Below are 101,198 nucleotides of genomic sequence, written 5' to 3' on the forward strand. Positions count from 1 at the left end.
TTCAACCATTCAAGAAATATTATACTAAATTTAAAAAATATTGTATAATTATCTTAATTTGTTAATATCTAGTTTGTGAAATTAAAATATTTTTATAGATGTAAAAGATGAAATTTAAATTTTTTAAAAAAATGTTTTAAGAAATTTTCTATTGCTTATGAATGGAGTAATCGGAAGACAGAAATTAATCGCGAAACCCGATGCTATGGTACAATGTAAGTATGAAACTTTTAAAAAATTGATGGGACGCATCGAATATCCTCCGCCACACCTCTACAGAGACCAATAGACACCACAAAAAAACATAATCGATCCTTGCATTGCATAAAATACCATGAGTGATAGTGATTTATCGGCAAAACCACACAAGCTGCCAGAAGAAAACGACGTCGTTTTAATAATTTGTTTTTTCAATACTTATAAAACTTTAATATAGAATGCAAAATCATTTTCAGATTTTCCGCCGCGTTACTCTTAAGTGCCCTTTTTGGATTCACACAGGTTTTGTTAATATTTGTTGTCAATATCTCCTACAACTTATTCGTCATAAATTTGGTTACTTTAAAAAACGTAAAAATAATTGCATATTATTCACTGTAAATTCAAAATATAATTATATATTTAAAGATATTTGTTATAATTTTTTTATTGTAAATAAGAGAAAATTATAGAGATTCAATTGGTGCAATTTAATTTTTAAAATCATACATTTTTATTAATTATTATTGATTTTATTAAATGGTGTATTGTTGTTCAATTGTTGAGAACTTTAGTAATTTAATATAAATTCTTAAAGAGTTTGAGTTATTTAAGGGTTTATTAAATGGTGTAATTGTTAAAGAGTGGGTGTAGGTTTAGTCACGTTATAAGTGATTCTCATTGGGGTTTTTGTCTCATTCACATCGAACACAAGTTAAGTAGTGTTAGACATGGACAAATTTGAGAGCTCTTTACCTCAATTACGTTAGGACAAAGATAATGGTGTTAGGTGTAAGTTGTTTATGGTAATGTGTTATTTTATTGATAAAATGGTAAACATGTATAAGTTAGTTAAATCTATTACATGTTATGTGTTGATATATGTTGTTAGTTATTTATACATTTATTGGAATAATGTATATTGATGATTAAATTGTTAATAGTTGAATATTGTTGGTTCTATATACATTGATTTAGGATAACTTATATAGAATATTATTTGTTGAACTGTTAAGGTGATGGTGTTGATAATGCTTAAGGCATTAAGACATGTTACGTTGATTGACTTGAGACTATAGGAGATGATGTTTTAGAAATTTAGATATCCTATTGTGAGGATATTGTTGTGATGTTTTATGAGTCCAGTTGTTGAAAAATCATTTTTGAGTAGTTAACTCTTGAAGTGAATAGTCGAGCCTTCACTAGAACCTTAGTTAATGCGATATGTGGGCAAGGTCAAGTCTTACCAACTACAAGTGACCACGATATATGAGCTAAGTCGAGCTATACTGATTACAAGTTACCAATGTTGATTTGTGTGTCGGTAAGGTTGAACTATACACTTATAAAGTGACCAACCTAAGTAATGTACAAGGCTGAAGACCAAAATTTATAACTAAGTATTGTAGGGGATACAATATTTAAGGGTAATCAACAGACTAATCTTATAGGAAACATAGTTATACATGCTAAAATCGTGGTAGACTCACACCAAGTTGTTCTATTTTAATATGAATATTAGACTCTTTTAATTTAAGTGACGAAATATGAAAAATTGTGTTGTAATAAATTGATGTCCAATTTGGATATTAATCTAGTAGGTGTAAAAAGATTGTGTTAGTTTGGTGAAATCAAATCATTTAGATTGTTCATCATTGTTGTATAAGATCTCCTTAGTTGGATGCATGACGACACATGTAGTTGAGATGTTTTGTATATGATGTGTTGATTGTGATGTTCATATGTTATGTGAATTTGTTGTTGAATGACATGGTTGTGGTGTAAGTTGATATGTTGTAATGTGGTTAAGTTGTTACCTTTTAAAAGTTATTGAATGTCATGTGAGGTGTTATGTTTGTGTTGCTATGTTGTAAGCCATGATGTTGTTGTCGCTGTGTGGTTTACATTTTGGTGTAGTATAGTTGTTTTACTTTTATATTTGTTATATGTTTATTTTTTAGAATATTAGTTTATCCTTGCATTTTTTTTTGTGGAAGGGTTGTGATGAACATATTTATATAGGAGTAGAACAAGATTAGGCCAGAGGTGGAGATGTCTTGGAAGCCATGCCAAAAGATGACATGTTATTTTGTTGGGTTATTCTAATGTAATAAAATGGTTTAGTTGTTATTTTATATATAACTTAGGTTTGCATTTCAATTTTTGGATTATTGTAGATATATGTGTACATAATGATGTAGTTCCACTGAGAAATACATTTATAGGATTAGTTGACTTATTCCAATACACATGTTATTTCATGTATTTCCAATAATCACTTGAATGTAAGTTGTAACCTTGTATAGTTGTTTTATCTTTTCTCTATGAGTAGTTGAATTGTTAAATATATGGATCATGACAAATTGTTACAAAATTTAAAAGACCCAAAATTAAATAAACACTTGAGAGATTTAAATTTTAATTAAACCTTAAACTTTAATTTAATTAAATTTTTATAACATTTATACGGAATTGACAACAATATTTGATTAATTTACCGTGTATTTTTTTATTTATTAATACGGTGTAACAATAGGATAAACTTATATTTCATATTTTTGTAAAATTATTTAATATAAATAATGCAAATACATTAAACTTTTGAATATTTATTTGATTATTTACTTACTTATTATTTACTTTCTTGGACTTTTTGGGCATATCTATAAAAAAAAAATGAGGCTCATGATATATACACTTCCTTCTTTTTATAAGTACACCTCCTTTTTTTTAAAAAATTATAAAATATTATAATTTTTTTTTAAAAAAATTTTAATTTTACACTTTTAACTTTCAATTTGTTACTTTCTTCTTCTTATTCACACACTTTTTTTTTCTTTCAATTTTCATATGCTACTAAAATAGGTGGGGTGAAAGAAAAATAAGAGGGTGCATGTAAAAATTGAAAAAAGGAGGAAAGATATGTGAAAAAAAATACTAAATTAAATGTTGTGGATGTAAAATTAAAAAATTTAAAACAAAAAATTAAAAATATTTTAAAATTTTAATTATTTTTTTTAAAAGGAGGTGTACTTATAGAAAAAAGGAGGTGTATATATCATGAACCAAAAAATGAAGAAACAACAAGCGTCGCAAGGCCCAATGTTTCCTCTTCTGGGCTTTTGAAACGAGACTACCCCCCAAAAAAGGAGAAAGAAAATAGACTACATTGGACCCAATTAAAAGAAAAGCAGGCAAACAATATATTTTGGAATAGTTTATTGAGAATTTTTTTCAAGCGTTTCATAAATAAAAAAAAAAACAAAAATGAAAATTAGTTAATCAAAACATGTGCTAAATTGTGGTTTAGGAAAGTGAAACTTAGCTCAAAGTCAAACATGAATATAAAATAGTACATGAGAGTGTATATGAGAAGAGCCATCGTGAAAAATGTGGTTGGACAGAATTAGGTTATTCAGAGCCAAAAAAAACCTAAATACGAGTGACTTTTCTGGCTAGGTTCTTCTGTTTTTTATTATGACTTATTTTCAATGAATTTACAAAGAATAAGAAAATTCATCAGAATTAGTTAATAATCTTAATAATCATGTATTTACGAAAAATGATATAAACTTTTCAAAATTACTCTTATTTAAAAATTCACGAATTCGTTTAATTTCTCTCTTCACTTTATTTATTTTTCTAATATCCAATTAATTTCAGCATATTAATAGCCACTGATGCCATTATCAATCATTGAAAAAAGTGAAAGAAAAAACGCATAGGTGTAGAATAATTAAACTTGATGTGTAATTATTATTAAGGATTTTAAAAATATTTTTCCGCACCAAGTATTTTTTTTCTTTCAAAACTCACCAAGTATTATTATCTTTAAAAAAAAATTTATGGTTGCCATGCTAGCATAGTTGGTCGACAGTTAAATTTCTTAAACGTACAAACTATGATTTTTTTTAACAGGTGGCATACTATAATTTTATTCCGTGTAAGAAAATATTTTTTTAACACAAGATAAAGTTTAGAAAAAAGTAAATAGTTTGTGTTTTTTAAATATAAATTAAGTGTAACATGAAAAGAAAAGAAAAAGTATAATTAAAAATGTATAGCTTATCATTACATGTTTTCGTATAGTTGGATTGCGAATATTATATTTGATATGAGAGTATGGTAGTAATAGGTTGGAGGAGAAGTATGTGTAGAAAATCATGTCAATGGATGACATAGTTCTTTTAGTGTTATTCGAGAGTAGTTGTTACTTAATTGATGATTATAATTTTGTGTTTTTTAATTTGAATTTGTTGTATATATGATCTACTTACATAATAATTATTTTATGTTTTTCACTCTTATAGTTATCAAGTTATAAAATGTAGAGACCTGTCATATTGTTACATTATGCAATAATTTTTTTTTAAATTCATTTTGTTATAGCATTTTTTTCTATTACTAAAAGCGTATTTTATGTTTTATTTTTAAATATTTTATTTTCTTTATGGGTCTTATATCATTTAATAACTATACTTTTTTCTTCTCATTTTCTACACAAGTTAAAAACAAAAAAAAAACTCTTCTTTCCTATCAAACTACTAAAAGAAATTAAATAATCTATTATTCTCTTTCTTCCTTTTATTTACAATTTCTTTCTATTTTATTTTATCAATCAAACAATGTATAAAAATAAAATCATTAAAGTTGACCTAACAATAAAGTGAGACAATATATACAAAGATTATAATTTTAAATAAGGTTGTTATCATTATAGTTTTTATAAATAAATAAAAAAATAGTGTGAAAATACGACAGAAGAAAAGTTGAGTTGTGAATTCAGATAATTGGCCTATGTTTTTTGAATGGTTGGGGTTGGGAGATGAATTTAGAAAAGTTGGACAAATAGCATTTACTTAAAAGTTAATTAAAGGTTAATGAAAACGTAGTTACCAAATTCAGTGTCTCTAATTGTAATTGATTAGCCGTCATATATATTATTCTCTTTAGTGATGGTATTGTTAGCTTCACACAATCATAAGTTAAACTGTTTGGTGGGGTGGTTTAGTTGACCTGCCTGTTACTGTTAAGGAGTCTTTTCATCCAAGGAAATTTCGAGGTCTGTTTCTTCGTCAAAACATTTTCTAATTCGTAACCGTAATTAAGCATGTAATCTTTCACAATCATATCAGTTGGTGCCCACTAAAATTCTTGTCAAAAAGCTTTGTTTGAATCTTAAACACAAAATATAAGAATTTGATGAATCGCGCACTGTTTAAACGAGAGATGAACTACAAAAACGGAATAGTAAAAAGTTAACATATCGAAACTTAAACTAATATTTTGACAAATTCAATAATCATCTTAATTTTAATAATATTGATAAATTTATTATAGTTATCTGTCTCAATTATTGATTTGATCTAGCTTATTCTCATTCATGTTATTTTTGTTAATTAATTATAATGTTAGTACGAAGTCTCTATTGTGAAAATAATAATTAATTTTTATCAAGATACACGATGAATATTTTCCTCCCAACTCACTCATATTAATGATAATATTAATCAATTAAAATTTATATTTAGAATGTTATATTTTTAGTATTTAATTATAAATTATAACTTATATATGAATGGTTTAAAATCATGTTCTGATAATTTTAGAGCGAATTTTTAATTTAATTTTAACAAATTTTTATTTAATATTTTACACAAATGTGAAGGATATTGTTTTTTTTCTCTAATGAACTCATCTCTTTCATTTTCTTCCATTCTACTTAATCTCTCTTAAATAACTTAAGTTTTAACGGCAACTTTTTAAATTTTCTTTTTTTTTTTTCTTCTACTTTTGTTCTCTTGCACCAAAACACTATGGTGTAATTCCATCTTGTATGAAAATACAAACAAATTTAAATATATTTTTAATCTTTTAAATTTAGAGAATTTATTTTTGATCTTTTAAATTTAAAATTATTATTTTCAATTTTTGTAATTTTTAAAAATTTCATTTTAGTCCCTCAAATTATCAATAATATATCTAAAAATGATAGATTAAGACAATTATGTATCATCAACTGAATTTAATATAATATGTTCATTAATAAGTATATTAGTAAACAAATTTTATGTAATGATATCTAACAAATTTTCTAACAAAATTTAAGTATTAAAATTAAAACAATATTTTTTTTAAAATTATATAAATTAAAATGACTAATTTTAAAATTGAGAAATTATAGACAAAATTATTTTAAATTTAGGTGACTAAAATGATATTTAAACAAATAAAGTTTCAAAATGATTAATGGTTAAAAATTGACTTTAACGAGTCTGATTGATGAATTCCTTTAATCTAGACTAAACTTTTCCCAATGATTTTTAATTATTTATCATTACAGCTGGCTAGGAATAGATGTATGGACTAAGCACTATGAAATTTTGATTTCAATTCAAGGTACACTATGAAAGTAAATAAATAATTGACTTGGAGCCGCAACCAGGGAAAGGTGAATAAACTTTAATTTTAGTTTTATATCACTCAAAAAGTTTTATTATTATTTAATTAAAATTATATTAGATACAACTTAAAAGTATTTATTATAAAATTTAAAAATTTTATTATAAGTAATAATTCATTATTGAATCATGATAACTCTTTAACATGTTTACCAAATCACATAATGATGAATAAAATATCTTTGATTATATAAATTATATTTAAAACTTTCATAAATAAATATTTGTAAATATAAAATAATATTTTGATTTAAGATAAATAATTTATATTATAAAATAATATTATTTTAATTATTGATAATTTATTTTTAAAATATAAAAGATTTAGTTCATAAATTAATATAATAAATAAATAAACTGAATTGATTAAAAAGTTAAAAAAATTATTAAAAACATTTTCATATTGAAAAATAAATCCTAAAAAATTCTCTTCCAAAATAATCATTTATTTTTAATATATAGGAGTTGATATCTTTTTACTTTCTAAGCTATCAAAATTTGTTTTTAATTTAAATTTAGATAATTTGTAAAAGAAATAATCTTTAATGAAACTTTTGTTTTAGTTTCTTTTAATATATTTATCGGGAACCTTAGCTACCTTTCTTTTCTTTTCTTTTCAAATATATAATAAAAACCTGTTGTGGTTTTGAATTCACCGAGACAAATTTTTGCATAAACAACTCAGTTAATCTAATTTAAAATCAAATGATTAAAATAAATTAACAAAATTATTTTACTCCTATTTTTTTTTAGAGAAAAGCTTAAATTATGTTATTTCATAATTCTTCAGGAGAAAGGACTATAGAATTCGCATTGTGATAAAAGGGTTCCAAAATTTCTAACAAGCTCAAATTCATTCCTAAAATTAGGTGTAAAATATTAAGTCCAAAAATTAAAGAACAATTCAATCATCAAGAAATTCCCAAATCATCCGCTGATCAATTCATAAAAAGCAAAAATCACATGCTATAAAAGAATGTTTACATTAAAAAAAAATGATGGTTACCTCAAAAGCCAAACAAAATAGACCTAATGTGTGTTTAGTTTCCAATTAGAAACCTACCTATATTGCTTCCTAGTTTGTTGCCATTGACAGTTTGAATGAGTGTTGTTCTGTTTGCAATGCTATCCAAACATAACCATAGCCACATATCCCCATTATAGCTTGTTTAAACTGGAGTGTAGTATCAGTAGAGAGACTAGTTAAGTTAGTTGAATAAGCTCCATTAATTATTGCAAATTTTTTCATATCAAATCTGATTCCTATCGATAAAAAAGGGGCGTGTAGTAATTTATTTATTTTTGGTTAGTACGTGTTTGTGTGGCATAGATGGCAATCTTAAAACAGAAACAAATGCTTAAAGCCTTAATCCATTATCTAAATTGAAGTTTGGGTTAGAAAGTTATAACATGGGACACATGTAGCAGCTATTTTGGTCGGCACAGAGAATAATTAGTGATGAGTGAGTAAAGACGCAAACGTACGCAAGAATCACTTAACCATCCGAAGTGCTTCTATATATATTGTTTTATTTTTGTTTGGGGACAGACAAGAACGTTTTTCATGTGAGGAAATGTATAAAGTATACCTTTTTCTTTCGGTCATTTTCCAATTCATAGTTTAAGCATTAATCCATGTCACAATTCCAGAATCGACGAGTCAATCCAAAACAAGAAGAAACCAAAGAGAAGCACTGTGGAATTTTTGAGAATGGATTAGATATTCATGCTGCCTTTTCGTCCACTAACACTTTACGGCTTCATGTCCATGGCTGCTCTCTTTTATGGACGGAAATCCCTTATCCTTTGCCTTCCACTATCATCTCGATTCTCGAATACAATAAAATATTTCATTATAAATCAAAGGTTGTTATTTTAAATGACTTGACACTTAAAGATTAAGTTTAATCTCTAATTTATGCATGAAATCGGAAATTAAAATACTGTATTACCACTATTAGGATCCAAATGATGGTATGTGTCGACTGTCGAGGACTTTTATTTTTACTCTCACTTCATAATTTACTATTTTATTCTTGCAATGTATATGAAATAGAATAGAAAAAGAAAAAAAATGAATAACGTGGTACGAATAGAAAAATAATAATAAATGTAAAACTATAGACAATAATGTCTTCGTATGCAAATAATATTTATCTTTTAATCGTGTGGACAAAAGTTTAGGTTGACTCAATGACTTTAAAGAAATGAAAAAAATTGAGTTAGTTATAACTATTTAATTAACTGAGACTTTTATAAAGTATACCGATTGATATCGATTTAATTATTGATTTTGACTGTGTGGATCTCGACCTAATCCAAACTCATACTATTTAATTTTTTTTATGCTTTGTAATTCTATAATTATAATTTTAAAAATATTCATTATTCATTATTTTTTTTTATTTTTTATTTTATTTACCTTATCACTCAATCCAATCCAATTCAAATATGACGTAGTTGATTCAATTATCATTATCATTTTTTTTATGAATTTAAAGCAATCTAAATTAATTAAAACTCATACATATTTAAATATTTTATATTCAAATATATTTAGGATGGGAAATTCCATTACAAAATAGTCGGTTAAACTTTTTGAAAAAAATTAATATCAAACAAGTCAATAAATATTTGAAATTAATGATATAGATATCTTAAAAACATAAATTAATATTTTTATATAAAAAATACACCAAAAACAAAATAATGCGTCTCATACTTAAAAGTAATCAATTATACACTTAAACACAGTTAATTAAAATATCACTTCATAAATTTCAGTTAATGTTTGAAAGAAGGAAAGAGAAAATTTGTGTGGAGGAAGAAATGATAGTGAAGAAATATTTTGATGAAATAAAACTAACTCATAAATTATATTAGAGCATGTTTAAAATAAAGATAAAAGTGATTTTGAGAGAAAATATTTTATAATAAAAAAATAAAAAATCCTAAAGTTATGAAAATAGAGTAAGTATTAAACAAAAGATCAGATAATTAGAAATATAAAAAAATAGGTTTAATTTTGGTTACAAATATCTTTGTAATTTATTTTATTTAAAAAAAAGAAAAATCATGTAAAGAAAGTTAGAATTTAGGAAGAGAAGTGGGGGTGTGAGGTGTGGGGCCCACGCACGACGTGACTTTTATGGGTGCCGACGATCAGTCCAACTCAAACTCAAAAGAGAAGGTGGGCAAGAGAAGAGGGGTAGTTTTGGTATTCGCAGCACTTTAATTGAATCGAATCGAATTATCCAAACAAGGCCTATATATATTATTGTATCCCCAGTAAGAATCTTCATTCTTTCTTCACTCTTAGCTAAAGTCCACTGCACCCAACCCAAGTGCCATTTTCTAATATCTTCCTACTTCTCCTTCAGATCCAACATATCACAGACCACACCAAGATTCTCCCAGGTATTCATTTTTTCTTTCACAACAACAAAATCCTTTCTTTTTTTATTTTCTTAACTCCGCTTGCTTCTGGGTTTTGTTCCTCACTCGTCACACCCACATGAATTCTCATCATTCCTTCACTCGCTTTCTTCTTTTCAATTTTCCTCAGACCTCGTCAGTTTTTGGCTTTAATTCCGCCTTCTTAGTTCCACCTTTTTTCTCTTTCTCAACTAATTCACTTTGTTTTTAATCCAAAACCTCATCTTTATTGGGACCACTTTCTCTTCTCCTTCTATTCTTTTTCTCCCTCGTGCCGTGGACTACTTTTGGGCTCCTTTGACTTCGTTTTTTGGGCTTTTTTTTTTTTTTTTTTTAAAAGTTTTGCTAGTAACTTACTTTAACCTTTGGATTGCAATTTTTTTTTTGTCGAAATTGTTTGCTCGATATGAATTTCATTTGATATTTTTTTTATATAAGATTTTTCATGTTGGTGACTGCGAGATTGTTCTATCCAAAAGCTGAGTTGACCTTAGTAGCTGACGCAACAGTAAGGGTAGAAAAACAAAATATGAAGCATATTTTGAAGATTTCCCTTTGTTTTGGTGTTCCTAAAAGATTCATTGTACATCCGATAAACAAATAAAGATTCAATGTACATGTTATGTAGCATGCGCATTTGTCCTGCTTCTAGCGTAGATGAAAATAGAATTCCGCGTTTTTAAATATTCTAACATTTCATTCGTCTGAGACCGATGAGCGATGAGGGCAGCATAAAATAATACGCACGCATGAATGATCAAAAAAATAACACACGCATAAAAATAAACGTAGAATTATTATTTTTTGTTTGGCTTTATCTTTCTACCACAATTAATAATATTGTTTGTCCTTTTCTGCGTCACTACTCTGTCTGAGACTCTGAATTGATTATTCCCCAATTAATATTATTGTTGGAACAACTCTTATGGAGATTATTATTAAAAATAAGAACTCAGTACTCAACCTTTCTTACAACATGAGGTGCAGTTGAAGGGCTGTGACTGTGAGGATGTTAGAGAAACTGGAGGAGTTTGACATGGACAAAGTTATACAAGAGTTTGAGTCACTGACAAAGGATGCGGAAATGGTTCAGAGGGAAACTCTGAAAAGGATTTTGGAGGATAACGCATCAGCAGAGTACTTGCAGAGTTTGGGTCTCAATGGAAGAACTGACCCCGAGAGTTTCAAGGCATGTGTTCCACTGGTTACCCACAAAGAATTGGAACCTTATATCTACAGAATTATTGATGGTGATGCCTCTCCTATTCTCACCGGAAAACCCATCACAACCATGTCCTTAAGGTGCATTTTTTTCCCTCAATTTTATGTATACCACTTGGAGTAGAGTTTGAACCGAGAAATTTCTTTATAATATTCTTGCAGTTCTGGCACTACCCAGGGGAAGCCAAAATATGTACCTTGGAACGATGAATTGTTTGAAACCACTATGCAGATATACCAGACCTCTTTTGCCTTTAGGAACAGGTATTTTTTACTTTAATTTTTATGCAGTCAAGCTAAAATTTTGGCACTTTCAATTAGAAATCATCTTAGATGTGACTTTTGAAGTACTTATTATAGAAAAAAAAAATACTAGAGCTTTCAAATTGAATTCCTTTTCGAAAACTGAAAACCCAATTTTGTTATATTATCTCCTGACACAATTCCATTCCTGCAGAGAGTTTCCTATAAAGAGTGGGAAGGCTTTAAGCTTTGTATACGGTAGCAAACAGTCCAAAACAAAAGGGGGTCTGGCAGCTAGAACTGCCACAAGCAATGTTTTCTGTAGTGCTGGTTACAAGTGTGGAATGAGGGCACTCCAATCGCTATGCTGCAGCCCAGATGAAGTGATATTTGGTCCTGACTTTTTCCAATCATTGTACTGCCATCTACTGTGTGGTCTGATTTTCCGGGAGGAAGTTCAGTTTGTGTCTTCCACATTTGCACATAGCATTGTCCATGCTTTTAGAACCTTTGAACAAGTGTGGGAAGAGCTTTGTAATGATATTAGGGAAGGGGTTCTCACTAGCAATGTCACCGTTCCTTCGATTCGAATGGCCATGTCTAAACTGCTCAAACCGAACCCGGAATTAGCCAACTTGATCCACAGAAAATGCACGGGGTTGAGCAACTGGTATGGGTTGATACCGGAGCTTTTTCCCAATGCTAAGTACATTTATGGCATCATGACTGGGTCAATGGAACCATATTTGAAAAAATTGAGGCACTATGCAGGGGAGCTTCCTTTGTTGACCGCTGACTATGGATCTTCCGAGGGATGGATAGCGGCAAATGTGAACCCAAAACTACCCCCTGAGCTTGCCACTTATGCTGTGCTTCCTCACATTGGTTACTTTGAGTTCATTCCTCTCACAGAGCTTGAGAATGCCAAGGGTGAACCTGATTTCCTCTGTGTTGATCCTCAGTCTGTGGGCCTCACTGAAGTGAAGGTTGGTGAAGAGTATGAAATTGTAATGACCAATCCTGCAGGTACGGAATTCTTCTCTGGACAATTTTATTTTAGTTTATGTTACGTTTTTCCATCACATTAATGGGACGGGATTGAGTAGTAGTTGTAGTAACTAGTAAGGACCACAGCTACTTCCTTATTTCAACTTGGAAAATATGATGCTGAAATCTGCATACTGTTTAAAGTAAGACGTTAATTATTTGACCTTCTTGGTCTAGAAGGAAGTTAATGGTTTGCACATACTAAGATATCTTACATACTTCACGTGTTCCTTTTTCTGAGTGATAATAAGTGACTACTGACAAATCCAGCTAACAATTCTTTTTGAGATCAATACTTAGTGGGGTATAATTTTGTATTACTATTATTATGATATTTGCACATGTGCTTTTTTATAGCTTACTGGTACGTTTGTTGGCCTTATGCACGATGGGGAGGGTTTGGTCCCTTCCCATATGCATTCCCCCCTTTTTGGTGATATGCATAAGATGTAAATATATATATTTTAATTATTTTTATGGGATGGGGATGAAAGAAATAAAGTGGGTGCTTTGAATGCTTGGTGATATGACCTTCATGGGACCAACTTGGAGAAATTTCTTCCTAATGATTTGTAAAGTTACATCATATACCTAATCAGAATAAAATATATAACTTGCAGCAATTGCATAATCCTGCAAATTGCGAGTTAGACCAAGTCTTTGGTTTTGGCAACCAATCTTGGATTTACAAAGTGCCGATTTCATGGAATTAGATCGTGTCTCGACCTTATCTGGATTGTCCTCATTAACTTTGGCTGCATGATTCATCCTATTTTTTTAAACACAATTAGGAATATACATAAACTTTCATTGCATTCCTTCGCTTCTCTATCCTATTGAGTTGAGAATCAACCTGAAAACCTAAATATTTTATTAGGAAATCTTGTCATATGACCTACGCATATGTATGTCACATTCATGATTTCGTGAATCTTTTCTTGTGTCTATGTATGCATTAATTTATATATACAGTATGAATCAAATAAAATGTGCACAATTTAGCAATGGCATAAACACGCAATATTAGTAAGAATATGTTTGAATAAACTTGTAATATTTAAACTTGTGGACTAAACTACAGGTTTATACCGGTATAGATTGGGGGATGTGGTGAAGGTTATGGGATTCCACAATTCAACTCCAGAACTAAAGTTTATTAGGCGAAGCAGTCTTCTGCTGAACATTAACATTGACAAGAACACTGAGACGGATTTACAGTTAGCTGTGGAAGCTGCATCAAAGTTACTAGCAGAGGAGAAATCGGAATTAGTTGACTTTAGTAGCCATGTTGACTTATCCAAAGAACCAGGGCACTATGTCATCTTCTGGGAAATCAGCGGGGAAGCAAGTGAAGAAGTACTCCATGAATGCTGCAACCGTTTGGACAAGTCTTTCGTGGATGCCGGCTACACCAGCTCTCGCAAAGTGAATTGCATTGGTGCCCTGGAACTGCGAGTCGTTCGCAGAGGAACGTTCCAGAAGATTCTTGATCATTATGTAGGACTAGGAACCGCTGTTAATCAGTACAAGACACCAAGATGTGTAGGTTCTTCAAACACAAGAGTGTTGCAAATCTTGAGTGATAATGTTGTCAACAACTATCTTAGTACCGCTTTCAATTGAATAAAATTTGGGAATAATAATCTAAAAAAGTGCACTTAGATTTACCACATTGTGCAACTTTCTACCTTTCTTTCATCACTTTATTTAGGTCATTCTCAATCCTGTCTCTCTCTGTCCATGTATGTTTAGCTTTGCAAACATTTATCACGCAACAGATTCCTATGCCAACCTCATCATCATCTAATGCTCTCTGCAATAATACTAGTATTGGTATCATAAGCTAAAGGCCATGACTGTCGGAGGTGGGGTGAAAAAAAGAAAAATCATGTGAAAGTGTTTCGGACTCAGTGGGCAGAACATATATCAAGTACCAATAAAAAGAAAAATAGTTTAATGTATACTTTTAAAAACCGGATCGGTCATCAAATCGGTTAAGGTACTGAGTTAGTGGGTTAAAAGGTTGAACGAGTGGATCACTAATTGAACCACATGAGTCATGACCCAGTTTTTAATAAATTTATTAAAAAAATATTCATGTTAAATATATTTTATACTTATAAATTTCAATAATTCATATTCTATTTTAAATTTTAGTTTTCATCTTATTTAAAATTATCTTTATTTTATTTTATATAAAGAAATACATAAAAAAAATTACATGTTAAACTATATATTAATACAAATTAAAAATATAAATAATATGTACATATATAATATATTTACAATTGATATCACAAAATAATATATGTAATATCTACATAGATATTATATTATTAAATATATAACTTAAAGTTAATAATATATTATAAAAGTTATTTAGGTTGCATATATTACAAACAAATACATTAGAACAAGTAATCATTGTTATGTTTAATAAGACTCTTTGCTCTTTCATTAACAGGATTAAAATCTCATTGTTATTTTTGTGATTTGTGGTCCCTTAAAAAAATAAAAAAAAAATTGTAGTTGAACTGGTTTGATCCATTTGTGCATTTGTCGAACAGGAAAATTGACCAGTTTACTCCGATTTGAAACGGATCAAATACATAATCGATCCAACTCAACTACTCAAGGTTTGAACCGACTGAACTAACGTTCTCGATTCAATCAAACCGATCGACCGATCCAATCCAGTTTTTAAAACACTAATTTAATGAGTAATTTCTATTTTTTTTTAAATTTAAAAATCATTTTTTATTTGAATTTTATTTTGATGAATGAGGAAGTACAACAAAAACATAGTCTTTTTTTCTTATACCGATTTTATTATTGAAACAATTGGCATAACATTTTTTTTATGAGATTTTGAGCTAGTAAAAAACAAAGGTCCAAAAAGAATAAAGTCAAATTGGCCTAATCCATTAAATTAAATGGATAAGATTGAATAAATGATTTTTAGATCAATAAATGAATATATTTGACTTGGGATTATTTTTTTCTATTGTAAAAAAATAAAAATAGAAAAAAAGTTAAATAAGTTAATTTAATTTGGATAATAAGTCAAATCGAATTAAAAATAAGTGATGTATAAGAAATTCAATTCAGTTTAACCCATTGAGATGATTCTAAATTAAGAAACATTAAAGAATTTGGACAATAATAAAATTTATTTTAAGATCTTAAAGAGTGAACCATTGGAGAAAAGATTTATAAATCTCGTGTGGCATTATGATACATACTAAAAAGTGAATTAAGCACTATGCTTTGGGTCCATAAAGTTTGGACGACAATATCCTATACAATCTAGGTGTGGCAGTGTTTTATATGTGTCACCCTAAAGATTGGAGAATAAATACTCAAAATAGCTTGGAGACAAGAGTTGCTTGGTTTGTGCGTGCTAGTGGTTTGTTTGGGCTAATAAAATAAACGTTAAAATACTTTTTTTTTATTTTAAGTTTTTATAATTTTATTTAATTTTCTTTTTAGTTTTATAGTTTAAAATAAATATTTTTAATTATTTTTATTAATAATTTTTAGTTATTACAATTTTTTTAAAATTTTTGCTATTAATTTTTTTTGTAAAGTCATTTATTTTATATTGATATAATAAAAAATAGGGGTGAGCATTAAACCGACACCCGAACCGAACCCGAAAAACCCGATAAAAAATATTGTTTTTGGGTGGGTTCGGGCGGGTCTTATGGATAAATCGGGTTAAAATTTTGATTTTATATGAGTTATATTGGGCGGGTTCGGTTTTGAATTTTTAAACCCGCCAAAAACCGAACCCAACCGAAAATGAGATAAGTTTAAATTTTTATTACTTTTGTATAACTAAACAACAATGGTCCAAACTTAAAAGTCTTTATTTCAAGTATAATATAGCCATCAATTTGTAACTTATTTTTTTCCTTTTTCTCATAACTTAGATATTTATTTTGTCTTCTCCTTCCTCATTCAACTTCTCAACACACTAGTCCATTTTTAGAGTTATCTTTTTGCTTCTTTCTTTGTCTTTCTTTTCCATCTTCTTATTTCCATTTTGAGTACATTTTGTGTGACTGTGATTTCTTATGATTTTGTAATCTAACTTTATATTTCTTTTCCATGTAACAACTATGAATTTTGTTATCTTTTATTTTTGCTTCTTTAGTTTGTAAATGTTTCAACTACGAATCTATTTACACCATCTATTGTCACCTTCATTCTATTTTTATACACTATTTTAAAAATATTTTTTATCGTTTTAAGCTTCATCTTCCTTAAGATAAATTGGTTTACAAAAAAATTCAAACCCGATTATACCCACCCGCTTAAATCCGAATCCGTTTCAACCCGAACCGTCTCAAATCGAAAGCTCAGTCGGTCGGATATGGGTCACATTTTTTCAAAGTCGGTTTACAATAGGTTGGACATTTTTCACCCGAACCCGACCAAACTCACCCGTTGCTCACCCCTAATAAAAAATATCTAATTTTATAAGATTAAAAAAAAAGTATTTCAAGGATAAGAGTCACAATAAAAGTCAAAATTAAACACAAAGCCTTAAAATAAGTTCAACAAAATAAATTTATCATCAAAAGCATAAAATTAAATATCTTTCGTATGTCAATAAAAAAACATAACAAAAGAGACATTACAAATAAATTAACAAAGGGGATCGTAAAGATTAAAAAGTTGTAAGTATAAATATTAAAAAGATATATCTTAAATTATTAAACTAAAAAATTAAAAATAATAAATTAAAAAATAAAATAAAAATTATAAAAAAATATATAAGGTAAGTAAGTTAAAAAAATATTATAACATGAGACTCGTAACAGCTGGCAATTCTCCAATCTCCAGTTTAAATGGTTGGATTTGTCCTTTTATACGATGAGAATCTCGTACATCTAAAATATCTATATAAGCTTTTTGTTTGGAAAATAATATCTGTAAAACAATTTTGTTATATAATTTATATACCATTACTTTTTGTACTTATCTTTCTCATCCTTAATAAAATGTAATAAATTATGCGAAAAAAAAATAAACAAAATTATTATTGTAAGATTGTGTAGCATGATAAAGTTTGACAATACAGTATAAAAGTATTAAAATAATACATTTAAGTTTAATTCAATCCTATAAAATTGATTTGTAAAGTGAAGATTGTTTTTTACTTATATTTTATTTAATTACTTAATTTTTGGTTGATATGAGACTTGGGTTTTTTCCAATACACTCTCTCATATGCCTATGACGCATGTATTTAAGGTGAGTGATCCATTTAAAGTGAATTTAAATGGCTCTGATACTATCTTAGAATAGTGGAATAAGCATAACTCAACCCTATAAAACCGGGGTGTAAAGTGAAAGCCTTTTTTTTAATGACAGGACTTGATAAGTGACTTGTTTTTAAGAATTTAGGATAGCTCTGATATCATCTTTGATATCATCTTAGAATAGTGGATTAAGCCTAATTCAACGCTACAAAATTAACTTAAAAAAGATTATTTTTTATTTATATACTATTTAATTCTAATTAAAGTGGGACTTCAATTTTTTCTAATAAAAAGTGAGAGATTTGGAAGAAGGTGGCACTGACAGAGACTCTGGGAGGCAAGTGATGAGAACATGTCGTTGTAAGGAAGAAGGAGAAGGAAAAGAAACCCAAAGACTCTTCAAACTTTCTTCCATGCTAATAAAAGGAGCACAAGAAAATAAAAGCTCGGTGTTCTAATTTCTTGGATTGTTTTGATGCACAGTCTCCCCAAATTTAAGACAAACTGATCACCATGTGCTACTCTGGTCCTGTCTTCTAAATTCTTCAATAATATGATTACATATAGTTGAGAAGTGGGATTTCTTTCAGCATACTTTCTCTGTAAGTTATGCACTTTTTAACTCTTATCCATATCTATTAAGATATAAATATTCTGTTTTAGCCCTAAACACCCCTTAATTATATATAAAATGACTTAATAGTTTGCCATAGAAAAAGTAATAAGATGTTATGGTGTAGTGTCCATTAGGCGCATGCCTTTTTGATTTGAGAAGATGTCTCTCTCATGGACAACATTGTCAGAGCGAACTGTGATGTGCATTAGGACTAGGAGTCGAATCAAATTTGGCGCATATTTGGTTTAGGCATTGAAGAAAGTCCAATTTGTTTGTCTCCTAGTTGAGTGAAGTTGGCATGTGGAAGTGGAAGCCACCATTAAATGTTTTCCTCACCTCACTATCTACAAAACATGTCAGTGTTGTCGGCACACACGCACATCACATGCACTTTGCCAGTGGCTAACTAAAAATGAAAGCCCGAATGCAAGCTTTGTTACGAGACCAAGCCCGAATGCATTTGGGATGGACAAAATGAAAGCTTTTTTGGGCCGTAATACGAGGCCATTCTCGCCTGCGTCTATCTTTAAGCTTTAAGGACCTTTTTTTTCTCACCAAAAGCAAACTACTTTAAGGCCCTTTTTTTTTGTCCCCAACATCCTAAAAAGATGACACTATTTATTATTATAAGTTATATTAATCTCTATTAAATATTTCTAATGTTGTTCAAAAGTTTAAACAAAAAAATTATAACTGACTTTTCTGTTATTCAAACAAAAATTGACCTCTGTCCTGATAAAAAAGAATAGTTCGCGAGTAACTTAAAATATATAAATATGAAAAGCTCATGATGTTGAGCAACATCCAAATAAGAGATCAAATCTTAAGATTATATTTATTTAAATGGGGCGTTATTTGAATTGTTGAAAAATAAGTGAAAAATCTACTGCTTATAACTTTTTTATCTCTAAAATAAAATCAACTGTTCGTTGTTGATGAGTAAGTAAGATAACTACAATTTAGAGAAGCACATTGGGCTCAATGCGTTGTGCCCCTGAATAATAGTTCCCTTGAGATAAATATGTTCATTTTTTCTCTATTTCATTTGTCATTTTTGTTGTTGTTGTTATTATCTAAATAAAAAAAGGAATTATTTAGGTGTGATTCTTTATGTAGTAACCCAATTTTATTCGAAAAATGTTAATTTTGTTTACAAAAATAGTAAAAAAAGGTATGTACAAAAAAGAATAAAAAAGACAAAAAAATATAAAAGACAAATGCAACACCTCAATTTTTATATTTTTATGGAGGGTAATTTAGTAATTTTCCTATAGTTTTTAGGCCAGACCAGCCGTTCCCGAACTACCAAAATACCTAAAAATTTTAGCCCGGAACGGGCCGTTCCCAAACTGGAACAGCCCGTTCCAAAAATGGCTGTTGTGAGTAAAATTGTAACCCCGGAACGGTCCGTTCCGGATTTAAAACGGGTCGTTCCAGTCCCTCCTGAAAGTCTATATATAGCGGCTCTTCCCCTTCCCAAAGGGCACCCACACACACACATCTCCACCTTGGACCAGAGGAAACCTAGAGGAGGAGACCAGCAAGTTATCGCTATTGTAGCGAAGAATTGTGAGTATATTAAACTCATTTCTTTTTATTTTTTATTTTTATATCTGTCAGTAATCCTTATTTAAATTCAAAATGTGATTAAATATCAAATATAGTGTTACAATATTTAATGTAAATATATAAAATTATTGTATCAAAATTTTGTTGGAGGAATGGTTAATTAGATGTGACATCTTTTTAACCTTTGAATTTAAAGTACAAGTTGTGACAACTTATCTTTAAATTTTTTCTCCAAAAACAAAAATGTTCAACCAAGAAATTTTTTAAGACCATAACATCTATAACAATAATTATAATTAAAATTTTATTGACTTTTGTGTACACCTTAGTCAATTTTATATTTTTAGGGTGAATGAACTATGACAGTTCAAGAATCCTATATTTAACTAAAATAAAATATAATTAAAAAATATCAACACATAAATATTTTCTACTAAAGAACTACGTGACTCTGATTCTTCATTATACATGAAGATACGTAGGAGTAAGAACTAAATCTTGTCGAGCTAAAAAATAAAAAATATATTATTTTATTTTTTATATAACAATAATAATTTTAACCTTTTTTATATATATACAATAATAGTTTAGTTAAATAAAATATATTTGATCATTTTAATGAGATAAATATTTTATAAATTATAAACAATTAGTTTAATTAATTAAAGGTAATCGTTTTAGGACGAACGTTGTGAGGTGCTAATACCTTCCTCACACGTAATCAACTCCCGAACTCAAAAATTTAGTTTTCGTAGATTATTTTCTATTTTATGATTTTTCCAGTGTTTTTCCGTAAAAAATAATATTGGTGATGACTCCTCTTTTTCAATTTATTTTTCGCCGTTCCATCGCGACTGAGTTGCTACACTTTATTAATCCAATAATTTAATTCGAGATATTTAAGTTGTGATAATTTGAATATAACAAATTATACAACAAATATCGTAGAGTGATCTTATATTCTTTAGATATAATCAACTCCTAAACATAAAATCTGAGCCTCAATTACGCAAAATTTCGAGATACATTTTTCACACCTTAATAACTTTGTCGGTTGCTACAACATATTAAAATGAATGGAGGCAACATTTTTAATGAGGTCATGCTAATGAGTTGCACAAAGATATAATTACAATGTAAGTTTCTTTTATTTACAGTTTAATTATATAACACGTTCATCATAAGACGTTAACTAATTCACATAATTTAGGGGGGTGTATTGGATTAGGATTTTAAAGGACTTTTTTAGTTAAAAAAAATCCTGCGGATTTTAAAAGACTTTGCAGGATTTTCATGACTTTTAAGATTTTGCAAGATTCTACAAGACTTAAAATCAGGATTTTAATGGATTCTGCAAGACTTTTAAATTAGGATTTTAATGGATTCTGTGGGATTTTGTGGAGTTTTGACATTTGATAAGATTTAAAAAAAATTATACATTCAAATTTAAAAAGAGTCAAAGATAAAAATAATAAATAAAAAAAATAATGTCTAGATAAATAATAATAATAATTCTCTATAATATTCTATCCTCTTTTTATAGCATCCACTATCAATTGTAACAATTCATCGGAATCATCCTTAATCCAAGCTTCATAGTTTTCTTTCTCTTTTCATTTTTCTTTATTATTTCCTTGTGAATCTCCCATTTGAATTACTAAAACAATATATGTTAAAAAATAGTTATATAAATAATTACGGATAATAGACAAAATCAATAAAATTATATTATTATTTTTAGAAGCACACCATCATACAAGATCGAATATATTTTTGCTATCCAAATGGATCAAATACCTCAGTTATTATAAAAAAAAAATGTAAAAACGAAAATATAGAAACATAAGATAATTTTTTATATAAAAAAATTAGTATATTCGATACTGAAAAAATATTTAGATATATAATTTTTTTTATATAAACAGAAGTATTTAGATATAGAGAATATATATATATATATATATATATGATAATTTTTAACGATATTTATAAATATAAATTATTCTAACAAATATTTTAACAATATTTTCTTTTTTAAAAAATAAGTTAATGAAGGCATAAATCCTAAACCCTAAAAAATTAGATATTGCAATGTCTTATGTTAATTTTCTTTTTTTAAAATATAAAAAATCTTAATTTCATAATATAAAAATAAAAAAGAAAAATTCATAGTAAAAAAAATAAAATAATTGTTGAGTCATAAAAGGAGGAGAGATAAGAGTAACAAATTCAAGGGAAAGAGAGAATTCGCAATTTTTATGCTAAGAGGGTTCTTCCCCCTACTAAGATCCATTTTTATCTCATTCGACTCACAAAAACCCTAACAAATTCATCTTTTATATATATATATATATATATATATATATATATATATTGTTGAGATTATGATATCAATTTCATCTTTCACCTTTTTCTTTTCTTAACGTGTGTCATAAAAAAAATTACCACTTAAAAGTTAAAATTTCAAGTATTTTTTTGTGTTATATAAAGGAACAAATTCAACTACATAGAATAAAATAAAGTAAGTCAATTAAAGAGAACGAACAGAAAAATAAAACAAGTCAATGACACTATCATTTACATATTAGAGTTTCACAAAATAGGAGAATGGTATGAGAATAGTATTATATATGAGCAATGAACAATAGTGTAGTATTATTAGTAGAGAAAAAATGGAGAAGACAGGAACATAGAAAAAAATGATGAAAAACTCACTTGAAAATTCTTAAAACACTTGAAAAATCATTTCAAACAATCCTTCAAAATCCGATGGGTTTGGATGGGATTGTTTTATGAATCTGGTATTTATAGATAACACTAGAAAGTCTTTCAAAATCCCTCTCACACAACAATCCTTTAAAATCCTTAAATTTTTGAATACCAATGGATTGTTTTTAAGTTGTAAAAAATCTCAAATGAATACCAGTGGATTTTAATGGACTCTTTAAAAAATCCTAAAAATCCATATTGAATACCACTGGATTGTTTTTAAGTGACATAAAATCCTGATTGAATACCAATGGACTTTTTTACTCAAAAAAAGTCTTTTAAAATCCTACGAAATCCTAAACCAATACATCCCCCTTATATTGTTTCCACACATACATATTCTATATCATCTTTGTGCAACTTATTTTTTCTCTGTATTTTTTTATCACAATATATGTTATTTTATATATTTTTCTCTCTCTATGTCTCTCTCTTGTTTAAACGTGTAAGTGGGTTATTTTAAATCAGATTTAAATAATTACTTGATTCAATCAAAATTTAACAGGTTAATTTAAGTTGAATTTATATATTTTTTTCTTAAAAGTCAATTCAATCCAATTTGATTACAAGTGTGTTGGATTGAATTAATTAAAAAAAAAAAAAAAAGAGGTTTCTGTGTTTTTTTTTTCTGATTATTAAAAATTATTCAAACACTTCTACACTAGATATCAATTATTTTAAGTGTCCACAATTTTTTTTTTTGGTTTAAGTTTGATACAATCCACAGTCACAGTGACAGCACATATTGACCTCGTAATTTAAAGTAGCACTCGCTCTTAAGCTAACATTTGGTTACCCTCCACATTTGTTTCTTATTCTATACACATGTGAATTGGTCATGACCTTTTTTTTTTCCAAGGCTTTTGAAATTTTCTCAACAGAAAAAATAATGAAAATTTTAAAAAATAGTTGTACTCGAGAATTCTTTATATTTAACAGATGTTGGAGTTGACCAGAACCTAAGGAAGATATCCAGCACTAAAATAGACAAGACCAAGTTTATCACTGAAGTATTTTAGTTAATCAATTAAACTATTGACTTTCTTTCATTGAAGAAGTAACCATTGAAATAAACACTAATGTAGCGTATACATATTAATATTAAAAAAAAAAAAAACAATCAGATAATCTCTCATGTTTTATTAAAAAAAAAAAGAGTGATTATTAAGTTTGCTAGCTAGGTGTGTGATCAATACGTAGACCCATTCAACTAATTTTCAAGGTGACTTTGTCTCTAGCAATAAACACACTTATATTACATTAGAATCCAAAGTAACATTGTAAATTTCATTAGACCCATTGACAAGGTCCTATTTCGTCATGGAAGTTTTCAACTCTAGGAATGATATCTTTGTTAAAAACAATGTTGCTAAGGGAAATTAGCATTGTTTGCTATAAATCTCACTTAGAAAATAAAAGAAAATCCATATATTCAAAGATTTAATGATTATATATTATCAGCATAAAAAATTTTATATAATCAACCAATCAAAATTATGATTTATATGATTTTTAAAATAATTATCATAAAAATTAATAAATTTATAAAAGATTTTGATTAGTATAAAATTATTTTATTATATCCATATCCATTAAACTCTATACTTAATGTAATCTCCAAGCAATACTTTGATGGCCATTATATTGAAAGTTAATAATGACACTTACGATTACTTCAATGTTTTAGAAAGAGTTTCGACAGGGAGCCTTAGCAATTGGAATGCTGACACCTTAAGTATATGTTTTTATTGACACCTATAAATGCATTTGAGAGTTGTGTTTTTTAAGAAAATAGAGGAAAATTTTAATTTCTAATAAATAATCCAGTTTGATATTTTTTTAAAGTTAAATAAATAAAATTATAGATTCGCATAAAATTAATATCCGAATGATTTTTTATATATATAAATATGATATAACTCTTTTAATTTAAAGTAGAAAATTTGTCCTTCATTTTTTTATATTAAAACTATACAACCAAATATTTCTTATATTTGGTAATTATCAATTTGACAAATGAAGCTTTTTTAAATTGCCTTGAAGATGTGTTCGTCTTAGTGTTAGATAGGAATTGAGATGGTATAAAATAAAGTGAATTCAATCTGGAATTACGTAGTGTTTAACATATTTTTTAAGCTTTTATTCCTCTTAAAATGAGAATATGGGTCAAACACATTTTATGAAAATCTATTGAAAATTTAAACATCTTAATTTATACATGAATAAATAAAAACAAATAGTTTATATATAAATTTATTTATTTTATAAAAGCTAGGTGAATGAAACTTGTTAAAATGATTTATCTTCGCTGCTCACTGTTTTCTTATTCTCTTTTGAATCATTTTCGTAAAGATATACAAGAGAAATAAATACGATCAAGAAAAAACAATAATGTAATGAATAATTTAATAAGATATAAAAGGAAATATAAAATACAAGGGAAGAGATTTATTTATTTTAAGAATAAGTTTATTCACGTTATTTAATAATTTATATTTTATATTAAATTTCAAAAGTCTAAGTGTGAAATTAAAACTTTTAATATATTAATTAAGTTTACAAATTTTTAAAAATTTTAAAAATTATTTGATATTTTATTTTATTAATTCAAATTGAAAGTATTTTAAATGTTGATTTAAATTTATATATCGAAGTATTATATAATTTTTTTAATTTTTTAAAAAAAATTAAAAACTTAATCTATATATTACAAATTTTTAATTTAACAGTTAAATCGTTAAAATTTAATATTCACATGTTATTGAGTCAAGTAAAAACCTATTTAAATATAAATTAAAAGTGTTTTTGAAAAATTTTCTAAAAAATAAAAGAGTTATTTCTTGTAAAAAAAACTTTTTTTTATAACATTTATAAACTTGTATCAAAAAAGTCTAAGTTTAGTAAGATTTATTCTTAGGGAGTATCTTGTAAGGAAAAAGTTTTTTTTATATCTAATTATATAATTTTTTAGAAAATGCAAATCTTGAAAATCATCAATTTTGATAATAATTAACATATGTTTGGTTATTCATAAAAGTTATTAAAAATATTCATACAAGACTATGAGTAATTAAAAATTTTCATATTTGGTTATAATAATATATTCCTAAGTATATAAATATTTTTCACAAAAACATTTTTTATTAAAATAAACTCATTAAATATATCTATTTACTCAAATTTTATTTCAAATATGATAGTAAATTATTTTTAAAAGTAAAAAATTTATTAAAATTATTTAATACAAAATTCAATAATATAAAAAGAAAAATATTATATTATAATTAAAAAGAACAAAAATATATTATTTTATTTCATTCAAATAAAAAAATATATTAACAAATACTATTAAAATATAAAAATAAAATAAACTTTAATAATATTATTAAAATTGTCAAAGTAAAGAAATAATGAGATACAATAAAAAAAAAATAAAGATATGGAAGGAAGAGAGATGAGAAAGTGAAGAGAAGCGGGTGAAAGTGAGAGAAACTAAAAAAAATAAAAAGGGAGAGGAAGAAGGAGAAAGTAAAAGAGAGAGAGGGAGGGAGACATATAAAAAGAGACTATTTTTTTATTTAAAAAGAAAATATTGCAATTTATATATATATTAATTCAAAAAAGTTAGGTTTTCAATATTTTTATAAAAAGTAAGATAAAAATAATTCTTACAAAAATATATTTTTTTTAAATAACTATATTTTTTATTTTGATTTATAAGAATTAAAAAATATTGGTTGTATAGATGAGTAAATGAATCTAGCCTCAAAATAGAATAAAAGGAAAAAATAATATATATTCATCATTTTCCATACAAAGACGAGTTATCTGTTCCCTCCATTTCATTTCATGGGTGATGGGTCCAACGGGAGGAACTTTTTTCGGTTGTGGGCCCATTCTTGTATTTCCATTTCAATCAAATTTCTTTTCACAGATTCCCATTCAAACAAACATACTGTAAAAGAATTTTATATCCCTCAAAAGAAAAACAGTCTCAGAATTCCTTCAACCAAATGCCTAAGGATTGATATTCAAATGGGATGTAGTAACGTTAATCTCAATCTAATACTCTTATTTTATTTTTCATTTCATGTCACGAAAAACTATAAATTGACGCTTTTAGGTTTTGAAACTCAAACACATTTGTTGCATAGCATTTTTGTTGCCAATTACTAGAAGTTCAATAGAAGGGTTTTTAAACATTAAATCGCTATGTTTTAAGTGTAAAGTTTAGTCATTGCTATACTAAAATTTTGATTTTCATATTTTAAGAATAAGAAAACTATTTTTAAGTCATAATTAACATTTGTTTTAAGACAAATAAGTAATACGTGGCATTTATTTTAGATTCATAATCTTTTGAAAATCACGTTTAAGAAGGGATCCAAAATCCTAATGAAGGAGACTAAATTTTTTAATGATAAATTTAAATAAATGTAAAATTATAGTCGTTAAATACATTATATCATTTCTCTAACTTATAAATGCCATTATAAAAACTATAAAATTCATCAACATTATAGAATATGTATTATTATTTAATTAATTTCTCGTTATAACTGTGTGTTTGGTTCCGCGTCAACAACATCTGAATCGCGTAAAAAACGTGAAAATCAGAAGCAAATATTACTTGCTTCTCATCAAATTGACATGATTCTCTTCGAAAACATAACTCAATACGCGAATCCAAACACATGCTAAAAAATAAATGATGGATGAAAAATCTATCTTTCATCGTATTTTTAAATTTAATTTTTTACTATCTACGTAGCTAAAAGTAGTCTCTCAATTATATAACAATTTAAGCAGAAAGAGCTAATTAAATAATAAGTTAAATATTTTCTTAATAATTACATATTTAAAATAATAAATATATTTTATCATAATACAAATTTCCAAAGAGTCATAGAAGACATTGAACATGACATCACATAGATAAAATAAGGCATCACTTGGAAGGATTATTTGATTTTCTAACAAATATATAATTTATTTAACTGATAACATATAATGACAGACCTCAAAAGTATTTATTTATTTTTTATTTTAAAGAAATAAGAATAAGAGAAAAACTTGTGTAGAAAAAGCAAATAAATTAAGGTTATTTGATAATAAGAAAAACATATTCAACAGAAAACAATTTACACTAATCTTAGAAAAGACATTTTAAAAAACATGAAATAACTTTTGACCATATCAAAATTGAAAAGGAAGAAAACAAGGCATAGCAAAAAGAAGTGTTTAACAAGTAAACAAGCGAAGGCAAGGCATATGCTGACTTTGTAGTATAATAAGAAGGCGCATATAATTGTGGAAGGTTGGAGTGGCACTAGCAAATGAAATGCCAAATACAAATTATATGATATCGTATTGAGTATTGAGTATAGAGAAGAGAAGAGTCTCTCATAAAATTATAATTTCTAAACCAAAAAAGAATGATTCCAACGACGTCGTTTCGAGGCACTCTCATTTCTCGTTTTGGACACAATTATTTGGTTGTTTCTCCTCGTTAGCATGCTACCTTGGAAAATGATCCTGTGTTTCTCGTACTCTCGCTCCTTTCTCTTTCAAGCCCAACACACTCATCAAATTCTGATTCTCCACTAATTTTGCATTACAGCTTCAGCTTTCTCAGTTTAACCTAAGATTCCCACCGGAAAACTTGTCCCCGCAGTGATTCTTAATTAATAATTACCCTTTTTTTTTCCCTTGTCTTTGGTGTTTGGATTCTTAGAAAAATACTAAGAAAACCCAAAAGAAGAAGCAGCAGCTGCAGCGGAAAAAGGAAAAGCGAGAAAAGAGTCCTCTTTCTCTTTTGAGTTTTGAGTCTTTTTTCTCTCTCTCTCTCTGTGTTGCTTTCACTTTGTGAACGGAAGCTTTGTTTGTTTAACAACATCACCACCTTCGACCCTTCCCTTTCGAACGTTGTTGTTTCCAAGAAGCCAAGCATTCACTTTTCGGAGAAACGCCCTCTTTTATATGCTTCTTTTTCTCTCATTTTCTCATGCCGTTGATGCTCTTTGCTTAGTTTAGTTACCAATGTCGGACTCCGCCAAGGTGCGATTGGTGCGTTGCCCCAAATGCCAAAATCTTCTTCCCGAACTCGCTGATTACTCTGTCTACCAATGTGGTGGTTGTGGTGCTGTTCTTCGAGGTACCCTTTTCTTCTTCTTCTCACATTGGTTTTCTTTTGACTCTTAATTTTAATGATCATGTGTTTTGTGGTGGAAAAAATTTGATTTTTAGTTTCTAATTTTAGTTGCCGTTTGATTTTAATTTGCAGCAAAGCATAAAGGTTACGTGAGTGGTAGCTTGTCCGATGAGGGGAAGGTTGGGGGAGAAAATTCGTTGGAGAAAGGCTTAGTGGATCGCAGTGATGCTTCGGATGTTGATGTTAAGTCCAGCAGTGGTCCCTCTATGGATGATAATCAAAGGGGTGTGGATAAAGCAGATAACATGGATGAGAGGTTTCAGAATCAATCAGGGGATATTGGTGAGAAAGGGGTTTTTGGTGATGATGTTGATGTCAATGGGAATAAAGATGAAGTGGGTAAAGCAATAGGAAGAGAACCTGAGGAACCTAAGTCTCAAATTGGTCATGAGAATGGGTCTAAAAAATTATCTGGGAGAATTTCTAATTGGCAGAATGGGGAGAGAAGTGAGATGGAGGGGTTTTGGAGAAAGCCACGAGCTGATATGGAAAATGTGAGGTTTTCCACTTCGAAATATCCTGATGAAGGACCTTCCAATGGCTACTCCAGTTTCTCTAGTAATTATATGGAACCATGGAGGAACCATAAAGAAACAAATGGTGTGAACATGGTTCAGCACCTTGAGCAGGATCGAGCTGAGCTTCTGAGGAAGCTGGATGAGTTAAAGGTCCACCTTGGTAAGTCTTCTGAAATTGTTAACAACCAAAAAGAAAAGCTTGTTCCTGATGAAAGGATGATTCCTCCGAATCCTCATCCTTATGGTGGTGGTTCTGATCCTTGGTTTTCAGATGGATCATCAGGGTTGAATAGAACTTCAAGGCAATTTTTTGGCACTGATAAGCATGTAGCTGGTTCCACTCTTTTCAATTATCATCCTGATCCTTATTCTTATACAAGTGGTCATGACATGGCTATGCCCAAATTCCCTCCTTCAATGCATAATCCAAATCGATATAGGGATCCTTTTGCATCCCAAATGCTGAGGAGAGGTCCACACCAGTTTCCACAACAACCATTGCATCCTTACTACTCCGGAAGGTATGTTGATACTAATCCAGATTCATATGAACTGTATGCACAAAATGCAATGCTTCACCCGCCTTCATGCTCTTGTTTACACTGCTATGATAACAAACGAAGAGGTCCCGTGGCGGCACCCCCTGCTTCATTCATTAATAGCAGATTCCCTGATGCCCCAAATGATCCAATGTTATACCATCATGAGATCCCAGGGGCATTTGGCCCACATGTTCATAATTCTAGAACTGCCATTCCTCCTGTGACTTATCGTGATAAACAATTACATGCAAGATGGGCTAGTGACTTCAACTCTGAGATGGGTGGTTTTGTTCGAACCCGTCCTCGCAAAGTAATGTTAGCTAGTAGTAGCCAGCGTTGCTATCCTGTAGCCGGTGGTTCTCCCTTCATCTCATGTCATAATTGCTTTGAGTTGCTGTTACTGCCTAAAACAGCATTGGTTCTGTTGAAAAATCATCAGCAAAAGGTGCAATGCGGGGCTTGTTCTTCTGAAATCAGCTTTGCTTTCATCAATAAGAAGCTGGTTATTTCTCCTAATTTAGAAACGAAGGGAGTTCCCTCAAGAGGTGATAACAGCTCTAATGAGGTCGCGAGTAGCCGAATGTCACATTCCCGTGGTCATGTGAACAGGACTGGTGCTAACTTCTCATCCGATGATTATTCTGGTTATGATTTTCATTCAGTAGACAGGGAACCTCTTTCTGTGGTTGCTTTGAACTCTGACAAGTCCCGGGATATGCAGAGTTTTCGTTCTTCATCTCTCAGTACCTCTGAGGATGAAAATAGTGCGGAAGCAATGATTGTTCCAAGGGAGGCCACTAAGTCCATTCATCAGCCAACTACAGACACTCTATCTCCTCCTGCTGGTTCACCTTTGCAGGAGTATTTTGATTACAATAATAATAACCATGCAGTAAATCGGTTTGGAAAAGGAAACCTAAGTAGTCGCTCAGAGCAAGAGAAGCCAAAAGTGGACAAGATGTCATCGCGTCAAAATTCTTTGAAAGAGGCAGCACTTGCAACCGAGATGGATGTCCATGATTATTCTAACACGGGGGTTTCCCAGGATTCTGGAGATGCTAGCCGAGAACATGATCATCCTAGATCCAACAAAGGGGGTGAATCATTTTTTGCAAATATTATCAAGAAAAGCTTCCGAGATTTCTCCCGATCTAATCATACAGATGATCGTAGCAAAATCAACATTACTGTAAATGGGCAGCCCATATCAGATCGTGTCCTCAAGAAGGCTGAAAAGCTAGCTGGACCAATCCAGCCTGGAAATTATTGGTTAGCATGCTTTGTGTCAGCTATAACCTTCTATACCATTTATGCCTGATGCTATTTTTGATTGAGATATATCAGAGGGATTTAATCAATTCCTGTTGTAGTTAGTGGATTCAGTTAAATTGCATTTGTCTGTAGAATGCATTCACTGACAAAATAAAATTGAGTTTCATGCTTAGATTCAGTTTGCAGAATAACATTTCTAGACGTGTTATATCGTAATTTCAAACAAATTATAATTTTTCAGCTGATTGCTTATGTAGTGTACTAACAGATTTTCCTTTGTACAGGTATGATTTTCGGGCTGGATTTTGGGGTGTCATGGGAGGGCCTTGTCTTGGAATAATTCCTGTAAGTTATACCATTCTATCATGATCTGTTGGTTGTATGCTTATATACATATTAACTAAATGAAGTGATTTCTCCTGCAGCCATTTATAGAAGAGTTCAACCATCCCTTACCAGAGAAATGTTCTGGTGGGAATACTGGTGTTTTTGTAAATGGTAGGGAACTTCACCAAAAAGACTTGGATTTGCTAGCTGGGAGAGGACTTCCAACAGATACAGATAGATCTTATATCATTGAAATTTCTGGGAGAGTCCTGGATGAAGACACAGGTGAAGAGCTTGACAGCCTTGGCAAACTTGCACCAACGTAAGTGATATTCTGTTCCTATTATCCTATAATTAATGCACTAATGTTCCTATTATATGCATGGAGTTGGAGCTAATAGTGTTTTACTTATTAGTTATTAATAATTCACTAAAAACACAGTTTCACTATAGCAGGCAGTAGCTGGTTGTTTGTGAATCATTATGTTGTGCTGTGAATCACAGTTTCTTTTTTGACAATTTAACAGAGTGGAGAAAGTGAAGCATGGATTTGGCATGAAGGCACCTAGGGCAGCTACATAATCAAAATGTAGAAAGAAATATTCTGCGGCAGGTTTGAGAATATGAATTTTATCCCATCCTTCTTAAGTCTGATACAATAACATTATTTGGGTTTGGGACCTGACACTGGATCAAATCTGGAAATATTAGCAAGATTACTTGAAGTTCTTCCTTTGTATGACCAGTTCAAGTGGTTTTCTGCATGGCTTGAGTTTAGATTTAATATATAATGTGTAATTTTTTTTTAAAAAAAATTCTTCATGCTAAAAAAAAAACTGCATTAGAAGTTCTGTGCTTAATATGAGGTAGTCTTAGGAAAAGTTAAAGTAATCATGCGGAAAGTCTTGCATCCATTGTAGAATTTGATGTGTAAATTTTTTTAATTTATTCCTTGGTCAGTTTGTAGTAGTTATGCATTTCTAAGTGAATCATGGAAATATTTTATTATGATCTAAATCAAGATCAGTTGCCTGTATGTAATCTTTTTTCCCCCACCTTTGTATCTTATTATTAGGAAGGGAAAAAAACTTAAACAAGAATTATGTGCTTGATTCTATCGCCTAGATTCGGGACATAGGTAAAAATCATAGTGTGCGGTGTGCCTGTGCCAGGTCTTGCATCTCTAATTTGATTTGTAATTTTATAAATGATTCCCTCATTCTAGAATTTTTGACCCTGACTTTTTCTAACTTAGCGATTAAAATAAGTACGGTTAATATTACTTGACGTTGGCGGGAACGTCATACTGGGGACCCGTTAATAGTTGAAGATTTCACCATTTCTTTAGTGAATTCATGTGTCCCATTTCGTGTTGTCCACTTTAAGTGATTCTTGTTCTAAAGAAATTGCGGATATGGGATAGGTTCTTCGGTTTCAGTTACCAATTATCAAGACCAAATGACAAATAAGTTCGTCATCACCTTGATCCTGTAAGCCCTGCACCTCTTCTTTTGTCCAATCTGTTCACACTTTTCACCATCTTATCGGTTTGTAGTCCTGTAATCAGGTTGATTTTATAAGTATTTTTTAAAGATAAAACTTAGGTACAACTTTTTAAATTGTTGTTGGTACTGTTTTTTTTAATTAAAATGAGATTTTTATCTTGATAGGATATGTAAATATATATTAACGAGATTTGCATTAAATGTAATTATATATTGTCAAGGAATTTTTTTTATTCTGATTGAAAAACTGTATCAATTTCATCCAAAGAATTGTACTTAAATTTTGTCCTACTTTTTATGCTAAAGAAGAGAAAATAACAGAAAAATTAAAATAAGAAAACAAATCCGAGTGGTGCAAAGTGCAAATTTCAAGAGGACTGATTTGGAGAAAATATTATTGCAAATTTCAATGTACATTTGCTGATTTTAATGTATAGAATGAGAAAAACAAGAATTTATTACTTTGAAAGTAAAAGTATTTTTAAGCTTTCCTGGCTGAAAACCAGGCCATACATTACTAAGGTACAAAAGCACCATGAGTACAGCATCACAATTAAATTCAATTACTTGCTATAATAATGTTCTTTAGGTTGAGCTATAGCAATTAAATCATCCCAACTTTGGCACTAGATGTGTTTGCCATAGGGACCAATCTATGTACGTACCTGTTCTAGGAAAACAAAAATGAACCTCTCCACGATCTTCTTTACTTTCTTTTTGCGTCTCCTATGCTGTCTCGTACATTTTTATTTTATTATTCAACTATTTTTATGAGTGAATTTTTTATCTTCTGACAATGAGGTGGAAAAGAACTTATTTCTCGAATAGTCAAGCATGCCAAAAGTCTTCAATGGGCAAGCAGAAGGGGAAAAAATTAAAAGGGGTTGTTAGTGTAATCCAACATGATTGTCAGAACGAGAAAGAAAAATTGAAGAACACAATAAATGGGTTGAATAAAATTCATATCAGGATGTCTCCACCTTTTAAAAAAAATATATATATATATAATGAATTAATAATGAAAAGGATGTTTGACTGTATGAGGCGATGAGCTGGTCTTGAACTTTCAGTTTTCGCTTTGATTTTTGCAGTCCACGCACATCAGAGGATAGTGAGAGTTAAAGAGAATATTTATGACTAAATTTATGATGGATACTATTTACAACATTATTTATGTTAAAGAAATATTACTCCTATTAGTCACCTTAAAATTAAATTGAAAGGTTATAATAAAATATTATCGCTGGAGATGAAAAATGCAAAACTAAAATGTGGACCATGATATAAGGCTAGCTACTTAACTCATTATATATATATCTTCCTCTCCCTTAAAAGACAAGCAAGAAGCATATGGTCCCCACAATAGCTAAATGTAAGCCTTTAACTATTGCTTCATCTAATTATGCACATTTCCTGGTTTTCTCTTCAGTCAGCACAACTGAATCTTGTAAAGCTAAAACCCTTAAACAAATACTCCGAAACTACGATCTTAATTTAGCTGAGGCATTGTGATTTGTGATAATTGATATTGAGCCTGTCTAACCTACTGATGCTTGAGGTTAATTTACACGTGTTAAAAAAAATATTTAATGTTATCTATTTACTAATATATTCAGTTTAAAATAAATATTTCATATTAATAACATAATTATAATATATATATATATATATATACTCCACTTATCTGAATTTATTTCATTCAATAATTCATGTTTTACATCAAATCTCAACGATCCAATCCTTAAATTTAAGGTTTTTAATACATATATCAAATCTGTAAATTTAAAAAAAATAATCAAAAATTATTTGATATTTCGTTTCATTAATTCAAATTAATAATCATAAAAATATTTTATACATTGATTTAAATTAATAAAAAAAAAATATTAAATGATTTTTAAATTTTTAAAAATTTGTAAATTTAATTTATGCATTAAGAACTTTAAATTTAACGATTGAATCGATAAAATTTGATGTAAAATATGAGTTAAACGAAGTAAATTTAGATAAACTTACTCTTAGAGTAAACGAATCCCTCCTCTCCCTCTCTCTCTCTCTCTCTCTCACTCTCTCTCTCTCTCTCTCTCTCTCTCACTCTCTCTCTCTCTCTCTCTCTCTATATATATATATATATAATTTATTTAATACTACTTCAAGTTTTTCTCGTAAGAAATAAAGAAAATCACATCAATAAAACTTTCCTTCTAAGCAAAAATAGTATATATTATTACTTTTTATTTTCAATATTGATATAAATCATTTAATTTTAAATTCTATCTAAATTAAAATAATTTAACAAAATTAATTTAATTTAATCCCATCCTAATGACTAATGACATTACTTGCTTAAATCTCACTTAAGGAATAATAACACATTTTTTAAGTATATTTTTTTAACATACTCGATGTCAGGTAGAATTTATTAAAATTTATAAAATTAAAATAGAAAAATATTAAATAGAGTGTGAAACTCAAATAAATAAATATATATATATATATATATGTGTGTTTTCTAATAAAATTTAATTAATAAAAAATATATTTAAAAAAGTGTATGAAATAATAGCATTATTATTATTTTTTTCTTATACTAAATATTTTACTCCTTTCATTTTTTATTCATAATTATTTTGTTAGAATTTATTTTTCTTTTTTCATTGTTATTTTATTAAAATTAATAATTTATTAATATTTTTTTATTTTTATTCTTGATAATTAATGTATATTTACTAAATAATGTATCTATTTATTTATAATTTCTACTTATTTTTTCTCTAATTATTTATGTAAAGTTAATGTTATATTTAAATGGATAATATATTTTTAACAAAATACTGAGTAATAAATATTTTTAAAAATTAAAATATTAATCATTTTTTTAAATTTCGTACAAATTTTAAATGATTATGAATAAAAAATGAAGGGAGTAAGATGAAAACATAAGCCAGCACGTGACATGACATGACGTAAAACTGAACCCTGAAAAATGAGTAGTCAGAACATAACAGACTCAGAGGAATAAATGACAAAACAACAAAAACACAGAACGTACGCATGACACACATTCTCCTCTCCCTATCTGGAGGCTACCACGCAAGAAGTTTGCCCAGTTATTTTATTTATTTATTCCTAATATATTTATATTCTTAATTAGAAAAATATTACTTTACCATTCTTTAATTAATATTTTTTTATTATTAGTTAATTCTAATAAACTCTATCATTAAATTCGGAGGAAATATTAGAACATAAAATTTATAATTTTTAATAATAATAAAAGAATGTTAACAAGAAGGGATTATGACAAAAGATTTTTTGTTCTTGAGAATCACAAAAGATTGTGGTATCGAATTTTGTTGAAAATTTTAAAATAGATTATGAACCGTATAGACGTTGGGTGTTGAAGAATGGGCGAACCCGAGCAGTGGCAAAGTTATAGCAGAAGAGAAGAGAAGAGAGGAAGAGAGGAAGAGGAAATTTGCAGAAAAGACGAAGTCCTTTAATGGTATTAAATTGAGTGAGGATTAAAATGTGTTGAAAATAGGAGAGTTTGGTTTGAGAAAGTAGTGAGTGAGATGAGGAATGAAAGGAGGTGTGATTCGAAGCAAAAGTATGTGTTCCTTAAGGTTGCGGTGTCGTGTCTCTTGGTGGGTGTCGCTATTCGCATCCTCTTGGCGGATTCATTCAGCAGCTTCACCTTGTTATCTGTGGTGCACACACACACACCTTCTCCAATTCCTTCTTTTCCCTCTCCGCCTCCTCATTCTCTTCCTTCTCCCAATCCTAATCCTAAACATTTAGATGCAGTGAAGTGTGATCTGTTTGTGGGAGATTGGGTGGCCGACCCATCTGCTCCAATGTACACCAATGATAGCTGCCGTGTGATGGATGCTCATCAAAATTGCATCACCAATGGACGGCCTGATTCCGGCTACCTTTATTGGAGATGGAATCCAAGGGGTTGTCAATTACCCAAGTTCAGTCCAAACAAATTCCTTCACATTATGAGGGATAAATCATGGGCCTTTATTGGTGATTCCATCTCTCGCAACCATGTGGAATCGCTACTTTGCATTCTCTCTCAGGTACAATATTACTTTCTTCTGCTCACGTACCTTCTCATTCATATTCTTGCTTTCTCTAAGATCGTCTCAATTGTCCTCTTCGCTGGCTTGTTAAATCATAAGAAATTTAAATCATAAAATGCTTCTTCGTGTCTCTTTTTTCTTTTCTATGTTACAATAAAAGCCACCTCTAGTTGCCACACCCGGTGTAGTTCATGCTGTTATTTCGCCTAATTAGTTGCATAGATTGTTGGTGCTAGTTTATAGTTGATCATGAAGCATGCTTACAGCTAATAAGTAATCATTTGTAAGAGTACTTCAAATTTTAATTTATGAGATTGCACTGCAAATGTCTTTTTAAGGATAGTGATATGTCTCTATTGATAAAGTTGTAGAAGTAGGATTGTGGAAAACAGCTTGTGTTTGTGTGGTTGGTCCACTGCTTCCATGATAGTTTGGTGTCTATACTCAAACAACTTTACCCACCTCAATTTGGAAGTACTTATAAACATGCCACATTCTTAAGTCACGCACTTGACTCATTCTTAAGATTCGTAAAACATTAAAAGTTAGTTTTGTAGAGTTGACTAGACACTTAACCCACATTTTTAAGACTTGTTAAATTGATTTATCTGTTGGAGCTTGATTGGATACAAGGTAGAAAGCTTGTATCCAAATATGGTCTTAGTGCCTTTAAATTTGTGTAAGTTATTGTGTGTTGCAGGTGGAAGTAGGTGTTGAGGTGTACCATGATGAGGAATATAGATCAAAGACATGGAAGTTCCCCTCCTACAACTTCACCCTCTCAGTAATATGGAGTCCATTGCTTATGAAAGCAGATATATTTGAGGACATGAATGGAGTTTCCTCTAAAGAAATACAACTTTATCTTGACACTGTGGACGACAAATGGGCCAACCAATACAAGAATTTTGACTACGTTGTAATTGCAGGTGGAAAGTGGTTTCTCAAGACAGCAATATACCATGAAAACAACATGGTAACAGGTTGTCACAACTGCCATGGAAAGAATCTAACAGAGGTAGAATTCCAATACGTGTACCACAAAGTACTGAAGAAAGCTTTTGAATTCATGGCAAACTCAGAGCACAAAGCAGTTGTTTTCTTCAGAACCACTACACCAGAGCACTTTGAGTATGGAGAATGGTTCAATGGAGGGCATTGCAATAGGACAGTGCCCTTCAAAGAGGGACAAATAAATTTGGGTTATGAGGATTCCATCATGAGAGACATTGAACTTGAGGAGTTCCGCAAGGCACAGAATGCAAGTGCCCATAAATTTAAACTTTTGGACACTTCTGGGCTCTCACTTCTGAGGCCTGATGGGCATCCAGGCCCGTTTCGCCAATTCCACCCTTTGCCCAATGCTACGGTCCAGAATGATTGCCTGCATTGGTGTCTCCCAGGCCCAATTGACTCCTGGAACGACATACTTTTGCAAATGCTCACAATGTGATCATTTATGTAAATGATCTTTTAAAACAATTCTTTATTAAACATACTATTTCTATGAGGGTAGTTTTTAATAAATTTTGACCAATAATAAAGAGTGTGTTTGAGAGTATAATATACACATATCATATGAATTGAATATGATTACTAAAGAATACCGAAACGTGAAATTAGGATTAAACAGAATTGAAGAGGGCCAAATAACAACATTTACGCTACTTGCAAGACGAACAGATTCATTGATATTAGGGTACGTAAGCGGATCACTATTCATTGGAGACTCATATATACTGGGCCACGTTCAGGTCCATGTCCAACAATCATCGACAAAATTCCAATCGGCCCAAAAGATATAAGCCTCTTCATGTTCTTTTTCTTTTCTTTTAATTGAATTCCCACGAATCGATTCATTCACTTTGTTTGATTGTGTTCCTCTTCATGTTTTTCTTATGAATAACTACATCGATTTCTTTACTTTACGTGATTAATGAGACTGTCTACTTGATAAGATCAAGCGAGTAAATGACACATGTGCTGACATGACTTACTTGTACATTTTGTATCTCACAATTGTGATATTAGTGTTAATAAAAAGTATAATTATGTTCCGTCAACTTATGAGTTAAGTCATACTACGTCTTTGTAGTTTTATCAACATGTTTAGTATCATGTTATCAAGAGTCGATTTAACAATAAGTATGACTTCAAACAATTTTTTTAAAATGTAAAATGTATATATTAGGTCTTTTTGTCAATATGTAAGAATAAGATCCTTATATTAAGGTGTGTGACCTTTTACTTTATCAAAATTAATAGTAAAACATTTTTTTATGATAAATCTAATGCTTAAATTTTAGTATAGTTACTCTTATGATAATATTAAATGTCACATCAGTAAAATTTGTTAAATATTTAATGAAATATTGATAATAGGATAAAAATTATACAATTACAATATTTATATATTTTCTGTTTAGGCCATTGAAATTTTGAGAGAATATGAAAAAGTTATGATATTTGAGAGAAAAATAAAATTATAGTTAAAAATAAACTATCAAATCCATTATAAAACTTAAACTCGTCTACATTTATTAGATAATTTGATTGACGGGTCTTTTATGAACTTCGTATCGTTGATATGATAAAAATTTCAAAGCTCATTCCAAATAAGACGTAAAGTACTGAAGTTCACAAAAGACAAATTTTAAATCATGATATATTACTATTCTTTTTAAACTTCTATCGCTTCATAATTGACCCAAATTTAAATTCCAAATCTTGCACTGTAGCTTCACGAGTGTACTCAATAGTAATTTGTCACGTGTGTTGAAAGATTACTTATCAAGTCAAATCGAAATAAAATATTAATATTATATCGGTGACAATGGGTTATGATAAATTAGACATTATAGGGTTTGAATGCAGCTTACTTATTGATTTTAATTCCTGATTTTGACGTACTTAAAAGTTTAGATTTGTTGAAACTCTGTTAAGACCTTCTAAATAAATTAATAAATTTAATCTTAAACTGGTATAGCGTACATTATTTTAGTAAAATTAATTTAAAAATATAAATATTTTAATTTAAAATATGTTTTAAAAAATTCAAAAGTGTTATTGCAAAATAAATAAATTTAATAAAAACTAATGGAGTTGAAACATTTCATGCCTTTATATTTATTCAAAAATATTTAAAATTATTAATGTTTATTGAATAAAGTGATATTGTGTCTAGTCTTTAAATTTTAAAATCTCAAATTTAAATTTTTGATTTATAAGTGTAATTAATTATTATTATTATTTTTTATTATTTAAAAATTTAAGAATAAAATGGTTTAAAAATTGTGTATACCAAAACATTAAATTATTTTTATATATAGGTATAGATTTAGTATAAAAGTATATTTTTTATTTAAAAAGTAAGTGTAAAAATATTATCAATTGCAACATGCAATTAGTTTAAAAAAATATAATTATCGCTTCATAATATATTTCTACTTGAAATCTTTAATCTTGTAATGAGATATTTATTATCCTTAAATATAATTCAAAAAGCATGAGTAAGAAAGACAATGATATCTTGTTTTGAATATAAATCACGACAAAAAAAATATTTATTAAAATGGTCATATTATATTATATTATTTAATTGATAATAAATTCAAATAACACTTTTTCATCTTAATTTCACGTGTAAATAACGTTAAATACAAGCATTAACAGATGTAAAGCTTTAAATTGATTAAAATTGTATAGTCTCAAATATTGTTATATTTTTGCTTCTTTCTTTTGTAATAAAATGTGACACATTAATAATAAAACAATGTTGATTTAAATTGCTTTTATTATGTTTTACAAGTTAAAATAAATCTTTGTTGCATATTAAATTTTTTTTCTATACGCATAAAGGATTGAATATCGTACTATATATTTAAAAAGGCAAAATTATTTACCAACTAATTACACCTCCAAAAACTAATTTGATATAAATGAAAGAAATAATATCATTAAATTGATTTTTCCCCGTCCAAAATCGATATATTTTAAACAGTCGTGCACTTTTTTTTTAAAAGATAGTATATGATATTATTAAAATGAAAGAGGGATACATTATGAGAGATAAAACATAAAAGCATGGAAGCTTTGGTTGGTGGTTTGGTATATGATCCAGTCATAGTAAACACGTGATGGAAAGAAAAGGATAACTTTGGTACATAAAAAGCATCACTATTACTTTTCCTGCCAAGTGCTAGCATGTGACTGCAGTCACTAACATATGACATCAAATTCAAAATTATAACAATGGTTACTTCCCTTCCCGTATTTTCCATGCTAGCATGCAGTAGTAAATTAATTAAGATGAGATCTCCAAATCTATCTATTTAATTAAGAACCACTGAGAGCTTAATGCTTCAGATGACAGATGCAACTGAACATTGTTATCGAACTAAATTTGCTTTCTACAAAATTTGAAGACAATGCATAATGCATTTCCCTTTGACTAAACACCCATCTGTTTCTACTTTCTAGGAGTCCCAACCAGTAGACAAAATTAAGTCAACCTGGAAAAATACTTTTTTATATGAGATATTTTTAAAAGTTGAATTTTTTTACCATTTGATTTTCAAAATTGAAATAACACTTTTCTCTCTAGGAGCCTTCATATGTGAGTTTTAGTTTGATAGTTAGCTAAAAGAATCTTTAAAATTTTGATTCTTACATAACAAAAGAATAGTTTGTATCTTTCCTTGTAATAAAAATATTCTTGAACCTTATAGTACTTTGATTGATTTTCATGGGTGAAGATGAAAATTAAGATTTTACTCTTTTTGACTTTTCTTTCTATATTATCTATCTTATATGATGGTTAGGGTTTGAGAGAATATTTTTCTATCAGGAAGGGGACCTTATTTCATTTTGTGACAACTTTTACCTTTGTCTAATTGTGTGTTTTATTTGTTTTCCTTTAATACAATCGGAAAAAATATTTAGATTCGTAAAACCTATACTCGAAATAATTTCATTCTTTATTAATCTTTTCATTCTTTCTCTAAAAACGTTATCCAAATGTTTGTTACTGTTCTAATGCAAAGTTGAGAGGGTTTCAACATACAAACATCTAAATTTAATTTATATTAACCATCACGAAAAATATCAGTGTCAATGAGATGATTATGCTTAAATAAACTAAAACATCCATCACCAAAATTGAAAGAGTATCTAATAACATCAAGTTTAGATAATAAAGTCAAATTCCTAGATAAACTAGGTTCATAAAGAAATTCTAATAAATATAAATGATGTCTGATGTCTAATCAACCTTTAGACGATCTATAAGTGACTTATAATAATGAATTTTAATATACACATAAATCAACAATCATATTATTTAGCATCCATTATTCTATGGGTAATTGAACTAGATAATTGTTAATTTAGAATTAAATAAATATAGAAATTTGGTCATTTTAGTGACTAAAAAATTCATCAACACTTAATTCCAAGATACACGCAAAGAGCAAACAACTTGCTATTACAATTGTGATTCTGGCTTAAACAGACAAATGCATACATATAAAATATGAGCCTTTATCATTCTCATTAAATAATCATAAAAAAATGATTAAATCATTAAAATCAATCGCATTAAAAGCATTTCAATCATAAAGAAAACAATAGAAAAAATCTCATAATTCCATTCAATAAAAATAAAATATAATTAATATGTTTTTCTTGTTTAGGGATACATGAGTTAAAAAAGCCAATAAAACAATCGTGATTCACAAATGTGGAAGACATTCAATCAAAAAAGAAATCCTTAACATTATTAAAGTTTTACGACAAATAATTAGATAAAATAATTTCATCAATTACATAAAAAAAAAGTTCAACAAAAATAAAAATCCCTAAAATTTCATAATCAAGGTTTGTACATAATTGGAAAAAAACAACATTTGAAAATCATATAATTTCACAACATATGTTTTGATACCACATGTAAGTTTTAGTTTTCTTAGACTATTAATTATAAAGAACTAAAGGGGGTCATTGAAATTCATGATTCTCACATAACAGGAATAATACGTATCTTTCTTCATAACGGGAATCTCCTTAAACCATAGAGCACTTTGATCTTTTTGAGAAAAGAGAGAGATCAAGGTTTCATTCTCTTTGACTCTTTACCTTCTACTATCTTTATTTTCTATGGTGGTCAGGGTTTGAGAGAATACATCTCTGTCAAGGAGAGAATCTTGTTTCACGTTAATGGATATTTATAACCCCTTTGTTAGGAACAAAAAAAAATTGTTTCTTTTGTGCATAAGGATTCAAACAAGTCAACACCACAAAGAAATAGAAAAAGATCACACAAAATTTTATTTAACATGGTTTAGTCTTTCATACCTACCTTCGCAATGAATTTCATTATCTTAAAATGTATTACATGTGTATTCTTGAAAATTCTCCCTGCAAGATTTGTGGGTGAAACATGAAAATCTTTTCTCACAAGTTTTACGAGTGAAACTTGAAAACTCCTTCCTCACAAGTTTTTTAGTGAAACTTTGAAACTCTCCTCCACATGATCCCATCTCTCATTTAAAGTAATGACCCCTCTACAAATAGGGTAATTCTTCTCATTTTAAGAGTCTTTATTTATTGACCTAATATCCTAATCTTAAAAGAGATTTTTTTAAAAATAAATACAATATATGTCCATTATAAACAATATCCTAAAAGAATTATTATTTTTTAAAATCTAAGCAATACATGAGAGATTTGAATTTGGATAATTTGAATTGTTTTTCCAAAAAATTTTCCCTTGATTAAAATTTTCAAATTTGATTTCTTGTTGTGATGGATATTCATCACAATCACCTTTAAGCTACTCTTGCTCTACAATATTTTTTGTCCCCATTAATTTCTCAAGTATTGGAATCGTTGTATGTCAATCTTCAATACTCAAGTGATAGGTCACCAAGTTGCACAAATCAAGGTCTAATATCACTGTTAGGAACAAAAGAACTTATTCTTTTGCACATAAAGATAAAAGAACACAAATAAGCCAATACCATAAAGAAATAAATAAAAAAACACAAAATCTTATTTAACGTGGTTCGATCCTTCATGACTGCATCCATAAGGAATTTTACTATCTTAAAATGTATCACATGTGTATTCCTGAAAATCTTCCCTTTTAGTTTTGTGGGTTAAATTTGAAAACTTTTCCTCACAAATTTTATATATTAAACTTGAAAACTCATTTCTCACAAGTTTTAAGAGTGAAACTTGGAACTCTCCTCCCAAGTTTTATGGGTGAAACTTGAAAATTCCTTTGTCACAAATTTTCTTGTGAAAATTGGAAATTCTCCTCCATATGACTCCCTCTCTCATTTAAGTCAATAACCCCTCTATAAAGTGAATGATTATTCTCATCTCAAAAATCTTTATTTATTGATTTATATCATTTTCTTAAAAAAATAAAATAAATTTCTAAAATAAATATAATATATTTTAATTTTAAATAATATTATAAAAGAATTTATATTTTTTAAAATCAAAGTCATATCTTAAATATTTGAATTTAAAAAATTTGAATTATTTTTTCAACACCTTAAAAGTGATATCTTATTATTATTATTATTATAACTCCTGGTAGATTAGTATCTTATCCATTCAATAGCCTTTTTGATTCTAAAAAATATTGTTGTTACCTACACGTTATAATGATGAAAGAATGATGCGAAAGAAGTATACCGAAAAGCTTCCTATACGATGAATATGATATGTTTGGGTTCGCAATTAAAGATGGGCGAGAAAATAATTGGATTGTAAAGTTTCCAAAGAAAACAAGTAATAATTATCAATTATAAAAGATATTTAGTGGATTTGATATCGGGTCGTTGTCAAATTATAAAACCGTCATCATAAATCGTGTTTAGTGTTGAAATATATAAAATTAATCATGAGAGGTGCCACGGATGTCATGTATCACTAACGGGGAAAATTTCTATCCTAACTGGTAAAAAGGTTAATTTTTTATTATTTTTATTTTTTTTATATCCGCTATTGCTTATGTAATACACGTAATATATTTTTATTTTATATGATTAAAATTTACCAGATTACACGAATGAAATTAATTAAATATAAAACAAACTTACATCATTTTCAAAATTATAATAAATTTAATCTATGGTAAAATGATACTAAATGTCCCAGTAATTATTTTTCATTTTTATATTAGAATGTGTTTAATTTATGAAAAAATATAAATAAAATAGATTGAAAAATTAAATTATTTTTAAGTTGTTTAATCCAATAGTTGTAAGGTATTTCCTTATACATAATGGTCAACCTACATTTTTATATTTGATTCCTGATAATATTAAAATATTGTGTAATCAGTGAAAGTCACGTTTGGTTAGTATATATAAATCTTTAATTATCAACTTAAAAATATTGTATAAATCATATTTATGAATTAAAAAATAATTCATTCAAACACTTTTTAATTCTTGAGTAGCATAATTTTGTTGAAATGGGATTTAAGTGTTGCTTTTTTCTAGATGTTCGAATTTGTTTTGTAAATTGATAGGAGTGGGAACTTTGCTATGCATGAGTCTATTGATTGGATATAATTAAAGGATGTTTGGTTCCACATTCAAATGAATGTTTAATATTGGTTAAACTTGATTTTCTATTGACTATGATGTTTGACAATATGTTACAAAACATAATTTGAGCGGTTAAAAGACAAGTTAAAATGAAGCCATTTCTAGTAGAGTGAGTTCACGATGTTTGTTCCACATACTTTTCATTCACGAGTCCTGTCGACATAAACATTGTGAACTAATTCAATCAATTAACATAATTACCTATATAATAACAACAGTGACATCCCACATATATTATTACACTGCATGAATAATCCACAAACACGATTAGCTGAACGGCATAACAATCGATAAAGGTATATTTTCTTTAATAATTAAAAAGAAAAATGTGTCTGGTCTTTGTTTTTACCCCTTCCGTTAAGAGTCACAATTGCACGGCCAGCCCTCATAGAAAGACGAATTAAATTTGGGCATTATTAGAAGAAGACAAGTGTGTTGGGTAGTTGGGTTGATGGGTTTGAAATAAGAAAATTAATGGAGGTTGGGAAGAAGCATCGAAGAAACAAGCCAAAACAATCATGCATGTGCTCTTTAATTTCCCTTGTCGGTAAAATCGACGCAAACTTATGTTTTGCCGCTAATTCATTTTTAATGTGAATGTAAAAAATTCATATGAAAAAATGCTCATCTATCAAATTTTCAAAAGAAGAGTTAGAAAGATTCAACAAGAAATATAATAAATGTCTTTTATTTATTAAAAAAAAATACAGTACATGTTATTAATGTAAGAAAGAATATTGAAAGGAGTGAACTTTGGTTTGCAAGTTTAGTCAATCAAAATCAGTTTCCGATGATGGTGTAACGTACGGACCATATTCAAACTTGACGGCTTTTGCGAATTTAACGCACTTTAATTTCTTCGCTAATGTTGACATCAACACAAATATAAATTTAAATGCTATTAATAAGTTTTGTTAAATATCTAAACATAACCTTATAATTTTTAGCAACATTTTTGTTATTTCAACACAGACTTGAGTTATTGACAAAATAAAATATGAACATGTCATGTATTATTTAAATATTAACAACTGAACTCTTAAAATGATGTTAACATCCTAGACTATGGAATTTCATTTTGCTACTTCAGAGGACTTCACGTCGCAAAATATCAATTGAAATTTATTTGTATGATCCAAATGTCTTTTTGTGACAAACGTTAGTGCTAATCATTAATCTAGATCAACACATATACGTAACGGAACCCCTTTCAATGTAAAAAAAAAATCTCAAGTTAGATCAGGTATTTATATTAATTGAAGTAAAAAAAATATAAAATAAATTCCTTTTCAAAAAAATACAAAATAAATTGATTCAAGGGTTCCTAGTCTAAAAACATTATAAATTTTGATTACCCAATTATTTTATCCGGCACCCACTTACACTTCCCTTTCAAAATAATAATAAATAAAAAAAGTTAATTAGATCTAAGCAGCGATTGTTAAGTTATTGGAACGAAAAGGAATGATACCGGTGTTTTTAAAATTGAATTCATCATTAATTTAATCGGTTAAATTATTGATCGAATATTTCATAATTTAATTGTGATTATTGTAGTTAAATAGGTCTTAAATATTAATAAAATAATGAAAATATAAGTGCAAATCTATATTTTACATCAATTACTAAATAGTTGATGTAATAAAATTACACTGACATGATTAAAATATTGGATAACTTTTTTACCGTTTATGAAGGATCCAATATTATACAATGTCGTTTTTGGCTACAGGCGGTTTAACCAATGTATAACTGATATATAAAAATAATAATAATAAAAAGTCGTTTAAATAAATTATCTCTATTATCTCGTTGCTTTCATTTTCTTCCTAAATTAATATTGATAAACTCTATTGCAAACCTTTTTCAGCAATTCAAACGACGCTTCAAGCATCTTTGATAAATTTTCTCATGATTCTGTCATTGGCTACGATCTCCAATGACATCCACCTAGTATGTTATTTTACTATTTTTTTTGCATCATTTTTTGTTTTATTTTTGTTAGGGTTCCTTTGCCTCGCTTTCAATTTTTATTTCTTTGTTCTCTAAGCCTTTGTCCTCATCATATTTAGGTACTCCATTTCTGATATTGTTGGTCTAATTTTTTCATTTCCATTTCATGTTGTCTAACTTTCGTTTCCATTTTTATTCAACAAGTCTTGTTTAACTTTCATTTTTGCTTTTTTGTCCTTGATGATAAATTCTATGCATGTAATTCATTTTGATAAATTCTACAAGATTAAAAAACATTTCTATATTTGACTGTATAATAACCGATGTAAAAATGTCTCATTTTTAACATCAATAAAAACAACATTAATTTCATAACTGATGTGTGACGGAAAATACTTAAAATAATTCTTTCCTGCACTTCTGTAACGCTAAACTAATATTAAAAAATTAAAATCAAATCAAATATATTATAATACTTAAGTTAGAATATCAATATATTACACATTTAAATTATTGTGTAATTTGAAAATATCTTTTTTATATATTCTCCAAATAAAATATAAATATTATTATTATATAGTTCATGTCATAATATATTTATTAAAATTGAATTATATATATCATTTTAAATGTTTTTTTGATTATAAGAAATAAAGAAATGTGAGGGCTGATCATGAATCAAGGTCAACACGTAAGAACTTATAAACAAGAACCAACATGTATTGAATGGTTCAATATATTATATATATGTAGGGGTATCATTTTGGGTAGGTGTCGCAAAACAAATAAAAAAGAGGGAAGAAAATACAAGAGAAAACTCTTAAGCCCTTGGGAAGGTCACTGCAGCTGCATTGGCAGATAAAAAGGGAATCAAATTGTGAGGAAAGATTCCATAGTCCAGAAACATTGTCCTGATTCAGATCCCATCTTTGCAAACCAATAACCAATTTTATTTTCTTCAAAAAAACTGGAGCATACCTAACTAACACACAAAAACATTAAAAAATAGTTTTTTTAATTAATTGTTACAAAGAAACAGTTTATAAAACATTTTAAAATATGATATATTATTAAATTGATAAATATATAAAGACATTTAATAATCTATCTATTAATTTACAATTTTAAACAATATTATAGTTAATAATATATTATTTAAAGTTATTAAACAGTCAACTTTGCTAATAGTATATTAATTATGATATTTGTTAAATATAATATATTCAAAACTTTTGATAATGTTTTAGTACATTAAATTTTTTGTTTTTTTTTTCTTAAAGAATACGTTGATAAAATATATTTCAAAACATAAAAAATTAAAAATATATTAATATTGTAAAATTTCAAAATTCTCAAAAAAATTCATTATTAAATAAAATGAAATATAAATATAATTTTCTTTCCTTCGTATTATAATTCTAAATGAATTACTTATAATTAAATATATTTTTATTTAGTTTAATTAAAACTCTAAACTTAAATATGCTAATATACTCCTATCTTGTTTTAATCACTGCAAAATATTTTGTTTTTTTTAATCCTTGACATTTTTTTTAGTATTCCTTTTTAGTTTCTACCATTAACTCTAATTAGTATAATGGTGGTATTACAAACAAAATAAAAAATATCAAGATAATTAAGTTAACAAAATAAGGATATTTTAAATTTATATAATTTAATTATTTTTAGGTACATAATTTAATTAAGGAATATATTTATTATTTTATATAAAAATATAATTACATACAATTTTATAATTTATTTTAAATTTTTAATGTATTATAAATAATAATTGTTCTTACTTTTAATGTTTTCCTTACTTTTCAATTAATTAATTTGGTTATTTCATTTTACCGTATTATTAATAACAAAATTAGGTAGAAAATAGTTATTATGCGTATGAAAACCAATATTTGTGAAGTATCATAAATTGAGACGAGTTATTTGAACATTTGTATAATTAAAACATGTATTTTAAACTTAAAAAAGTTAAGATGAATTTGAGTTGTGTTATCCAATAACATTTATTATTTATTTCATTAATTATACTATTAATGACAAGGTTAATTAAACAGATAAATATTATGTGTAACTGTAACAGTATTTATGAAGCATTATATATTGAGATATCTTATTTGATTTTTGCATAATTTTTTAATTATGATATTAGTAGAAAGTATTTATAATAACAATCTGTAATAAATATTTATTGTAATTACTATTTATTATTGATTTAATTTATTGTATTATTAATGACAAAATCATGTAGAAGGTATTTATTATGGAAGTAAATCGATTCAATATGTATAACTAATTAAATAAATTTTAATATCATCTCATAATAAATGTTGTATAGAAAAAAATTAAGTCATAATTTTTTTTTGCCTTTCTCTTTTATAATATAAAAGTAAATATGTTAAAATATTGAAAGTGACAAAATTATTATCAAATAAATAAATATGTTCTTTTAATTTGATTTGTGTTATCCAATAATATTTATTATTTATTTCATTAATTATACTATTAATGGCAAGGTTAATTAGAAGGATAATTATGATGTGTAACCGTAACAGTATTTATGAAGCATTAAGATGTCTTATGTATTTGATTTTCTATATATTTTTTAATTATGATATTAGTACGAAATGTTTATAATAATAATAATTTATAATGTAATTAATATTTATTGTTGATTTATTTTATTGTATTATTAATGACAAAATCATGTAGAAGATATTTACTATGTGAGTAAATATTGTGTAATTGACTCAATATGTATGACTAATCAAATAAATTTTAATATTATCTTATAATAAGTGTTGTATAAGAGAAAAAAAGTCATAAAATAAGTATTATTTTAGTTTTTTTTAATATAACATTAATTATCACTTCCTATTTTTTATTTTAATAATGATTTATAGTGTATAAAAGTAATAAGAATATTAGTTTTGTAAAATTAATTTTATGGATGATAATTCTTTACATTTACGATTTAGCATAATTATGTTTTTGAGTTTGAGATATGTTTTATTTTCTAAACAAAGTCTAATATTGACTATTAAACAAGTGGTGCATAATGGATCAAAATTATTCATCGATAAGTACATTGATAAATAATTATTTTTATTTTAATAATAATTTTAATCTGTACTAATATAAATGAGATATTACTTTCAATAATTACTTTTAGTTTCTACTTTTACACGAACCATTTTATCATTTGTTTATTTTTTAATAATTATTTTTTTACGAGTAATTTTTTTTCTTATTTATTTATTTTTTATTTTAATACAATACAGGCACATAGTGTCTTTTTCCTGACTAATAATAATAGTTCAGCATAGAACCAAAATCATTTATAGACAATGTTTATGGTGGACTATAAAAAAGTGGTTCATAAATAATCGACTATTATAATTGTAAACCTTTGATCCATGAGGAAATAATTATTTAAATATTTAATAATGAATTTAACCGTTATTTTTTGGTTGGTATTAGTAAAAATATAATTTGTCTCAGAAAGATGACATAATTAATTAATTGCTATCTAAAACTTTGAATTAAATATAATATTTAATATATTGGAATGGAAGTAGGCATTAGGCAATATGTTGTTGTACTAAAATTTTGTAAAGATATGGGTAGTTAGTTGTAACTCACAGGAGATAATGTCTGGATATTTTTGTGTGTTTAGATTATCTAACCGCGAAGAATGGTTGTAAGCAATGTGTACTGTAGGGTGTAGCGGGAGGCTAAGAAGAGTTAATAATTGTTAAGACGGTGTTGAAGAGAAGAGAAGAGAGGGGGCTGGGGATGAAAAACGTGTAGGATATCCGCACGTTCGAAGAACATAAGGAAAAGCAAAAAAAATTGGTCATTATTTAGTTTTGATCACATAAGCCTTACGTTTGAATTGACATCATCCCCAGCCATCACATAAATTGCGAAATTCGCCCGTACTCATCGCTTTCCTTCTAGATAAAATACATTGCTATTGCCTTTTGCCTCCCTCCATAAATAGTAAATACCCGATTAAATCAAACATCAACTCTTCTACTTGCTCCCACCCATTATTCACCCTCAACTCAAGCACACAATAATACTATATACTATATATTTATTCAATTAAATATGATTTACGAGTACTCTCCATTATAAGTATAACCATTCCCAATTATTAAAAAAAGGAAAAAGAGTTTAACTGAAATTGAAGCGCTGCCATGCCCATGGCAGTGAGGCAACCTAGTTGCTATAAATACAAATAAACCCCTCTCTCTTGTTCATCACAAGAATTAAGAAAATAGAATTCCAGCAGCACACCATGGAAGTAGCAAAACAAGAAGCAAGAGTGGCACCCGCACCCCCCATGGTGGCCATGCTCCCATCGCCCGGCATGGGGCACCTAATCCCGATGATCGAGTTCGCCAAGCGAGTCGTCCGCTACCATAACCTGGCTGTCACCTTCGTAATCCCCACGGACGGCCCACCTTCCAAGGCCCAAACCACCGTCCTCCAGGCCCTCCCCCCTTCCATCTCCCACACCTTTCTCCCCCCCGTCACGCTCTCCGACCTCCCCCAAGACTCCAAAATCGAAACCCTAATCTCCCTCACCGTCCTCCGCTCCCTCCCCTCCCTCCGCGACACCTTCCACTCCCTCTCCGCCACCCACACCCTCGCCGCCCTCGTCGTCGACCTCTTCGCCACCGACGCCTTCGACGTCGCCAAAGAATTCGACGCCTCCCCCTACGTCTTCTACCCCTCCACCGCCACCGTCCTCTCCCTCTTCCTCCACCTCGGCACTCTCGACAAGGAAATCCAGTGCGAGTTCAAAGACCTGCCCGAACCGGTGAACATCCCCGGCTGCATTCCCCTCCAGGGAAAAGACCTACTCGACCCGCTTCAAGACCGCAAAAACGAAGCCTACAAGTGGGTCCTCCACCACGCCAACAGATACAGAGAAGCCGAGGGAATCATCGTGAACAGCTTCCTCCAGCTGGAACCCGGTCCAATCAAGGAGTTGGAAAGCGAAGAACCGGGGAAGCCTCCGGTTTACGCGGTTGGACCGTTGGTCCGAATGGAATCCGGTTGCAGCGGTTGTGATTGTTTAGCCTGGCTGGACGAACAGCCACGTGGAAGTGTCCTATTCGTGTCATTCGGCAGCGGTGGGACCCTCTCCTCTGCTCAGATCAACGAGCTGGCCCTGGGCCTGGAATCTAGCGGGCAACGGTTTCTGTGGGTGGTGAAAAGCCCAAGCGAGAAAGCCGCAAACGCCTCTTACTTCATCGCGGAGAGTGAAGCGGATCCGCTACACTTGTTACCGGAAGGGTTCGCGGAAAGAACAAAAGGCAGGGGCCTGTTGGTTCCTTCTTGGGCCCCTCAGCCCCAGGTCCTGGCCCATCCCTCCACGGGTGGCTTCTTAACCCATTGCGGCTGGAACTCTATCCTGGAGAGCGTGGTGAATGGCGTTCCCCTGCTCGCCTGGCCTCTCTTCGCGGAGCAGAAGATGAACGCCTTCATGCTCACGCACGACGTCAAAGTGGCTCTCAGGCCCAATGTTTCCCAGAATGGCTTCGTGGACAAACATGAAATCGCCACCGTTGTCAAGTGCCTCATGGAAGGTCAAGACGGGAAGAAGCTTCGTTACCGAATCAAGGATCTCAAGGACGCCGCTGCCAAGGCTCTCGCTCACGACGGTGCCTCCACCAACCATATCTCCACTTTAGCTCTCAACTGGACCAACAAACCACCAACTCTATCAAATTTAAATTAATTTTTTTAACTATTATTCCTCCTGCACTTAGCTTTTTTTTCTTTTTCTTTAATTCTGCTCCAGTTGTTTAAACTAGTAGTAGTACATAGTATTATTATTTATATTTTTATTTATACATATAAGGTGATGTTACGTAATTAATTTGGGATGATTTAGTTTTCTTTGGTTTACCATAGTTGGATAAAATGACATAAATAATTGGGTGAAATTGAATCCACGTGGCGGGCGTTTCACATCCCTATGATAACGACCAGGGATACTAGCCAAAAAGACGTGGGGCCCACTGGACACGAAATTCGTAGCTCCACCATCAACTATCGTAGCTCCACATGTTGGAAACACTACGTTTCCATTTTGTTTTAACAAAAATCCATTTAACTTCAATGCCTACAATCATTCCTGCTTTTACTTCAACCACTTCTTTCTAAATGCTTTTCAACCTAACACTACTTCTACCAATTTACATCTACTTCTTTTTTTCAAATAAAATTTCAATTTTAATCAAAATACTTTAAAACTCTATTTGAATTTTGTTCTTAGTTCTATGACTAGCTAAAATTCATTGATAGCTGTGAATTTGTTGAGCTTGGTAAATGCCTTCAACCACAAAAGGGAGCTTCTTACATATATCTAAAGGATTAAGTAGTTTTTAGTTGCAGAATAGGTGACAACAGAATTTGCTTTTTTGCCTCTGACCCCGTCTCATGCCGATGGCCTTTTTGCTTGTGGGCGAGCCACTTCATAGGGTGCTCTCACTTTCTGTTACTCGTGTACCTCATGTTCCACTTTAATCTTACCTTTGCCTTTGCCTTCAAACAAACAAAACAAAACAAAACAAAAATTATATATTTTTTCATTTCGGCATTTTTCCTTTCTTGCCTGTTTGCATTATTCATTATTAATGACAAATGTCGAATTCCATTTTCCAAAGTTTCCTATTCCTTTAAAAATATACTGCTTTTTTTAGCGTCCACTTGTTTTTAAGGTACAAAAAAGACAATTTTAAAATGCTAGAATACAATTGAAATATCCAAATTAATTCAACCACGAGTTTTACCTTAAACCATGTGCATCATATATATGAAAAATTATTTTTTGATGTAAAACAAATTTGCAATTAAATGTTATGTATAGAGTAGCAACATCTTCTCGCTATAGCACTGACGCGGAAGAAGGGATGACGAGTTCGTGATAAACGGAGATAAAACTATTATACACAGAAAAGTTCTCTAGTAAAGTATTTATTACAGTTACATATACTGCTTAGAACTCAATATCTAAATAAGCTGAAATTGCTTAGAACTCAATATTTAATTAAGCTGAAATAGCTGCACAGGTTCATCTACATACCCAATAATAACTCGGTTATGTTAATCCCAAACTTTAAGTTTATATGTTATTATTTTTACATGTTATATATTAGAATTTTAAATTATTTCACCTTTTTATTTTTTGTCTTGATCAATCTTAAATTAAACTTGTGGGTCTTCCATTAGGAGAAAAATGAGTGCACCTCTACACCAACAATTGGAAGAAAAAAAGTGAGAACAAAAGAGAAAGGAACCTTAAATGCCATGTTGCCATTTATATCATGGTGCTGAAATAAATGCTTCTTAGTTACTGGTATTTATTTATCCTCTAGAATCCGTCCCAGCATAAACTGACGATCGAAGTAAGCCTCTTATTAATTATTATGAGTTATATATTTATTACATTCGTTCAAATTGCAATAGTTTTTTTTTTTTTCCTTTTAGAATAGTATTAAAGTTTTTTTTACTATAACATTTTTATTTTTAATTACAATATAAATGTGTGTGAAAATACATTTGAGAAATTTATAAATTTATTCGATTCACATAAATTAATTTGATCAAAATAAATTTTTTAGATAAAAGAAATTATTTTTAAGAGTTTATAATTTATTCTCATAAGTTAATCAAAGTAATTTATAACGTTTAAACTCTTAACAATTTTATATTTATTAATTTAACTAAAATTCATTTTAATTTGCAAACTCTTTTACCTATATTATCATTCTCTCGCTTTTATTATTTTTTTTTTTTGCCTTTCACGTATTTTACTTTTATAATATAAAAGTAAACATGTTCGAATATTGAAAGTGACAAAACTATTATCAAATAAATAAATATGTTTTTTTTATCATTTTATATTTTTCAACTAATTTTATTAAAAATCTCAATTAATCAATTAGTTTATAAATTTTGAATTTATTTTAAGCTCCTAACTTATAACTTATAAATTTTAGTTAGTTTTTTTAATTAATTTATAAGTTTATAAATATATATATATACATACACACACACTTTTATGGATCAAAGAAGTACAAATAAATTAAAAGTTACGTTAGAAATAAGAGTATAATTGAAAATATATATATAACTAATGTTGTCTAAAAACAACAAATAAATAAATAGTATTTTTCTAAAAACGAATGGAGGAAGTACTTTGTAAAGTACAAAATTATGAGAATTTTAATTAGTTTATTTTTAAATTATTGTGCTTAATAAATTTTAATTATAATTATTTATTTTATATTCTCTTATGTCTTTATTATGAGACATAATTTGGTTTTTTTTATAAGTCGCTTTATAATTTTTGTAAAATATTAAATTATTTTTCATATTTTTCGCTTATTATAGATTGTGATAATGTATTTTTTTGTTGTTGGATGATGCAAAGATAATTTAAAAAATAAATATTTTCTCTCTTATTTTTTAAACTTTACGATTGTCATCTATCAATTATTGGTATCTTATGCATAAGTTAGCTTTGATTTGAGTAATATCTCCACCTATCATAAAAAAAAAAATAATGATAAATAAGGATAAAACTGGTACATCATGATTTTATCTAATGAACTTAATAAAATCACTAATATAATTTATTATATTAATTTGTATGATTGAATTAAGAATGTCTTATTGTAAAAATTGGATAAAATATATTTAAAATATCTAAAGTTGTTTTTTTTAATGTGATATTCATAGCTTATTTTAAAACATTTTAATCTTAATGTAAAATTATTTTAACAAACAATAAACATACTTATATTTTATATTAAAATAAGAGTGAGTTAATTCAAGGGCGATAGAAGCAAATCAGACAATCCTTAATGTAGGAACCAAATTTCAAATGCTTTTTCAACAACCTCCTGAGTTGGGGAAGCTTCTTTTGATGGATACTATAAACATAAGTTTTGTTAAAAACATAATTTTTAATTTTTTTTAATTTGTCTTCATTTTTTTTATTTCTTTTCTTCATGTAACAAAAAAAATGAATAAGAGTATTTTAGATTGAATATATATTAATATTTGACATTTATTAAATACTCTTTAAAATATATGTACTAATTTTATATATCAATTTTTTGAAATGGATGGAGTATTAAGAAGAATGTAATGTTATTGGACTTTAAAATGATGTTACTACATTATGTTTTGAAAAAGATTGCCACTGTAAAAAAAAAAAAAATCTAATCACGAGATAACACATTACACATAAAGTACAAGTTAGCAATATAAAATTTCAATCATTCATCGTCAAAATTAAATTATATTAGTGAGAAAAGGTGATACTCAATTATCAAATTATAATGCTCCATCAGGCCTTACCTACTCTTATTCCAAGTGAAACTCTTGGGTGGGTTCCTTACCTACTAAATGCAATAATAACCCATTTTACACATTTATAATAAGCTTTTTGTAAAATTTTAATTAAGTCAAATTATTACTCGTAGGCCTGTTGTCCTCTTCGATCTGTCCATCAAATCTTGTCAAACTTACTTCCATATGAAAATAATTGATAGTTAATAAAATGATAAACTTGTACAATTTAACACTTTAAAAAATAGTTTTTTTTAATAAGTTTCAATATAATTTTATCTAAGCAAAATTAATTTCGTAAACCAACCATATGATTAACTTCGTATTTTAAAAAATAAAATAAAATAACTCGTATTTTAAAAAATAATATTTTTTAATTCTTTTTTATTAATTTAAGACTTGAAACTTTATCATTAGATTTATTTATATGAAAATTATTAAATACAATTAAAGTTCAAACTAAAAGGATTATATACATGTGGTGAAAATTGAAAAAAAAATAAAAATTTCATACTATATATTTTTTAATTGTTCAAATGATATATATAATATGACAAATTGTGTTGTAAAATTAAAAATGATCAAAACATCAAATTAATCCACAAAAATAAATATTTTAATAAATAAGGAATTAAAATAAATCTTAAAAATAATATAAAGAATCAAAAGTATAATCTAACTAAAATTTTAACAAAATTTGACATTTGTATTTATGTAATTATTCATAATTAACATTGCAGCTACATGATCATTATTTACAGGTACTATAAATTGAAGAAAGATAATACCACAAGTTGTTCATGTCCGGTATATGTGCATGATATTATAACTTCCTATTACTATGAAAATTTAAGGAAAACATAGAATTTAACCATCACACCTCTCACTATTTTTATTTTTATTTTTTATATTTAGTTTACACTAGTTAAGGCGATTGTGTACGAATGTTCCCCTGGTAGGGTCGTTGTAGGAAACTGGACAAATATCGGCTATAGTGGGTTTATATTACACACACTCCAAATCTTCTAGCGGGTCTAGGGCAATCTATAATGGGCTCATAATAAGGTCCACTATGAGTTCCATCCAGTCACTTAGTTTTGTTTGATTCTCCAAGATTCTTTAAATGGTTGTTAACAATATATTGAAACTATTCTCTGGATTCCTCCCACAACTCGCATTTCTCAGCTTTGAAAAAACTATACAAAATTCAAACATTTGTGTTGATATTTACTAACTAATCAGTTAGAAGTTTGAGAACATGCATAAATTTCTAAGCATGTGTTTGATTGTGTTTTTGTAAAATAATATTCAAACCAGAATTTTAGATAATAGAAATAAATGAGGGGAGAATATATATGAGTCCAAGGAAAACTTGGAAATTTTAAGCAACTACATCATTTTGAATATTTGTGTAACTGTTAATTGCAGCTGCTATTTAGAACCTCAAGGGTACACCAAGTCTTCTCGTATTCTGAAGGCCGAACGAGTACTCCGATCCAACGCAAATGAGGGGTTGGTACCTGCAAAAAGGCACTCCAACGCTCAAGTCAGGACAAGCACCAATATCGAGAGTAATTAATGAACAGTGACGTTACCTTTTGACCTGAGCTATTTATACTGACATTTATGGGCCCTGGACCCCATGGGCCCTGCAACGTATTTACCGTACCAGGTAATACATCTTAATCATCTGATTAACCCCTAATCACGGGTTAAGAGCAATGAGTAATGATAGTTCGGTCCTGGTGGCCGATTGCCGTTCGGCCACCAAGTACTGCCATTCGGCGGCCGACCGGCGGTGGCCGAACGCCCCTACCCGTACACTGCCCCCCAGCCTTAATGGAAGGTGAGGCTTCCTTTGAGGGTAACAAAAGACAAGTGTTGGAGGAATGTGAACGGGTGCACTACTGTAACCGTTGGATCTGAAGGATCTAACGGTTACATATAATTTAAAACTTCAAATTTTCCCGCCTTTTTGAGCTTATAAATAGGTGGTGTGGTAGGGCCAGTCACACGCGTTGCTCTCCGCCGAATTGTGATAGCTAAAGATTTCCTAAGCCGATCCAACAAACGATTGTGTTATTCCGAGCAAATTGGTAAGTTTTTTGTAGCCATGGCTACTACTTCTTCATCCTCTTCGGCAAGCAGCTCTCGGTCGTCGTCATCCGGGGGGTCCTCGTCCAGTGATTCGAGTGATTCGAGTTCTAAAGCATCGTCGTCTCCTGTGAATGCCGAAAGGCCAAATCGGAGTGGTTCTGCTTCGGGAGAGGCATCTACCAGTGGGAGTGAAGAGATTGAGAAAAAACCAAAGCGAGTATCGAATCGCCAGCGATACGGTCCCTCCGAAATACCTGGATACGAATGGGTAAACGGGGAGGTTACTTCCTACTACTCCCGATACCGAGATACAGATATGATTACGAGACTATTGGACTACACCAACTGTTTGAACTTTGATGCTACTGAGAACCCATACCCGATTGGCGTTCGATCATGTCGGAACAATGCGTCCCCAAACCCCGACCTGGTTTGCCTTGATCAAAGCGGTGCTAGAATGGAGTCATTTTACATGTATGACTGCCTTCTTCGGGATCTTAAAGTGAAACTTCCGTTTGATGAGTTTACCATGGGAGTATTAAGGATATTGAATGTTGCACCGACGCAGTTGCATCCGAACAGTTGGGCACAGTTACAAGGTTTCAAACACTTGTGTAAGTGTGTCGGTATTAAGCTTTCTCCAATTCTTTTTCTGTATTTCTATTCGTCTCGGCCTACCATATTAGCGAAGTGGCACTCTCTAAGCCGAGTGAGTGATCGCTTATTATTGGATAGCTTCACCTCTTCATACAAAAATTTCAAGGCCGGATTTTTTCGAGTAACCATCAGGCCGAATGGGAGACGGTTTTTCTTTGATAAGGACGAAAAGCCTTTATTTCCATTGTACTGGACGCGTACCCCTCGGCCTTATGACGTCGTTCCGAAGAAAATGCTGACAACCGAAGAGCGAACAGATCTTAAGTTATTGCTTCGTCTACCCCGGCGTTTGCCAACTAGGTCTTTGATCAACGTGGTTGAATCCCCCCGTTGGTGGAATGACTTGATAGGTATATTATTTGTCCGAATTAACCTGTAAACTTAATTCCTATTGATATTTTACATAATCCTTTTTGCAGGAATCATGGTTACCAGGGGTGCTAACGAGCTGGATATTCGTAGTTTGCTTGCCGCTCGGGTGAAGCAAGTTAGGCAATCCGGAGGGGTGGGGACTTCTACCGCCGCAGGCTCCCCTCGATCGGCCAATGATGACCGATTGCCTCCTCCCCCTGAACGCAAAAAAAAGAAAGAAAAGAAAGGGAAAGATTCGGGTCGTGAGAATACAAAGAGGAAGAACGTCGAGGAACGTCGAGAGCAGGCTAAAAAGGCCAAATCTACGCCTATAGCTTCGCCGAACCGAACCGTGATTGTGGTGCCGCCACCTTTGATGTCTCGGGCTTTTCTGAGTGATGACACTCCGGCTGAGATGGTGATTCGGCCTGATATGGTGTCTCCCTTTGGGCAGGAGTTTTTGGCCACTCTGGACACGAAGACCAAGTGGAGGCTTTTCTGCGAGGTACAATCTCGCTCGTTGGCTTTAGCGCACCATCTTGCCATGGAGCCTGTCGGCGAGGTGGAGCATTTGAAGCGAAGTGTGGGGGAGGCCGAGAAGATCGCGGCCGAGGCATTGGCGGCTAATGAACAAGTATTAGCTAAAAACCGGGAACTGGCAGCTGAACTGGATGCTTCTCGGCGAGAGGTCGATACTTTGCGTCTGGACCTCCAGAAAGCAGCTAACGAGGAGCGTCGCCGAATGGAGGAAGCTCAAGCTGCTTATGACAATCTTAAAGAGCAAGCAAAAGAGAAGATTGTTGCTCAACATGAGGCTGGGTTTAAGCACGCCATTCGGCAGGCCAAACACTTCGGCCAATTTCCGGAGGATTTTGAGTTCGACATGACTCAAGATTTTTATCAAGGGTCTCTCATGTCGTTTGCTGATATGCCCGAAGGGGTGAATCCGGATGACGAGGAGCCGTTGGATGCCCCCCAAGTCACAGATGTTCATACTTCATCTGATGAGGAGGATGAAGAGGTTGCCAATCCCCGTCCCGAGGGGGAAAAGGAGGCCCCAGCTCAGGATGATCCGACGAGCAACCCCGATGAGTAGTATTAGGACTATAACTTTGTAGCAAGGGGGCCGATAGAGCCTCCACCTGTGTTTCTTTTTAAATGAAGGTTTATTTTCAGATTTGAAAATGTGTCATCTTGGAATGAACTGGCTGGATGTTTAATCTTGCCGAGCCGATAGATATTTTTAGGATACCGATAGGCTGTACCATTAGCCAATCTTAACTTGCGCAAATTACGATAACACTTGTGAACTTATTTGTTTATCTTTAAAGAGCGGGTGGATTCCATCGGAATTGCTTACTTTTTGAGCAATACCGAACGGGTTTGTTCGGAATTGCTTACTTTTTGAGCAAAACCGAACGGGTTCGTTCGGAATTGCTTGCTCTTTGAGCAATACCGAACGTGTTCGTTCGGAATTGCTTGCTCTTTGAGCAAAACCGAATGGGTTCGTTCGGAATTGCCTGCTCTTTGAGCAATTCCGAACGGGTTCGTTCGGAATTGCTTGCTCTTTGAGCAATACCGAACGAGTTCGTTCGGAATTGCTTGCTCTTTGAGCAATACCGAACGGGTTCGTTCGGAATTTCTTGCTCTTTGAGCAATACCGAACGGGTTCGTTCGGAATTGCTTGCTCTTTGAGCAATACCGAACGGGTTCGTTCGGAATTTCTTGCTCTTTGAGCAATACCGAACGGGTTCGTTCGGAATTTCTTGCTCTTTGAGCAATACCGAACGGGTTCTTTCGGAATTGCTTGCTCTTTGAGCAATACCGAACGGGTTCGTTCGGAATTGCCTGCTCTTTGAGCAATACCGAACGGGTTCGTTTGGAATTGCTTGCTCTTTGAGCAATACCGAACGGGTTCGTTCGGAATTGCTTGCTCTTTGAGCAATACCGAACGGGTTCGTTCGGAATTTCTTGCTCTTTGAGCAATACCGAACGGGTTCGTTCGGAATTGCTTGCTCTTTGAGCAATACCGAACGGGTTCGTTCGGAATTGCTTGCTCTTTGTCGACATATTTTAACAACGGAACCGAAATTTTAAGGCACATCCTTGGCCGAGTTGAACAACTCGGGAGGGAAGCCTGTTGCGAGATTTTTTAAGGCACATCCTTAGCCGAGTTGAACAACTCGGGAGGGAAGCCTGTTGCGAGATTTTTTAAGGCACATCCTTAGCCGAGTTGAACAACTCGGGAGGGAAGCCTGTTGCGAGATTTTTTAAGGCACGTCCTTAGCCGAGTTGAACAACTCGGGAGGGAAGCCTGTTGCGAGATTTTTTAAGGCACGTCCTTAGCCGAGTTGAACAACTCGGGAGGGAAGCCTGTTGCGAGATTTTTTAAGGCACGTCCTTAGCCGAGTTGAACAACTCGGGAGGGAAGCCTGTTGCGAGATTTTTTAAGGCACGTCCTTGGCCGAGTTGAACAACTCGGGAGGGAAGCCTGTTGCGAGGTCGTAGTTGTGAAGAATTGATGAATGACACAATAGATTGTAAGAACTGAAGTAATTTCATTATTGGGTGCCTCGTTAAAAACCTTGTCGGCCAAAACCCCTTTTCACTTTTTTATAAGGGGAGAAAAGACCGATCAAGGAAAAGAGTACACCTTTTGCTCATACAAGTCTTTTACAATGTATACTAGCTATAGTATGTCTTCAAATGAGAAGCATTCCACGTTCGGGGAATGACCTTGCCTGAGAGTTCTTCTAGTTTGTATGCCCCGTTTTCCAAATTATGTCGGATCCGAAAGGGGCCATCCCAATTGGCAGCCAACTTGCCTTCCTTGGAATTGCGTCTTGCCGGTCCTTGTACTCTCCACACCAAGTCGCCCTCTTTGAAACTTCTCTTGATAAGGTTGGAATTGAACCTACGAGCCATCCTCTGTTTGCAAGCCTCTGCTATGATTGCGGCGCGGACACGTACTTCATCGACCATGTCAACTTCAGCTCGAAGAGCAATATCATTGGTGTTTTCCTGAAAATGTTGCCTCCGAAAAGATGGTTCGCCTACCTCAACCGGTATCATGGCATCCGTGCCATACGTTAGCCGAAAGGGTGTTTCTTTAGTCGTGGACTGAGGTGTACACCGGTAAGCCCATAAGACTTCTAATAACTCTTCTGCCCAAGCTCCTTTAGCATCTCCCAACCTTTTCTTTAATTCTCCAAGGATGACTTTGTTTGCAGCTTCGGCTTGTCCATTGGCTTGCAGGTGTTCGACCGAGGTAAACCTGTGCTTGATACCGAGATCCTGAATGAACCGATTAAGTTTTTGATCGGTGAACTGTAAACCATTGTCGGTAACAAGTGCATATGGAATGCCAAAGCGAGTGATGATGTTTTTCCACAAAAACTTTTGAACATTGGCTGCTGTGATACTGGCAAGTGGCTCGGCCTCGACCCATTTCGTGAAATAATCTACAGCAACCAGCAAAAATTTACACTGTCCCTTGGCGATTGGGAAGGGTCCAAGAATATCCATACCCCACATGGCGAATGGCCAAGGTGAACTGATGCCATGAAGCTCTTCGGCCGAAGCGTGGATGAGGTTACCATGTCGCTGACACGATACACAATGCTGTACAAACTTTACACAATCTTCCTTGAGAGTAGGCCAATAGTATCCGGCCCGAAGCACTTTAGTTGCTAAAGTCCGTCCTCCCGAATGGAAGCCACATATCCCTTCATGCATCTCTTTCAATATATAATTGGCTTGTTCTTCATCAACGCATTTCAGCAACGGAGCCGAGAATCCTCTTCTATACAAGTCTCCTCCAACCACGACATGTCTAGCGGCCTGCGTTCGGAGTTTTTTGGCTGCCGTTGGGTCAGAGGGTAGGGTGCCATGTTCGAGATAATCCATTATCTCAGTGATCCATGTACGAACGGACCCCTCTGCTGCAAAACATTCGGTGGCTACCACACTTGGCGACTCAAGATCCAAGTGAAGTGTGGTTCGTAGCTGTCCCGGCTTTCTGGTGCTGCTTGCTAACCGAGCCAACTGGTCCGCCCTCGCATTGCGTTCTCTTGGCGTGTATTTTACCTGAACCTCTTCAAACGTATCGCGCATTTTTTGGAATAAATGATAATATTTCAACAAGTTTGCATCTTTTACCTGAAAATTATCATTCACCTGTTCGGCTACAACTTTTGAATCGGTCCAACACTCCAGTCGGTTGATACCAATTTCTTGTGCAAGCCTTAAACCAGCCAATAGCGCTTCATACTCGGCCTGATTATTTGAAGCTTTGAACGCAAACCGTAAGGATTGTTCTAGGATTAATCCTGTTGGTCCCTCCAGAATTATACCTGCCCCACTTCCTTGATTGTTTGAGGAACCATCCACATGTATCGTCCATACATTGTTAACAAAACGACCTCTCGGCTGCAATTCATTAACAAAGTCCACCAAACATTGGGACCGAATTGGTCCCCTAGGTTGGAAACAAATATCAAACTCCGATAGCTCAATCGACCAAGCCATCATCCTTCCTGCCAACTCGGGTTTGCGTAATACTTTGGCTATCGGGCAGTCAGTCCGAACAATAATTTGGTGACTCTGAAAATATTGTCGGAGGCGCCGAGCGGTGTGAACAAGTCCTAATGCTGCTTTTTCCAAGAGCTGGTACCTTGTTTCGGCTTCTTGTAACATGCGACTGATGAAGTAAATAGGCTGCTGTCCCTCCTTTTCTTGAATTAAAACTGTGCTTATTGTATTATTTGAAACACACAAGTAGACCACAATTGGTTCTGCTGGATTGGGTTTAGAAAGGATAGGTGGGGAGCCGAGACGTTCTTTCAAAGTCTGAAAAGCCTTCTCACATTCAACGGACCATTCAAACTTGTTTGCTTTTCTCAGCAACTTTACCATAGGTTTCGTTGTTTCGGCCAAACATGGGAGAAACCGGGACAACGCTGTAAGCCGTCCTGCTAGCTGTTGAACTTGTTTAAGGTTCTGAGGACTTATCATGTTGACGATTGCCATACATTTGTCAGGATTTGCTTCAATCCCCCTGGCCGAGAGCATGAAGCCAAGGAATTTTCCTCCGGACACCCCAAACACGCATTTCTCCGGATTGAGCCTCATGTTGTACTTGCGCAACTGTTGGAAAATTTCCGAAAGATCCATTACATGCCGATCAACGTTTCTGGATTTTACAACCATGTCGTCCACATATACCTCCATGTTCCTGCCTATTTGATGTTGAAACATTTTGTTCATCAACCTTTGGTATGTTGCCCCTGCATTCTTCAATCCAAATGGCATTACCCGATAGCAGTAATTGGCCGAATCGGTTATAAAGGCTGTCTTTTCCTCGTCGCGGGTATGCATGGGAATTTGGTTGTATCCCGAGTAAGCATCAAGAAAAGTCAACATCTCATGTCCTGAGGCTCCATCAACTAATCGATCTATGTTTGGAAGTGGATAGGCATCCTTGGGGCATGCCTTGTTGAGACTTGTGTAATCAGTGCACATTCTCCACTTTCCGTTCGACTTCTTCACCATCACCACATTTGCTAGCCAAGTGGTGTAATGGACCTCCCGGATGAATCCAGCTTCAATCAACTTGGCAACCTCCGTTTCAACTGCGAGTTTTCTTTCAGTCCCCATTTTCCTTTTACGCTGTGCGATTGGTTTTGCTTCGGCGCAGACCGATAACTTGTGGCACATGATCCTTGGATCTACACCTGGCATGTCAGAAGGTGTCCATGCAAATAGATCTTTATTTTCCTTTATAACCTGGCATAGGGACGAGCGATCATCTTCGGGGATTTCTACGCCGATGTACGTAACCTGTTCAGGGTATGAACCTATCTGGAACTGCACTTTTGACTCAATCGGCTCCACCCTTTCTTCATTACTCATTCTAGGATCTAGATCCCATACGGCCTCCTCTACAGTTGCCGAAGCATCCACAGCATGGATTCTGTTCGACTTGGTTTTTCTTTCTTCCAATGGCACAACTCGCAAACTAGCATAATAACATTCTCTCGCCGCCTTTTGATCAGCATGAATTGTGATTACTTTTCCTTGGTCAGATGGAAACTTCATCGCCAAATGTGGTGTTGAAACGATAGCTCCCAATGTGTTCAAAGACGGTCTACCGAGGAGGATGTTATATGAGGTACTTGCATCCACGACAATGTATTTTACCTGGATTTCCCTGCTCTCCTTTTCGTCGAAACAAAAGCGTGTGAAGAGTTTAATGTAACCCTTGGTATTGACCCTCTCTCCTGCAAAACCGACCAACGGATCGTCATAGGGAAGCAATTCTTTTTCAGAAATGCCTAACTGTTTGAATGTGTTCCAATATATGATGTCTGCCGAGCTGCCTTGATCAATCAGTGTTTTCTTGACAATGCAGTTGTGAATTTCTACTCTGATGACCATCGGATCGTCTTGCTCTGGGTCAATACCTTTGAAGTCGGCATCTGTGAAGGTTATTGCTGGCAATCGCCGAGACGACTGTCTATGAACAGTGTTGACCGATCGGATAGCTCGGAGATGTCTCTTTTGGGCCGAAGATGTTGTGCCTCCACCTGCAAAGCCACCAGCAATAGTATTGATAACCCTCCTATGCGAAGGTGCCGAATCATCTTTTCTTTCACGTGACCGGCTTCTCTCACGCCGACCTCTATCAGAGGTTTTATCAGAACGGTCTTGCCTGTGCCGATCCTGATACCTGGGTTGATATGAACGATTCTGAGACGAACCGGTCCGGTCCACAAAGTTATGCAGTTTTCCTTGCTTAATCAAGTCTTCAATCTTATCTTTAAGGGCTGCACATTCATCTGTTGAGTGTCCACGATTTCGATGATACCGACAAGATTTGCTAGTATCTGCCCGTGGCGGAGTAGAAGCCCTCTTCGGGATTGTCAATACTTCAGATGCCAAAGCCTGTTCAAGGACCGCCGCGCGATTGGCATTAAGGGGAGTATACTGAGTATACTTCGGACCACGAATAGGCCGCTCCCGAAGGGATATCTCTTTGCCTCGCCCCCTGTATGATGGTTCAACCGGTTTCTCGGATTTAGTGGACTGCTCGGCTCGGGCCTGATTTCTTAATTCTGCCAACTCCTCCATCTGCATGTACTTATCCGCCCTCTTACGTAAGTCGTTCATGTCCGAAGGAGGCTTTTTACAGATGCTGTTGACGAATGGGCCTGGTTTTAAAGCTGTTGTAAGATGATGTAGCGCCACGGCTGGGTTGAGATCTCTGATTTCCAAAGTAGCCTTGTTGAACCGATCCATAAACGCCCGAAGAGACTCTTTTTTGTCCTGTCTAAGACTAACCAAGGATAAAGATGTTAGACTATGAGGGCGACTCGTCGCAAATTGGATAGTGAACTGTGATGATAATGTGTTAAAGGAATCGATTGAATTGGGTGGAAGACGAGTGAACCAGCTGAGAGCTCTGCCTTTGAGGGACGTAGGAAAAATCCGACACAACGCAGCGTCATCTGTCGTGCTCAGAGTTACCTGTGTTAGAAAAACATCTAAATGTTCATCAGGATCAGTGGTACCATCATACTTGTCGATAGGCAAAGCCTTCCAATTATCCATTAAGGGGAGTTGCATAATGGAGGGGGTAAACGGATGTCGGTGTGATCCGACAGTGGTTACATCAGCAGGACGACCCACAGTAGGTAAGGCCGAAGGGAATCTCTCAGGAGCTACTGCTGAGGCATGAGGGACTGATGTATGGATCGCGTGAGATTGATATGACCCTTGAGTTTGTGTGTTGGTGATATGAGTAGGCTTCCAGGAAGTGTCCTGACTCTTCAGCGCTTCATTCTCAGCTCTCAAGGCCGAAAGCTCCCTCGCATCTTTTTCTCTTTGTTGTTTCATCAGCTCCATTTCTTGTTTGAGTAGTCGTACTGTTTCAGTGAGATCTGTTTCATCCACAACCTCCACATGTTCTTCAGTAGGACGGTCTTGCGTGTTCGTTCTCCTAGTTATCGGCATTGTTTTCCTCAACAAACTTTCAACCACTTTCGTTCGGCCCCACGGTGGGCGCCAAAATGTACCTGTCTCAAGGGTACACCAAGTCTTCTCGTATTCTGAAGGCCGAACGAGTACTCCGATCCAACGCAAATGAGGGGTTGGTACCTGCAAAAAGGCACTCCAACGCTCAAGTCAGGACAAGCACCAATATCGAGAGTAATTAATGAACAGTGACGTTACCTTTTGACCTGAGCTATTTATACTGACATTTATGGGCCCTGGACCCCATGGGCCCTGCAACGTATTTACCGTACCAGGTAATACATCTTAATCATCTGATTAACCCCTAATCACGGGTTAAGAGCAATGAGTAATGATAGTTCGGTCCTGGTGGCCGATTGCCGTTCGGCCACCAAGTACTGCCATTCGGCGGCCGACCGGCGGTGGCCGAACGCCCCTACCCGTACAATATTCAAACCAGAATTTTAGATAATAGAAATAAATGAGGGGAGAATATATATGAGTCCAAGGAAAACTTGGAAATTTTAAGCAACTACATCATTTTGAATATTTGTGTAACTGTTAATTGCAGCTGCTATTTAGAACCTCAAGTTTCCACTATTATGGTATTTGTTCTAGTTGGAATTAATGACATGACGATTGAAGCTTAGAAAATGCATGTTACACCACTACACGTCTCGCGAAACATGCATGATAGGTGATATGGAAATTTGGTCTTGTTCCACTTCCAGGAATTTGGAATATGCTTTTCTTATCTGATTTGATGTAGCTGTCTTTTTTTAAGGCTTTGATTTTTCGTTTTCATGTAATAATTAAATACATATTCGAGATTCTTCGTTGAAGTCAAGCTAGTTAGTAATTCAAAAATAAAAAAATTAAATAAAGTTAGACAGTAACTGATTAAATGTCTCCTTCAAATGTAAAAAGGAAAAAAAAAAAAAAAAAAAACAAACATCGTCGTCACCGTCGAAGATTTTCTTTATGTAAATATATTTAATATACACTAATGTATTTTAATTTTGTTTCTCCGTATTGGGAAAACTGACCAATTTTCTTGTTAATCAAGTTGGTTGACTCCAATTCAACATGAACTAATCTAATTTTTTGAAGTATGTAATAAGATACAACGTAATCTTTTTAATATTAGATTGAAAATATAAAATTAATAAGTTTTTAATAAAAATAAAATAAAATGAGAGAACATTAAAAAAGAGAGAATAGAGAGTTGTGTTCTGTACATCTAACTCTTATTCATTCTTAATATTTATATAAAAGGAAATATTGATCGTTGTGATTACAATTTAAATTTAAATTTAAAATAATCTTATGAATAAATTAACTTTTAAAATATTTTAAAATATAAAATAATTATGATAATTAATATTAAATATAATATTATTATAAATTTAACATTATTTTGTTTATATTGTTCATTATTCACCAAATAGTATAAAATAAATTGTCTAATAACTTGAAAATTTATTTTTACCTTAATATTTATTGAACACACTTTTATTTTATTTATATTATTTATTATTTACAAAATAATGTATAAAATAAAAAGTTATTTATTGTGATTTCAAGGTTACCATTTACATATATTACTAAGATATTGTGAATTTTAGATTAATTTTATTTTTAAATATCTTTCAAAAAGTTTTTTTTATTAGTGGGGACAATCGTATAAATATAAACTCATGTCCCCTATTATTTGAATGATACGAGACTTTAATTATATCTTAATATCATTCAATGATTTAAGTATTTGTCCCGTGTAATTTTGATTGGTAACGTAACTTTAATTTATTTTTTATTCCTTTAGGCTAAGGACAAAATCCAATTCACAACCATATCTTCTTTTGTACAGGAATCGTATCCGATTACTGTGTAACTTTGAACAACTATCTGATCTTCAAATCGTGATTTCAGCGTCGGTTTATGTCATAATCGAAAAACAAAAGTGTCACTTTATGTGTCTCTTGCCTAGATTTTTGTGTGTCATTGGATAAGATGTATATTATTGGGGACCTGGGGCTCCACTAGTGTAATATATCGGCAAAAAAAATCCAAGTCCCTCACGTTTAGTACTATTGAGCTTGGTACGTGGATAAATGGTGGGTGACTCTTTTTTAATAATTTAGGATAGGTGGGACTTGAGTTTTTCCAATACACCCCCCTTCATACTTATGAGGCATGCATCAATAGTGGGTGACCCATTTTTAAAGTAGATCTAAATGGCTCTGATACCATGTTAAAATAGTGGATTAAGCCTAATATCCATCACTAACCCTATCTTTTTATTTGATACAGGGGAAAGAAGACGAAGGAAGTGCATGATTTAGGTGAGAAAAAAAATTGAGGAAATTAAAGTGAAATTAAGGTTGTTTTTATAAAGAAAAATAGTTAGAAATTAAAATTAAAAAATTGATTTGTTTTTAAAATTAAAAATAAAAACTGTATTCTTTATTATTCTCGTAATTATTATTTATATTGTTATCGGTGTTTTTTTATATGATTTTTATAATTAGTGTTGTATTTACTATCATTACAGTTTTGATTTATTATTATTAGAGGTTTTCTGCATTGCAATCCTTAATGCTCAGGAAACACAACACCCAAGCCCGAAGTGGGCATCCAGACACTCATTACCCCTCGCAGTTTAGAAATCGACTATTTGGCCCAATAGCTCAAATTGTCCAACCCCAAAATTTTGGTTTACTATTTGCAACCCAATTTGCAACCCAACAGCATCAATCAATCAGGCATAGTCACTTGTTGTAAATATCCAATCAAAGAGCAATCTTTCAGCCTCCGGAACAATAAGCCGAATTATCCTAAAAATAATAATAATATCTTTCATAAAATTTAAATTAAATTAATATTTAAATTAAAAAATTAACAGCTGTCAATTTTTTTCACAATTCGGAGAATAATTTGGCTATTCAAAGGGTGAAGCATTTTTCCCAATCAAATACTCCAAGGCACTGACATTTTAAAATTTGAAGTTTTTTAGGAAATAATATCGGAGTATATGCATTTTACTGATTAAATGTTTATGACACATCACTAAATTTTATCATAAATAATAAATAAATAAATATTATATTTAAATATATAAAATATATTTAATATTTTTATAAATATTTTTTTAAAATATATAAATTATATTTTAGTTTAAGATAAATAATTTATATTGTAATATAAAATTATTTTTAATTAATTATAATTTATTTTAAAATATTAAATTTTAATTCATAAATAATATAATAAATAAATAATTAAATTTGATAAAAAAAATTAAAAAATCTCTAAAAAATTATGAATTAATTCACAAGCTTCCATGTTAAAATGAGGAAAATAAAAATAAAAAAGAATTAAAAAATAAAATATTATAACACTATCAATTTCACAACTCTTGTTGTTTAATTAACTGATGCTATCGAAAATTTTAGGGTCGAATAATGATATGAAAATTAAATTCAACTTATTTAAAATCTTATGAATATCTTTTATTTCACTTATTTAATATGGTAATAGTAGATATTAAATTATTCTTTTATTAATATATATATATATATATATATATATAATATTAAATACAATTAAAAAATAATAATATTTAAATAAAACTTAATGTTGATTTCTTTGATTTTTTTTAATTTTCAATTTTATTAATTAGTTAGGTAGTAAAATAATTAATCAACTATATTTTTCAATTGTATTAACTAGTAGAAATAAGGTAAAGTACGTTTAGTCAAATAACCTTTATAATAAGTTGAATTTATAAGTAGTTGAAAACTATATGTAAGTGAAGTCAGTTCAAAAATGAATGAATGATGTGAAAATGAAATTTTTCAAAAACATTCATAACTCAATTTTTTTTATTTAACTTAAGAAAAGTAGTCATTAAAATCTTATGAATATCTTTTATTTAACTTATTTAATATGGTAATAGTATATATTAAATTATTCCTTTTAGAAAAAAAGTTATTAAAATATAATTAAAAAATAATATTTAAATTAAACTTAATGTTAATTTCTTTAATTTTTTTATTTCCAATTTTATTAATTAGTTAGGTAGTAAAATAATTAATCAACTACATTATTCAATTGTATTAACTAGTAGAAGTACCAAGGCAAAGTACGTTTAATTGAATAGTCCTGATAATAAGTTGAATTTCTAAGTAGTTGAAAACTAGAGGCAATATGAAAATGAAGTTTTTCAAAGACATTCATGACTCAACTTTTTTTATTTAACTTAAGAAAAGTAGTCATTAAAATCTTATGAATATATTTTATTTAACTTATTTAATATGGTAGTAGTAGATATTAAATTATTCCTTTTAGAAAAAAGTTATTAAAATATAATTAAAAAATAAATTTTAAATAAAACTTAATGTTAATTTCTTTAATTTTTTTATTTCCAATTTTATTAATTAGCTAGGTAGTAAAATAATTAATCAACTACATTATTCAATTGTATTAACTAGTAGAAGTATCAAGGCAAAGTACATTTAATTGAATAATCCTATTAATAAGTTGAATTTCTAAGTAGTTGAAAACTATAGGCAATATGAAAATGAAGTTTTTCAAAGACATTCAGGACTCAATTTTTTTTATTTAACTTAAGAAAAGTAGTCATTAAAATCTTATGAATATTTTTATTTAACTTATTTAATATGGTAATAGTAGATATTAAATTATTCATTTTTTAAAAAGATATTAAAATAAAATATAAAAATAATAATATTTAAATAAGACTTAATATTGATTGATTTCTTTGATTTTTTTAATTTTCAGTTTTATTAATTAGTTATATAGTAAAATAATTAATCAACTACATTTTTCAATTCTATTAACTAGTAGAAGTACTATGATAAAGTACATTTAACTTTTGTTAGATAAAAAATAAAGAAATAAAGGAAAAAGATGAGAAATATGAAGAAGTGTAGAAAAATAGGTAAAAAAAATAGAATAGAAATTAAAGTTTATTTATTTATTTTTATTTATTTTTATCCCAATTCATTTTCTTTACCATTATTCACAATTTTACTTTATCAACACTATAAGAAATGTTATATATAGTGATATACAAAAGTGTCATTATAGGTACAATATACATAGGTATATGTCTATTTGATATATAGTTACGCATAATTCTAGTGTTGATTTTGGATGAGATTTAGGGGGGTGTATTGGTTTAGGATTTCGTAGAATTTTAAAAGACTTTTTTTGAGTAAAAAAGTCCATTGGTATTCAATCAGGATTTTATGTCACTTAAAAACAATCCAGTGGTATTCAATCTGGATTTTCAAGATTTTTTAAAGAGTCCATTAAAATCCACTGGTATTCATTTGAGATTTTTTACAACTTAAAAACAATCCATTGGTATTCAAAAATATAAGGATTTTAAAAGATTGTTGTGTGAGAGAGATTTTAAAGGACTTTCTAGTGTTATCTATAAATACCAGATTCATAAAACAATCCCATCCAAACCCAACGGATTTTGAAGGATTGTTTGAAGTGATTTTTCAAGTGTTTTAATAATTTTCAAGTGAGTTTTTCATCTTTTTTTTTTCTATGCTCCTGTCTTCTCCATTTTTTCTCTACTAATAATACTACATTATTGTTCATTACTCATATATAATATTGTAGTACTGTTCTCATCTCATTCTCCTATTTTGTGAAACTCTGATATGTAAATGATAGTGTCATTGACTTGCTCTATTTTTCTGTTCGTTCTCTTTAATTGACTTGCTTTATTTTATTCTATGTAGTTGAATTTGTTCCTTTATATAACAAAAAAAATGCTTGAAATTTCAACTTTTAAGTGGTAAATTTTTTATAACACACGTCAAGAAAAGAAAAAGGTGAAAGATGAAATTGATATCATAATCTCTAAATATATATATATATATATATATATATATATATATATATATAAAAGATGAATTTGTTAGGGTTTCTGTGACTAGAATGAGATGAAAATGGATCTTAGTTGGGGGAAGAACCCTCTTAGCATAAAAACTGCGAACTCTCTCATTCCCTTGAATTTGTTACTCTTATCCCTCCTTTTATGACTCAACAATTATTTTATTTTTTTTACTATGAATTTTTCTTTTTATTTTTATATTGTGAAATTAAGATTTTTTTAATATTTTTAAAAAAGAAAATTAACATAAGACATTGCAATATCTAATTTTTTAGGGTTTAGGATTTATGCCTTCATTAGCTTATTTTTTAAAAAATGAAATATTGTTAAAATATTTGTTAGAATAATTTACATTTATAAATATCGTTAAAAATTATCATATAATATATAACTATATATATATATATATATATATATATATATATATATATATATATATATTCTCTATATCTAAATACTCCCGTTTATATAAAAAGATTATATATCTAAATATTTTCTCAGTATCGAATATACTGATTTTTTTTATATAAAAAATTATCTTTTGTTTTTATATTTTCGTTTTTACATTTTTTTTATAATGATTGAGATATTTGATCCATTTGGATAGCCAAGATATATTCGATCTTGTATAATTGGTGTATAATTGGTGTGCTTCTAAAAATAATAATATAATTTTATTGATTTTGTCTCTTATCCATAATTATTTATATAACTAGTTTTCAACATATATTATTTTAGTAATTCAAATGGGAGATTCACATAGAAATAATAAAGAAAAAGGAAAAGAGAAAGAAAACTATGAAGCTTTGACCAAGGAGGATTTCGATGAATTGTTACAATTGATAGTGGATGCTATAAAAAGATGATAGAATATTATGGAGAATTATTATTATTATTTATCTAGACATTATTGTTTTTTTTTAATTTTTATCTTTGACTTTTTTTAAATTTGAATGTATGAATTTTTTTTTAAATCTTATCAAATGTCAAAACTCTACAAAATCCCACAGAATCTATTAAAATCCTGATTTAAAAGTCATGTAGAATCAATTAAAATCCTGATTTTAAATCTTGTAGAATCCTACAAAATCTTAAAAGTCATGAAAATCTTGCAAAGTCTTTTAAAATCTGCAGGATTTTTTTTCACTAAAAAAGTCTTTTAAAATCCTAATCCAATACACCCCCCTTAATAACATATTTTGTGTGTCAATATAGTCTATACACATACTTTTTTATAATATACCAACAAATATTATAGTTATTATGTGAGCAAAAATAATTTTAGTGACATATACGATATTACTATAAGATGTATATCACTATATGACAATTTTGTTGTAATGCAAATATTATTAATTATAAATTTTTTTCCGCTTATCTTCTCTTTCTTTCCCTTGTCTATATACTGTTTATTAACCGAGGGGTTCATAATGTGACACCCTCTACCCCGTTATTAATATACAACAAATGTAACAATAAAATATTTCTTATCTTCTTTTTGGGTAAATGAAATCTTTCATAGTTGACAAATATTTCAAATATAACAAGGTAGAAGATTCACATTCGTAACTCATAAATCATAACTCCAGTGTAAAAATTATAAAAGAAAAGAAGTTAAGATTTTCAATACAATTTAGTGTAAAACAAGAAATCATATATATACAAATAATAATAAAGGAAATATAAATTAACTCCAGTAAAGGTGGCAGTGCCTCCTGGTTAGGAATTAATTTATACTCCCAAATCATATAATAAAAAATATAACAAAAATGTACATCTTGGTCTTTTATCAAGAACGTTCAAATTACAATTCTTAACATATATTTTCCTTGAATTATATATGTTATCTACGTTATTTCTTCGTTAGAAATTACAAAAGAAGAGAAACTAAAGTTATAAAAACAATAACATATTAAACTAAAATAACTATGCCCCGATGTCACATCCTATCAGAGCATGCCCAATTGAAGCCTTTAAGCCTCATCACCAACATCCTCATGATGCTGATCACCTGCAACATAATTTAAACATATACAAAAACAACAAGGGAGTGAGAAACATCTCACTCAGTTTCAGGTGCAGAAATAAAGGCTAGATAGCACTCACACACACAACAAATATAAGTCACTTATAAATAATACACATACATCATCAATATCACATATATATTCATTTATCATGCAATGATGTCATGATCTTGACTTATAAATGCATGCATGTGGCGCCATAAGGAAGTTTCACATATCATCACTGGTGACCCTAAGGCACACCTGGTTACATCACTGGTGACCCAAAGGTACACCTGGTTACATCACTGGTGACCCTAAGGTACACCTGGTTACAAGTTACATCACTGGTGACCCTAAGATACACCTTGTTAGCATGTTACATCACTGGTATGCGGCCTCAGCGGCACACCTGGAATAATATATGCATATGATGCATGTCATACCATCATAATCTCATTGACTCAATATTTAACTTTTTACATGATTTCATTTAGTACATCATGTCCTCATTTGTCATAGTCTCATAATCATAGTTTGTCTCAATAGTCAATTCTTAGGTCTCATGTCATTTGTCCATATTTCACATGGTCATGTCATCAATACTCCTCTTAAGGTCCGCATAGGTATTCACAGAGATCTAGAGAGCATTCTTATTCATATTAAAACTCATTTATTATTAACATTAATTTCATATTCATTTATTACTTTCAACAAAGAACAAGGTAGAGTAAATAGAAAATCAGACAGAACAACGGCACTTTCAACAAAAACAAAGTAGAATAAATAGAAAATCGGACAGAACAACGGCACCTTCAACAAAAAGCAAAGTAGAGTAAATAGAAATTTAGACAGAACAACGGCACCTCCAACAAAAAAGCAAAGTAGAGTAAATAGAAATTAAACAGAATAACGACAAAGGATTGGGGCCAATCCGACAAACAACTATCCAACAATTATCCCTACACCCCTGAGCGAGGTTCTCACTCCCCCCCTTACCTGGATAAGCGGAGCTGAACTTAGGCAGAGCCTCCTCCTCTGGATTCCCTCTTCCTTTCTCTCTCTCTTTCTTTCTCTTTCTTTCTCTCTCTCTCTCTCTCTCTTCTCTCTCTCTCTCTAAAATTTCACTTTCTTCCTCTGTATAAAAAATTTCACCCCCCTGCCCCTATTTATAGGCAATCTGACGCACCCGGAACGGCCCGTACTGATTTCGGAACGGCCCGTTCCGGATCCTTCAAATCTGGGCAAAATTTGTAACTGGAACGGCCCGTTCCAAAATCGAAACGGCCCGTTCCCAAAAAACCAGAACGGCCCGTTCTGAAATCAGAACGGCCCGTTCTCAATCTCAGAAGAACGGCCCGTTCTCCTGCCGGAACGGCCCGTTCTCCATACCGGAACGGCCCGTTCCAAGGCCGTTCTGGGACTACAAAAACCTCACATTTTCAACATTTGGAACGGCCCGTTCCACTTTTGGAACGGCCCGTTCCAGAACCCAAAATACCCCTATAACTTTATTAAAATTACGAAAATGCCATTAAAATAATAATAAAAATTTGGGTGTTACACATAAAACCAAAAAATAAAAAAGTAATAAGAAGTAACATGTGATAGAAGGTTGTGAGAGTTAATATAAATTTTTTTATATTATTTTTTATTTTATTTTTAATAAATGTAATCTCCCTAGTAATAATAAGTTGATTGATTTCACATAAATTAAACATTTGGAAGCTATAACAGTCTCACAAAGACTCCAACCTCCGGTCAGGACACCCTTTTCCTCCAAATTTGATAAGTTTAATATTTGGTTTTTGTATTAAATTTTCTTGAAATTTTTAATTCAAGTTTTAAATTAAAAAATTATAATTAAGTCTTTTATTATTTTTTATTTTTATAATTTAATTTATATAATCAAAAATTTATTTACACTCCATAAACTTTTATAAAATATTTTTAATATCTGTATAGCTAAAAAAATTTATCAAATTATTATTCAGCTTTATTATTCATATATGTTACAAATATTTTGTGAAAATTTATGACGCAAATAAATTTCTAGCTTTTGGGATTAAATTACAAAAAATAAGAAGATTAAAAATTTATATGTTAGAGATCTAATTAAAAAATCCTAAAAATTTATAGATTAAATGATATATTATACATTATAAGAAATATTCATATTGACATAATAAATGTAAGTATAAGTTTATTTCATATATATTTATATATAATTTTAATATTAATTTTAAATAAAATTTAATAATATATATTATATTATTATAATTTATATTAAAATTTTCAATAATATATTAACATGTTATATTTATAATATATACAAGTAATTTTTAGTAATAAATAAATAAAAATTAATACAGAATGTGTCAGGATAGTTTAATTTGTTTTTAGTGATTTCCTTTTAATATTATGGAAAAATGTATGATTTGATATAAAGTCATGCTACAGTTTTTGAAATGATTATTCAAAATATCGTTTAAAAATTTAAAATATTAATATTTTTTAATAAATTTATTATAAAATAATTATTTAATTTAATATTTTATAATTTAAATTATTATTTTAATAATTCAGAATAAATTTTATACATACTTTTGGAGTTTGAATCATTTTCCTTTGATATATAGTATCGGTAGAAATATATTTGTTATACTGTTTTGATTTTTTATAATATTTTATTTACATGATTAAAAAATTTTAAGTACGAAAATTACAAAATTAATATGTAGCTGTCTCAGGTAGTATTTGTTTCTACTGATTTACTGTTCACGACGAACGAAAGGCGAGAAAATTTTACGTTTGTTTCTACTAATTTATGAGGAAAGAAAGGCAAAGAAAAGAGGGAGAAGAAACGTTGAGCATCTTTGCATTTTTGCAAAGAAAAGAGATAAAAACCACGTAAGATTTAAGAAAATTCCATAATACCCCTACCTCATACATGCAAAAATTTTATCATGCAACAGAGAAACGCAATCAATTATGCTGTATATATATACAGCATAATCGATTATGCCGTATACATATATACAACATAATCAATTATATTGTATACATATATACAACATAATTGATTATGCTGTATACATATATACAGCATAATTGCTGTATATATGTATACAACATAATCAATTATATTGTATATATATACAGTATAATTGATTATGCTGTATATATATAACATAATCGATTATGTATACAGCATAATATTATGCTGTATATATGTATACAGCATAATTGATTATGCTGTATACATATATATAGCATAATCGATTATGTTATATATAACATAATCGATTATGTTATATATATATAACAATCGATTATATATAACGTAATCGATTATATATATATATATAATATTAATATTTAATATATAATATTTTAAATTAAATATAATTATTTAATATTAATATTTAATTTATATATATATTTTTTAAATATTTAATATTTAATATTTAATATATATATATATATATATTTAATATTTAATTTATATTTATAAATTAAATATTTATTTAAATATAATATTAAAAAGTGAAAATATATAAAAATAAAATAAAATAATACGTATTTATAAAATTAAAATAATAATATTTTTATTTTTATTAATATTAATATTATTTTATTATAATTAGTATCATTATTATTTATTATGATTTTTATTATTTTTCTAATATTTATTATTATTTTTATTATTATTTATTATTTATTAAAAATTATACTTATTAAGATAATTTTATTGTAACTATTATTATTTACAATAAATAATATTATACTCATTTTTAATCTATAAAAGTATAAATTATATATTCATCTATTAAATTTTTAATTTTTATCTATCATTAAATTTAAAGTAAATATTTAAATTAAATTATTTTTAATTAATATTTTATAATTTTTTAATTAAAATTTATATATTTATCTTTTAACTAAATTAATTATAAATTTTTTTTTAATTTAAGGGCAAAATAGTAATCTTACATAATTATCAATTAAAAAATTTATTTTTATCTATCACATCAATCAATTCACTCACAAACTTTCACAAACTTTCTCTACACTTTTCACTCACTTTTCCTTAATCCAAACAACCTCACTTTTCACTCATTTTCCCTTCAAATCTTTCCTTTTCCACTCCCACTTTTCCATCTTCAAATCCAAACAAACTCTCGGTGTGTGTCAAGTACGACACAATTTATTACTTCACGTGTGTGTTGAGTAATGAGTAAACAGTGATGCTGATACCGATGAAATCTACAGTGACAGTTCTTATTTTGTGAAATTATATAATATTTTATTCTGAAATTTTGTGTAATTTTAAAAAGTGTTTATATAATTTTATTTTAAGTATTTATTTTTAATTTTTATGTTTGTACAAATGAAAATATCACAATACTTAAATAAAAAATAAAAATGTATCATATTTAAAATTATTCATATTTATTTTAGAAAACTATTTTCCTTTATTTTATAATTTGCATTTTGTTTTAATTTTATATGCATATCTTATAATTTTTAAATTTATCATATTTTTATATCTAGTTTTGATTGTACATGTGATTTCATTTGTATGTATTCGTCCTTTCCAGCAAACCAATTTGGGTTCGAAATTTTTAATTTACTTACGGACTCGTCTTTTGATGGCAAATCATGTTTATCCTTTTCCCTTTTGCATATATTTTTATATGTGAAACAAGAATTAATCCGGAACTCGAATATGAAACTAAAAAATTTCTCATATAAAATAGTTACATATTTAATTAATATATAGTATTTTAAGATTTTATCAATATATTTTATCATCATATAAGGTAATTTTATTTTATTGTAGTTATAGAAAGAATTATGAAAATAAAGGTAATTAATGGTAAATTGATGACAGAGGAGGAGTGGAAGATAGGGCTTCTTCGAGGGTTGGCTAACGCAAATGAAAGATTGGTGTTATTTGAAGCAGACATATATAAGCCACAGGAGTACGAGGATGCCATTGAAGGGTGTGAGTTTGTCTTTCATGTGGCCACTCCCTATGAGCATCATTTGGATTCTGAGGTAATGCAAATATATATGTTATATATATATGCTAATGAATTATTGAAGAGCTAGATATGATTAATATTTATATATGCATGCATGTTTATGGCATATAGTTTAAGAACACGAGTGAAGCTGCAATAGCGGGAGTAAAAAGCTTGGCTACATATTGTATTAAATCAGGAACAGTGAGACGACTGATATACACTGCCTCTGTGGTTGCTGCTTCTCCGCTTAAAGAAGACTTGATTGATGAAACTTGTTGGACGCCTCTAAACCATTTACCAGGGACTCTTCATCAGGTAATTCAAACAAAACATTTTATCATCTCTATACAATCTTATAATTGAGGGATATTAATTTCAGGAGTACACTGATTCAAAGACACGGGCTGAGAAAGAGTTATTGAGTTATGGAGGGGAATTAGAGGTGGTGAGTTTGGCTTGTGGCCTTGTGGGAGGGGAGACTCTTCTCAGTTACACACCTTTGAGTGTTGCATTGCTTGTCTCACAAGTAAAATACAATGAAGTCACATACCAATCTTTGAGGTTAGAAGACTTGGTTGGAAAAATCCCAATTGTCCACATTCATGATGTCATTGAAGCCCACATCTTTTGTGCAGAGAATCCACCAATTAATGGCAGATTCTTGGTTGCAAGCTCATATGCATCATCTCTAGATATTGCAAATTATTATCTTCGGACCTATCCAGAATTCCATTTGAAGAACAAGTAAGTTTTATGCAAGTGCACAAAAGACAGTATAAAATCCTACTCTACCCGATTCAATTGCAATATAAAAACTCTTTAGACTATTAACTGTTTACTCGTATATACTATACATGTCACTAACATATCACCAAGGGTTGGCTCAACATGTTTCTGAATAATTTATAAGCACCTTTTTTTTTATTTGTCGGAAATTAAAAAGTCAAGCATTGAATTGGATTGGGAAATGTCTAGATTTTGATTTGAAAAGTGTTTGGCTTCAGGTATTTGGAAGGGCTGAAAAGAAATATCAAATGGGCGTCAACGAGGCTCACAGACAAAGGATTTGTCTACAAATATGACCTCAATATGATATTAGATGATAGTATCATATGCGCAAGAAAGATGGGCGACCTCTAGTCTTTCAATAAATATTATTTTGGATTAAATATGTTTTGAATTCTTATGTAATGACTATGTTTTGATTTTATTTTATTTTATCTTTTTAAAATGTAGAATTATTATGTGACTTTCTTAAATTATGCATTTTTATTAAAATGTTATGTGATTATATGTTCACAATTGTCTATCATACATTATTATTATATGACACTTCAAATTTTTTTTATAGATATATAAAATAAATGTTACTTATTAAATGATTTTTAAAAATTAAAAATAGATTATAGAGAGATAAAAATAATATAAAAAAATTAAGAGACAAATCAAAATCTGATGGACCAAAAATGAACTTTACAAATTTTTGAAGAATAAAAAAATAATAATTACAGGAGCTAAACTTAAAATTAGCTCATTTTATGAGAACTACAAAAAATATTAGTTTATTGTTTTTTTAAAATTGTCAAAGTATGACTATCCTTTCAAATTTAAAGTCCATCTAACAATGAAGTTAGAATGCCTGAACTTATGTGCAGTATTACAAGTCATCCGTTTCTCGTGGTTTTCATGTTGTGTAATCCTACAACAATATTAAGTCTTGAAACTAACTCGTATTCATGTCTCTTTATATTAAAATTATACTCGTCGGTCTCTGTCTTATTTTTAAGGTTTATTTTGTCTTTTATTTTAAGAAGTTTATATTAAATTTTTATCTCCTAAATTTACATTGATTTGATTCTTTTAATTTACAATTTTGAAATACTATTTAGAATATTCTTTAAATTCATTTAAGACTTGAAAATTGTCTAATTAATTAAATACATTTATATGTGTGAGACCCGCTCCCGCTCCTCTTCTCCCTCCCTCTCAACTTACCCATTTCTTCTCACTCTCTCCTTCCCACTCTCTTTGCCTTAGTTCAGATTCTCCAACCTATTGGTGTTGTAGGTGCGGGGCTGAGAGTGCGGACTTCTTCTTCTCCTTTCATTTCTCTCCTTCTCTTCCTCTTTCTTGAGAGCTCGGATTCTTCTTCTCCGAGGTAAGGGAAGTTAGTTTTGTGCGAATTGGTTGTGAATGAGTGTAGGAACTCAAATGTAGCTTAATTTTAGAAATATTGACGGTCGGATTTGAAGAGTTGTGCATTTTCGGGGTTTTGGAAAAATTGGGAAAAATGGGGATTTTTGGGTTGTTTGTTGTAAATGTAGTTCATTTGATGGATTGCATGCGTTTGAGCAGGCTGATTTTGCAGGTTTTGGATGAAATTTTCGAAGTTGTGAGGATTGCTATTTGAAATTACGCCCAGCGTAGTTCTTGGCGCCGGGCGTGTGTCCATCAGAGAGCTCCATTGTTCAAGCACGCCGGGCGCAAGGCTAGTTACGCCGGGCGAGCTTGGGAATGAAAGTTCCTAGATGGCTCACGCCGGGCGTGAGAGAATCGCGTTGGGCATGATATCAGATAGAGACCCAAGGAGTTGAGTTACAGGTATGGCGCCGGGCGTGATTAGATCTCGCTGGGCGTCGAGACTCCATGAGGGTCTCTGCCTGGGGTGGCGTCGAGGGTAGAATGAGCGCGCCGGGCGTGAGACCTTGATGAGGTCTCTGCCTTACTTGCGCTGAGCGCGAGTTTGGTACGCCAGGCTTGTGAAGCTCCTGGGAGTCTCTGCCTTCTATTGCGCCGGCCGCGTAAGAGCTTTAAAGCTCTCTGGTTCAGGCCGGGCGCAAATCCTATTGCGCCGGGCGTGGAGGTGTCTTTCTCTATAACTATGAAAATGTTGAATGTTGTTTATGCTGATTAATGTTGTTAAGCTGAGCTGTGCTGTAAGTTGTATGAGCTGTTTAAGCTGAAATGATGAGTTGTTGATTACTAAGACTAGAGGAGATATTTTTCGAAGATGCTCATCCCATTGTATGGACTGAGGAAGCTGTGGTGCTCTTAGAGCCCAATTTATTGAAAACCTTCCTTGGGAAGCTGTCCCTTGGAGTGGTCATTGTGTTGTTCTCCTCTAAGTACTTAGTTGGTCCCGTGTGTGGGCAAAGTCGAGGCACACGTGTACAAAGCGACCAAGGTATAGGGGCCAGGTCGAGCTATACCGATTACAAGCGACCAATCGAGAAAAGTACAAAGTCGAAAACTTAGTTCCTAACTAAGTATCGGAAGGTTGTGGTATTTGGAAGATAGTCGGTAGGCTAATTCCATATGTGACTTAGTTAAGCTAGCTAATGTCGTGGTAGGCCTAAAACTCAATTGTTCTATCCTGACATAGTACTATACTTCCTTGTTTAAGTGACAAAGTCAGAGAAATCGTGAAGTTGTGGATTGATATCCAAATTGTTGTTTACTTAGCAAACCCAAAAAGGTTCTTTGTTGTCGGTTCGGTAGGACCTAGCCACTTAAACTGCTCACTCATGTTGTAGGAGATCTTCGAGGTGAAATGTGTGACGACGCATAAGCTATTTGATGTTGATTTTGCTAAATGATATGAGCTGTATGTGTGCAGTGTGTTGTGAAGCTGAGATGTAGATGTATGCTGTTATGTGTTGTATGTTAAATTCGTTGAAATTGATGATGTGTTGTTAAGTTGAAGCTATTTATAATTTATTTATATGCTGATTCTTTTCACTAGCTTATCCTTGCCTGTTTCCATGTGGATTGGTCTGCAATGATCATACTGTGTATGGGAGCAAAGCAGGAATAGTCTATAGTGTAGTAGTAGGACTACAGTTGGCAGCAAGAGCTGATTTTGTTGTTTATAGACTACTTGGTGTAGCTATTTTGTAGTTTTGAACACTATCTTGTTGAGCCACAAACTAGACTTATGTATATATATATTCTCTTTATATGCATACTTTATTCTGTGCGGTGATGTTTGTTGTGTGACGGCTAGGCAAGTCGTTACAATATGATAACAATTGAACTAAAGTAAAATTCAGGCTAAAAAGTTTTATAAATATAATCCAAAAAATAACTGAAATTTAAAAAAATATATATAATTTTATATTATTTTTTTAATTATTTGTGGGATATATTTTTATGTAATTTTTATTATGATTATATCTCTTTTAAATTTGAATGGCAATTGAATTTCATAATTTTTATATAAGTAAATATAATGTTATAAGTTTCAAGTCTTAAATTAATCAAAAATTAATTTAAAATTATAACAAAATTAAAAATGATTATTTTTAAAAGGATTAAATTAATTTAAATACATAAATTAAAGGATCAAAATAAATATTTTAATAGATAAAATAATAAAAAATATAAATAAATAACCGAAAGTAACATTTAACCTTATTTCTTTTGATAATAGTAAAAGAGATTTGATTGAAAGAGATAAAATTTATTTTAATAATTTATGCCTCTCAAAAAAATATTAATTTTGCTTATCAGTTGAAAAATAGTTTTAATACAAATATTTTTGTTAATAATTTATTCCTTTAATTATTATTTAATTTGTTTATTTTTAAATGTTTTTTTGTAAAGTTTTTATGCATAAATTAAAAAATGTAATGATCTTTTATTTTTATAAAATAGTTTTGAAGTTTTTTTTCTTCTATTTTCTATTATATCTTTTTATTTCTATTTCATAATAAATACATATTAATTATAAACATGTAAATTAATTAAAAATCATATGAAAAAATAAAAATATAATTAATAAAAAATAATTAATGTTATAATAAGCTTTACAAAATTAAATAAAAAAAAAGTTTTAGCAGATTTTCATAATAGCATTGTAGGTATAGTCAATAACATATATGCTATAAAAATATTATTAATATTTTTTTAAAATAATTACCGTTAGAAATAACTATTTATTATTATGAAAGAATAGTTTCAAAAATTAATGATAAAACAAAAATTTATTAACCTAATTAATGAACTGAGATAAATGACTATTAATTAAAAATATTTATACAAAAAATAATTAAAACAAATAAATATTTTAATTGAATTTAATGAAATGAGTTAAATCATCTTTGTAAATCATAAGGGAGGGAGGGAGTATTTGGACACTTCAATTCCAAATTTATTTCTATATTTTATCTCATTACATATAATCTGTGACGGGTCCAAAATTTTTAGATAATATAGATAATACTTATTTATATATTTGTAGTATTAAATTTTTTACATATAATTTTTAAAAGTATAAATGTATATTATAATTATTTTTACAAGTTTTTATATCTACAATTATAATTAAAGACGAAAATAAATTAGGTTAGACTATATTATATTATAATTTAATAGGTTTAAATCCAATTTTTTTTATAAATAAATATTATAAGTATGACTTATTTATCCGTCATAGATATTTTTTTTTAAATATTTGGTTAGAATTATAATCTTAAAGACCTACTTTATAATAATTTAACATTAATAAAAATATAAAAATAAATATGTTAAATTTTATAAAAACTTAATTCAATTTATTTATGATATAAACATGTTTTTAATATCTAATATAAATTTTTAGATGATAATTTATTTTAAAATATAGTTTATAATACAAATTTTAAATAAAATATAAATCTTTCGATATTTTTTATTTTAATTTATTTTAATCAACATATATAATTTTTTATTTTAATTTTTTAATGTGAACATTAATATATATATATAATAATTAAATTCTTTTAAAAAATTAATTTATTATTAATAAATATTCTATAAGATTTTTTTTAATTTAATAAATATCAAATAAATGAACATTTTTTAAATTTATATTTTATAAATATATAATAATTTAAACATATATTTATTTTATTAAAATATAATTTTCATTTTATAATATATATATATATATATACATATATTCTAGTTTTTCTTCTTCATTTGGAAGTTTTTCTACTATTTCTAATATTAATTTTGTTTCGGACGTAATTACATTTATGCTAAATTAACATGGACAAGGATTTTCTTCACATTCACATTCACTTTCTTCTTCACTACTTGTGCCTATATTATCTATATATTCTTCACTACTATTTTCTTCTTCTTCACTTTCTGACTCATAAAGTAAAAGTTTTGCAATTTGCTCTTTTAATTCTTCATACATATTTAAATTATTTATCTTTTCTTTAACTCTACAATCTTTTTTCATATGACCATATCTTCCACATTTAAAACAAACTATTCCTTTGTTTTTATTATAAAAGGTTTGTTTTTTAAAATTTTTATTATTATTAGAAAATTTTTTCTTCTTAAAAGGCACATTACTTTTTCTAAAAGATTGACTTCTTTTAAAAGGCTTTCTAATATTCTTTTTATATTTTCTTGATGGGGGTGTTATTCCTTCGTACCCATATTGAGCACAGAAATTTCCTAATTCTTTTATTCCACTTTCTTTTTGTCTTTTAATTTGTTTTTCTAATTTCATATTATTACAAATTTCTAAAGCAGTAGTTTTTATTACCGCAATTATCCTTCCATAGGTTAATTCTTGTAAGTTTTCATCATAGGTTTGACTTAATTTTTCTCTAACTTTCGTAGCAAAAACTGGGGGCAATCCTGCAATAAATTTTTCTTTCCAAAAATTTTCTTTACAATCTGCCCTAGTCATTACCATCATAATAAAATTGTCTACATACCATCTAAAATCTCCTAAAGTGGGACATCTTAAATTATGCAAGAGGGTATTTGTTTTATTATAAAAAATATTCAAATCTCCCATAAAACTTTGAATTATAGATATTATTAAAGTTTCTACCATTAATGGGATAGTTATTCCTTCTTCAACTTTTACTATATTTAAAATATAATTTCTTTGTTCTTGGGTAAGATAATTATCCCACCATCCTTTTAATGATCCAGTAAATCCAGCTATTAAAAGTTTTACAGTTTCGGCCTCATTATGCTTTGCTCTATATGCAGAGGCAGCCATAGACATTTCATGGGTTTTTCTTAATATTTGATGTTCGGTTAATCCATCTATATTCCATTCAGTTATTCCTTCACCATTGAAGGCAGAAGGACTTTCTAAATTCCATTCTTCAAATTGTATGTCTGGCAGTGTAGGTCTTCTATAATAATTTCTAGTAGTGGGCATATTGTTTGTGTTGGGATTTTGATTAAATTTTCTTTGTATTCTAAATATATCATTTTCTAAATCTTCTGGGTTTATACTTCCTATTTCTTCTTGAGGAATTTCTAATATATTAATGTTTTTTATATTTAATTTTTCTAATTTTTTATTAATTTCTGTTAATAAATTTTCTGTATTACTTCCTAGTTTAAATTCTTTATATTCCTTATCCGTAAATCTTGTAGGAGTTATTAATGATCTTTCTAAAGGCTTTATTCCTAAAGGATTTACATTTTTTATTTCGGATTTTTCTTCAAAATTTTTTATTGCCACTTGATGTAATAATTGATTTGTATAATTTAATTGACTATGAACATTTTGTATATCTAGGACTGATATATTTTCATCTAAATTTCTTTTTCCTATCATCTTAAAGGGTGACGCTATTACCTCTTTATTTTCTATATTTGGAAATCTTACTTCTTCTAAAGGAGGTATTTCGCTTATTCTTTCTCCTGATTTTGTTTTCCAAATCTTTTCAGCATGTTTTAAAACATTTATACTTAAAGTTTTTAAACAATTTTCTTCAAACCAATTAAAATAAGGAATATTTTCTTGACTTTCTTCTAAGTATTTATAATAAGATTCTCTGAAATTTTTTAATTCTTGTTGGGAGAATGTTTCAAAAAACCATTTTCTTTTGTCTTGGTTTTCTTTTGCTAAAAATTCTTGCTTTATCATATCTTTATTTATTTCAAATTTTTTAATTACATTTATAGAGGTATCTATGTGTTCTTCTCCTTCTAGTTCAGTATTTGATGGCGAATTATGAGTTTTAGCTTCTTCCCAATTATATTCTGGTGTGGGTACTGTATGATCTGGTCTAATTCCTCTTAAATTCATAGTTTTATGATATGTAAAACTATATTTATCTAAGGATCTTCGTGCTGTATGAAAAATTTGAGGGGATGCTTTTGAACTTTCTCCTATTCTTAAAGACTCTATTCTTCTTAATGGGGTAAATGAAACTTCTACTGTTCCTGATTTATATTCAATTATTTCTTCTACTTCTACTGGGTCTGGAGGGTCTGGTTTTAAAATATCTTCTATTTTCCATTTTAATCCCATGGTTATTTCATTATGCTTTAAAGTTTTAGGAACTACTGCACTTATTTTTTCAGGGTTTATTAAAAGCATAGTGGTTTCATCTTTGGGAGACATTAATAGAGCTCTAGGAGCTAAATGAGTTTTTATGACTTTATAATATATTCTATATATTATTGCTACTGGATATGAATTTTTATTCCATTTATTTTCAAGTATTTTAACATCCAATATTAAATTATTATCAGTATTATGAAGACTTTTAAGGGCTACTGAATAGTTCGGATAGTTATTAATGTACACTGGTCCTTGATGTAAATTTGTTTCAAACATAGCTAAAATTTGACTTTCTAGTTCAGTTGGCCTATTATCTCTTAAGGCTACAAACATAGGCGTGTCCATGCCTAATCTAAATAAGGGTTTTATTGCTATTTGTATTGATCCTATATGCATGTATTTATAATTTTTTATATGTTCAGCTATTAATACTTTGGTTATTAGTGGAATTTGTTCATGACTTGTTTTAAGTTCAATTTCTTTATCTACTGTTTTTATTATGTATTCAGTTGTAAATTTATCTGTCCATTCTTTTTCATAAATATTTGAAATTTTTAACTTTGGAAGGGTCCACTTATTTAACTGATTTTCTATTTCTGGAATTATTAATTCGTATTGCATCAACTGATTCATATTATTTTCTTCATCATTTTTCATATCTTCTTCAAACTTTTCTTTTCCTTTAAATATTTTTATTAACCTTTCCATCCTATCACACAATTAATTCTTTCACGGGAACACCTACGGGTTTTACTGCCTTTCCTCAGGACTTACTACCACTCACTGGCTTACCAACGCTAAAACTACCCACAATGAACTAGGCAAGGTTGGGCTAATAAATTTATTTTCAGGAAAGTCTAAGTTTGTAGATGATATTCCAAACGATATGAAGAATAAAATATGATTCAATTATTCAACAGAATTAATATTCTCAGGACTTATACTTCCCAGTAATGGTGGCAGAGCTTCCAAGTTAGGTGCATATAAATCCTTTAAATATTAATACTATATTAACAAAAAATTTTGTTCTTTGGCTCTGATACCATTTGGTACCAGATATTCATAAAAGAGGAGCGAAATATTAAATATTAATAAAAGAAAGAGGAGCTGAATTTTAAAAGAACAAAATTTAAAATTTAAAAGAAAGAGGAGCATTAATAAGACCTAGTAAATCTCCCTGGAGTTGTGCAGCATTTTATGTACAAAATTAAATGCTTCAGAAATAGAAAAGGGAGAACCTAGAATGGTCATTAATTATAAACCATTGAATAAAGTATTAAAATGGATAAGATACCCTCTTCCTAATAAGTCAGAACTAATAAGTAGAATTTATAATGCTACCTTATTTTCAAAGTTTGATATGAAAAGTGGTTATTATCAAATAAAAGTAAAAGAAGAAGATAAATACAAAACAGCATTTATAGTACCATTTAGCCAATATGAATGGAATGTAATGCCAATGGGTCTAAAAAATGCCCCCTCCGAATTTCAAAATATAATGAATACAATATTAAACTCATATTCAAAATTTGCACTAGTTTATATAGATGATGTGTTAATATTTTCAGAATCAATTAAACAACATCTAAAACATTTGAAAATATTTAAAAAGCTAATTAAAAGAAATGGAATGGTTATTTCACAAAAGAAAATTAAATTAGCACAAACAAAAATTAGATTTTTGGGACATGATATTTATCAAGGAACCATATATATATATGTTAAATGGTATGGAGAGTAAGTGTCCCCACTTCATGTAGATCACTCAATATACTTAATTAGAGCTATTTTTATCTTGTTTCTCTTGTTCTCATATATGTAATTGGCAGGTATCGTTTCTCTTCTTCCCATAGATCGAGTTTTGGGTGTATCGGTTGTGAAGGAAGATGGGGGAAGGTGTGAAGGTATGCGTGACAGGAGGCAATGGTTACATAGGTTCTTATCTCATCAAGAAGCTCTTGGCCAAGGGCTACACCGTGCATGCAACTCTTAGAGACTCGAGTAATTATACTTTCTCTTTCTCCTTCGCTATCTATCGTCTTGTGAAAATTGATTTAGATGAATTTGCAATAATTAACAGACAACGATTCAAAGGTGAGCCTCCTAAAGAACCTTCCACAATCACAAGCCAAATTGCATCTCTTTGAAGCTGATATTTACAACCCATCTCAATTTGGCCCCGCAATTCAAGGCTGCCACTTTGTCTTTCATGTTGCTACTCCCCTCGTCAATCAACCCACCTCTCACTCCCAGGTTCGTAAAAAATTAAGAATTTGTTTGGGTTACAAAATATTTACTGTGAGTGTCTAAAAATGGTGCATAGCAGTACAAGGATACTACTGAAGCCGCAGTTGCGGGATCAAAGAGCATCGCGGAGTCTTGTCTGAGAGCAGGAACGGTGAAGCGTCTGATATACACGGCGTCTGTTGTTTCAGCTTCTCCACTGAAAGAAGATGGAAGTGGTTACAGTTACAAAGATACAATCGATGAAACTTGCTGGACCCCTCTTAATGATTCCTTCGCTTATCGATACCCTCGTGATGACCCTTTTTATAAGGTTACTTCTCTAACTCTTCCCCTTCGTCTCATACCTCGCCTCCCTACTTTCTATTTTTCCAACACACCAAATAAACAAAAGCTTTTTTTTTTCTTCCTAATCAATATTCTTTTCTTGACTTTATTATTTAGGACTTAAATTTTTAAATTATTTTTGTTTTTTTAATGAGACTTAATTTAACTATTAGAGTTAGTCTAGTGGTTGGATGAAAAAAAAAATAGATAGTTAGAAATATGAAGACCTAAATTCAATTTTTATTAAGATATTTTTGTAATTTTTTTCTATTTTTATTAAAAAAATGAGACTTAATTTATTATGTTTTAAATAAATAAAATTTGTTTAATTTATGTCTTTTACTTTGAAAATGCAAAAGTTTTAAAACCATGTGTTAAGGGCTTCATTAATTTAGATGGAGTTTAACCTCAAGTGTGTGGTTTCAGCGGTAGGAGTTGATCCACGCTTAAGCAAAGTCAGGAGTTCGAATCTTGCCTTGTGTATGCAGCCGCGTTAAATCTTGGGACCAGCTATCCCACCCTTTGAGGTGCCTCCAACCTAGCAAGGAGATTAGTCACTGCTATCGACCATGGATACTCCATGGACCAAAAAATAAAATAAAATTTAGATGTAGTTTTAAAAAGACATAAAAATTTAAGTTTTAAAAGTAAATAATACTACTTATTTTAATGAGATGAAACTCAGGTCGAGAGACACTTGACTTTAATGTATGGGTGTGATATATATTTGAAGGACTATGTTTATTCTAAGACACTGTCGGAGAAGCATATGCTGAGCTATGGAGACGATGGAAATGGTGGTGGATTGGAGGTGGTAACACTCCCTTTAGGACTAGTGGGAGGTGACACCCTTCAATCTTTTATATCCGGTAGCGTCGCAGCTTGTATCGCACCGATCACGAAAAATGAAAGGGCATTCAAATCACTCAAATTCCTAAATGACTTGCTGGGGAAACTTCCTCTTGTGCACATTGATGACGTCTGTGAGGCTCACATTTTCTGCATGGAGAGCACCTCCATCAGTGGAAGATTTTTGTGTGCAAATTCTTATGTTTCGATAGAAGAGATGGCTAATCATTACGCTCTTAATTACCCTGAATTCAAGGTGAAACAAGAGTAAGTGGCTGGATCTTGGTTATCGCTACATTTATCATTCCTTGGTTTCTTTTTGAAAAACCAACACGAAGGACTAAATGCTAGAATTTTTTATGAAAACGGATATTAAACAAGCAAATTTTCCATGGAATAACTTTAAGCACGATTAAAGGCAAATTTAAAAATGATTTTTGTGTTTGAAAACGGTTGAACTTAACTGGGATTGAAAAGAAAACTTACGCTCACAAATTTTTGCTTTATCTGTATTGGAACCTGTGTTTTTTCATTAAATATAGTTTTGAACTGCTATCCAAATATATAGGTAATCTTAGGATGCACAAATTTTCTTACTTTCAATTTGTTAAAATTACATTTCAGACATGAAGATGGGCCGAAGAGGGATATCAAGTGGGTCTCAACAAAGCTTTGTGACAAAGGATTCGTATTCAAATATGACTTCAAGATGATGTTGGATGATTGTGTCAAAAGTGCAAGAAGGATGGGTGTTCTCTAGTCTCCATCTACACCCTTGCTATATTAGAAAATAAAGGCTTAGAAGTTGCAAAGATGAAGGGCTTTAAGTTATTATACATTGTGGAACTTAAAAGACTTTTATTCCTTCTTAGGAATCACTGAGCATTTACTATCAGTATTATATCCATTTAGTATTTTAATTAAGTATTTATATAATGGTTATGATTTACACTACTATAAATAGAGGATCAACTCATAGCATGTGTGTTCAATAAAAAAAAAATGAAAATTGAGCTGAGTTGAAAACCTGGATCAGAAAGGTCTGAGACTCAATTTGATGGAGTTTGGATATGATGAACAGATAGATCACTCGAACAACTTGTTTGACTCTTAAGTCTTAACCAGGGCAGATATAAACAGATATTTTGCTAACTGGTTTAAGGGGCACCACGTTATTTTATGATGCATACATACAAGTAGAGAGAGGCCATTTTGTTGTGTGGCAAATAGTAGATCACGGAGCCCACTAGACATGTCATTTTGTTGGGCTGAATTGATGACAACCTTTTTCTCTTGTTTGGTGAGATGATGCATTTGATGGAGTATGTTGTGTATTTGTTTGTAGAGATATATTTTTAAAGAGAAGTGTTATATCTTGTAGTTTAAATGTGATTTACATATGTTTACACATTAGTGTAAATTGTCCACTTTAAGCATAACAATTCATATAAGATCTTTTTGGATGATGACCAAAAGTAAATCTGAGAGAAGTATTATATCTTGTTGTTTAATTGGTGATATGTCAAAAGATCTCACTCCAATAGAATATGTATGAACTATATAAATCTATGTTTCTCCTATATTCTTAATGATTTTAGGTTTTGTTTGTATCCTAACAACATTGAATGTTGATTACAATTTTAGACAAAAACTATGAGATGAAAACTCGCTCACTTTAAAAATTCCATCCTGCTTGAGCCAAAAGACATGAACCAACTACAAGTGAAATAAGAAAATACAGATCCAGCTACAATTTATTTACGAATTACATCCTTGGACCTATTACATACAAGGAAAACTCCCCAAATTTGCATGACAGGGAGGTTACGTTGTCTTGATTTATGAACATGACTTATGATTACCCTTCCATAGTCAGGATCTACGACTCACCACTTAATCCGGAACAGACTATAATGCAGGGAAATTCTCACGAAGAGAAAAATTCAAGGGTGTTGAAAGGGAACTCAGTGTCAAAATCCCGTTTATGAAGCAGGATATCCAAATCCAGGATTGGGGAGTTGGTGACTGAAGTCGGGGCTGAAAGTATCTCAGTGATATCAGATTCCGAGGTTTGTATGTTTTGGCACAATAGTCCAGTGCTGTCCAAGTCATATGCTGGCAAACAGAAAGGCTTTGATTCTGAAGTTGCTGGTGATATGAATGCAGGAGAAAAAATTTCCATGAAATGGTTTTCAATCATGCTTTCGTGTAACATATTGTCCTCGTTTTCTGATCCAAATGATGGAGAAGAAAAGCAAAACCACGGGAAGATATCCTCTTTGGTTTCCATTTCCTCAGTTTTGACTTTAAGTTCTGTTTCAAATGTAAAAATCCCCTCTGGAGTTTGTTGTATTTTCTCTTGTAGTGTTTGATTCTTTTGATCATTGTGGAAATGATTTTCCTTCAAATCCATCTTTATGTTTGATGGGTATGCTTTGTTTAAATGCTTAGCATGCGTGCATGTATGTCTTCCTCTGTAGGTCACCTCAATTGTTGTTGGGTCTTCATCTGATCTTTGAACTTGCTTTGTTGCCAGGCACCCTTGTACATTTCTATGTGTGCATCTGTAATATCCTCTGCAATGCAAACCACTTTTGTCAATTTTTGGGAAAAAGTAGAAATTAACTTCTTTTTCTTAACATAAAAATATTTATAAAACCCCTTTTGTTTTATGCCTTAGTAAGGAAGTTGGAGAAGATTGAAAAAACCTACATTCTTTTTTTATTCTTTTAGTTGCTGCGAAGGTTATAGTACAGTATATGTCCAAAAATAAAGAATTAGAAAAGGAATATTAAATGACCTGTTATTATCTCATTATGAATTCGACTGCAATTTGCATTTTATTGCATTTACTGCTGAATGGGGCACATGAGCTGCCAAACCCACAACCAACATAATACTATACAACAAGTTGTCTCCACTTGACAAGAATGTACACCCTCTTGCATTACTTTGTGGGGGGGCGCGGGGGAGAAATCTCATTGTACATGCATATTTTATCTCCCCCATTAGGCAACAATGGCCACTGATTTTTCAGTTACCAGGTACCTAAGGCCCATGCCACTAACTAAATTGTTCTCTCATGCTTGTCAATAGTAATTAAAAGTGTTTAATTTTATATAAATGAGAAAAGAGCTATTATCTAACCTTGGAAACTTAGCTCCAAGGATATCCTTCTGCCCGTATTTTCTCCAGCTATATCCATCATCCAAAGACCCCTCAAGTCCAGTTCTTGAACAAATCTTCACTTGCTCTGTCCATCTGGGCATGGTCTTTCTGCACCCCACAAATTTCAGATCATGAGCCTCAACAATTCACTGACACAAGTCACAAAGAAACAAGAACTTGGGTAACTTTCTGACATTACCTTTTCTTGAAGACAGCTTTGTGCTCAAATTCATGATCCACAACCTCGCTTCTGGGGCTCCCACCATTTGTAAAAGAAGAATTGGAATCCATCATGGTGTTGGTCTTGTTCAGCATGGTGAGAGCTTTCTCATAGGACGAAAGTATTTTCTCAACCAACAATCCATTGGTTTCATTGGTCAATGGAGAAGAAGAAACCATTAGGTTACTCAGCTGCTTTGCTAGCTCTTTTCCTTGGATTAGTTCATGGATGAGAGTAGTGTGTTTCCTCTTGGTGCTCTCACCCATTTTGTGAAGATGAAGATGAACTAAAAGTAACAGCAACAGCAACAGCAATGGAATTGGTCTACTAATTTTAGTTGTAGCTAAGGCCTTGGAGCTTATAGCATGCCAAAGTGAGGTACTAATATATGGCACAAAAGAGAAGTGAAGGTGCGTGTGAAATAGACAGAGGACTGGGTTGAGGAAGGTGATACGAAGAGGGTTATATAAAGGGTGAGAATTTGACTGGCCAAACTAGTGAATTTTCCACAACGTGGGTCCTGAATAGTGGAGTGTTTAGTATATAGGATTGAGTCTTTGAGAGTGGTAGTGAGAGTGATCCTTTTTTATTTGATGTGCTGAGTGCTGACCATTTCAAACGCCCGGTCCAACCCCTTGGGTGGGTCAAGAGAAGAGAGCCTAACGCGTTGTTTCTTCTCCCTTATGAATGGACTCGGCAACAACATGGAAAGAAGATCGAAGATTCTTTTGTTGCACCTCATCATTTCTAATCCCTTCTCTGTTGTACCGAATGTTACTTTACTTATGCATAGTCTAATGTCATAACATTCAATCACTCGTAAATCGTAATTAACAACTTAATAAAGTGATAAAAGATAGTTGATTAATATTTTATCAAACATATATTTAAGTAATAGTATATAGTTAATTATGGATCATAGATGGTTAAGTAATTGGTAGCTGCGAGGGTTGTGTAACTTTAGGCTTGAATAGGACTAAATGAGAGAAAGGGACGTATGTTGTTATCGAAATTGGTAATGTAATGTGCATCACATTGGTTATGCTGATGTTAATGCTCTAACGTGACTCTCATCCCTCTCCTCCCACATTAATTCGGTAGTTGCCTGTCTTATAACTGCTAGCAGTCAAGGGAAATTAGTAGCATACCCGTAGTAAGGCTCAAGGAAAACTTTAAAAAAATGGATTCAACTCAACCTTAAAAAATCATATACTTCTATGTTCTATCCAAGTATATGAAAACACAAATCAAAGCCAAATTCTCACGTCAACAAACAAATTAAGAAAAATGAGTTGCAACTCAAATAGAAAATCAAATAAATGAAGCATGGAGGCTGCAAAGGGATTCATTAATGTTAATTTTTGGTCGTTGAAGTTTTCCACGATGGTCTCGGAAACGCGTTTTTACCTAAACTCTGATTATTTAATGTTGTTTGCCAAGCCTCAAAAGTGACAGTGGAATGTGGACATTGGAAAATATTTCATTCAAAAGTTGAACAAGTGACTACGTTAGTAAACTTAAGAAAAACAAATAAAGACTACGCTGGTAATTACTTGAATACCACTTCCAATCCTTAATATACAGGATACTGCTTCCATTTCTAAATGTAAAACACTTATGATAAGTTCACACTCATTAGAAAATTAATCAGTTAGTATTATTAAATTTGTTAATAATTTATATTATTTATTTGAAAAATGTAAGTCTAATTCTTTTTACTTAATTATTCTTTACCTAATTAATTAAGACGTGAAAGTCATATTTTCCGATTGTCATAAGAGAGAAAATTAATTTATCTAGTTAATGTATAATAACATTTATTATAAATTAATTAAGGGCATTTTAGTCAGAACAAATTAATTCGACAAACAAATCTAAAAAAATATCTACTTATAAGGATGATTGGATGAAGTAAGTATTTTCAGAATCTTTTATTGACTTTGAATTTCCTGAGTGTGTCTAGATCTTTTTTTTTAGTTGTGCTTAATTTTCGTTATTTATTGATTGCATTAGTATGAGTTTTTCATTTGAAGGTTTCTATGACTTATGTTTTGTGAAAATATTTAAAATTCATTACCTCAAGTATGTAGATGCTAGTTTGGACAATTAATTTTTATGTAAAAAGTAATAACTGAATATCATATATGTAATCTTTAGTGAAAGGTGATTTAGTAGTAAAGGGGAATTATCAAAGAATTAAAAAAAGGTGTGTTTAGAGAAGATAATTTAAGTAAATATATGAGAAAATTATGATGAAATATATGTGAATTTAATTTCACTCTCTTGTAAGTGGACTTGTGTAAAATTTTTCACAAAAAAAAATTATTCAGACAAAACAACTCCACATTTTTATCTAAATGTATATTTGAAATAGTTAGTAAAGGTTAAAAATTAACTATATAAAGAACTATAATTTTATCTAAATGTATATCTAAATGTATATAATTTTAAAATATCAATTTTTCTCTATTTCTCATCTTATTCTACTTTACTAAAGAACTATAAATTTTACACTATATTCTACATATTTTCTATTAAATCAATTCTCTCTTATTCTTTTCTATCCTTTCAATTATTGTTCCACTTCCAACAAAGCATAGGCTGAAAAAATATAGAACCATTAAATAGCTATATTTTATTATTTAAAACCTTATTTTAAAATAAATTTATAAAAAAAATTAAACCAAATAATAATGTCTTAAAGAATAGGAAGATATCAACTCTTTGTATAAGTAAAAACGTTTGTCGTTTGTTTTTACGAGATAACTTTGAAGAATTATTTTATCAAATTTAATTTTTATTTATACAATTATTTATGAATTGATTTTTAATATTTTAAAAGTAAATTATTAATAAAAAAATATTTTTTTACTATGATATAAATTGTTCATTAGAAATTTAAAATATAATATATATTTTTTATATTAATGTAATTTTAATTTATGCATTATTTTTTAAGTTCTTTCCTCTAGGGTCGATAATAGTGATTTAACACGGTGCATACATGAGACAGGATTTAAACTCCTGATATTGTTTAAACATGAATAATCCCTACTGTTAAACTACACGTTTAAATTTATACATTATATATTATACATACTAAAATATAGTTAATTAAAAATGCCGCAGGCTAAAAAAATATTGGAGGGCCTACTCGAACGCGTCTTTAGATTTTATCTTGAATTTATGGGGACAAGAGACTGCTCAGAAGTCAGAACCACCTAGTTAATAGTTTCACGGTTCCAGATTCCTTCACATGACATCACCATCATTTTCCACAAAATATCCTCGTAGTTTCATGGAAAATTTTTCAGTTTTCTTATATTTTGTTACTATGTTAATGGTATTGGCTCACTGGTCAATTTTCCACGATTCTTTGAATTAAAATTTCCTTACGTGATACGTAACCAAATTTGGTGGGTCCGATTTCAGTCATTTCACATTTATCCGTATCAATATTTTTTTTTTTAAGGACATCATCAATTGAGATATTTTTTAATTATTAAAAAATATTTCACATTTACACATCACTCATTTTTTTTTTAAATTTAAATACTTTCATAAACATTCTTCTATCTAATTTAATATCTCTTTTAATTCTTAAATGTGTCCCACAATTTAAGAAATATATTATAAATTTACTTTATAACGTTAAGAAATATATCATAAATTTAATTTTTAATAAAAAAGACTGAAATATTTGTGCTTCTATACTTCGCGGGTGCTTAATTAAAATTACCCACAATGGAAGCACCTGTCCATTGTAGATGCCACAGAAAAACTCCTGGATTTTAGAATTCGTCTTGCAGATGAGCTAAATTACATTTTTATTCCTCTAAAATATTTAATTGTAGGTTTAGCTCTCTAATTTTTAATTTCATAATTTTAATTTTTTAATTTGATAACATTACAACTTTTATAGTATAATTAAATTTGTTTATTTGTTGGTCATTAAAATTGTAATATTAATCATATAATATTATAATAATTAATATTTAAAAATCTTTAAAAAAAATATCTTATTCTTATTTTTATCTTTTATGGTAAATGTGAGAAAAAAAGAGATAATAATGGAGGATAAAAGTACAATTTAATATCACTGAATATTAATTGTTATAGTGTATACTTAATGATGAATTTATGTTATAATTTTAATAATCCACCGACTGACATATGTTAGTGGAACTAAAATTGTAGGTTTTATAAAATGAGGGAATCAAAATTGAAAAATCAAGTGTGGAATGGATATTGTTTAAAATTAAAGAAAAAAGTATTTCTAAAAAAGATTTTTTTAAAAAACCAATTCTTTAAGAAACTGATGAGATTTGGTTCTTAAGAAAGCAAAAAAATAAATTTTTCTAAAAAGTACGAAGCTATTTAAAAAACAATAATTTAAATAAATACATAAAAAATATAAAAACGCATCAAGAAAAATTCATTATCATATATACAATAAAAAGAATGTTAGACCTTTTATCCATAAAAAGGCTTGTTTGTTTGAATGCTTAATCACATTGTAAATTATTGTTTATAGACATTCAGGTAAACGAATATACGAGTCTTAGACGCTTCATTTATCCAAAAATACTGTTTAGACTTTTTAAAGTGTGAAAGAAGGACAAAGGATTAATTTTTAACAATTCGTTACTCATATATTCTACTTCCCACTATTGCCTTCGTAGTTCTTAATAGATACCTTTTCTTAATTGTTATTCTCTAATTACAATTGAACCTTCACAAATT

General features: G+C 30.2%; 8 protein-coding genes and 1 long non-coding RNA gene across 11 annotated transcripts; 6 read left to right on the forward strand and 3 right to left on the reverse strand.

Annotated features, from left to right (window-relative positions):
* Nucleotides 1-9,915: 9,915 nt before the first annotated feature.
* LOC109797239 (jasmonoyl--L-amino acid synthetase JAR4) lies at nucleotides 9,916-14,272 on the forward strand. The gene is made up of 5 exons (XM_020357210.3): nucleotides 9,916-10,076; nucleotides 11,082-11,396; nucleotides 11,478-11,579; nucleotides 11,773-12,584; nucleotides 13,687-14,272. The coding sequence occupies exons 2-5, from the start codon at nucleotides 11,104-11,106 to the stop codon at nucleotides 14,226-14,228; spliced, it is 1,749 nt and encodes a 582-aa protein (XP_020212799.1). The 5' UTR covers nucleotides 9,916-10,076; nucleotides 11,082-11,103; the 3' UTR covers nucleotides 14,229-14,272.
* Nucleotides 14,273-28,206: 13,934 nt separating this feature from the next.
* On the forward strand, nucleotides 28,207-32,737 carry LOC109796609 (uncharacterized). Of its 3 annotated transcripts, XM_020356310.3 has the most exons (6): nucleotides 28,211-28,980; nucleotides 29,110-29,715; nucleotides 29,827-31,366; nucleotides 31,654-31,714; nucleotides 31,795-32,018; nucleotides 32,224-32,737. In XM_020356310.3, exons 1-6 carry the CDS (start codon nucleotides 28,866-28,868, stop codon nucleotides 32,276-32,278), a joined length of 2,601 nt encoding a protein of 866 aa, XP_020211899.1. In that variant the 5' UTR covers nucleotides 28,211-28,865; the 3' UTR covers nucleotides 32,279-32,737. The 3 variants fall into 3 exon arrangements, with proteins under 3 accessions (XP_020211898.1, XP_020211899.1, XP_020211897.1); XM_020356309.3 differs by having other exon boundaries at nucleotides 28,207-28,980; nucleotides 29,110-31,337; nucleotides 31,667-31,714; XM_020356308.3 differs by having other exon boundaries at nucleotides 28,212-28,980; nucleotides 29,110-31,366.
* Nucleotides 32,738-36,459: 3,722 nt separating this feature from the next.
* Nucleotides 36,460-38,799, forward strand: TBL26 (TRICHOME BIREFRINGENCE-LIKE 26). The gene is made up of 2 exons (XM_020356311.3): nucleotides 36,460-37,286; nucleotides 37,990-38,799. Exons 1-2 carry the CDS (start codon nucleotides 36,777-36,779, stop codon nucleotides 38,740-38,742), a joined length of 1,263 nt encoding a protein of 420 aa, XP_020211900.1. The 5' UTR covers nucleotides 36,460-36,776; the 3' UTR covers nucleotides 38,743-38,799.
* A 13,134-nt stretch (nucleotides 38,800-51,933) lies between these two features.
* GT72B1 (UDP-Glycosyltransferase superfamily protein) lies at nucleotides 51,934-53,770 on the forward strand. Its single transcript, XM_020358269.3, has one exon. The coding sequence runs from the start codon at nucleotides 52,185-52,187 to the stop codon at nucleotides 53,631-53,633; it is 1,449 nt and encodes a 482-aa protein (XP_020213858.1). The 5' UTR covers nucleotides 51,934-52,184; the 3' UTR covers nucleotides 53,634-53,770.
* Nucleotides 53,771-63,046: 9,276 nt separating this feature from the next.
* On the reverse strand, nucleotides 63,047-68,371 carry LOC145953568 (uncharacterized). The gene has a single exon (XM_083067546.1). The coding sequence runs from the start codon at nucleotides 68,369-68,371 to the stop codon at nucleotides 63,047-63,049; it is 5,325 nt and encodes a 1,774-aa protein (XP_082923672.1).
* A 6,957-nt stretch (nucleotides 68,372-75,328) lies between these two features.
* On the reverse strand, nucleotides 75,329-79,509 carry LOC145953266 (uncharacterized). Its single transcript, XR_014430809.1, has 2 exons — nucleotides 77,309-79,509; nucleotides 75,329-76,314 (listed from the first exon to the last, which is right to left on the reverse strand). It is a non-coding gene; the product is annotated as an uncharacterized LOC145953266 (long non-coding RNA).
* A 1,620-nt stretch (nucleotides 79,510-81,129) lies between these two features.
* Nucleotides 81,130-82,610, forward strand: LOC109796541 (NADPH HC-toxin reductase 2). Its single transcript, XM_020356209.3, has 4 exons — nucleotides 81,130-81,370; nucleotides 81,469-81,654; nucleotides 81,719-82,083; nucleotides 82,344-82,610. Exons 1-4 carry the CDS (start codon nucleotides 81,167-81,169, stop codon nucleotides 82,477-82,479), a joined length of 891 nt encoding a protein of 296 aa, XP_020211798.2. The 5' UTR covers nucleotides 81,130-81,166; the 3' UTR covers nucleotides 82,480-82,610.
* An 8,786-nt stretch (nucleotides 82,611-91,396) lies between these two features.
* On the forward strand, nucleotides 91,397-94,003 carry LOC109795961 (NADPH HC-toxin reductase 1). The gene is made up of 5 exons (XM_020355539.3): nucleotides 91,397-91,648; nucleotides 91,728-91,900; nucleotides 91,974-92,204; nucleotides 92,952-93,334; nucleotides 93,692-94,003. The coding sequence occupies exons 1-5, from the start codon at nucleotides 91,534-91,536 to the stop codon at nucleotides 93,825-93,827; spliced, it is 1,038 nt and encodes a 345-aa protein (XP_020211128.1). The 5' UTR covers nucleotides 91,397-91,533; the 3' UTR covers nucleotides 93,828-94,003.
* Nucleotides 94,004-94,721: 718 nt separating this feature from the next.
* LOC109795960 (putative WRKY transcription factor 46) lies at nucleotides 94,722-96,896 on the reverse strand. The gene is made up of 3 exons (XM_020355538.3): nucleotides 96,435-96,896; nucleotides 96,215-96,343; nucleotides 94,722-95,643 (listed from the first exon to the last, which is right to left on the reverse strand). The coding sequence occupies exons 1-3, from the start codon at nucleotides 96,719-96,721 to the stop codon at nucleotides 94,995-94,997; spliced, it is 1,065 nt and encodes a 354-aa protein (XP_020211127.1). The 5' UTR covers nucleotides 96,722-96,896; the 3' UTR covers nucleotides 94,722-94,994.
* Nucleotides 96,897-101,198: the final 4,302 nt, after the last annotated feature.

The sequence above is a fragment of the Cajanus cajan genome, chromosome 11 (genome assembly GCF_000230855.2).
Source record: "Cajanus cajan strain Asha chromosome 11, NIPB_CcT2T_4, whole genome shotgun sequence".
Taxonomy (NCBI): Eukaryota; Viridiplantae; Streptophyta; class Magnoliopsida; order Fabales; family Fabaceae; genus Cajanus; species Cajanus cajan.

Bases quoted from the DNA above. Each gene is read 5' to 3' on its own strand.
- LOC109797239 (XM_020357210.3), top strand. From the start codon at position 11,104: ATGTTAGAGAAACTGGAGGAGTTTGACATGGACAAAGTTATACAAGAG. The intron at 11,397-11,477 runs GTGCATTTTTTT...ATATTCTTGCAG, and splicing joins ATCACAACCATGTCCTTAAG to TTCTGGCACTACCCAGGGGA. The intron at 11,580-11,772 runs GTATTTTTTACT...CCATTCCTGCAG, and splicing joins TCTTTTGCCTTTAGGAACAG to AGAGTTTCCTATAAAGAGTG.
- LOC109796609 (XM_020356308.3), top strand. From the start codon at position 28,866: ATGTCGGACTCCGCCAAGGTGCGATTGGTGCGTTGCCCCAAATGCCAA. The intron at 31,367-31,653 runs GTTAGCATGCTT...TCCTTTGTACAG, and splicing joins ATCCAGCCTGGAAATTATTG to GTATGATTTTCGGGCTGGAT. The intron at 32,019-32,223 runs GTAAGTGATATT...ACAATTTAACAG, and splicing joins CTTGGCAAACTTGCACCAAC to AGTGGAGAAAGTGAAGCATG.
- TBL26 (XM_020356311.3), top strand. From the start codon at position 36,777: ATGAGGAATGAAAGGAGGTGTGATTCGAAGCAAAAGTATGTGTTCCTT. The intron at 37,287-37,989 runs GTACAATATTAC...TGTGTGTTGCAG, and splicing joins TACTTTGCATTCTCTCTCAG to GTGGAAGTAGGTGTTGAGGT.
- GT72B1 (XM_020358269.3), top strand. From the start codon at position 52,185: ATGGAAGTAGCAAAACAAGAAGCAAGAGTGGCACCCGCACCCCCCATG.
- LOC145953568 (XM_083067546.1), bottom strand. From the start codon at position 68,371: ATGCCGATAACTAGGAGAACGAACACGCAAGACCGTCCTACTGAAGAA.
- LOC109796541 (XM_020356209.3), top strand. From the start codon at position 81,167: ATGAAAATAAAGGTAATTAATGGTAAATTGATGACAGAGGAGGAGTGG. The intron at 81,655-81,718 runs GTAATTCAAACA...TATTAATTTCAG, and splicing joins TACCAGGGACTCTTCATCAG to GAGTACACTGATTCAAAGAC. The intron at 82,084-82,343 runs GTAAGTTTTATG...GTTTGGCTTCAG, and splicing joins GAATTCCATTTGAAGAACAA to GTATTTGGAAGGGCTGAAAA.
- LOC109795961 (XM_020355539.3), top strand. From the start codon at position 91,534: ATGGGGGAAGGTGTGAAGGTATGCGTGACAGGAGGCAATGGTTACATA. The intron at 91,901-91,973 runs GTTCGTAAAAAA...GGTGCATAGCAG, and splicing joins AACCCACCTCTCACTCCCAG to TACAAGGATACTACTGAAGC. The intron at 93,335-93,691 runs GTAAGTGGCTGG...ATTACATTTCAG, and splicing joins GAATTCAAGGTGAAACAAGA to ACATGAAGATGGGCCGAAGA.
- LOC109795960 (XM_020355538.3), bottom strand. From the start codon at position 96,721: ATGGGTGAGAGCACCAAGAGGAAACACACTACTCTCATCCATGAACTA. The intron at 96,344-96,434 runs GTAATGTCAGAA...TGTGGGGTGCAG, and splicing joins AAAGCTGTCTTCAAGAAAAG to AAAGACCATGCCCAGATGGA. The intron at 95,644-96,214 runs GTTAGATAATAG...TTTGCATTGCAG, and splicing joins CTTGGAGCTAAGTTTCCAAG to AGGATATTACAGATGCACAC.